General features: G+C 43.6%; 2 protein-coding genes across 2 annotated transcripts; one reads left to right on the top strand and one right to left on the bottom strand.

The window, feature by feature from the left end:
* Positions 1-11,382: 11,382 nt before the first annotated feature.
* Positions 11,383-78,388, bottom strand: ZNFX1 (zinc finger NFX1-type containing 1). The gene is made up of 14 exons (XM_082271433.1): positions 78,318-78,388; positions 69,351-69,433; positions 55,407-57,335; positions 52,265-52,396; positions 46,872-47,014; positions 42,681-42,824; positions 34,322-34,430; positions 29,272-29,519; positions 26,509-26,648; positions 23,822-23,976; positions 23,571-23,716; positions 20,395-20,505; positions 15,650-15,745; positions 11,383-13,871 (listed from the first exon to the last, which is right to left on the bottom strand). The coding sequence occupies exons 2-14, from the start codon at positions 69,412-69,414 to the stop codon at positions 11,430-11,432; spliced, it is 5,859 nt and encodes a 1,952-aa protein (XP_082127559.1). The 5' UTR covers positions 69,415-69,433; positions 78,318-78,388; the 3' UTR covers positions 11,383-11,429.
* Positions 61,708-62,559, top strand: LOC309566882 (uncharacterized protein; the record flags this gene model as incomplete). The annotated part of the gene is made up of 1 exon (XM_082272228.1): positions 61,708-62,559. The coding sequence occupies exon 1, from the start codon at positions 61,780-61,782 to the stop codon at positions 62,557-62,559; it is 780 nt and encodes a 259-aa protein (XP_082128354.1). The 5' UTR covers positions 61,708-61,779.
* Positions 78,389-144,179: the final 65,791 nt, after the last annotated feature.

Genomic DNA, 144,179 nt, shown 5'->3' on the forward strand with positions numbered 1-144,179 from the left:
GGGCACACGCAGGTACGGCAATATTTACAATCATGCACGAGCGTGCACGTTAAGCCTGGGGTGTTTCCGTGATGCATCGAGTGTGCCAATCTGGGCCATTACAGTTGTCAGGCATAGTAACTACATCTACACTACACATCTACACTACACTACAGAAGACTGTCCAATCTGGGCCATTACAGTTGTCAGGCCTAGTAACTACATCTAGTGCTTCTATCTCAGCCTACATCATTAAGGACGATTTTGCATCAGCTTTAGCCAGCATTGAGGGAAAGATTGCTGGCATAATTGCTTCAGTATCACAAAGAGGGAGGAAACGTTATAGATCCAAAAAATGAAAAGAAATATTGCGCTAACTAAAAATATGGTGAAGCAGCTAACACCGAATCACTGTACCACAAAGTGAAATAACAAAAATAAAAACAAAATATGTGTAGCGCTAAAAATGAAATAATGTCCGACAACATAAGAGTCCAATGAATCAAAAATATAATGTGAAGAGATGGATCCAACATAACATAGTGATGAAAAACTGTTGTGCAGCAAATCCCAACACCAATGAAGGGAAATAAGATTGCGCTCACCAGATGAATGGGACCCAATTACCGTATAGTAAAAAGGGTCAAACAGGCTTGTGTAAGGATGGATGGTCCAATTGGATCTCACCGACCAGAATAAGAAGCGTAACGAACTCCAAAACTTGATCAGTCGGAGCAATACAACTGCAGCCAAGCTTATTGCGCCTAATTGAGCTTGCTATCTCGGAGGACAGAGCGGTGGATCCGTGGTTCCGCTATTCCGGATGTTTGCGCTCCACTGACGTCACTTCCGCTGAGTCCCGGATGTGACGTCGGAGCGCTTCGCCTCGCTCTCAGAGCGAGGCTTGGTAACCGCTCCTCGGACCCCGGACTCCTCCCGCTTGTAGATTAAAGGTTCTACTTCCTTATTATTACAGGAAGTGATGCCCTAATTATTCTTTTCATTTGGCGGTCATTTAGAATGAGTCCTGGAACGCACGCCGGCCCCATTTCCGGTCGGGATGCGTTCCACAGCCTGCTCCACCCATCAATTCCCATTAAACATCCACAAGTCTATATATAGGACAAGCGTATTGACTGACATTATCTTTTGAAAAAGGCACCTTTGCCGAAACATGTAAAGAGGACTAAGTCAGCCCAGCTGTTTTTTTATATACATGCTTTTCCTTCACGGATGTTTGTAAGTTTATCAGCCTTTAAAAATAAACCTGTTTTTAGCAATATTACGCTATGTCCCCCCTATTTTATCTTTATATTCACCATCCAACTTGTGGGAGTGGACCCTCCGACTGATCAAGTTTTGGAGTTCGTTACGCTTCTTATCCTGGTCGGTGAGATCCAATTGGACCATCCATCCTTACACAAGCCTGTTTGACCCTTTTTACTATACGGTAATTGGGTCCCATTCATCTGGTGAGCGCAATCTTATTTCCCTTCATTGGTGTTGGGATTTGCTGCACAATAGTTTTTCATCACTATGTTATGTTGGATCCATCTCTTCACATTATATTAAAGTTATAGATCCCCCTCATCTGAGCCACCCGTTTTAGTACAGGATTGGGCAGAGGACATGGAAGTAGAAGCTGTAAATGACCTAGAAGAAGGTCAAGCTGAGGATTCCACTTCTGGGGAGTCAGGGTCTGAAGAGCCATTTTCAGCCTCTCAATCTCAAAGATTGTTAATTCAGTCTCTCACTGAAATGGTCAGTCCTGGATTTAAATTAACTCCCTTAGAGATTTCTGAAGTCTCTCTTTCTTCATTAGGCTCATTACGTCCTCCGCAGAACTCTCGGACTTTTCGCTTAAATCCGCTTTTAGAGCAGATAGTGTATGCTGATTGGGATCGCCCTGACAGGGTCTTTGTTCCTGTTAAAAGTTTTTCTCTGTTGTATCCTATGGAGGAAAAATTCACAAAGAAGTGGAGTATGCCTACGGTTGATGCTGCTTTTTCTTCTGTAAATAGAAATTTAACCTGTCCTGTAGACATTGCCCAGGTTTTTAAAGATCCAGCAGATAAGAAATTGGAATTTTTACTAAAAGCTTTTTTTGCTATTGCTGGGTCTGCGATACAACCAGCAGTGGCAGTTATAGGAGTTTGTCAGTCTTTGAAAGACCGTAATAAGAGGGTAGTCAAGAGTATTCCTGCTCAGGGGGAGTCTGCTGAAGATTTGCAGACTTGCCTCGGGTTTTGCAGTAGATGCTCTTAAGCATACAGCAGGTGTCACGGTTTGCTCTTCTGTCAGTACAGATGCGCAGAATTCTGTGGTTAAAGAATTGGTCTGCGGAATTACCTTGTAAGAAGTTACTAGCTGGTTTTCGCTTTCATGGGGAACGCCTATTTGGTGAAAATCTGGATAAATATATCCAAAAGATTTCAGGGGGGAAGAGTGCGCTTCTACCAGTTAAGAGGAGGAGTAAACGTCCTTCTTTTAAGGTGTCTAACGCTCAAGTACTCAATGTTTCTAATCCTAGGCAGTTTTGACAGCCTCAGCCATCTGGATCTAGAGAAAAACTTCCAAGGCAAGGGCAGATGAAACCCTGGGCCGAGAGGCCTATCAAGCCTAGCCCTAAATCTACCTTATGAAGGGGCGCCCCCACTCAGTCGGGTGGGGGGAAGACTACTACAGCTCTCGGATGCCAGGCTAGAAGTGATTCAGGACAGCTGGGTTGTTTTCACAGTCTCGCAGGAGTACAAAATAGAATTCCGGGTGTTTCCTCATCCTTGATTTTTAAGGACCAACATACCCGCAGATCCATAAAAGAGAAAATCCTTTTTTTTCAGGCTCTAGACCATCTGAAATCACAAGCAGTGATTACAGAAGTTCCGGACGACGAGAAATTAAGAGGCTTCTACTCAAATCTTTTTGTAGTCCCCAAACCAAACGGAGATGCGAGACCTATTCTGGATCTCAAAGCCCTGAACCAGTTTTTAAACATTCGCACGTTTAGAATTGAGTCAATTTGCTCAATCATTGCTTCTCTGCTAGGAGGAGAATTTCTGTCATCCATAGACATCAAAGATGCATACCTACATGCAGGGCCGCTGATAGGGGGGGCCACCAGCCCTCTTGTAGGGGCCCACACAGAGAGGGGGATTAGTGATGGACAACAAATACAGAAATCTTCCTCCAGCACCTGAATCTGATCTGTCCCTCTCCCTGCTATCAGCTTTTATCTGTTGAGAAAGAGACAGTTGTCCCTCACTAATCCCCCTCCCTTGTGTGGGCCCCCCTCCCAGCACTTATCTCTGCTCAGGAGTTTATTTGTAAATTGTAACTTTGTTTCTCTCTCTCTGTCTCTCTGATCACTGAGCTCCAACTGCCCAGCCTGTATTTTTTTCTCATCTGTTCTTTTTTATTTAACATAGTTTGTTTTTTAGATTTAGCAGGAATTATGCGAGTTATGTTATATTTGTGTCTGCTAATAGTGATTTTGTTGGAATTTTAGCTAAATATATCTTTAATATTTTCTTGGGGAGGCCCTGCCAGGTAGTCTGTACGGGGCCCCGCGATTTCTAACAGCAGCCCTGCCTACATGTGCCAATTTTCCAGACCCATCAAAGGTTTCTGCTGTTTGCGGTGGAAGACTGCCATTTTCAGTTTGTGGCTTTGCCCTTTGGGTTAGCCACGATTCCATGAGTGTTCACAAAAACCCTAGCTCCAGTATTGGCAATTCTAAGATCTCAGGGGATAACAGTTGTAGGTTACCTAAACGATATATTGCTCATAAATCAGTCGGCTTCTACTGTAAGCCAGAATGTGTTCCGGGCAGTTCAGTTCTTAGTCTAGAGCAGGGATCCTCAAACTACGGCCCTCCAGCTGTTGTGGAAATACACATCCCATGAGGCATTGTAAAACTCTGACATTCACAGACATGACTAGGCATGATGAGAATTGTAGTTCCCGAACAGCTGGAGGGCCATAGTTTGAAGACCCCTTGTCTAGAGTATCTGGGTCTCCTTGTGGGCAGAGTACAGGCAAAAGTGTTTTTGTCGTCCAAAAAGCCGGAAGCAGGATCTTGTCCGTATCGTAAGAGGAAAAAAGTATCCTTCTGTGCGTCTTTGCATGAAGTTGCTAGGGAAGATGGTGTCTTCATTCAAAGTAGTTCCCTATGCCCAATTCAATGGCAGACCATTACAAAACAACATTCTGTCAGCCTGGAGCAAAAAGATCCAGGCCCTAGATTGTCACATGTCTCTGTCACCAAGGGTGCGTCAGAGTCTTGGTTGGTAACCAGGAATTTGGAGATAGGGAAGTCCTTTCTACCAGTGGTCTGGAAGGTGGTGACCACAGATGCCAGTCTCTCTGGCTAGGGAAGAGTTCTAGAGGAAGCCACTGTCCAAGGGAAATGGTCCTGGTTAGAAAGGAGCTTGCACATCAATATCTTGGAAATTCAAGCAGTTTGCTCGGCTCTAAGGTTCTGGACTACCAGACTATGGGGTAGCCCCGTCAGGGTCCAATCCGACAATGCCACGGCTGTGGCCTACATCAACCATCAGGGGGCACCGGGAGTCAGTCAGCCCAGTAGGAGGTGGGTCATATCCTATCCTGGGTGAGAAATTTGTGCCATTCCTGTCAGCAGAATTTATTCTGGGAATAGAGAATTGGCAGGCGGACTGTTGGCATCCAGGTTCAACAACAAGTTGGACAGATTTGTGTCCAGGACCAGGGATCCGCTCGCAGTCAGAGTGGATGCCTTGGAGATTCCATGGGATCAGTTTTTCCTGCCTTTCCCCCTGTCCAGCTGTTGCCACGACTTCTGCGCAGGATTCAGGAAGAAGGAAAGCCAGTAATATTGGTGGCTCCATTGGCCCAGTAGGACTCGGTACATGCAAATTGTAAAGTTGTCTATGGGAAGCCCATAGGTCCTCCCGCTACGTCTGGACTTGCTTTCTCAGGGTCCGATTTTCCAACCTGCTTTACAGTCTCTAAATTTGACAGTTTGGCTATTAAAGCCAAGATTTTGAGGGAGCGGGGTATATCTGGTCCTGCATTCTCTACCGTAATAAATGCTAGGAAACCAGTCTCTAGGAACATTTATTACAGATTCTGGAGGTCTTACATTTCCTGGTGTGAGGCCAGGAAGTGGCATCACCGTAAATATATAATCAGGAAAATTCTAGCTTTTTTGCAAGTAGGAGTAGAAATGAAGCTGGCCTTAGGCAAAAGTAAGGGTCAAATTTCAGCCTTATCGATCTTCGTGTCCTTTGGAATTAAATTTAGTTCTGGCGGGCCTACAGAAAAAAAACTTTAGCCCATTAGGCATATTCCTCTGGTTAGTCTTTTTGGTCGCAGTAACATCAGCTAGAAGGGTGTCAGATTTAGCGTCTCTTTCTTGTAAGGAGCCATTTTTGATCTGACACCAAGATAGGGTGATTCTGCGTCCACACCCAGGGTTTTTGCCCAAGGTGGTGTCCGGTTTTCATTTGAATCAAGACATCACACTGCCTTCCTTCTTTCCAAATCATCAAACAACAGAGGAAAAGTTGTTACATTCTCTCACTGTAGTACGTGCATTCAGAGTCTATTTGAAAATGTCAGCTCAGATTCGGAAGACCAATTCTTTGTTCGTGGTGCCAGAAGGGCCCAGAAAAGGGCAGGCAGCATCTAGGTCAACAATCTCCCAATGGATTCCCAGGTTATTGTCCAGGTGTATGGTTTAAAGGGGAAGGCCCCACCCTTTGGTGTAAAGGCACACTCTTCCAGAAGCGTAGGTGCGTTATGGGCAGTTCGCCATTAAGCTTCTATGGTTCAGATTTGCAGGGCCGTTACATGGTCTTCCGTACATACATTCACTAGATTTTATCAGGTGGATGTTAGGGCTCGAGGATTCTGCTTTTGGCCGCAGTGTGCTGCAGGCAGCTATGTAGATCCTTTCAGTCCAATGGCGGTTGTCATATTCAGTGTCCCCCTCCACTCAAGTGCATTGCTTTGGGATGTCGCAGATAGTAATTGTTATGGCTGCTCTGAGTTCCGTGATGTACGATAAAGAAAAATTGGATTTTTCCTACATCTTACCTGTGAAATCCATTTCTTGGAGTACATGACGGGACACAGAGGTCCATCCCCTCTTGTCTGGGAAGTTTATTGCTTGCTACAAAACTGAGGTAATTCCTGTATGGGGGGGGGGGGTTATAGAGGGGGACTTTCTGTCTTTTTAGTTGCCAGTGTCCATTCACCTATAGGTGGTGTATAACCCAGATAGTAATTTTTATGGCTTCTCTGTGTCCCGTGATGTACTCCAGAAAATTGATTTTACAGGTAAGATGTAAGAAAAATCCAGTTTTTACATGAGACTAACAAGTAAAGCCTATTTGAGATTTAAAGTGGTCGTAATCCCTTACCTATACCCAGAGAAGTGAATGGCTTCAGGTAATACACAGATTAAACAAATCATCCTACATATGTTGTGCCTGTTTATCTGCAGTCTTCTCTTCTCTACATCTGTTCAAAGTGCAGAATTTATAAGCTTGTCTGAGAGTACAGAAAAAGGTGGGGGGGCTAAGGTTACATACTGCAGAGCTCAGTGAGGAGAGCTCTGGAAGCTAATTGGAGGGAAGACACACACAACCCCTGCACACAGGAACAGAATTGAGGGTGTTAGTCAGCTGGAGGTCCCTCCCCTGTCACCATTTTACTCTTGGTGGCAGGAAAACTGTGATTCATGCTGATAGCAGAGGAATGAGACAGCAGACAGAAATGACAAGTACACACTATAGAGGGAGATGCTTTGTTCAGATTTCATGTCTGAGGTTTACAACCCCTTTAAAGTGTCCTTTTTAAAGTTGAAGTTTAATCTGCCTAAATTTTGCATTCCCTGGTTTCGTTTACCCCTCTTATCAACATGCTAATGTATTTTTCAAACAAAACCTTTCTTTTTTCATTACGTATCTCATTTTAGACCCAGTGGTGTGCAAATATTAAAATGGGTGGATGGGTAAAGGTCAGTCCAGTGCAGTGGGCATTCCTAGGCAGGCCGCATTTGCATGCAGACCACCCTAAGTAACACCAACATCTGATGTTGAGCCTCCATGAAATAGCTGAAATCCTGTGAATGAAAATGTGAGACAATGTATTGTAAACTGGGAAGGAAACAGCAAGATGATGCTGGACATAAGCCAGCCAGTTAGTGACACGTGCTCTCTCTAACTTACTGCAACTTCTAATGCACATTGTGAAAAGCTGACAGTAAGTATTTTCAGTTCAGGGGAGGAGCCTGTACAACTGTGCAAGACTGAAGATTGAAGTTTAGCTTAAAAAAGGCATATTTACAAAGCAATGAATGTGACACTCACTATACATTGACTGCAAGTGAACCTTCCCAGTAAATTTGTTTTAATAAATAGTGAAGGATTCACCACCAGGTAATGTTTGGTGAATTTCTCGTTCACAGCTTTTGAAATATGCGCCCAAACCCAGAAAAGTTGTCATTTTCCTTACTAATTATGAGAATTGGCAAATAGAGGGTAGACATGTAAAATTTTTTCAGTTCATACACACATTTTTACAGGCTTAAGCCCCGTACACACGTACCGATCGTCGGCCGAACGATCGGCCGTCTTTTGTCCAGGGCTGTCGGTGTCTGTTGAAAAGTGCAAAAGACTGCACAAGAATTTTGTCCGCCGACTACAGCCGACTGCAGAAGTGATGTCATGTAATGGTTAACTTTCCCTGTGTTTTTCCTTTTCTGAGCATGCCCAGTCTTGCAAATCTGCGGTCTGTCGGCCGAAATCTGTACTGACTGGCGAACAATCGGCCGCTCTGGTGTCGGCATACAAAAATTTTAATGCTTGCATGACAGATTCTTTTCGGCCGAATGTGCGCTGTCGGCTGTCGGAGGCATCATACTAACAAGCCTACAATCGGCAGATCGGTCGTCGGCCGAAGCTTTTCGGCCGACGATCGGTACGTGTGTACGGGCCTTTAGTTTAAAGCCAGCCATAGATGGTTTGAATCTCAGCCAGTTCAGCAAGGACTTGCCGAGATTCAAACCATCTATGGGGTGGCTGATTGCACCCAAGTCGATCCATCAATGGACTTGGGTACAACCAGCACGTAGATTTTTGCCAGCGGTTATAGCCAATAATAATCACTGTGTTCCCCGCGCAATAAGCACTTTTCTTTCGCGCAGCCTGCGGTTGCAGGAAAGAAAATTGCATCATCTATGGCCTGCCTTAGAATGCAATCACTGCACATCTTATTACACACCTAAAGCCAAAAGAAGTTTGGAACTACCAGGACTCTTCCTACAGAGGGCCACCCGGCCAAACTGAGCAATCAGGGGAGAAGGGCCTTAGTCATGGCCAAGACCAAGAACCCGATGGTCATTCTGACAGAGCTCCAGCATTTCTCTGTGGAAAGAGGAGGACCTTCCAGAAGAACAACTATCTCTGCAGCACTCCACCAATTAGGCTTGTATAGTCTAGTGGCCAGACGAAAGCCACTCCTCAGTAAAAGGCATATGAAAGCTCGCCTGGAGTTTACCAAAAGACAGTTGAAGGACTCTCAAACCATGAGAAACAAAATTCTCTGGTCTGATGAAACAAAGATTGAACTCTTTGGCCTGAATGGCAAGCGTTATGTTTGGAGGAAACCAAGCACCACTCATCACCTGGCCAATACCATCCCTACAGTGAAGCATGGTGGTGGCAGCATCATGCTGTGGGGGTGTTTTTCAGTGGCAGAAACTGGGAGACTAGTCAGGATTAAGGGAAAGTCCAGGATTTCATCAAGGATGTACAGAGACATCCTTGATGAAAACCTGCTCCAGAGCACTCTGGATCTCAGGCTGGGGCAAAGGTTCATCTTCTAACAGGACAATGACCCTTACCACACAGCCAAGATAACAAAGGAGTGGCTCTGGGACAATCTGAATGTCCTTGAGTGGCCCAGCCAGAGCCCAGACTTGAACCCGATTGAGCATCTCTAGAGATCTGAAAATGGCTGTGCACCGACGCTCCCCAACCAACCTGATGGAGCTTGAGAGGTCCTGCAAAAAAAAATGGGAGAATGGCCCAAAAATAGGTGTGCCAAGCTGGAAGCATCGTACCCAAAAATACCTGAGGCTGTAATTGATGCCAAAGGTGCTTCCACAAACAATTGAGCAAAGGCTGTGAATAGTTATGTGCAAAGATTTCAAACAAACTTCTTTCAGGTTGGGGTATTGTTTGTAGAATTTGGAAGAAAATAATGAATGTATTAAATTTTGGAATAAGGCTGTAACATAACAAAATGTGAAAAAAGTGAAGCGCTGTGAATACTTTCTGGATGCACGGTACTAACATTAAAGTGGTTGTAACCCTAAAAAAAAAAAAAGAGAGAGAGCTCCTTTTTTCTTATAGCAGATTACACAGCATAGTGCTTGTGCTTTTGAATCTGGCCCTTTCTAAGCTGTAAAAAACCTGATTGATCCTGCCTGTTTCTGTGTCCCCCTCTGTGTGCTGACCACAATAATCATGGCTGCTGATCCCCGATTACCATGGTCAGTTTACGTGCCTCCATCATCCCACTGCTCTCCTCTTTCCCTCCCTGCCTGTCAGCTTCTGTGTGTGTCTTTCCTCCTCTCAGCCCCCCCTCCCCCCACCGCCGCCCGCCGCCGCTATTAGTAGCTGGCAGTAAAAGTAAAGAAAAATTATGGCCAGCTCCTCTGTTATACTAATCTCTCCTACACTGTGTAAATGTTTTTGTAAAATAAAGCTTGCAAATACCTTATCTTTGATCTCTTCTGGCCAGTCACAGTGGTCATGTGACCTTCCTGGCTGACCTCGAAGGGGAAACTCAGCCCCTCCCCCTGCAGCCCATAGATCGGAGGAATAGAGGAGCCGTGACTGGCCATAAAAGATCAAACACAATGTATTTACAGGCATCATTTTAAAAAAGCAATTACACAGTGTAGGAGAGATTAAAAGAACAGTTTAAATGAATATAAACTACCTTGCAGATAAGATAAGTATTATTCATGTATTTACCTTTTCTAAGCCTAGGTTCACGCATATACGGGTCCGGGAACGTGTGTAAATTGCATGCTTACCCGGCAGGCACCCACAGCCAAATGCACTGCTCTTTAGCAAGCGTGTGGGGGTGAAACAAATTCTTAATGGCACCCCAGTGCATCTGAAAATGCAGCAAATTTTTGGATGTAGGAAAGCCACTTGGTGCTACAGGAAGCTGCCCTGTGGGTGCACTTTAGAAAAAGGGCCTGGGGCTTTTTACCTGCATTCCCCATAGGTACAGCAGCCCATTCAAATGAATAGGCTGCTGTGCCCACACAAACGCATTTGCACAGAAACGCAATTATGCAAACCTAGCCAAAGCTAGAGAAGGAAAATAAAACAGAAACACAATGAGAAGAATATGTTTACTGTATGTAGTCCAGTACTACAGAGAATTTCATATATAAAGCTTTATTTATAAAAATGACTGCATTAGTCACAATGTTGGCAATTCATTTATATTAATACATTTCCAGTGATAATTTGCTACACCTAAGATTTTTAAACAATGTTAAAAATAGCAAACATTTTCCACATCTCTCTATTGACATATAGCATTCTATTGCCAGGGCCAGGGATAATCAGAGCTTGTAGTTCTTTGTCACTCATCTGCCTCCTACAAGTGCTGCCTGAACATTTCCTCCAGCAGTAAATCACACATGAAATGTCATAGTTAATCAGACAGTACATATATTATGTCAAACATGTCTGCTACCTTCCCAGCAGCCAAGTCAGATACGTTGACTGTCTATTTGAAATTTCAGCTGCAACATGATTCTTTTTAAATATATAACAAGGTTCCAAACCAATTACACATGATCAATATTTACAAAAAGGTTTGAATCTTTGACTAAATTTACTTACATATTTGGCCAAAACTCTTGTTTAAAATGAAATGTCAGCCAGTTAAGTTTGGAATAAGTCCCTGTTCACATAGGGGCGACGCTACTTGCCGGGGCGACCATATCATTGAAGTCTATGCAGGTCGCCTCCAGGTAGCCCCAAAGTAGTACAGGACCCTTTTTCTAAGTCGTAGCGACTTGTGTCGCTCCTATTAGAATGGGTCCTGTGCTAATCTATGGCAGACGACCCACCGCGACTTGTCAGGCGACCAAGTCGCCTGACAAGTCGCGCTAGTGTGAACCGGGTCTAAAGCATGGAGTGTTTGGATCTGTCAGATTTTTCTTACTGCTGTATTTCCCTTTGGGTGATTCGCCATTACTTTGTCCTGGTGACTACACATGGGGAAAACAGACACCATAAAAAAAAAACCTGACCTACAGCAGGTTCTAACCTTTCTAACCTTTCCATACTTTATACAAAAAGGTTTTCATTGGATTTCTACTTTAATTTCATTCAACTGATTTACATTCAGTTAGTGCCTCCTTTTTATGAATGAAGTTAGTCTAAAAGGTTCTGGAAATTCATCATATTGTTTGCCAGGTCTGACCAAGCTGCATGTTGAGCTCCATCCATTTCAGTAGCCAGCGTGTTTGTTGATAAAAGCGAGTGGTTTGTTCCACCAATCCCTTCTTTGCATTCTGGACATTGGGACTGCTCCATTGCTCCACCACATTCTGTGATACAATATATATGGTTGTTTGGACATTTAAACCAATGTCCTTTCAAAAGACCCATGGCCTGCACAATCATCACACGTTCATCATCTGTTATGCCAAGTCCTGTATTTGGAAGACTTTTATCCAGCTCCTTTAATTTTGTTTTCACAAGGGTTTCATTCTCTTTGGTAAATTGTTCATTGCTTTCCAATATATCCCTTAGAAATTGTATCTCCTTTTGGAGGTTTGGTGTGATCCTCACCTTGGCTTCTTTACATTTCACAAGGAGTTGAAGAAGGTAAGTGAAGCGTGCCACTTCGGTCTGCAGATCGGATAACTCTTGTTCTGAGAGGAATGAACGGGGCTTCTCCAGCCATTTCTTAATCTGCTGTAAACGATTCTCTAAATCATACTGCTCTTCAACCTCAACCTTACTAATGTTCATTGACAGTTTTGCTAGCCTTTCATAGAACCGCATCATATTTTCCAGGCTAAGCAAAGTCCTGATTTGTGTGCCTGGATTGTCCAGTTTCTCTTGTAATCCTTTATATTCTTCAGGAAAGGTTCTTCTTACATCAACCAACTGCTGTAGACTTGTTCGGAGTCTAATACTGGTTTCATTACTCTCAGAGGCTGGCCCAATTATCCGTTCTTTTACTTTCTCAATCTCATTTAGGGTTTTGTTTATTATAGTCCCATATCTCAAGTTTTTCCTTATGGGAGTTTTACATTTCGGGCACTCTTTTAGTTTAATTGCACTTCCCTCTTCAGAGTCGCTCTGTCCTGTCATATAAGTATCCATACCTGAAGACTCAAGAATGTGCCCGCAGTCCTCCAGTTGTACAAAACATGCATCTTCATCTTCCTCAAATCCAAAGAATATTTCGGTGACTTCATCTTTATCGCATATTCGACACTTTTTAGGGCATGGCTCCCCACACAAACCGATGCATGGGTGTTTACAACGGAGCTGCTTGTCACAAGGTTCATTGCATGGAGGTCGGTCACAGGGTTCAGAACATAGCTGAGTACAGCTATAGTGCTGACAGCTCCAATAACAGGGCTCCTTGCAAGACACACAGTTCTCCCCACATTTCTTTTTACACTGGCTATGGATACACCGGTTCTGGCATGGTCTACTACATGGAGGACATTCCCTTGTGCACGGTTCTCGACATTCATGTGAGCAAACTAAAACAGCCTTGCAGGGATGTCTGCAACCCATATGAAATCTTCCTTGAAAACAACTGTCACAAGTACCACCGCACTGGTGACTACAGCTTAAGGTAGATTTGCAAGGTTGTCTACATTTCACTGGCATGCCATATTCTAGGTCTTCCTTCTGCCAGCACTTAATTTGTTGAGTATGACCACATTTTAGCTGTGCACTTATTTCTTTTGGACAACGCATTTCACAAGAATCTCCACAGGACTTCTGACATTGATGTCCACATAACAAGGTCTTTTCACAAGGCATAGTGCATCTGAACTTCTTTTCAGAGATGCTGCATGGCACCATCTGCAGATGACCGCACAATGGTATGACCTTTTCAACTTCCACCATGCACTCTCCACAGGGCTCAAAACATTTACTTTTGCATCTATGCCCTTCCTCACATAACACTTTCTGGCAGTCCTTATTGCATTGGTATTCTTTGTGCTCTTGGTCATATGGATGGCACACACGTTCGCACACATGTCCACAGTCCAGACGGAATTCACATTTTTTGTTGCAGCCGCCTTCTGGTACGGACTTAAAATCCGTGGCACATTTTACAAGATTTTTTGTCTCAGGGTGATTCTGACAGTAGAGCATAAGGTGGTCTCCTACCTGACCCCCCTGTTTCAGAGTACAAAGAATATGGCTCCAGAGAGGCACACTACTCAGCATATCCATGTTGCCAATACAGTACAGTCCTTTCTTGGCCCTAGACAGTGCCACACATATTCGGTTGGCAATCTTAAGGAAACCCACTTTTCTTTCTTTGTTGCTGCGGACCAGTGAGAGTAGAATGATGTCATTCTCCTCCCCCTGATACTTGTCCACAACATGAACTTTAACACCAGAGAATGTTTTGGCCGGCATAAGTTTGCGGAGACAGAAAAGCTGCCCCGTGTAAGTGGTGAGGATGGTGATCTGAGACGGCTTGTACTCTTGATTCAGGAAGTACTTGCAGAGCTCCACCACAAACTCAGCTTCATGCTTGTTCTGGTGACTCTTCCCATCTTTAATCTCTTGCTCTAAGTAACTGTGTTTCACAAAGAAGAGATTGGATGACACCCCCTAAAATGTGAAAAAAAGAAATGTTATTACAAGTTAGGGATAACAATCCATTGAGGTTATTTCATAGGGCTAAGAGTAATGTTCAAAGTGCAGCATCACACAGCAGCCATGCATAAACCTGTTCTTGTAACCCCTTCTTAAAATGCTATTTCCTTTTTGTCAAATGTAGCTAGTAGTGCATAAAAGTTCTGACATGATATTGACATGGTTGTTGTATGCTTATTCCAGGTCAGTGGCTGGAATATCAGAGACAGCCGGTCATCTAGCTTTTTCAAAGATCATCATGGCACACTCATATTTGTAAATCTTTGCTATGGCAATATGTGAGCTTCCATTGCTGCACTTCTGCTGCTCTTAGATCCTTTAACTAGACCAGGAACTCCAAACTTTCTAAACAAGGGGCCAGGTTTATTATACTTCAAGACTTTAGAGGGGATGGACTGTGGCCAGTGGGAGTATAAAATTTCCTGGTGTCAGTAGGAGTAAACCATGCAAAATCTGTAGTGAGAGGAATAGTGCCCCATCGTTGGTGTCAATGGGAGGAAAAGTGCCTCATTTTTGGTGTCAGTAGGAGCAATAGTGCCCCATCACTGGGGTTGGTAGGAGGGATAGTGCCCCATCATTGGTGTCAGGGGGAGGAATAGTGCCCCATCATTGGTGTCAGTGGGAGGAATAGTGCCCCATCACTGGGGTTGGTAGGAGGAATAGTGCCCCATCATTGGTGTCTGTGGCAGAAATAGTGCCCCATCGTTGGTGTCAGTGGGAGGAATAGTGCCCCATCATTGGTGTCAGTGGGAGGAATAGTGCCCCATCACTGGGGTTGGTAGGAGGAATAGTGCCCCATCATTGGTGTCTGTGGCAGAAATAGTGCCCCATCGTTGGTGTCAGTGGGAGGAATAGTGCCCCATCATTGGTGTCAGTGGGAGGAATAGTGCCCCATCACTGGGGTTGGTAGGAGGAATAGTGCCCCATCATTGGTGTCTGTGGCAGAAATAGTGCCCCATCGTTGGTGTCAGTGGGAGGAATAGTGCCCTATTGTTGGTGTCAGTAGGAGATATAGTACTCAATCATTGGTGTCAGTGGGAGGAATAGTGCCCTATTGTTGGTGTCAATAGGAGAAATAGTACCCAATCATTGGTGTCACTGGGAGGAAGGGTGCCCATCATTGGTATCAGTGGGAATAGTGTTCCATTGCTGGTGTCAGTGGCAAAAATTATGCCCATATTGTTGGTGTCAGGAGAAGGAATAGTGCCCCAAAGGCCAGATAAAGACAAGTAAAGGGCCGCATCCAGGCCCCAGGCTGCAGTTTGGAGACCACTGACCTAGACCTTTCCTTTGTTTTCATTTTAAAGTTTAAATCCAGGCTTTAGAAAAATATTGCCTCAACACAAGAGGCATGCATATTCTTACTTGAATTGAAGTCTATTTTTTTTAGATCTGCGCTTAATACAAACCAGTCACTGCTTCTCTCTTTTTTGTCCAGGCTGACTGGTCTTGTATCCAATCTACACTTTTATTGCAGCTTGTTCTGGGTGGACCTGCAGCTCTGTGCTACAAAATGCTGATATCACTGATACTTTTACCAGATTATAACTGGGTTTGCACAGCCATTTGGTTGACACAAAGTTGATTGTTATATTATTTGTGGCTATTAAAGAATATAATTATATATTTTTTTGCATCCAGGGGGAAGCTGTACTTTAATATGGACTGTTACTAAAACTTTTGTCTGGAAATGTTAACTTTCTGTGCACAGAAGAAAGAAAACGATTGCTCACCTTGACATTTTCATATTCCAGTACAGATGGGTGGTTTTCCAGCTCTGTATAGATGTGAGGAGTCAATAATCGAGCGATTTCAGGCCTCATGCGATGCTAAAATGGCATAAACATTCAAAAGTCAACCATAATTAGGTAAACCAGTCCAGGCACAAAAAGTCAAAAAGTATAAATTATACTTTTTAAACAAATAAGAGTCAAACAACATTTTTCCCTTACTCACTGTCCCTGAACACCCTCATCCCCAGATGGGAAGCGAGGGAAAGACTCCAAAAGCAACACAGACCGAAGTAGAAATCTGTATTTATTTAACTGCTTCAATACCGGGCACTTTTACCCCCTTCCTGCCCAGGCCAATTTTCAGCTTTCAGCGCTGTCACACTTTATATGACAATTGCACGGTCATGCAACAATGTACCCAAACTACATTTTTATCATTTTGTTCACACAAATAGAGCTTTCTTTTAGTAGTATTTAATCACCACTGGGCTTTTTATTTTTTGCTAAATAAATTAAAAAGACCAAAAATTGTATAAAAAAAAAAACAAGTTTCTTTGTTTCTGGTATACAACTTTGCAAACAAATGATCTTTCTTCAATAATTTAGGCCAAAATGTATTTTTGGAAATTACATTTTTTTTTTTATATTACATACTGTCACCAATGCAGTACAGCCCTGAGGAAGACACGTGGTCCCCGTGTCGTCACGTGTAGGGGAGGGACTCGGACGGAAGATGCGGACACTCATAAGAGAGATAGCAAGCAGAGAGGCTGACCATTCAGATCCCGTTGTCATCATAAATCAATTTATTATTATTGTGGAATGCTTTTAAAGTTTGGTGCACTTTAGCACCCTGGATATGTGAGTACATCTTTTATTATTAATAAAATTGGAGTTAGAAAGATATAAGCACTATCAGTGATCCTTCTTTTTTAAGGTACACTGATTGATATAAGGAGAATCTACCCAGATTAGGATCCCCATCTGGGGGGGATCGATTGATCAACTCTAACCCGATAAGGGTGACCTGGAAAGGGGGCTGTCTAGTATCCAGGAGAACGCTGGCATGTGCGGGAGCAGAGAGACAGCGGTGCAGCCAGGCTAATGGAAATCATGCTGGAATGCATGCGGTCGATGTCAGGTGGTGGTGGGCGGTAACGCGTTTCAGAGCGGCTCCTTTGTCAGGCAAGCCAGCTCTCTCTCCCTTCATCCCATCCACATAGGACAATGCTGAGCGTAGAGGATCAACTGTTACATGTCTTACCAGAATGGAAACTTCTGTAAGTGTTTTTAACCCTTGTGTATCACAATAAACTGTCATTGCTGCACTTAAAGGTGCCTTGTGTATTTCTCACCATAGTAACATTGTACTATTCAGGGAAAGATATCAGTACTTGGGCTGTGATTGGCCCAGTCTGGAGATGGGCTGTGATCACTGTGACCAATCACAACTAGCAATACAATTGTATACAATTAATGGCTTGAAAGGAACCCATCCAATGTTTACAACTGTCATGTGGCGTGCTGTGATTGGTTAAAGATGTTACATGGTACCCGGCAGCGTGCCAGTACAGTGATTAGTTATCAGCTGTGTCCGGTGGACGCAGCCGGTGACAGATTGCGCCTGCTGCACGGCTCCGCGATCCAGGAGGAGGTCATATGATGTCCAGCTGGATCAATGAGAGGTTTGTGCAGGCGTCATCCGCCCATAGGCCGCGCAGAAACAGTATGGGTATGCTATATCTCCTGTCAAGTTTTTATTGTTTCCGTTTTTCCTGACTTCCTGTTTGGTAAAAGAAAACGATGTCCAGATTGCAGTAATGGGATTCTAACCCTTCCCCACATCATCAAAAACTAAAAAGAAATGTTGACTATAGCTGCACGTCAAGTCTGCATTACTAAGTTCCGGACATCACAATATACAACAATGGTATACTTTTTTAAGAATTTCCTCAGTCTCCTCTCCCCCAGTGATCAAACCACAGCATTGTAACTTTGTAGTAAGTCACAAGGCCTTCAGGCTGAAAAAGGGGAGTGATCTGTGTCAAATATTTGTGATAGTGTTTTAGCACTATCCCCATAGGGCTTACTATGTGATAATTTTTTGGGTCTCCTCTGATTACCTGCAGATAGTCACTTAGGGTACAGTTCACACATTCATCCTTACTCCCAATGGCTCATGACTCAATAAACAGTCCAGGGGTTTTGGTTATGGATGGGAGAAGGGAATAGCGGGATACTCCAACTTTAACTATTCACAGTAGATAAGGACAACTCTCACTTGGCCTCACCAGGTTACTTGTGGAAGCAGTCACACTGCTTTAACCATACTGCCACTTGTATGGGAGGGGTTAAGTCTTCTTGCTCTCTCTCCAGCAGCAGACTTGATGAAACTACATTATCTTCAAGACACTCTCTAGCATCCCCTTAACTGACACCCGTCCACTGACTCTTTTAGCTGAAGGGATGGCCTCCTCAGGACAGGCCCCATGACACAGATCTGTACTCACTGTATGCAGAATCAGATCCTTTCCAGTGTCTCCCTTCCAGTCAGCTCTGCAGGACCTTCAGGTTCAGTTCCGCTCTAACTCTCGGGCCCTCGGGCCGGCCACCTGAGGCCACATGGAAACTTCTACAGAAGAGGGGCAGCCTCCCTAGATAAAGAACCCCGATCATATGTGCCCTTGGCATTTATACAGTATCCGAGCATACACGTTCCTCTGCCAATCACCAGGGCTGTACTATATGCCTGAGCACTCATTTGTCAGGTTTCCTCCCACTGTCCAATATGCCTCCCTATTGGACCAGTGTGAAACACTTCAGACAAACTGAGCTGCACCTGAGCACCATGAGCCGACCTCACTAGCAGATCCTGCTTTCTGGTAGGCAGAGAACAATATAGATTTACCTGGCAAACTTTCTGGTAAGCAGAAAAGAGCCATAACTATACTCTCTCTCTCTCTCTCTAGCACCTACCTAGGAGGGTGCTACACAGTCAAAACCTGTGCAGGCAAGTGTTGCATGACTATGACCTCTCTGGTCCAGCATAACAGTTAAGGAATTAGATATTGACCCTGGAGGGTGTTTGAAGGAGTGGGTATTAGAACAGGTGAACATATACTCTCTCCATTTGGTCTTCATTTTTTTGATGCGGCCACCGCATCCTTAACAAGCGATGACTCATCAGCTGTCAGTGGGCTTTCCCATTGTTACGTCATAGACCGAGGACGTGCTTGATTGGTGACGTCACAAGCGGGACCGGGTGGCCCTGCTCCTTAGTTATCCACATGGCAGAGCATTCAGACAGCAGAAGCCTTCGTCGGGGCTGGATTATTTTTCAGGTTGGCAGTGGGCGTTGTGATTGACGATTGGTCTACTTTGGGGAACTTTTTTTTTTTTGAAGGGCATTGTATGCATTGAGGGGGGAACCCCACATTGTATTTTTCATTTATTTTCCATTCCGGCATTATTTTTACAGGTTCCACACAAGTCACATCCAGATCGCATCTATATAATGCAGGTGCAACATTCATGTGACTTTTGAGGGTTTACATTGAGGTCTATGGACCTCAAGATGCATGAAAGTCAAACCAAAGTGGTGCAGGAACTACTTTGAAGTTGCAGATATGAATGGTTATCATAGGGAAACATGGGGTGCAACTTGTCATGTGACTTTGGGATCCAAATTCGCATTGCAAGTCGCACAAGTGTGAACGGAGCCTTAGGTCCCATTTACACTTGTACAAAGTGCGTCTGCTTTGGAGTGCAACTATGACGCAACTTTGAATGGGTGCAACTTGGAAACAACTTTGGCTTTGACCAGTGATATTGGACAACTGTTGCACAACTGAAGCATTGCATAACATTCAGGTACAGCTTTCATGCAACTTTTGAGGGTTAACATTGAAGTCTATGGCCCTCAAGTTGCGTAAAGGTCGACCCAAAGTAGTGCATGAACTACTTTGAAGTTGCAATTTTAAGTCACACATATATGAATGGTTATCATTGGAAAACATGAGGAAGGACTTTATGTCCAATGTTGCATGACAAGTCGCACAATTTTTGGTTGCCAAACTTTACTTCTTCGTAGATAGTTAATTCGGTGGTGGTGCTACGAGAGAGAGAGAGTTGATATACACTGCTACTTTTATGTGTCAGATGTGCCACTTTTACAAGAGTCAGTGTTATCCTGGCCATACCCACATTTATTTTTTTATTTTTTTTTTAATTTGCTGAGAATTTTAATTAGTTGTTGTGTCTTTTGATATGACACACTTCTAGAAATCTTTTTTGAATTAGATTGAATGAAAAAAAATAATTTCATATACACTATCATATTTTTTGTAAACAGTTCAGTATTTTCTAATCTGTTTGCGGTTTTTCATGTCCATTAAACCTAATGAAAACAGATTGAAAGTGATATAAAATATATATTTTCCTTTTTTTCCTCATAGATATAATTTCATATATGATTTGCCTGTCAAGAGGATTTTTATTTTTGGCCATCCAGTTCTGAGGTTTACACAACTGCAGAAAACAGAGCCAGGTTAGTAACCTCACTTTTCTGTACTGCATTTAGGAACCCAGTTCGGTCACCTCCCGTCCTAGTCTATGGAGGGAGAATGAAGCTAGTAACATTTGGAAACATTGATGGGTCTAGTAAGTTCCATCAACATGTAAAACTCCAATGTTCTATAAGAAAAATCATATGTGTAAAGCCATGGTCATTATAACCGTTTCCTTACCTGGTAGTTTAGACGCACATATGGCAGTTTTGACTCTATGAGACGTTCAAACAGCGACACTTCAAGGTTAAAGTTCTTGGCCAAATCATAAACATTTGCACTTGGCCTCAGCTGAGATGGAATATAAAAAAAACATCATATTAACCAATAGGAAATACATTCATACATGGCGATGTCTAGTTACTACAATGAATGTACAGAATATTCCATTTACAAGCTGACATAATAATTTAGCGTTTCTTTTTTAAAGGGAAAATAAAATGGTTTTGTATTTTGATTTTTATATAATCTATTTTTGTGCTGTCATCATTTTTAAAGGCTAAGTTCACTTTAAAAAAAAAAAAAAATATTAAAGGGGAGTTCTGACCAAATTTTTTTTTTACAAAAAATACCCTTAGAATAGTCAGGGCTAGTGCATTTAAACAACTATATCCTCTAAACTGTCCTCAGTTTAGTGTACATGCAGCATGAATTACTTACCCTGTGAAGTTCTTGTCCAGCGCGGCCATCTGCCATCTGCGGTGTGGGCAGCTGAAGCCACAGTGTCCCTCTTCCTGGATTTTGGGAGTCCCAGAATGCTATACCCTCATCACTTCGGGGGCAGGCGCGTCATCCCACAGCTAGTTCCGCGTCACTGCGCATGCCCAGAAGCTGTTCTCCATCCATCGGTAGAGAATGACGCGCCTCCACCGGAAGTGACGAGGGACACTGGTGCAGGCGCATTGACTCTTGGGATTGATGACACTCATCTCCCAGGATTTAATGCAAAGCAGGAGATGACGTCGGCGGCCGCCACCGCATAAGGAGGAAGTGGTAGGAATGGAAGTTTTTTCATTAAGTTATTTTTCATTAAAAATGAGGTAAGGGAACCTAAAAAAAATAGTCAAATCAAGTTTAGAAAGGGATATAGATATGCATGATGTGAAGTTGAAAATGTAGCTGGAACTCCGCTTTAAATGCACATTTTTTTTTGCAGGTAAATAATTGTGCATTCATTTTTTTTCTTAGGAGCCTGTAGCATTGCACCCATGAACAGCAGATCACAGGTGCAATGCCAGGCTCCTGCAGACTGCCAGTAGAGCTGTCTGCCTGTACCTCTAATATGGGCTGGCAGTTACTGAGTTGCAGGAAGATCAATGAACTACCAGAATACTCACCAGCACCCTCGTAGTCCATTGAGAACTACAAGCCATCGTCCGCGGTGGCCAACGGTACTTGTAGTTCATTAATTCACAGAACTCTGTGAATGAATGACACAGCCATTGAGCGGAGCCCTGCACAGCTGTGCTGTTTTTGAATTGTGACAGCAGGTGTGGGGAGAGGATCCCCCACTTGCTGTCACAATGGGGGATTGGGTTGGGGTGGAGTCAGGTGATTTAGTAAAATGTTACATGTTACACCCTAAATATGGGTGCAACATGTAACATATTACTAAAGGTGAACTTATCCTTTAATTTTACAAATAAAATAAACATTTTATACAGGGCTCGTCCATACATACACAGTTCTGTTTCCGATTATGCGAGGCTTTTTAAAAAGAATAAAAAAAAAAAAAGCCCAGCTTTTTCCATCTACTTGTTGACTGCTTCTGCCGAATTTAAAATCATGTCCATACGAGCTAGCAGAGACAGTGGGGTAGATGTACTAAAGGCAAATGAATTGTGCACTTTGCAAGTGCAGTTACTCCAGAGCTTGGTAAATGAGGGGAGGCTGACTGACTTCCATCATTCAATCATGTGCAAGCAAAGGTGCTGTTTTTATTTTTTTTCCTTACACGTGATTGGGTATTCTTTGCAAATTGAAGCTTAAAGTGGAAGTTAACTTTCATCACTAACTTTTACCTATAGGTAAGCCTATAATAGGGCTTATCTCTAGGTAGTGTAAAAATCTCTTAAATGGGCACCCTTTAGGATATACTTACTGTACATCACTGGCGCATGCGCTTTGAAGGAACGGACACCCGGGCCATCCCTCAAGAGCCCTGTGCCGTAAACAGCAGCTCCCGCGCACATGCGGGGGAGTGATGTCATCATGGCTCTGGCCAGTCACAGAGTCGGAGTCCGTGAACCCAGAAGCAAGACGGGTAAAGATGGAAGCGGCTGCAGCTCTGACATCTCGGTGCTAAAACAACTTAATTTTAAGGTAAATTTAACATAATCATAGGTGTGCACAGCCTGATGGTCTCCAATGAGAATTTTTTACAATTTTATTTTGTTTTTACAAATTTTTTGGGAGCCCCGTTAGGGGGCTTTGGTGAAATATCAGGGGTTTAAACAGGGGGAATCTATGCCACACAGGGTGATTAGGGTGTGCCTGGGCACACCTGGCACACCCTGTGCGCACACCTATGAACATAATGTGCTAGTATGCAACACATACTAACACATTATGACATTACCTTGCAGGGTAAGAAAAAAAAAAACACGTCTAGTGGTTTACAACCACATTAAGCTCATTTACTTGGCTCTGGAGCAACTGCACTTGCAAGTGCATAGTCTATTTGCCTTTAGTAAATTAACCTCAGTGTGTGTGTGCGCTTCAGATGTACATCAAAGTTAGAAGTTAGTTTGGTGGAAAATGGGAGAGCAGCGTCAAAAGAGCCACTTTCTGCTCCAATTTTTAATTATAAAATAGTCGTGTAGTTCTTCATATTAACCTGAATACAAAGACAGCACTGCAAGCATTTGTGGCAAAACCTATTTAACCCAAGCCAAATGCTACCATACTGAATCCCTCATGCCAAATCCAACTTCCCCAACATTTATGTATTAATTACAAATAAAGTAAAGCTAGTAAAATCTCTAAAAGCATTGAAGTTTCAAAACCCCCGAGATCACATTTCTATTCTTTTCCCACTGGGGAGATTCACCTCCTCTATTTATCCCGGGGATCATTGTCTATGAGACACAAAATAATAGGAAATGCAAAATGTTAGATTTGTCAGCTGAACAGGAGGTACGAAGATCTACAAATGGGGTACACTGGTGCCTTTGACGATTGAATCCAGGACAAGAAGTGATTGGAAATCTCGTGGCAGGAACAGATAGAGTGAAAAGTACCTCAACAAGGGGTTTTAACCATTCCCAATATTAACAAAAGCCTAAAAAAATAGGTTTTCCCTGACATACATGTAAAGTGAAAACTAGTAGCATTGTGGCAAATTTGTGAGTTTCTACCTGTTGATGGTCTCCAATGAGAATGAGGTGCTGACAAGCTGAACTGAGTGTGGTTATGGTATGGGCTTCTAAGACTTCTGCTGCCTCCTCAACTATGACAATCCGTGCCTGTACCTCCTGGAGGATACGTCTGTATTTGGCAGCACCTGGTAAGAGGGAAATAAAGCATGAATTGGTTCAGCAATTCAGATGGGGGAAAAAAAAAAAACATATTCTCTAGTAATGTCCATCTGCAGATCAAACCAACCAACCTGTGGTTGTCATTCCAATGACTTTAGCTTGCTGAAGGATCTGCAAATCTTGTGTTTGTCTAAGCTCTGATAAACGATCAGCTAGCTTTTGGTAACTCTCTTCATGAACCAGAATTTTTACACGGATATCCCGCTGATAGAGTTGTATCCAGTGCCTAAAAATTGTAGAAAATAAATTAATGCAGTTGTAAACCTTAAATTTGTTTATTAAAAAAAAAAAAAAAAAAAGTTATACTTACCTGCTCTGTGCAATGGTATCACACGGGGCAGTCCCTTACCTCCTCTTCTGGGGTCTTCTGCCACCGATATCTGCTCCTCCTTCCCTGAGTGTACCCCCATAGTAAGCTGTGTGCTATGGGGGCACACAAGCTGGCAGCGCCAGGTTCTATGGACCACGTCCAGGATTTGATTGACAGCAACATGAGTCAATGGCTTCCATTGCTATCAGTGTATCCTGTGAGAGCCGGAAAGGGGAAGAGAAGAGATGCAGCCGGACACAACGCTGCATTGTAATGCCTCGTACACACGCATCGATAGTTGGCCGTGAATTATCGGCCGATTGTAGGCTTGTTAGTATGATGCTTTTGACAACCGACTCCGACTTTTCGGCCGAACAAAATCTGGTGTGCAGGCTATAAAATTTTTGTTGGCCGTCAACAGAACGGCCGATTTTCCGTCAGTCAGTACAGATTTCGGCAGACAAAAATCTGATGAGCAAGACTGGGCATGCTCAGAGAAGAAAAAACACACGGAAAGTAAACCAGCACATGACATCACTTCTGAAGTTGGTTTTTGTTGGCCGAGAAAATTCGTGTGCAGTCTAGGCACATTCCAACCAGCAAAACACCACTCTGGACAAAAGTCGGCCGATAATCGTTGCGTGTGTACGAGGCATTAGAGAACTAAGGCAGGTGTTTGGGAAGGGGGAAGGGGGGAACAGGCAGTGGCAGGTTTTTTACTTTAATACACAGAATGCATTAAGGTAAAAAGCTTTAGAGTTTAGAACCACTTGATTGTAAAGTCAGAGTTTTTATTTTTTTAAATAACAAGCATGTTATACTTGCCTGCTCTGTGCAATGGTTTTGCACAGAGCAGCCCTGCCCCTTATTTTCTGCGGTCTCCCTCCCCCAGCGCTCCTGGCTCTTCCCTCCTGCCGAGTGCCCCAATAACAAGCCGCGGGCCCATCAAGAAACAGGGCACAGCTCAGCCCTGTCCCCCGCTCCCTGTTCACAGGCAGTGATTGACAGCAGCGGGAGCCCATGGCACCCGCTGCTGCCTCTCAGCCAGTGAGGCGAGAGAGAGCAGCAACGCCGCTCTCGGCACATCGCTGGATTGAGATCGGGCTACGGTAAGTTTACGGTGGGGCTGGGGGTGATTAGAACACAGAAGGCTTTTTACGTTAATGCTGAGAACGCATAAAGGTAAAAAACATTCGACCTGTACAACCACTTTGAGATCAAAGCAATGTCTCTTTAAATTTTTTAGGAATAATATGAACATTTTTGCTATTAAAACAGCTAATGCAGTATTACAGAATGCTGTAGAATGCGGTGGCATACTGACATTCTATTACTTGCACTGAGTTGAAGGTGGTGGTGGACCTCAAATAGATGTTTATTATTGTAGTGGGACTGATAGGTGATCTTGCAGTATGAATATATTAAGCATGCTTAAAAAAAAAAAAAAAAAAAAACACAGGTACCCACTGGGGACCTTGGGTAGAACGTAATGTGAAAGTCACATCTTACCAGCCTACTGAAATGTTTTTTGGCGCTCTGTTGTCCCTTTCAGTTTATATTTTGATAGCTGATTTCTTTTTACAGACTTCTAAAGCTAATTATTTTTCCTAAAACAATAGTATGTAATCCCTTGGCAACCACTATTCATTAGTATAATTAAAGGAATGCTTGTTTTCCTTAGGCCTCATTTACATTTGTGGTTGGGGGTGGTAAAAATGCACGGTTGAAACTTATTTTTACCACACTCCAACCACTCCCCCTTATGCTGCAAAGGCAACAGAGGGGGGCTGTACACATGCGACTGCTAGTGCATGTTTTAAGGGGTTCAAACAGGTAGTGAGGAGATGAAATTGTCAAATGGCCTTTGAAGAAAGATCTGAACACGAATTGCTTTTCAGACGGCACCATGTACAAACAATTCCTTACTGTTTTATGGCAGTCTCAGTTGTCAAGAAACTATTAGACCCCGTTCACACTGGGGCGATCCGACTTGCCGGGGAGACCTCACAGGACGCTGCGCGCAGCTCGCACCGCGACCTCGGAGCGGCCGGCACGGACTTCATAACATTGAAGTCAATGCAGGTCGCTCCAGGTCGCCCCAAAGAAGCTCCGGACCCTTTTTCTAAGTTGGAGCGAGTAAGTTGTGTCGCTCCTATTAGAACGGGTCCACAGCTTCTCTATGGCAGGCGACCTACGGCGACCTGTCAGGTCGCCCCAGTGTGAACGGGGTCTTACAAGGCAGCTAAGATAGCCATTCAGAAAAAAATAAAAATAGACAACCGACAATAACTGACAAGCAAAAGTCAACTTATTACCTCGTTTGATAATTAAATAAATAATATAATTCATTGCTTTAAGAACACCCCCCCTCTCCGAAACATTATTGAAAAGGCTCTTTCTGTTTGTGATCTTTGTTACCATGCTGTGATCTGTAAGTGTCTCCATTACCTGTACAGTCTCCATCGTGCATTCAAGTCCAGGTGCCACACGTTTACAATCTGGTCAACCTCAGCTTCTGTCATTGCGTCTGGTTTCCTCAGTTCACACTTCATCCTTTGCTTTCTCTTCTTTTTCTGTTTTGCGGTCATCTTTGAAAAACAAATGATAAAGAGGTCAATGCATGCCCCTTTAGTGCTTTCTATCAGTATAGGCTCAGAGTCCTGGGATTTTTTGTGAAGCAACTCTGTTGCTAAAATCAATATTGAAAATAAACCCCCCTTGCAAAGAAAATTGATCGCTCTTGTAATGATGAGAAAGCATCTGCCATAGATTGTGCAGAATCTAACACTTGTCAATTTTTCTGTTTTCCTGCAGTGTGTTGTAGTTCCTCTCACCGGGCCCCGTGTCAGTACAGGATACATTTGTGATGTAGGGGTGACCAGATCAAACAACTGAGAGCAGTGGAAGACCAGGTATCGAATACTCCCAGAAGTGTCAGATACTATAATCTTCAGGGGGTGCTTACTCATCACTATAGAAGCGATCAGGGATGTGGACGGCAGGAGAGGTGAGTATTCCATATTTTCTTTGCAGAAGAGGGGCCTTCGATTTTACTATTGGTTTTTGTAACAGAGTCACTTTGAAGAAGGAAAGAAGTCAGGCATACACTAGATCAAAGGTCTTCAAACTATGGCCCTTCAGCTGTTCAGGAACTACAATTCCCATCATGCCTAGTCATGTCTGTGAATGTCAGAGTTTTACATTGCCTCATGGGATGTGTAGTTCTGGACGGCCAGAGTTTGAGGATCCCTGCACTAGATGATCAATTTTACCGCACCCCTAATATTTCTATTTAATTTTCCATAAAACTGCAGTTGAGCTTTATTTGTCCACAGTTGCTTTAAACCACTTTACCACCGGAGGATTTTGCTGTCTTACGTCTGAGCCACTTTTTGCAATTTGGCACTGTGCGACTTTAACTGACAATTGCGCGGTCATGCAACGCCGTACCCAAACGAAATTTACGTCCTTTTTTTCCCACAAACAGAGCTTTCTTTTGGCGGTATTTGATCACCTTTGCAATTTTTACTTTTTGCACTATAAACAAAAAAACAGCGACAATTTTGAAAAAATAACAATATTTCTCACATTTTTTTATATGAAATTCCCCCCAAAAAAATGTAAAAATCTAAATTTTTTATCATTTTAGGCCAATTTATTTTCTGCTACATATTTTTGGTAAAAAAAATTGCAATAAGCGTATTTTGATTGGTTTGCGCAAAAGTTATTGCGTTTACTAACTAAGGGAAAGATTTCTGTAATTTTTGGTGTATTTTTTTAACGAGTAATGGCGGCGATCTGCGCTTTTTTTTGCGGGACTGCGACATTTCGGCGGACAGATCGGACCCTTGACTGACATTTTTTACACTTTTGGGTGTACCAGTGACATTACTACAGTAATCAGTTCTATACATATGCACTGTTACTGTAAAAATGACACTGGCAGGGAAGGGGTTAATTTTTATTGGTGCTCAAGGGGTATGCCTGGTGCTTACTAACATGTGTGGGGGGAGGTGACTGAGTGACACAGGGACAAATCGCAGGTGCAGCTATGCTGAACCCTGCAATCTGACCTTGCCTGTCACTTAGGAGATCCGCCCGATTTGTTTACACAAGCGGGCGGATCTCCACACTCGATTCCCCAACGATCGCCGCTGCTCCTCCCCTGGCCCGACTCCCGCTGTGACTGAATATAGCGGGAGCGAGCCTCCGGCGCCGCGCGCGAGCCTCTGGCGGCGCGCGCGCGTCGCCCAGAGAGGGGAATGTCTGGTGACGTAGGTCTACGTCGTCAGACGTTATCGAGCCACTTTGCCACAGTAGCAGCTCAGTGAGCAGGGGTAAAGTGGTTAAAGCATTGCCAAATGCAAACACAAAAATGTAATATATTTTGGCTTACCAGTACTTAAATGTGTTGGGTGCATTAGTTTATTTTTTCCAGTTTTATTTCAATTTTTCATAATTCAGCTGGTGATCCCCCAGTACACTTCTTCGGGTAAATGCACAGACCTTGCTGCCCTCCTAGGGTCAGGAGATACCTAATGGAAACACTGTAGAAAAAAAAAACAAAACAAGAGGGCGCACAAACCTTGCACATTACCAAAGTTGTGTTTATTGGCGTAGAAAGAAAATAAATATATTAACAAACAAGGTAATCATAAAAGCATTTTAAGTCCACAATGGACACAAAGCGACCATGTCCAGCATGCCGGAGGACCTTCCAGATGACCAATAAACACCACTTGGGTAATGCGCAAGGTTCGTGCACCCTCTTTTTGTTTTTTTCTACAGTGCTTCCTATCCTAGTGTCACAACGCTAACTCATCATACTTTTTCTATTAAGGAGCAGCAATGTCATCCTAGGTTCTGCTCTTGATTTGGACTTTAAACACCTCTCTCTTTTCCTATATCCATTACATAGGGAGGAGGTATTTTGTTTTTACGGAAAAAAACTGGATAAGCTAATAACATTGTTTGAGATATTTGCTCAGCGCACAGAAAATTACAAGGACACTGGCATTATGTCAAGATCAACAGGTATACTGTACTTCTGTACTCACAGAAAATGTATATAGCTTGAAAAATGAAAAGTAATGAGTAAGCAGTGATAAGCTACAATATATTGCATTTTTGTTCTTAGGATTAGATATCCTTTAACTTTCAAAAAGTTTTATATGAGATGCAAAAAAACAAAACAGGGAAACTGATATCTACCTCCCAACCCCCCTCTATTTCCTGTGGCTCCTGGGAGTCCTTGTCTTTCAGTGACATTGCGAGCAGAAGGTCTGCAATTTCATTGTCCTCCATCTTGGCTGTCCTTTTTCTGCGCCTTGCTGCTTCCTCTTCATCTTCATCATCAAGCATGCGCTCATCCTGGATTATGTCTGCCTCTTCTTGAATGTCCACCAACTTCTCTTCTTCTGGTTCCTCTACATCCATCTCCTCAAGGTCTAGCTGGTGAGCTGGAAGATCAACCAAACCAGGAATTTAAAGAGTGAGCATTTGTGTAGAAGAGTCCTTGTAGTCAAGTTCCCTTTTGCTCTGTGCTATATGGGCTCTGGAAATACAGCTGTAAGTTGGAAATCATACTGCAATGTTATCTCTTGAAACATTATATAAAAACAAAATATTCATCTAAAGCTAGTCATAGACAGATGAAAAATTGGACAGGCCAGCAGGGACGTTTTTTGTGTGAATGGCTGAATGATGACAAAACTACCAATCTTTGCCAGCTTGAGAGTTATCACCCGCAAAAGTGATATTTGGGTTTTTATTAGATTGTTTCTGAATTTCTAGGTCTACCAACTTACCACCATCATTATGATGGGATCTTACTCAGTTTGGCTGTGCAGAAAGATTCTCATGTATACAAGCAGTTCTACTTTGAGCTACTGTATATACTGAAGACCCACACTGAGCAACCACAAAAATTTACACTTGTGTTTATAGTGTGTATGACCATGCAAATGTAAGTTGGCTTCAACAAACCCCTTGAAAAAGTCTAATGATTAATTTATTTGAGCAGCTCTAGATCTGATGTGGATATGTCAAGTTTTACTTTTGTTGTTTTAACCACTTTACCTCTGGCCCCTGTGCCTCTACTGCGGCACAGTGGCTCGTTATCGTCCAGCGACGTAGACCTACGTCGCTGGACTCCTCCCCCTGTAGGCGGCGCTCGCGCGCCGCCGGAGGTGCGCTCCCGCTGTTTTTATTCACAGCGGGAGTCGGGCCAGGGGAGGAGCGGCGGCGATCGCCGCCGCTCTTCCCCGATCGTTGGGGAATCTAGTTTGGAGATCTGTTTACACAGGCGGGCAGATCTCCTAAGTGACAGGGAGTGACAGATCGGAGTGCTCAGCATAGCTGAACATCCGATCTGTCCTTGAGTCACTCAGTCACCTCCCCCCCCACACATTAGTAAGCACCAGGCATACATTAACCCCTCCCTCTCCAATAAAATTAACCCCTTCCCTGCCAGTGTCATTTTTACAGTAACAGTGCATATATATATAGCACTGATTACTGCAGTAATGTCACTGGTACCCCCAAAAGTGTCAAAAATGTCAGTCAAGGGTCCGATCTGTCCGCCGCAATGTCGCAGTCCCGCAAAAAAAATCGCAGATCGCCGCCATTACTCGTTAAAAAAAAAAACACCAAAAATGACAGAAATCTTTCCCTTAGTTAGTAAACGCAATAACTTTTGCGCAAACCAATCAAAATACGCTTATTGTGATTTCTACCAAACATAGGTAGCAGAAAACAAATTGGCCAAAAATTTTTAAAAAATTAGATTTTTACATATTTTTTGGGAGGAATTTCATATAAAAAAAATGTTAAAAATATTGTTATTTTTTCAAAATAAACGCTCTTTTTTTGTTTATAGCGCAAAAAGTAAAAATCGCACAGGTAATCAAATACCACCAAAAGAAAGCTCTATTTGTGGGGAAAAAAGGACGTAAATTTAGTTTGGGTACAGCGTCGCATGACCGCGCAATTGTCAGTTAAAGTCGCACAGCGCCGAATCGCAAAAAGTGGCCTGGACGTAAGACAGCAAAATCCTTCGGTGGTAAAGTGGTTAAAGAGCTTTTTAACTTTTTGAAAAAAAATTAAAGGAGGAGGGGTTTTTGCTACATTATTTATTCCCCTCATTGGCACCACACATTTAGGAGCTATTAAACTACCATGGAGGTTTGAGTGACAAGGAGTACTGCATTAAGACCCCAATTGTTTGCAGAAATCAGCCTGCGTGTGCTGAGAAGAACAAGAGTATCATTCACAGCGTATTTTGACCAACATGCTTGTGGTGTACATTTCTAGTAGGTATTTATTTTTGTGGATATTTAATGAAGGATTAAAGTATGGAGTAGTAGTATGACTTGTATTTGTTTACACGTATAAGATACTACCTGTGGACTTGCATTTGCTTGAAGTCCAGATCAGCCTTCACCAACCTTTACAACACAGAGGAACTAATAATACTAAATACTAAATAATAATAATAAATACCTACTAGAAATGTACACCACATGCATGTTGGTCAAAGTAGGCTGTGAATGATACTATTGTTCTTCTCAACACACGCATGCTGATTTCTGCTAACGTTTGGGGTCCTAATGCAGTACTCCATGTCACTCACTAAAACCTCCATGGTAGTTTAATAGCTCCTAAATGTGGGGTGCCAATGAGGGGAATAAATAATGTAGCAAACATTCTCCTCCTCCTAATTTTTTTTCAAAAAGTTAGAAATACCTTTCAAATCTCAGGGAACCCCTTCTAAAAATTCTTAGATCTACTCTTAGATGTCTCATAAATCATAAGACATTAGTGTAATGATCAGTGAGAAGAATGCTTCTTACACTTGTAGTCACTGGGAAAGAATTACCCCCTTACAGATAGCTAAAAAGATCAATGGTGTCAGTGGGAACTTATCTAAGGGGCAGACATTGGTCATTGCCCAAGGAACCCCTAACAGCCTCTGGAAGAACCCTAGCATTCAATGGAACCCTGGGTGAGAAAACCTGATGCTGCAGTTGGTAGATGTTATAAAACAAATTAACCTCCCTGGCGGTATGATTCTTTTGGATTTTAGGTGCTGAAAGCGGTACCATTATTTTGCATGTAATTCTTGTGAATGAGCAGCCCAAACCAACTGTATACATTTATTATATATATATATATATACATATATTATGTATATATATATATATATATATATATATATATATATATATATATATATATATATATATATATAATATGTATACAGTTGGTTTGGGCTGCTCATTCACAAGTATTATGTATATATATATATACACACGTATATATATATATATATATATGTATACGTATATATATATATATATATATATATATATATATATATATACTGTATATATATATATATATATATATATATATATATATATATATATATATATATATATATATGTATATATATATATATATATATATATATACATATATTTACATAAAAAGTACAGTAAAACTGCAGGAAAGGGCACTGGGGGGTAATGTAATGTGATTTTTTTTTTGAACGGTATCAGTGTGTTTGGGGTGTTTTACATTCGAATTTGCCGCCGGTTCCACCCCCCGGCGGACGTCACGTCGCCGGAGACGGAAGCCGGGGCTCGCAGACGATCGGGAGAGAGCTCCGCCGCCGCATACCGCTCGCAGTCTTTGCTGGATCCCGGAGAAAAGGTAAGTAAAACCTCTTCCAGCATCCAGCGATCTTCCTAGCGCTACCCGGAGTGTGGCTCGGGGTTACCGCTTTTGGCTCTAAAATCTAACCCCGAGTCACACTCGAGAATACCGCTAGGAAGGTTAAGCAAAGTGTTATTAGGAAAATGTATTATACAATGGGGTTGATTTAGCAGAACGGGTGCACTCAGAATCTGGTGCAGTTGTGCATGATAGCCTATCAGCTTCTAATTTCAGCTTGCTCAATTAAGCTTTGGCAATAAAACCTGGAAGCGGATTGGTTTCTATGCAGAGCTGCACCAGACTTTACACTTTCCAGTACTTTAGTAAATAAATCCCAATATGTAGCACTTAGTTGAGTAAGGCTAGAAAGAGCTTGAAGCTCTGGCAGGAAGAAGTCATCTCTAAAGTCCCAGTGAAGAAGCCAGTAGGTAATGCATGTTCCATTCACTCAAAACAGCCTTTTGCAGACTAAGGCCCCTTTCACACAGGCGGACCGTTCAGATCCGCCGGTCCGTTTTTTTGGCGGATCTGAACGGTCCCCCCATGCATCCCTATGGGGCATCAGATGTCAGATCCGATCCATCAAATCTGGACGGATGGAAACCCTATTTTCCATCCGTCCAGGGGATTCGATCGGATGGGATCGGATGAGAACAGACCGATGGTCCGTTCCCATCTGATTCCCCCATAGAGATGTATGGGGCTCTGACAGCTGTGTCTCCGCACACAGTGCGGAGAACAGCTGTCATTCTCCTGCCCAGCGGGGGATCGGTGGATCGATCCCCCGCTGAGAAAAACTGAGTCCGTCCGTCCGTCCGACGGACAGTGTGTGTGAAAGAGCCTTAACTCCCAAATTCTTTTTGCAAAATCAAGTTAAAGACATGCTATCACCAGATCCAACAGAATACATTTATTATCAAAATAACAGTGCTTAATGTTAACGCACTATTGCCCCCTTCTAGGCAAAGCTTTTACCAGATAGCAAAATGTGGAGGAAGTTAGAAGAATCTGATATAGTTATGTTATATTCTTCTCTTTCCAGCTGCCCTCTGCTCCTCTTCCCCCAGCCAGCCAGTCACATCATTGACAATGCTGAGGCTGTATGCAGGAGAACTACGACTAAACACAGCCTCAGCCTATGTAAACAAAATGTGCTGAGGCTGTTATTGGGAGCTGCTCTCCTGCACACTCCTTCATTGCAATAAAATTGACAGTTGAGCCGGTGTTCAGAGATCTGTCCCAGAGCAGAACCGCAGAGCTTTTGTTTAAAACTGTTGAGACTGCATTTGGAACAATATTCCTGCACACAGTAGCAAGGGGGGGGGGGGGGGGCGAAGTAAAGGTCAGTCAAAAGGAAAAAAAGATTTAGATTCTTCTCATTTACCCTTTGTCTTCCAAACTTTGCAATCTGTAAAAAAAAATCATTGCACAAAGGGGGAAACAATAGGTTTCCATAAAGCACTGTTACTTTTCTGAATAAAAATATATTGTGTGTTCGGTTGAAAGGGCCTCTTTAATATATGAACACATGAGGAGTGTACATTACCTGCTCTAGCCGGATCTGCTGTCCGAATAAACTGTGAAGAGCCAAGCCCAAGCCATTCAACAACTATTGATATTTTTCCTTTCACAGGAGTGTAGAAGTCATCATCATCCTGGAAATAAATGATGATTATTAAGCTTTATTCAGCTTATATTGTGTAATCTTATACCAGTGTCAATTTCGTCGACTAAAACCGACTAAAACGTTTTAGTCGACTACATCAACTCAATTTTAGTCGACTAAAATACGACTAAAACTAAAACAATTCAAATGACTAAAATACGACTAAAACTAAAAAGACATTTCAGTCAAAAGACTATAACTAAAACTAAATCGAAATTTGCTGCCAAAATTAACACTGGTTGCATGCTCAAAGCTCAATACCATAAATAATAACATATTCGATTTTTCACCCTAGGACCAGCAGTAGTATATAATGAGTTTGGAAATTGTAGAGAAATGCTTAAATAATGCATTACAAATTACAATTGAACTACACCATTTCGAATATAGATGACTAAAATGAGTTTTAGTCGACTAAAATGTACTGGAGTTTTAGTCGACTAAATATGACTAAAACTAAAACACTTGCAGAAGACTAGAATGGGACTAAAACTAAAATGCCATTTTAGTCCTAAGACTAAGACTAAAACTAAATTGAAATTTGCTGCCAAAATTAACACTGCCTTATACTGCTTAGGGAGGCTAGAAGGCTTCATGTACACAGGACATTTGAAAACCTCTCCTGAATGCTGGAACTTGACAGCTAATAACTGACGGTTAACCACTTAAGCCCCGGAAGATTTTACCCCCATTCCGACCAGGGGGTATTTTGCGATTCGGCACTGCGTGACTTTAACGGAGAATTGCGCGGTCGTGCGACGCTGTACCTAAACGAATTTGGCGTCCTTTTTTTCCCACAAACAGAGCTTTCTTTTGGCGGTATTTGATCACCTGTGCGATTTTTTGATCACGCGCTATAAACAAAAAAAGAGCGTCCATTTTGCAAAAATAGCAATATTTTTCCCTTTTTTTTATATGAAATTCCCCCAAAAAAAAATGTAAAAATCAAAATTTTTTAAAATTTTCGGCCAATTTGTTTTATGCTACCTATGTTTGGTAAAAAAAAAATCGCAAAAAGCGTATTTTGATTGGTTTGCGCAAAAGTTATTGCGTTTACTAACAAAGGGAAAGATTTTTGTCATTTTTGTTGTTTTTTTTTTAACGCGTAATGGCGGCGATCTGCGATTTTTTTTGCGGTACTGCGACATTGCGGCGGACAGATCGGACCCTTGACTGACATTTTTGACACTTTTGGGGTTACCAGTGACATTTCTACAGTAATCAGTGCTATACATATGCACTGTTACTGTAAAAATACACTGGTAGTGAAGGGGTTAACTTTATTTGAGAGGGAGGGGCTGTGTGTGTCCCTAGGGGCGTGATTCTAACTGTGATTGGCTGGGGCTTCAGCTGTATGCAGAGTGATCAACGGATCTACATAGTAGATCCAGATGATCAGCTCTCATACAGCGAGGAGAATGACAGGCAGCTTGTTTACACAAGCTGCCTGACTTTCTCCCTCTCCCCCGCCAATCGCAGAGTGGCCGGCGGACATCGGGTCCGCCGGTCACACGCGCGGGGGGGTCCGTGACCACTCGGGAGCGGGAGCGCGCCTCCGGGGGCGCGCGCTCGCTCCCTAGACCCTCACAAGCTAGTGACGTAGCCCTACGTCACTTTGCCTGTGAGGGGCTGACCGCCGACGTAGATAGTCGTGCGGCGGTCGGCAAGTGGTTAAAAATGACCGCTTTGCTGCATTTACATGCCATGTTTAGCGGTGTTTACGTTTAGAAGCATTTTTACATTGTAAGATGGTCAGAAATGTAAAAAACACCTAGAAACGAAACACTTATTAACGCGAGTTACTCTGTTTAGACGCATTTACACGTTGTTACAAGCATTTGGCGTTTCAAATGCCAATAAACTTCCGTCCTGAATGCAATTTTTTGCTTTAAAAAAAAAAAATGCCACTAAACTCAACTTCCTCTCATTAGTTATTGGGAGAAAATTTGGAGGTAATTAATGTTCATACAACAATCTCTATTCCTAGGACCATTGAAATCTGTTTACTGGGTTTACTGGCTTTGGTGACTGCTTTGCTACAGAGCTGAAAAAGTGTTAAGTCTTCTTTTGTTTTATGTACGGAAGGCCATTACCTTTCACTGGAAGAAAAGGGTTCCACCTACGGTTTCCTTTTGGAAAGGTTTAATTTAATAGTAATTTACCATTGTATAGAGAAACCTATGCACATAGGGGGTGTCTGAGGAAATTTGACAGGATTTGGTCAGGGTGGCTGGCCGATTCTGGTACAGCTGCATAGGGGTATGATCTTATTTTCTTTAATCTTGGAAAAAGCTAGGCATTGAGTAGGAGTTGGGAAAGTCTGTTTGTAGATAATATTAAAAGCAGAGATGTATAGTAACGAAGTAGAACTACTTAAGTACTGTACTTAAGTACCGAAATGCGGTATCTGTACTTTCCTAGAGTAGAATTTTTTTCTCCTACTTCTACTTTTACTTCACTACATTTTTCCGATGATTTCGATACTTCTACTCAAGTATTTTTTTTTTGTGCTGCATAGTTACTCGTTACTTTTAAAAAAATTACCACTGCCAGAACAGTAGATGGCAGGTTGCATAAAGCTCAAAAAAATGTGTATAATGTCATTTGTAAATCAGCGCATACGAAAATAAAGGCTGTATATAATAAAAGCTGCTATACCAAATCTTTCCAATAAAAAGAAAATATGAAACAAACAAATAAATGGTGCTACAGCGCTTAAAGTGCATCAAGAAACTACTAACAAACACAGGTTAATCATTTGAAGAAATCATTTGAAATAATAAAAACAATATGATGTTCAAACTTTTGACTTATTTCTTTAATAACTACATAACACAGTACTTGTACTTCTACTTTCAGTACTTGAGTAGAATATTTTTTTCAAAACTACTGGTACTTTTTACTTTTAGTACTTAAGTAGCAAATTTTTTGAAAAAACTACTTGCAAGTAAAGTAAAAAAAATGTTGAATACTTTAGTACTTCTACTTAAGTAACTTTTTCTGCGAGCACTTCCACTTCTACTCAAGTAATTTTTTGATCGAGCACTTGTACTTTTACTCAAGTAGAAATTTCGAGTACTTTATACAAGTCTGATTAAAAGTATCCTTGTGAGGATTATGCATGGGGGAAGGATGGAAGGAAGGATTTTTTTTTTTTGTTATTGTCGTTGCTATTATTCTTGTTTTTGTTATTGTCGTTATTATTCTTGTGTATGGTATGATTTTATGTATGTATAAAATAAATAAACAGATTTATAAAAAAAAAAAAAAAAAAAAAAAAAAAAGCTCAACTTCCTCTAAACGACCAAAAAAAAAAAAAACAACTATAAACGAAACGCTTTGGCCTCTTGCACACAATACTCCTGTTTGAGCATCTACTTTTCTCCAGACCTTTTTTCTTGGGCACCTTACACACGATACTCCTGTTAGAGCATCTACGTTTTCTGGCGTAATTTTCACGCTTACGCGCTCGCGCAAATGCGCGTAATTGCGCGCAAATTTATTCTAGCGTTCTGGATATTCAATTGACATTTTGGGTCATTTTAGTGCATTCGCGCGTTTGTGTGCGTTTTTGCGCGCATCAGGCGCAAATTACTGACCAAAAATGCAGATTTTTCTATTTTGTTCTTACTGAAGAAAACGCGGCGCTCATTTACGCGGCTGTGTGCATAGGCACATTAAGAATGAATGGGCTAAATTTTAGCTCAGAAAAAAAAAAACGCTGTACTGAGCACTTTTAAGCTGCAGTGTGCAAGAGGCCTTGTATGTATTTGCGAGTATTTGAGAGTATTCGCGTGTATTCAGGCTTAAATTACTGACCAAAAATGCAGATTTTTCTATTTTGTTCTTACTGAAGAATGCACAGCGCTTGTTTACGCGCCTGTGTGCATAGGCACATTACAATTAATGGGCTGTATTTAGCTCAAAAAGCTGTACTGAGCATTTTCAAGCCGCAAGATGCTCATACAGGAGTATCGTGTGCAAGAGGCCTTATAAACGCGAGTTACCACATTTAGACGCATATACACGCTATTACAAGCATTTGGCATTTCAAATGCCAATAAACTTCCGTCCTGAACGCAATTTTTGGCTATAAAAAAAAATGCCACTAAACTCAACTTCCTCTAAAAGACTATAAGGCCTCTTGCACACGATACTCCTGTTTGGGCATCTTGCGGCTTAAAAATGCTCAGTACAGCTTTTTGAGCTAAAATACAGCCCATTAATTGTAATGTGCCTATGCACACAGGCGCTTAAACAAGCGCTGTGTATTCTTCAGTAAGAACAAAATAGAAAAATCTGCATTTTTGGTCAGTAATTTAAGCCTCAATACTCGCCAATACACGCGAATACTCTCAAATACTCGCAAATACATACAAGAAAAAAAGGTCTGGAAAAAAGTAGATGCTCAAACAGGAGTATTGTGTGCAAGAGGCCAAAAACTATAAAGAACTATAAAAAAATCTATAAACAAAACGCTTATAAACACGAGTTACCGTGTTTAGACGCATTTACATGCTATTACAAGCATTTGGCGTTTCAAATGCAAATAAACTTCCGTCCTGAAGGCAATTTTTTGCTTTAAAAAAATGCCACCAAACTCAACTGCCTCTAAAGGACTATAAAATGTCTCAGTGTACATGGAAAGAGGAGACAGAGGAGAGCTCAGGGGCTGCTGCAAAAAAACGCCTAACTGCACCTAAACGGCCATTTATCAGCAGCTGTGTACATGAGGCCTAAAGCCCCGTACACACGCATCGATTATTGGCCGTGAATTTTCGGCCAACGTCCGATCGGCTGATTTTCGGCTTGTTAGTATGATGCTTCCGACAACCGACTCCAACTTTTCGGCCGAACAAAATCTGGTGTGCGTGCTATAAAATTTTTGTTGGCCATCAACAGAACGGCCGATTGTTCCTCAGTCAGTACAGATTTCGGCAGACAAAAATCTGATGAGCAAGACTGGGCATGCTCAGAGAAGAAAAAACACGGAAAGTAAACCAGAACATGACATCACTTCTGAAGTTGGTTTCTGTCGGCCAACAAAAGTCCAGTGCGAGTCTAGAGCACATTTCAACCAACACAACAACACTGGACAAAAGACGGCCGATCGGTCGGCCAACAATCTGTGCGTGTGTACGAGGCTTAAGTCAGTAAAACAAAGCATGAACTGTTCTATACCAAGCAACCTTCCCTGTTTTCCATAATAGTACACTTTCCAGAGATCTGTATTTTTCTTATTTTTCATGAGAAAAATTTAACTTGCAAAATCTTTATAGAGAGATTTTTCTCATTTTGGCGATAGCTCGAAGAAAATATATGGACCAGTATGCCCCATAATCCTCTTCCCTGTATAACATGCATAACGTGTGATGTGTTATTACAGCCTCTTCATTTAAATGGGCTGTCTATTGTACCAAAACATACCATAAAAGTTGCATAAACTGTTTTTTTTGTAATGCAGCCATATGATACCATATGTAAAGGTGGAGAGAAACACACATCCATTGGCAAGGCGCACTGGGTGCCATTATGAATGAATGGCACCAAAGCACACCAATGTGAAAAACATGTATTTTTGCACATTGTGGTAACCTGAGTGCTAATGCACATTTTTACTGCAGTGCAACATTGTCTAACTATTCTCTGTGCTGACCCAGCTCCTTCACCCTTTCTAGAAAAAGGAGCAAAAGGGAATACTATACAGATCATATGTAAAGTGGCGGCATCAGGCAGCAGCCTTAGAGCTTTTGAAGGTCTACATAAGTGCCCTTTCACACTGGCAGTAAATCAGTGAATTGCTTTTCAGTGGACGGTATAGCAAATATTGTCACCGCTGCCTCCTGACATCTGTTTTTGTTTTTTTTTTCACTTTTCCGCTTTTTGAAGAATGGCAATTTTACATTGCGGGACCAAGCCACAACTGCAAGCATAGCATTAGGCTCTCAGTTGTAGTGCAATCCCAATGCGCTTCTTTGACAAGTGGTGCCATCTGTCAAACTCTGCAACCCGAGTTAAAATTGCCGTGGCTGTGAAGCAATGCATCTCAGCCTCAGCATGTATACAGCCCTGTCAGGCATAGCTGTTTGTTTTTACCACCCCCTCCAGCTACCAGTGTGAAAGAGCCCTAAGGCATGCTTTAACCTAAATACAATACATAGATTGAACATAAAATCTTATGGTAACCAGCATGCCTGCGTTTTTCTGCACCACACTGGATAGTAAGGCGTGTCACCATACAGCAGCAGCTATGCAGAGAAATTAATAGTGTGTAACTATGTGGTTAATTTACAAAAATTGGAGAGTTTAAAATCTGGTGCAGCTGTGCATGGTAGGCTTGTTCAAATAAGCTTTGACAAAAAAAAAACTGTAAGCTGATTGGTTTCTATGCAGAGCTGCACCAAAATGTTGTACTCTCCAGTTTTAGTAAATCAACTCCTATGTGACACTTTAAATAAAATTGAAAAAAAAAAACAAAACAAAACTCTTGACACCAGCTTGCACAGTAAATCAGTGCCTAGCAACTGCTGGCCATACGTGATCAAACTGGATGTTTGATTGTTTCAACATTTTCATTGAATCTAATGTATATCAACCTTTCTCAACTACAGAATCTGAAATACCTTTTGACCAGTTTCTCAGCATCTAATTCACAATATAAGAAAAGGGCGGGTTTAGAAAAATACAATATCTTAGCAGATGATCAATTCAAAGTAAGCATTTTTTTTTTTTGGCACATCAGTCAAACAGAAAATTTTTTACAAGTTTATCATTGGTATTGTATCTTAAGCTGGATACACACTATACAACTTTTGTTGTCAGATTTCCTTTAGATTTACCTTTTCTATGTAGTGCAAGGGCCTGTCTGATTGCATACAAATTGAAAGTGTTTAGGTTTGACCTCATATTATATGGTTTTGGTAAGTCTGAAGGAAAAAATCTAAAGAAAATTGTATAGTGTGTATGGCCCTTTAGGGTCCTTAAACACGAGCTTTCCGCCAGGCGGACTTTGTTTTGCTCAGTGGGGATCGATCCGCCGATCCCAGCTGAGCAGGTAGATGACAGGTCTGTCTCCGCTTACTTTGCAGAGACGGAGCTGTCAGATCCCCGCTCTCCTCTAAGGGAGATCGGATAAAAACGGAACGCTTGTCCGTTTTCATCCAATCCTATCCGATCCTCCAGACGAATGGAAAATAGGGTTTCCATCCGTCTGGATTTCACAGACAGGATCAGATCGAATAGCAGCGGGTGTCAGCAGACATGTTATCGCTGACATCCGCTGCTCCATAGGGATGCATGGAGCATGCAATCAGGTCCGCCTGAAAAAACTTACAAGCCTGTGTGAAAGGGGCCTTTAAACAGTGGTTACAACATTAATCACCTGAAAGATCATATTAAGGCTCCATGCACATGTTTTCTATAAGTTCAAAAAACGCTGGATAAAAAAACACTGATGTGGTCCTTTCACACAAGCGATCAGATTACATGCGCCTGTCAGTTTTTTAGGCGGACCGGATCGGATGCTCCATGCATACCTATGGGGCAGTGGATGTCAGCGGAGACATGTCCGCTGACACCCGCTGCCATTCGCATCCGATCCAAATACTGTAGCTGCTGACTTTTAATATATATATATATATATATATATATATATATATATATATATATACTTGCCTGTCCAGGGAGCCCGCTATGTCAGCTCCCCAGCCGCCATTCACTCTAAGGGAAACCGGCAATGAAGCCTTTTGACTTCACAGCCGGTTCCCTACTGTGCATGCGCGAAGCGCACTGTGCATTCTCATTGGCTTGGCGGCAGGGGAAGAAGAAAGGGGACGGAACTTCCGAGGGATGGTGCCGCAGTGCTGTCTCCTAGAAGTGAGGTAGGGGGCCTGTCAAAAACAGGCACCCGTTCCCCCCTCCCCCCTGAAAGGTGCCAAATGTGGCACCAGAGGGGGGGAGGAAGCAGATGAGCGGAAGTTCCACTTTTGGGTGGAACTCCGCTTTAAACTGTGCCTTTGAACACAGTAATGTGTTAACCACAGCACACAGTGTGCTAGGGGGATCTAGGGCAGTGATGGCAAACCTTGGCACCCCAGATGTTTTGAAACTACACAGCAGAGTGCATGAGCATCATGGGAAATGTAGTTCCAAGGGGGGATGGGGTGCCAAGGTTCGCCATCACTGATCTAGGGGATGTTTCACTGTGCTGAAACTGGCATAACAGGGAGATGTTTCTTACCATCACACTATGTAAACTATCCCAATGGTCCTTTTTGATGTGTTTCTGTAGGAACTTTTCATGAATGACACCAGCTGTTGTGCATTGCAAAAGCTGACCACCTTCATTGAGTTTATGTTCTGCTAACTTCATCTCTTGTGTGACCTTAAGTGAGAAAAGACAAAGAAAAAAAAAAAAAAAAAAGTATTTAGTGCAGTGGTGGCAAAGGCAACTAAAAGGGATGTTTACCAATGTACTACAAATAGGTTATTGACAAAATATTAAAAGGAAATTTATGGTCACAATACTTTCACTTTATAACATCAGCACTGTAATAACAATACAAACAATAGTTATTTTTACCATTCCAAATACTTAAAGTTATTGTAAACCTATTTTTTTTTTTAAATAAACAGGTCACACTTATCTGCTCTGTGTAATGATTTTGCACAGAGCAGCCCCGACCCCCGCTAGAGCTTCTGGCTCCTCCCCCCTGCCGAGTAGACTATGGGGGCACTCATGCGGGCTCAATCCACAGGGCATAGTGAATACACTATATTGTCAAAGGTATTGGGACGCCTGCCTTTAAACACACATGAACTTTAATGGCATCCCAGTCTTAGTCCGTAGGGTTCAATATTGAGCTGGCCCACCCTTTGCAGCTATAACAGCTTCAACTCTTCTGGGAAGGGTGTCCACAAGGTTTAGGAGTGTGTCTATGGGAATGTTTGACCATGTTTCCAGAAGCGCATTTGTGAGGTCAGGCACTGGTGTTGGACGAGGAGGCCTGGCTCGCAGTCTCCGCTCTAATTCATCCCAAAGGTGTTCTATTGGGTTGAGGTCAGGACTCTGTGCAGGCCAGTCAAGTTCCTCCACCCCAAACTCGCTCATCTATTTATTTATGGACCTTGCTTTATGCACAGGTCCAAATCATTTGGTGGAGGGGGAATTATGGTGTGGGGTTGTTTTTCAGGGGCTGGGCTTGGCCCCTTAGTTCCAGTGAAGGGAACTCTTAAGGCGTCAGCATACCAAGACATTTTGGACAATTTCATGGTCCCAACTTTGTGGGTACAGTTTGGGGATGGTCCCTTCCTGTTCCAACATGACTGCGCACCAGTGAAAACCATCACATTTTGTTGCTTTACAACAAAGGATCACTTCCCTCCTGAAAATTACTTTTAAATCCAAATCAGGTGTAGCTAATCACCTTCTCAATGACACACAATGCCATTTGACTTACAAACTGTGATCAGCTGTAGTAACTTTGATTAGATCAACATGAAAAGAGCTTTCCTAGAGCATTTCAGTCCCTGGTAGTGCCAACAAAGCAAACAATCAACTATGGGTGGTAAGGCACTGTGAAAAGTGGTGGACAGGCACAAGTCAGGAGATTGATACAAAAAAAAATTCAAAGGCTTTATCAATGTCTAGAAGCACAGTGAAGTCTATTAAGACATGAAAGGTATTTGGTACAACACAGACCCTCCCAGGATCAGGACTCCACTCCAAACTGGATGAAGAGCCAGGAGGAAACTGGTCAAAGAGGCTACCAAGAGGTCTACAGCAACTCTGAAGCAGTTGCAGGAATTTATGGCAAAGAGTGGTGACTGTGTGAGAACAATATCACAAATTCTCCACAAATGTGGCTTGTATTGGAGGGTTGCAAGGAAAAAAAAAACACTCATCAAGAAAGTTGAGTCACGACACAATATGTCTGGCGGAAATCCAGTACAGCTCACCATCCAAATAATACCATTCCTACAGTGAAGTATGGAGGTGGTAATATCCTGTTGTGGGGATGTTTCCCTGCAGAAGGGACTGGAGCACTTGTCAGGGTAGAAGGAAAAATGAATGGTGAAAAATACTATCAAATTCTTGAGGAAAATCTGCTGCCCTCTGCCAGAAAGTGGTCAATGGGAAGAAGGTTTACCTTCCAACATGACAATGACCCAAAGCACACAGCAAAAAATGACCACACAGTGGTCGAAGGAGAAAAAGGTGAATGTCCTTACATGGCCTAGTCATGGCCCAGACTTAAACCTCATTGAAAATCTGTGAAATGACGTGAAGACTGCAGTCCACAAACGGTCACCATCAAATTGAACTGAACCTGAGCAGTTCTGCAAAGAAGAGTGGGCAAATATTGCAAAGTCTAGATGTGCAAAGTCAGTAGAGACATATCCCAACAAAGGCTGTAATTAAAGCAAAATGTGGTTCAATAAAATGGTGACACAAGGGGGTGATCCTTTTACCAACTCAGTGATTCTGTTTTTGAATTGTTTTACTTTTTTTCTCATATGTTGTTGTTATACCTTTCACTTGGATGTTATAAGTTGCACTGAGTAAATAAAGCTGAATAAAACAAAAACTGTGTCTGTCTTAATTGTAGGCTGCAAAGCAACAACATGTGATTTTAAAGGGGGGGGGGTCGTTCTTTTCTATAGTGAAAAAACTATCAGCGCAAGACTAAGTGAAATTCAAATGTGTATAAAATGTGCTAGAATAAATCAATATATAAATCCGGCTGCATACACAAATTGTGTCCACACCTCACAACAAAAACATAAAAATCAGAAAACGTGCTGCGCCAGAAGTGCACAAAAATAATTAGTGATTACATGAATCAACAAGTGTTATCAACAAAATATGGTGTCCATCATATGTGCTCTGATGAAACATAAATGTTCATATAAAGTGTTCCAAAGTAATGATTAGTATATCCAAGTGATGACAGGACAGCCTCAATCCCTTGTGAATCAAGCAGGAACCACCAGTGTGTGAACTCCCTCCACCAGTAAGATTGGCCTCTCACCTTGATACCAGACCCAAACGGGCCAGCATGAGCATATCAGGGGATAAACAGACTATCACAGGTAACCTCTCCAGCCTTCACCTCCGGGGGTCGCCAGGACATAAAATAAAGATAAAGCAAAGATCTAGTGCTCTCTGAATGTAAATAATGAGCTTTTATTGAGCATAAAGGGGTAACTCACATTTGTTGGGCACTCAGCCGTGCCTGCTATTATGGCATTCAGTGTTGGAGAGTAGCACCCGAGCGATCGGCGTCAGGCACGCAGGCTCCGCCTCCCTATACGCGTTACGCCTGGAGCGTGGGCTCCGTTTGTGACCCCTACCGAAGAAGCCAAACGGAGCCCACGCTCCAGGCGTAACGCGTATAGGGAGGCGGAGCCTGCGTGCCTGACGCCGATCGCTCGGGTGCTACTCTCCAACACTGAATGCCATAATAGCAGGCACGGCTGAGTGCCCAACAAATGTGAGTTACCCCTTTATGCTCAATAAAAGCTCATTATTTACATTCAGAGAGCACTAGATCTTTGCTTTATCTTTATTTTATGTCCTGGCGACCCCCGGAGGTGAAGGCTGGAGAGGTTACCTGTGATAGTCTGTTTATCCCCTGATATGCTCATGCTGGCCCGTTTGGGTCTGGTATCAAGGTGAGAGGCCAATCTTACTGGTGGAGGGAGTTCACACACTGGTGGTTCCTGCTTGATTCACAAGGGATTGAGGCTGTCCTGTCATCACCTGGATATACTAATCATTACTTTGGAACACTTTATATGAACATTTATGTTTCATCAGAGCACATATGATGGACACCATATTTTGTTGATAACACTTGTTGATTCACTAATTATTTTTGTGCACTTCTGGCGCAGCACGTTTTCTCGTTCTTTTCTATACCCACTGTATCTCTGGGGTACATTTATAAAGCATTGACAATCTGTAATGGTGTATCTTCTTGGTGCTGGTGTTCCACATTATTAATTTACCCACAGTGAATGTTTAGTTAATGTCACATTCACTGCTTTTTAAATATACTCCTAAATGTCAGTAGACACTTTATTTGTAAAAATGTAGAATATTAACTGACCCAGTGTTTATGTGTGTGAATGGATATACAATATATATGCATCTGTAGATGATGGGCACATACTATCTCTGGGAGTTTTTTGGCCAGGCTTCAGGAGGTATAGCCTATAATATAGCAAGGGCATTTTTCAACATTAGTCAAAGCTGCATGGCTGGTTTTAATGGACAGATGCTCATTACCTGCATAGCATAGGCAGTTTTAGCCATTTTTGGTAAAGGGGAAGCAAACCTTTATTGTATCTCAGCAGTTGCTATGTAGAAGAGTATACTGAGTGCTAGGTAACAAGATATAGAATATGATGCATTGGTATGAATACTCACTTCTCCACATGCCCTGCGTATGTGGACTGGGCAGTCTTTGCGAACACCTTGTCTCAGTTCTCTGACATTAAACTGCTTTAAAACTTCACTGCTGCTGCGCCCTCCAACACGTACAATACCCTTCTCCAAGAACCGGTGAATCCCTGAAACAACATTAGTAGAATAAGCCTTTAGGAGAATGCCTTTGGTACATGAACAAAACAGAACCGGACGTTTTGAGCTACTTAGCAGGAGGCATTTATAATACTCCTGATCTGTTGGAATAGTGAAGCCTCAACCCTTAGGCTCCTTTCACACAATCCGACCAATCAGGTCTGCCTGTCCGTTTTTCAGGCGGACCTGATCAGGCCACCCATTCTTCTCTATGGAGACGCGGATGTCAGTGGAGATGTGTCCGCTGACACCCATTTGTCATCCGATCCGACAAGATCCACTTAAAACAGACGGATGGCGATGCGTTTGCGGGTCGGATCAGATGGGATCGGATGAAATTACATGCTGTCCGATTTAATCCGATCTCCCCATAGAGGAGAGCGGGACTCTAACAGGTCCGTCTTTGCACAGTGAGCGGAGACAGACCTGTCATCTGCCTGCTCAGTGGGGATCATCAGCTAAATCCCCGCTGAGCTAGCAGAGTCCGCCGAGCGGATCCGCCCTGTGTGAAAGTGACCTTAGGGAAAGCTGTTTAGTCTGTTATTTATTTGTATACTTCTTTACCACATTAGAAGTGTCAGGCTGTATGGTTTCCAAGGAGTCTTATCTCCCTCTCAGTGCTAGTCTCAGCTAAGTGCTAATACTATAAAACTGTCAAACAACCAACATGCTCAAGTATACATTAAAGAACACTAAGCCCTAGTTATAATTGAATGCGGCTTTTAAATCGTGTGACTTCATCTGTAATCGCACGATTTCAAAGCCGCATTTCAGTGTGATTTGAAAGACATCTGTGTGGCTTCATGCACAGATGTCTATTAAAGTCGCACCCCGAAAATCGGCAGTAGTAGTAGTAGTGCAGGAACTACTTTTGAAAATTGGTGCGGAGCTGCAAAGTCGCGGCGCCGCACCGATTGGAATGGTGCCATTGCCGGCAATAGGCTGCGACTTGTCGCATGACAAATCACTTCAATGTGAATGATGGGTTAAGGCTGTTTCTGTTTTCAGCACTGATATCAGGCAGGTGATAGAAAACCATCTGTGGACACTCAGATAACGCTTCTGCTCTGAAAGGGAGAGAATATGTGTGAATGACAGGACACCCAGCTATCTGAGAAACGCCTGCACTATTAAAAAAGGTTCAAGTGGAACTACTGTATATCTGCTATGCTTACCTGTGCTCCAGCTACAGCATGTATGTCAAACACAAGGCCCGCGGGCCGAATGTGGCCCTCCAGGCCTTGTCATGTGGCCCTCGCACCCATTTTTTCAGCCAGGACATGGTCAGAACTCCATTCTGCCACCTCCGTCTCTCACCCTCTGCTCCCACTTCCCGCTGTCACTTGTAAATACAGAAGCCTGTATACAGCTTATGTAAATGTGAAAAATTACATATACAATCAAAAAATGATAACATCAACCTTCACACCATCAACCTTCACACCTAGCGCCAAAATCTCCTAATGATGTCAAAATACCCCAGATGATGTCTAAGCAGACGAAACGCGTTTGGTTGACTTCTGTCCATGCTACTACCTGTTGATGCTATTTACTGATCTGGATTTAAGTGCTTTTTATCTACCTTACTAATCTCCATCATTCTGAAGATCTCCAATGTCTGTGATAAGGTGCTCCACCTACAGAAGACTGCACAGGAGGGCAATACAAGGCTGGATACAGCACTAAGGATTGGAGGAGGAGACAAGTTATCAAAAATTCCACTCCAGATCCCAGGCTGACCATTATTTGGATTACTCTGTCTGAGGCTGCTCATAAACATATAGAAGCATTAACCTGATGTTGGAGGTGGAGAAGTAACATCTAAGGTTTATATTCAAAGCCCTTATACATCACCTTCTGGTGAGTCTGTATGCTGAAGGGGAGAGGAAAATCACGAGGTGTGGTGGATGGATCACTTACTAGAATATCTATTAACTATTATTAACTATTATAATGGAGTCACTTACATTTACGTGGTGGACTATTTTATTTTTGAATTTTCATGTTACAGAGTATTTTAGCGCTACTAGTGTGGTGGCAGACTGTGGACTTTTTTATGGACTACATTTTTTCACTACATGTTGTTATATGTATACAGCTTAGCCCCCAGATCTAACAGATTCCTGGACGCACTCACAGTAGAGCACAGCTGGAATAGATCTCCAGAATCTAAAAGAAAGAATGATCTCCCCGTAAATACACAGGTAGTAGAACCGCTTACACAGGAAGGTACTGAAGCCAGGCTAGGTAGGTGAAAGAGATGCAAGGAAGCTTCATGGTGGGGTTGGGGTTACAGACTCAGTGCATCCCTAAACCCTGCACTCTGTAGACAGCACACCCCTGACCACTGCACTCTGTAAGTAATGCCCTCCTGAACCCTGCACTCTGTACGTAGCGCACTCCTGAACCTTGTACTCTACATAGCATAGTCCTGAACCCTGCACTCTGTACGTAGCGCACTCCTGAACCTTGTACTCGTCATAGCATAGTCTTGAACTCTGCACTCTGTACGTAGCGCACTCCTGAACCTTGTACTCTGTACATAGCATAATCCTGAACTCTGTACGTAAAGCCCTCCTGAACTCTGCACATAATGCATTCCTGAACTCTGCACTCTGTACGTAATGCCCTCCTGAACTCTGCACTCTGCACAGCAGAAGTTCACCATAGAGGATACCAAGGACCAGGTGGTCCCCAGCAGTCTTTATGACTCTCAGAGGCCCCGGCCCGGTGCTAGGACGTCACGTCTGGCCTTGCAGTTGAAAATAGTGCCATGTACTCGGCTCGAAAGCCGAGATCGTTTTTTTTTTTTATCTCAGGCTTTCCAGCCTGGGAGGAGAGATGTGAGGTCTTACTGACCACAGAGCTCTCCATAAAGAGGACCTGTCATGCACGATTCCTGTTACAAGGGATGTTTACATTCCTTGTAATAGAAATAAAAGTGATTGGGAAAAAAACAAATGTAAAAAAAGGTAAAGTGTAAAAATAAAAATAAACAAATAAACAATAAAAAAACAAATAATTAACCACTTTAGCCCCAGCCCTATTTCGGACACTTTTTGTTCACAAGTTAAAACCAGTATTTTTTCCTAGAAAACTACTTAGAACCCCCAAACATTATATATATTTTTTTAGCAAAGACTCTGGAGAATAAAATGTCGGTCATTGCAAAATTTTTTGTCACGCGGTATTTGCGCAGCGGTCTTTAAAACGCCATTTTTTTGGAAAAAATTTGAAAAATCACATTTCACTGCATTTAAAAAATACTAAACAGTAAAGTTAGCCCATTTTTTTTGTATATTGTGAAAGATGATGTCACGCCGAGTAAATAGATACCAAACATGTTACGGTTTAAAATTGCGCCCCCCCGTGGGATGGCGACAAACTACGGTCAATAGAGATCTCAATCTGCGACGCTTTAAATTTATTTAACGGTTACCAGTTTAGAGTTAGAGTGTAGCTCTTTTTTTTTAATTATTGCCCACGCTCTGGCGATCGCGGCGATACCTCACATGTGTGGTTTGAACAGCGATTTCATTTGCGGCTCGACTTGCGTATACGTTTTTTTTTGTGCGCGAGCTAACGGTGACGGGGACGGCTAAATTTTTTTTTTTTTTTTTTTCCTATTTATTTTTTCTTTTTTTTTAAACTTTATTACAGGTTTTTAAAAAAAAAAAAATCTGATCACTTTTATTGCTGTCACAAGCAATGTAAACATCCCTGGTGACAGCAATATGTCGTGACAGGTACACTTTATGGAGGGATCGAGGGTCTAAAAGACCCTAGACCCCTCCACTACACTTCCCTGTATGCAAAACGCCGAAAACGGCATTTTTGCATACAGCCGTTTTTCAAATCTGCCGCCTTTTGCAGCACAGTAACCCGGAAGTGACGTCATGGACGCCGCCTCCGGGTTACGTAATCGGAGACCCCATCGATGCCGTTTCCGGCATTCATCGGGACTCCATCCAGCCGGCGGACGTGCCGGCTGGGTGCTCGGGGCTCCCGGTGGGACGGTAGCCCCGAGCAAAGCCGCGGAAGGCGGCGGGAGGGGGGGGACGTCCCCTCCCGCCCCCCCGGGTAACGATCGAGCGGCTCCCGAGCCGCATCGATCGTTACCGACGGAAAGCCGACCGTCGGCTTCAAACAACGGTACCGGGATGATGCCTCTAGCTAGAGGCATCATCCCGGCATAACCACTCAAAGTCAGCCGACGTAGAGGTTACGTGACTGGTAGTAAAGTGGTTAAAGTGCCCCCGTCCCATACTTATGTCGCGCCCACATATGTACACTGTTTAATCCACACATGTGAGGTATCGGCGCAAATGTTACAGCAGGAGCAACAATTCTATCCCAAGATCTGTAACTCTAAACAGGTAACCTGTAAATTTTTTGTAAGCATTGCCTATGGAGATTTTTAAGTACCGAAGTTTGGCGCCATTCCACGAGAATGCGTAATTTAAAAGCATGACATGTTAGGTATCTATTTACTCGGCGTAACATCATCTTTTTATACAAAAAAATTGGGCTAACTTTATTGTTTTTTTTTTTTTTTTTTTTAATTAATTTTCCAAACAAACGCGTTTAAAAAATTGCTGCACACAACAAAAAAGGTAATTTTATTCCCTAGGGTCTCTGCTAAAAAAACACATATAATGTTTGCAAGGGTCTGAGTAATTTATTAGCAGAAAAATTATGATTTTTACATGTAGGAGCAGAGTGCCAGAATTGGCCCGGTATGGAAGTGGTTAAAAAAGTTTGTAAAAAAGCAGCAAAAAAGCTTAAAAAAAAAAAACTGCCAGTAAATCAATACGCTGAGGTGTGAATGGAGCCTTAGGCCTCATGCACACTGTTGCTGTTAAAGTCACGTTTTTGAGTTTAAAGATGAGATTTTTGAGTTTTTTTAGATTATTAAATCTGCTAAATTCTTCTAATCTCGCCTAAAGCGGTTTGAAAAAAAATGCAGCTTAGGTGAGTTTAGAACGCTGATTTTCTCCTGTCAGGAGAAACAGCGTTTACAAGAAACCAGTGTGCACAAGGTCTAAAGATCAAAATTCTTCTGAATTTCCAGTCCTGACTGCTTCTTTTTAAAGCCAAAACTGTTGGTAACAGCTGGAGAGGAGGGACAGATGGGATCGTTGTACATATTTTTATATATTTATTGACATTAAAAAAAAAATAGATGAATTATGTATAGTAGACATTTCATTTACGTACACTTTAATGGTCAACATACATACCTTCCAGAAACTGATCTAATGCGTGATTAGTGTAGCAAACCACAAGAATTGGATAGGGGCGTCCATTTATTTGCCATACATCAGTGTTAGTGAGCAGAGCTTCAGCAATCTTCAGTCCGATGTAGGTCTTACCTAGGAGCAAAGGAGGAAATAAAAGATCACTGCAGACCAGTATTAGATTTGTCGAATAAAATATTTTCATAGATTAAATTAACACAGGTGATCAATTACCACCAAAAGAACGTTCTATTTGTGGGGAAAAAAAGGACATCAATTTTATTTGGGTACAGCTTTGCAATTGTCTGTTAAAGTAACGCAGTGCCGAATCGCAAAAAAAGTCCTGGTCATTAAGGGGGCAAATCCTTCCGGTCCAGAAGTGATTACATGTTCTTAGCCATGCCATCTGCCTAAGAAATGGTTATATGAACGAAAGATGAATCCTCTGTGGACATTAGATTGTGGTCAAATAGGAGGGTACGTTCCCGAATGCCAAAAATTTCTTGTTGATGAAGGATCATCATTCCATTAACATGTACACTTGAATTGGTTGAACATGAGTGTCTGTGCCTATGCCTATGTCTGTGCCTATGTATGTAGGTTTGGGGGGGGGGGGGGGGGGATAAAACAGCAAAAATACACCCTGGAGGGAAACCGTAGCAATCAGGGCAATTTAACCTGGTCAGACATTGTAATATATACTGATCCAAGGGTAACTGGAACAATTCCTAGTCATATGTAGATCGATTTCATCATTGGTAGAAGGTCAAATGTGTGCCTTGAATTTTTAATAAGCATTTCTTTATGCTGTCTGTAGAGTTTTTTGTAATTGCTAGCAGAGCTTTTACCTGTAGATATTTGCAGATTCAATGTCCTGTTGTAAATGTTCACTTATTTGCAGTCTGTAGGGGGGATTTCCCCTGATAGGAGGTGATGGGAAATCTCTCCAGTGGGAACAAAGACTACAGCAAATTACTTTTATTATAATAAAATTGAGGTTTGGAACTTCTCTCAGGTTATTATTACTTGGTGTCTTCCTGTCCCAGTAACAACCTCTGCCCTAATTTCTTCTACTTGTGTCACAGAAACAGGAAGTGAAAAAATCTCCTCCCTATGAGGTCAGACAGAAAAAGTCGATATTGCCAATATTTCGGGAAAGTGCATGTACAGGAGTGATGCCTGCAGCTAGAGGCTTCACCCCGGTACCGGCGTCCATAGCGATGGTCAGCTGTCTTGTAATGACAACCGATGCGGCTGGGAACCTGCTCAGCTGTCATTACAAGGAGAGGGAGGGGACGCCCCCTCCCGCCGCCTTCCGCTGCTTGCCCGGGTCTCCCGTCCCACCGGGCAACCAGCCTGCATGGCCGCCGAAGACCTGATCAAAGCCACATTCGGCTCTGATCGGGTCTCCATGCAAAAACCCGGAAGTGATGTCATGAGTGACATCACTTTCTGGTACTGTCTGGTGCCAGATTAAAAAAAATGACAGCATTTAAAACAGCCAAACTTGGCGTTTTGAATGCTTTTTAAGTGCAGAGGAGGGTTTGGGGTCTTTTAGACCCCCAGATCCCTCCACAAAAGTACCTGTCAAAAAAAAAAAATTTTAATGTACAAAAAATATCGGCCAACACCGATATGCATTGGCCAAAATATCGGTATCGCCAACGAAAAACCGATATCGGTCAATCACTAATTTAAACCCTTTTCAGGGTTTTCTTTGTCACCCTGTGTCCCATTGAGATTTCCCTTCACTTCCTGTTCCATAGCCAAAACATAAAGTGGGACGAAAGCCCTGCAAAGCAAGGAAATCCCTGGTTGTCACCAGAACTACAGTAATGTCCCCATTGGAAGATTCCCCCCTCTGTTACTGTTCTCGGGATGACAGAAAATTTGGGGTTTTTACTTTTACATTCACTTTTGATGATAATAGTAAACATGGCAAAAAGCATGAATTTCTCTAATGGGGGCACAGACAGAAATACAATTCTGACATTGGGTTAAATCCCTCACCACTCTAACCAAAGCTAAAGTTAAAAAAAAAAAAAAAGGTTTTGACTTTTTTTCTCCCAAATATTTTTTAAGGAGTTTTAGACTTTTACAAAAAAACATGTATAAAAAGGAGTCAACAAATCATAGAGGGCATCCGTCAGCTGTATTTCATGTGAACAATGCACAAATATGCATTACACAACAGTCAAGACAAGTATAGCAAAGAAAAATGACTGCTTCAAAATATCAGGAGAAAGAATGCGGAAGACCTCAGCAGGTCTCCAATTTGCCTTTAGTTATACTTTGGTTGTTCTCTTAGCATCACTGCTCACCCTGATTTCCTGCTCCCCCTCCCAGAGCTGCTGCTCTGTGTTTTGCATCAGGGAATAGAAAACTGGAATGCTCCTGAGCCACTAAGAGCGAAAGAGCAGACTGAGCTGAGCTACTGAAAAAAATGACATTCAGCGACCAGTGCTTCTGCTGTGAATTTCGAGTATGAATTACTTCATAGTGCCTGCAACTACAGATGTAATTGAGGGCTTGTTGAATCATTTATGGCCTGCTAAGAATATAGAAATATCTGAAAGCACATTGAATGGCTACAGGTTCACTTTAAAGTGTATGCAAAACTCTTTTTTTAGCTTTAGATTATTTGCATTTGTTGAGAGAATGCAGGGCATTCTCTGAATAGTGCCTTTGTTGAGCTGCAGTCCTTAAGTGTTCACAATGCAGCAGGGCAGCCACTCGGCACAGGACCTATAAGCTAGTGGAAATCACTAGAGTAGTGGTGTGTGCTACAGTGATTTCAAGCTGATCCCACAGGTACAGTATTATGCATAGATACACTGGTCCAAGCTGGACCAATGTAACTTTGTAAAAAATGCCATACCTGGATTTCTTCTTTCATTTTTTACTGTTTTCTTCTCTTTTAAAACAACAAGAAAAAAGTTATAGCTTAAGTCTTACTCTAGGAATCTCTAGCTTTGTAGTTAGTGAAGATGCTTCCAACCAAAATAATTGTGCCAATTGTGTATTAGGCTGTAAAGTCTGATTACTAGACCGCTTACAAAGCCAGTGAAACAAAAAAAGTAAAACTCAAATTAGATTTACAACAACCTATATTTTTGTAAGCCCTTTTTATGTTTCAGTATCTTACCGGTGCCTGGAGGTCCTTGAATAATGGCAAGCTCCTTAGTAAGTGCCAGCTGTACAGCCTCTATCTGAGACTCATCAAAGCCTAAGGACTCTTTGGAAGGCCATTCCAAGGGATTCAGGATATTGATTTTGTTCTTTAAAGCTGGGATAGCCTTTTGCTCCTTGCTCATCATACAGCTAAGATCATACTGGATACCCGCATTGAGATAACGTGGTGCTCCCACATCATTTTCACATGATACAATGTATTTCTGGAAAGGCACATCCTGGGCATTCATCTCTTTCAAGCCCTCCAATACATGCCGGTAAGCCTCAAAGTAGGCAGTAGTCTCCACCATAACAAAGGAATCATTTGGACGGGTTCTTGCCAGAAGCTCTCTACTCTGCTCACAGAACTGCAGTTGCACCTCACCTCGTTCCAACTCTTTGGCATCACGATTAGAAACTGTGGCAAAGAGGAAGGATCCAAAATTGTCCTGGGACAGGATAACTAGAGATCCATACAACAGTCGTTTGGAGTTCTGCCAGCGTACCATCTTTAAAGTTGTAACATCAAACTGGACTTTGTATATAATCCCTGATGATGTGCACATAGGAGTAACTATGCGTGTGTCGAAGTACATACGAATATCATCAAACCTAGTTTTACGAATGCTGCGATCATCATGTTGAAGGATCTCTTGGATCCCTTTCCTTAATGGCCGAACAAAGTCTTCCCTCAAGAGTCGAAAGTGGGTGTCCAAGTAAAGGTCTGTGTTTTCAAATTTGTATTTTAAATTATTTGGTCTAAGAAATGGATTTGCACCCAGATGAATTTCTTCAAAACTAGGGTACACACTCATTGTTCTGAAATCATCAACAGGAACCTCTGGTCCAATGACCATGTGTGTGTCCACTCGTAGTGTTCCTTCTCTTCTCCTGTCCTGGAGGTGCTGAATGAAATTTGATAGCCTTTCTAGAAACTGCACTATATGCTCTCCCACTACAATTCCATTAGCACGTAAACTATTAATTGAGTTAGGAATGAGAGCCACCAACATTGAAGTCTCTCGTATGGTACTGGCAGGAAAGATGCTGATAATTTCTTGCAGAAGACTTAGAATATTGTGAATGTTATCGGGATAGCGCTGCCTTTTCTCAGGCATATGTTCTGTCATCATTCCCACTATATAGTGTGGGAGGCACATACGAATATACTCAGATGATTTGACCAGCCCAAGGAGATGCTGAATGCTCTGCCTCTCCAGCCTAGCAGTGCAGGCCTTGCACAGAGCCCTACACAGCAATTCCACCCAATCTGGCCTCATGTCAGTGGCTGACAGCAATTCCCTTAGACCAGAATGGGCAGCTAAAGTGATTGCCACTTCTGAGGGTTCCCTTTCCAGCAGTTCTTCAAGAGCTTTGTATCCCAGACGTCGTACTTGTTGCCCCCTTCCATTCTCTCTGTCCCGGCGTTGCTCTTCCGGTTGTCTAGGATTTTCCCTTCCTTCCTGGTTTCTGTTTTCTCTTCTCCGGTTATAACCGTGTCCGTCTCCAGCTCTTTGTTCATTTCGGATTCCTGGTTCATGCCCTTGACGTCCTCCACCACCACGCTGTTCATTGTGTCCACCAGCGCCATGCTGTTCACCACCTCTTTGTCCTCTAGCACCGCGTTCATTTCGCCCACCTCCTTGCTGTTCATTTCGCCTTCCACCCCTGTGCTCCTGAGGTCCACCATCCCTTTGTTCATGCTGTCTCTCAGCCCCATGTTCATTCCTTCCACCAAGTCTTGGCTCACGGTGCCCTCCAACTTGCTGTGCATTTCTTCCTCTAGGCCTATACTCATGCTGTCCATTTTCTCCTATCTGTCTACCACCTTGATTTCTATGTAGCTGTTGATCTTGCATTGGGGCATTGTGGAGATCCCTTCCTGGCCTTGGTCCTGCCCTGTCTGGGAAAAAAAAGAAAGTGATAGAGTTTTTCCAATTAGGCATGTTAGATAGCTGATTTTTAAAAACTAGGTTGAAAAGAATCAAAATTATCACTTGAAACTGCAAAATATGTCAATGTGAGGGTTGGTTTCCATTCACACATAGGTGATTATCACAGCAAAATTCCTTTGCAATCACGTGCGAAGCTTGTCGTTAAAAAAGAAGCAGCTTCTTTTGGGTGACAGCGTCATGCGTTACGATTTTCTGCGACAATCACAGCAATGAGAAGTAATGGCATCGCAAACACGTCCTGTGTTTTTCCGCGATTTGGAATCGTGGGCAGAATCGTGGCTCTTGCGCCCACGATTCAAATCGCTTAGGTGTGAATAAAACCTTACACTTTAACCACTTGCTTACTGGGTACTTTCACCCCCTTCCTGCCCAGGCCATGACAATTGCGTGCTCATGCAACACTATACTCATATGACATTTGTAGCAATTTTTGAGACAGATACAGCTAAACAAACAAAAAAAAGAATGAAAATTTAGAAAAAAAAAAAAGTTTCTTAGTTTCGGTTATAAAATATTGTAAATAAGTAATTTTTCTTATCAGCGATCACAGAGAGCTCCCGATGCGCTCCCCGGGGGCCTTCAGGGAGGCAGGGTTGTGGGAGGACATCAATATACGCCCTCCTGGAAATGTGCGACTACGCTGTAGCTGTCGTTCAGCTATAGAGTGGTTGGCAAGAGGTTAAAAGAGAACTACAGGCAGTCCTAACAAAACAAATTCATAAAATTACAGATTCAAAAATAAATTAATTACAGGTATTTTAAAAGCATCTAGTGGCACAAGCCACATTTCTAACATCAGATTACTGTAATCCTATACACAGCATTGTTGACTGTATTACAGCAATGCTCACAGGAAACATACTAACAGGTGGAGAGAGTATAGTGATGGACACTCATCATTATGCTGTGTACAGTAAGTAGACTGGGGGTGTTTTCTACACTAAGCTATTAGGGCTGAAACAACTTATCGACATAGTTATAATCGATTATGAAAATTGTTGTCAACTAGTTTCATAATTAGTTAGTCACCCAAATAGTTGGCCTGCATACAGAAAGGGGGGAAGCCTGGAGATGGATGCACAGCAGTAAGCGGAAGGCTGGACATGACTGGGGTTTGCAGGGAAGGTTGCTACCCAGTGGGGGTTAACTTTTTTAAGGAAGAATTAAAGCAGGTGATTGGTTTTTGGGAAGGTGGGGCAGGGTGGGGCAAGGTGGGGTTAGCAGGGGCTAGTTTAGGGTGGGACCAGGGGTCCGGTCAGTTGGAGACCAGACAGCAATAGGAGAACTTCTGTACCCCCCCCTTGTCTATCGGTATGGCAGATTTGGACTCTATGCTGGCCCAGTTACGCAGTGCGGCCATGGCGAATGGTCCGCAATGGCTTCAGGCCAATATGGATGGCTTACTACAGGGGTCGGGGCAGGTACCAGCTTCGCCTGCCCCAACTTTATCACGGCCTAGGAGGTCAAGGCCTCCTGAGCTCCTCAGCCCAGAAACGACCCCTAGGGTCCGCCGTCGCTTAGGGAGCCCCCCTAGGGACCCTTCGACCTCGGCTGTCAGTGGGAAGCCTCCTACAGGTACAGCGGGGGTCGGGAGGAATCCTCGACACAGACGGGGCCCTGGCAAAGTGAGCGCAGCCCCCTCCAGCTCCATTGCCCCCTCACCTGCAGCTCTGGAACATCCGACTGGCTCCCCGGGTCCCTCCGGTGGCGGCGCGGTCCGGCGTGGGAGTGAAGTGCGGGGTCCGGGTGCGGGCCTACTTCCGGGTACGGCCGCGGCCTCTCGTGGAAGAAGTCGAGGCTCCAGGAGGGTCCCCTGCGTCCCATCGGTGGTTCCGGACCGGATCTCGGCGCCCGCCGCTGTCCCATTGCGGCGGGGCGTTCGGCGGGAAGAAGAGGAGGCGGGAATGAGTGGCGGTGCTCGGCCGGAGGCGCCCGTCTATGACGTCACGGGCATGCGACCTTCGGATGGAAGCCTGCTGAGGACAAGTGCTACAGCGTCGCAGGGCAGTGACGTCACCGCCCAGCGCCAGACCTACGGAGGCCGCTCTGTTCCCTGCAGAGTGGCAGCTCCCAGCGATGGCATCTTCAGCCTGTCCAGCTGCAGCGGTGGCTCTTCAGGGACTGGCCAGGTGTCCCACTCGGCGGAGGTGGAAGAGCGCTCTGAAGGGGAACTGTCGGCATCGGATGAAGAGGATGCTCTGGATGTCGGGTCGGCTCCTCATTCGGGACACGGACGGACGGCTGAGCGGAGGCTTTCACCGGGTCAGCCAGGTAAGTCAGTGTCCTTTGCCTCTCCTTCCCTTCTGTTTTCTGCTCCTTCTGTACCTGCCTCTCCTCCTGTCGGGTCTTCTGTGGTATTTTCCTCTGGTGTGTCTGCTCTGCCTGCTGTCCAGGCTCCCTCTACGCTGTCTGCACTGCTTAGTTCGTCTTCTCTCCCAGCAAGGGGGCCCTCTTCGCCTGTTATTGGCGCGGGGGTCCTAGGTAGTGGTGGGGGGACGCATGTTTCAGGGGGTCCGGGTGCACAGGCAGTCCCGGACGGCATAGGGGGAGTGTCTTTGCTGCATACTCTTTTGTCCGGGTTTAAGGATTTGTTGTCCAGGTGCGAGCCGGCTTTAGCGGCTGCACCCGCGGGGGCGCCGATACATGCGTGGGCTGCTGCAACAGGGGGGGTTACAGAATCAGTGGGGTCGGCAGCGGGATGTTCTTCTGTTTCACGGCCGCTGGCGGAATCCACTGGATCAAAAGAGGTGAGTTCGGTGACGCCGGTACCAGCTCCTTCGGTCCAGGTCACAGGTGGGTTGGCTGATGCAGTGGAGGTAAGTTCTGGGGTGCCGTCGTCTTCTCCTGGGGTGACGCCGGTGACAAAAGGGTCGGGTTCAGCAGATGGGGACAAGGAGATTGTGCGCATGGCGGATTCTGCGAAGTGCGAAGTTTATGTCTGCTTCGAGGGACCTCTGGGTGCTCATTTGAAAACGGAAGTGAGGGAAAAAATTTGGCGGGGTGAGTACGTTGAGATTTTTTCTCTGCTACCGTTGGAAAAATTCAACTTGGACAGGGTCAAGCCTGATGAATCTAAAAAGGAGGAGGAAGAAAAGCGCCGATATCGTTTGATTCCGCGCTCATTTACCAACTGGTTGCAGGCTTTCACAATTCTGGCCAGTGTAATAGGGGAAAAACATTCTGATCAGTGTTCCCCCCTATTTTGTTATTTGGATTCCATTGGGGAAGCTTATCGGGTCTACGGTGGTACGGCCTGGTTGCGATACGACGAACATTTTCGTCAACGCAAGGCCGTCAGACCATCTTTGCGCTGGGATCATAAGGACATCAGTCTTTGGATGCGCCTCATGACCCAGGCTAGATCTACCGGTCACCCCTTTCAGGGTGGGGTCGGGGGGGCGGCTTCCTCGCCTTCTCCGGCCGCAAAACGTAAAGGCTTATGTTGGCAGTTTAACGAGGCCACTTGCAAGTTTGGAACCTCCTGTCGCTTCAAGCACGAGTGTTCCAACTGCGGCGGAAATCACTCGTCGGCACGATGCTTTAAGCATGGGGGAGCAAAACATGCCGACGCTGGTAAGAGGGCGGACGCCGGTGAAAGTGGAAAGGTTGGCCAGGTTCCTAAGTAGGTACCCTGATCGGGAAGCTGCCGCTCTTTTGCTGGGGGGGTTTTCGCAAGGCTTTCGCATTCCTTGTTCTTTGTCGGTGGTTCCTCCTCCCGGGGGCAATTTGAGTTCCGCTAGGGCGCATTCGTCGGTGGTCTCGGCGAAGCTCCTGAAGGAAGTGAGGTTGGGCAGAATGGCGGGCCCTTTCTCATCTCCGCCTTTGCCGAATCTGGTACTCTCTCCTCTGGGTGTGGTTCCAAAAAAGGACCCTAATAAGTTTCGACTCATTCACCACCTGTCTTACCCCCCGGGGGGTTCGGTGAATGACGCTATAGCGGACGACTTATGCTCGGTTTCATACGTTTCGTTCGATAAAGCGGTGGCCTGGGTGCGTCGTTTTGGGCGGGGGGCCCTTATGGCGAAAACTGACATTGAAGCTGCGTTTAGGTTGTTGCCGGTGCACGCGGACAGCCTGCATCTTTTGGGTTGTGAATGGCAGGGTGGAATTTTCGTTGACCAATGTTTGCCTATGGGCTGCGCCATTTCTTGTTCGCTGTTTGAAACATTCAGTTCTTTTTTGGAATGGGTTGTTAGGGATGTTTCTGGGTTGTCTTCCATAATTCATTATTTAGACGATTTTCTGGTGATAGGTCCTCCGGGGGAGGTGATGTGTGCGACGCTCTTGGCTACGGTCCAACAGCTGTTTGATTATTTTGGAGTCCCATTAGCCCCTGACAAGACTGAGGGGCCGTGCACGGAACTGCGATTTCTGGGCATTGTCATTGATACGATGGCAATGGAATGCAGGCTTCCGGTTGACAAGCTAATGGACCTACGCAGAGTTATTGCAGGGTCCTTGGACACGCGAAAAATTCAGCTGCGTGCCCTGCAGTCTCTGCTGGGAAAATTGAATTTTGCCTGCCGCATCATGCCCATGGGGCGGGTGTTTTGCAGGAGGTTGGCGGCTGCCACGGCGGGAGTCAGGGCGCCGCATCATTACATTCGCCTATCTAAAGAGCATCGGGATGACTTGCGGGTTTGGGATTTGTTCTTGAGCTCCTTTAACGGCCGTTCGGTTTGGTTGGAAGCTCCGGTGTCGAACTTTGACCTGGAGCTGTTTACTGACGCGGCAGGCTCGGGGGGTTTTGCGGCCTATTTCCAGGGGCAATGGTGTGCGGGGGACTGGCCGGCCTCCTGGCGGAATTCTGGCTTCATTCGTAACTTGGTTCTGTTGGAATTATTTCCCATTGTGTTGGCCGTAGAGTTATGGGGTCAGGATTTCACAAATAAGAGGGTCCGTTTTCATTGCGATAACCTGGGGGTAGTTCAGTCCATCAACAGCATTACTGCTTCTTCTCCACCGGTTATTAGGTTGCTTCGCCACCTGGTGCTCAAATGTTTGCTCCTGAATTCTTTTTTCTATGCTGTGCATGTTCCGGGTGTTGACAATTCGGTGGCTGATGCTCTTTCTCGCTTCCAGTGGGACAGGTTTCGGAGGTTGGCACCGGATGCGGATCAGCAAGGCCTGATGTGTCCCGGGGAGCTGTGGAACATCGTCTCGCCGCAGTAATGGAATTGGTTCGGGCGTCGGTTTGTCCTTCCACTTGGACGGCCTACGAACGGGTGTGGGCGACGTGGCATCAGATGGTGAGTGAGGTGGGGGGTCTTTCTGGTGATCGGGAACGGTTGTTCCTGCTCTTATATTTTGTGAGCCTGAATTTTGAACAGCGTGTGTCTATTTCTACGTTACGCCGCAAAATGGCGGCCTTAGCCTTCTACTTTCAGTTGTGGGGGGTTGCTGATGTAACCAAACATTTCCTTGTTCAAAAGGCCTTGAAGGGTTATGCGAGGGGTACTCGTTCGATTGATTCCAGGCGCCCGATTTCCTTTGATGTGTTGTCCCGGTTGGTGGACTGCTTGCCGGGAGTGTGTTCTGCGGGCCAGGAGGTGGAACTCTTCAGGACGGCGTTTATCTTGGCGTTCTTTGGAGCTTTTCGGATTAGCGAATTGGTGAGTATTTCCAGGCGGGGGAATGGGGGATTGCAGTTGGGGGATGTTTGCTTGCATCCGGACAAGCTTCTAATCCGGATAAAAAGGTCAAAAACGGACCAGCTGGGCCGAGGGGCTTGTGTTGAGCTAGGGGTGGTTCCTGGGTCCTCGCTTTGCCCCGTGGCTGCGGTGCGGCATTGGTTACAGGTGCGCTCCGCTCAACAGGGTCCTCTGTTTTTACGGGCTGATGGCACGGCCCTCTCACGTTTCAATTTACGGCTGTCCTCCGGAAGTGCTTGGGGGCAGCCGGTTTTCAGGGGACGGATTTCTCCTCTCACTCTTTCCGCATTGGAGCCGCCACGGAAGCGGCTCGGTGGGGCCTTGGGGATCAGGCCCTTCGGAAAATTGGGCGTTGGGAGTCCAGGCGATTTCGCTCGTATGTCCGTCCGCATCTGTTGTGATGCGGCAGAGGGGATCTGTTCTGTTCTGGTCGGGGCCCAGGGGAGGTCATTTAGTGAATGTTCGTTACGTGTATGCTGGTGTTTTTTCTTTGTTTTTCTCTGTGGGTTTTTGTGTGTGTACTCAGGACGTATGTTGGTATGTACCCCTCCTTATGTTTTACAGGAGCCACGGAAGTCTTGGTCTGGATATTAGGACATTCTTATGTGGTCTGGGGTGCTCGGAGGGCAGCGGTTAGGCCAGAGGGGCGCCAATTGGGTTTCAGCAGGGAGGAGGTAAAGGTTAGATGGATTGGGGTCTCAGGCATGCTGTGGTCCCGTGTCCTCCCTGAAGTCCATCGTTGCGCCCGTCTTGAGCGGCCGCCCGACATACTTTTGTTGCATGCGGGCGGCAATGATCTGGGCCTCCGTTCCTCCAGGGAGCTGATTAGGGATGTCAAACTGGACTTCCTGAGGCTGCGGACGCTTTTTCCGCGGACTGTGGTGGTGTGGTCGGACATTGTCTCCCGCACTTCTTGGCGCCTGGCTCGTTCGGTGACTAGCCTGAACAAAGCCAGGATTAAGGTGAATAAGGCGGTGGCCAAGTTTGTTGTGCGTAACGGGGGACTGGCGGTCCGGCATCTTGAGCTGGAGCAGGACCCGGCCCTTTATCTTAGGGGTGACGGGGTTCATTTGAACGCGGTGGGCATCGACCTGTGGACTTTAGGTCTGCAGGAAGGTATTCAGAGGGCGCTGTGGGTTTGGAGGGCTACACGGCCATAAGGGGTCATGCCCGTGTGCTGTGGCTGGGGTTTTAGGGTCTTGGAGGGCTGTGACTACTTGGAAAGGGAATATGGAGGGGTAGGGCCCATCTTAGGTATGGGTGGACCTACCCCTGGCAACGTCAGTAGGCGGTATCAAGGGATCCCAATGGTTCATAGTCCTTGAGCTGGTGCAGTGGCGGCTGAGGGCCTGGAGGTCTATTGGGGTCAGGGATACAGCCAGGGGGGAAGTCAAGTTGCCTTCCAAGATCCTAAATGGTCATTCGCTTTTAAATTTTGGTATTGGATTGTTTTTGTTGAATAATGGTAATTCTTTGCTAGCTAGTGTTTTACTAGTTAGTTCTAATAAAGTTGGCTGCTATGGCCTTTTAAACCCAAAACAAATGATTGTAGTGTCCTTCTTTATTTAGACAAGTAAAAGAGGAGTCTGTTGGTAGGTTTGGGTTGTATGGGGCAAGGAGCAGCCGCAGCGTCGGCAATACCACAGTCAAGGGGGGAAGCCTGGAGATGGATGCACAGCAGTAAGCGGAAGGCTGGACATGACTGGGGTTTGCAGGGAAGGTTGCTACCCAGTGGGGGTTAACTTTTTTAAGGAAGAATTAAAGCAGGTGATTGGTTTTTGGGAAGGTGGGGCAGGGTGGGGCAAGGTGGGGTTAGCAGGGGCTAGTTTAGGGTGGGACCAGGGGTCCGGTCAGTTGGAGACCAGACAGCAATAGGAGAACTTCTCCCGCCCGCCCATCCCTTTGTCATTTCGGAGTGTGCAAAAAAAAAAAAAAAAGGGATATGGTTATACTCAGTTAAAAAAAAAAAAAAAAAAAGAGACTAAAAAAAAAAAAAAAAAAATTTTTTATCGAACAAACAGGTTTAGGAAACATAGCAAAAAAAAAAAAAAAAAAAAATAATAAACAAACTTAACTTACTTTTTACTGATGAGGGAATTTGTAATATTTTTTGGCTGCGTTTGTTGTATGATGAATGTTGCACGCATGCTGTGAATGTCAATTTGTGTCGGACTTTGCTGTTCATCTAGGTTTTAGCTGGGGCACGGTTCGTGTGTTTTTCTTTGTCATGGCAGTGGCTGGGGTTTTAGGGTCTTGGAGGGCTGTGACTACTTGGAAAGGGAATATGGAGGGGTAGGGCCCATCTTAGGTATGGGTGGACCTACCCCTGGCAACGTCAGTAGGCGGTATCAAGGGATCCCAATGGTTCATAGTCCTTGAGCTGGTGCAGTGGCGGCTGAGGGCCTGGAGGTCTATTGGGGTCAGGGATACAGCCAGGGGGGAAGTCAAGTTGCCTTCCAAGATCCTAAATGGTCTTTCGCTTTTAAATTTTGGTATTGGATTGTTTTTGTTGAATAATGGTAATTCTTTGCTAGCTAGTGTTTTACTAGTTAGTTCTAATAAAGTTGGCTGCTATGGCCTTTTAAACCCAAAACAAATGATTGTAGTGTCCTTCTTTCTTTAGACAAGTAAAAGGGGAGTCTGTTGGTAGGTTTGGGTTGTATGGGGCAAGGAGCAGCCGCAGCGTCGGCAATACCACAGTCATGCATTATTTGTTTACATATCAGGAAACACAGTGCAGCACACATACAGCTCAGTACACCGTTCACACGTCAGTATACACAGTGCAGCACACATACAGATCAGTACACCGTTCCATACATTTCAGTAAATGCCTGAGAGCTTGTAAATGTGAATGTGTGAGGAGCAATGCCTCATGGGACATGTAGTCCTAGGCAGGTGAAAGAAGTGAGTGATTCTAATCTAAAGGCACAAGTTTTTTTTACCTTGCTATAGGGACACTCTATACTATACTTTGCAGCTTGCTATAGGGGCACTCTATACTATACTTTGCAGCTTGTTATAGGGGCAGTCTAAAGGCAGGAGGAGCCACAGGCGCCGGTGGGGGTCCCCAGAGGAGGAGAATCAGGGCTGCTCTGTGCAAAACTATTTACACATAGCAGGCAAGTATGACATCTTTGTTGTTTAAAATGTTTACAACCACTTTAAGGCCCCTTTCACACCTGTCCGTTCCGTTTTCTGCTCAGCAGGAGATCCATCCACCGATTCCCACTGAGCAGGCGGATGACAGCTCTGTCTCCGCTCTGTGTGCGGAGACGGAGGTGCCAGATCCCCGCTGTCCTCTATGGGGGAATCGGCCAGACGAATGGAAAATAGGGTTTCCATCCGTCCGGAGATGTCTCCACTGACATCCGCTGGCCCATAGAGATGCATGGGGCATCAGTTCAGATCCGCCTGAAAAACTGATGGGGATCTGAACGGTCCGCATGTGTTTAAAGGGGCCTAAGGGCTCTGTGCAGGGAAGATAAACATTTGAACCCAGAAAAGCTGGAGGCTGATAGACTGGAGGTAATAAAAGGTATTACAATTACATTTAAAGTAAAAGTTTACCAATATTGTGCATTATATTTAAAATGAATTTTTCAAAAAAAAAAAAAAAAAAGTCCCAGCCTTTAGTACTACTTTAACCACTTACTGCAAATCGACGTAGCCCTACGTCACCTGCAATAAGTGGTTGTACCGGGGTGATGCCTGCAGCTAGAGGCATGATCCCGGTACCATTTTTTAGAGCCGGCTGTTGGCTTTCAAGCAGGTATGACCGATACGCTCAGGAGCCGCTCAATCGTTACCCCAGCGAGCGGGAAGGGACACCCCCCCTCCTGCCGCCTTCTGTGGCTCTGCCCGGGTCTCCCATCCCACCAGGAGACCCGAGTAACCAGCCGGGGGGCCGCCGACTGGTATGAGTCCCGATCAAACCGGATTCGGCTTTGAACGGGTCTCCGATGATGTAACACGAAGGCGGCGTCCATGACGTCACGTCCAGGTTACTAGGCTGCTAAAGGCGCTGAATTTAAAAAGTGACTGTATTCAAAAATGCAGTTTTTGGCATTTCGAATACATGGAAGTGCAGTGGAAGGGTCTAGGGTCTTTTAGACCCCCGATCCCTCCATAAAGAGTACCTGTCACTGCCTACTGCTGTCACAAGGGAGGTTTAAAATGCTTGTGACAGCAATAAAAGTGATCCCATTTTTTTTTCTTTTTTTTTTTTTTAAAAACCTGTGATAAAATGAAAAAAATAAAATAAAATAAATAGGAAAAAAAAATTTTTAACCGCCCCCATCGCCGTGAGACCGTAGTTTGTCGCCATTCCGTGGGTGTGCGCAATTTTAAACCGTAACATGTTGGGTATCTATTTAATCGGCGTGACATCATCTTTCCCAATATACAAAACAAATGGGCTAACTTCACTGTTTAGTTTTTTTTTAAATGCAGTGAAATGTAATTTTTTCCCAAAAAAAGGCGTTTTGGAAGACTGCTGCGCAAATACCACGTGACAAAAAATATTGCAATTGCATTTTATTTTCCAGAGTCTTTGCTAAAAAAAATAAATATATATATAATGTTTGGGGGTTCTAAGTAATTTTCTAGCAAAACATACTGATTAACTAGTTAATAAGAAGTGTCAGAAATAGGCTTGGTGTGGTTAAGGTTGGAGAAGCAACAGAGACCCCTTTGGGCAGCATTGTCAATCTGGGGTAAGGTTACAACCCAGAATATTTCAATGGACTAACAAATTAGTCAAGCTGCTGTTAACACTTTTTTAAGCAGTTACAGCAACAATTTTTATTATTTTTTTGGGATATAGGATTTATGCAAAGGTAAAAGGTTTTATGTAAAGCTGACTATTTGTAAGCACCCCTATCAGCGTTAAAGAGGTTGAAAACCCGCCTTCATGACTTTTGCCTATAGGTAAAGCCTATTATAAGGCTTACCTCTAGGTACTGTAAATATCTCCTAAACTTGCACCGTTTAGGAGATATTTACATTGCATGCAGCCGATGACGTCATCGGTGCATGCGCCCTGAAGGAACGCCCATCTGTGCCGTTCTTTTAGAGCCCTGTGCCATGAACAGGGGCTCCCACGCACATGCTCGGGAGTGATGTCATCGTGTCTCCGGCCAATCAGATGGCCAGAGGACGCGAACCAGGAAGAAGGACGGCCGCACATGTCGGCCGCCTCAGCGGGGAGCAGGCGGCACTGCAGGGCTTTGTTTTTAGGTAAGTATTTCATAATGAGCTAGTATGTGATGCATACTAGCTCATTATGCCTTTGTCTTTCAGGTTTTTCTTTTTTTTTTCTGAGGTTAACAACCTCTTGAAATGATTGGCCTCAACCGTAAAACAGATTAAAAAAAAGACAATGAAACCTAAAAAAGAAGTCTAATGCAGCCATTACATCTAAGAAATTGTAGGCTTCAATATAATACATTTTTTATGGGATTAAGGCCCCTTTCACATGGGGTGGATCCACTCTGCGAACTCTGCTATCTCAGTGGGGATCGCTCCGTTGATCCCCGCTGAGCAGGCGGGTGACAGGTCCATCTCTGCTCACTGTGCAGAGACAGACCTGTCAGAGTCCCGCTCTCCTCTATTGGGAGATCAGATGAAAACGGACAGCATGTCCGTTTTCATCCGATCCGACCCGCTGAACGGATGGTGAACGTATCGCCATCCGTCTGTTTTAAGCGGATCTTGTTCGATCGGATGACAGACAGGTGTCAGCAGACACATCTCCGCTGACATCCGCCTCTCCATAGAGGAGAATGAGTTGCCTGATCAGATCGGCCTGAAAAATGGACAGACGGACCTGTTCGGTCCGATCGTGTGAAAGGAGCATAATAGCTCTGTAAAAAAGCTCCACAATTAGGTAAATAGATGCTAAGGTCTGACTTGCGTATAAACATACATGTTCGCCAACACACCATGGATCTTGCAAAGCAATCCAAAAAAAAAAGTTTTATTGCAAAGGATCACATCACATCCGGATAAGTGCAACGTTTCAGAGCTGTGCATCACCCCTTCATCAGGCATGTGATGGTCACATGCCTGATGAAGGGGTCCTGCGTGGCTCCGAAACGCTGCACTTACCCTGATGTGATGTGATCCTTTGCAATGAAAATTTTTTTTGGACTGCTTTGCAAGATCCATGGTGTGCTGGCGAACATGTATGTTTATCTGTGATAGATCCAGTGTCCAGCTGGTGATCGCTGAAGCACACATAACAGATGTGCCTATAGCCAGGAAGGTGTGCGACATGAATATGAACTATTTTGACTTGCGTATAAGTCTTACTTCTTTCATGATGTTGATTATAATTAGCCTGAGGTTCCTCCCAAGGCCTTCGTCGGGGATCCATAGAAAGGTCTTGGAAATACCTGTAAAAAATAAATGTTAAGAGACATAAACTGATATGCAGAATGGACGTCTACAAGTTATAGACAACATGGCAACGAAGCAAGATAAGCATGGCTGTAATTTGGAAAGAACAAGTTATCCCCACAGATACAAATACCATTTGGTTATATCAGTAGCAAAATACTAAATGCTGACACAGGTGCCAAATATATTAAAGTTTAAACTTTGTAAGCAGCCCTCAGATGGATTAATAAAGTAGACAAAAAATAATGCTAAAACACACACCATGCGATTTGTATACAATATGAAATTTCTTTGTAAGAATTCTTGTATTATATTGTTTCATATGTAATCAGAAGAAAGCTACCCACAGTTTTTGAAATATTATTAATTATACAATATGATAAATATAGTTTAAATAGTAGCACATACTAAACATCTCCATTTATTCAATCTTAAAGTGATTGTAAAAGTTCTTGACACCTGCGATCGCTCCTCGCTGAGAGAGAAGGACAGTCGGCTGTTGTAAACACAGCCGACCGTTGTTCTGTGAGAATTACCTACCCGTGAGAAAAACCTACCCTCGTCACTTCCGGTTTACGGCAGTGTGTGTAACGCGAGCAGTTACATTAAAACAGCTGTGCTGCACTATATGTCATCTCCGCTCCTGTCCCGGTCACTTCCCTGATCTCGGCTAATAAATATAAAAGCGGCGGCGGCTGCATGAAAAGATAAATCACGGAGCCGCCAGCCTCTTTTATATTTACTAGCCAAGATCAGGGAAGCGACAGGGACAGGAGCGGAGATGACTCATAGTGCAGCACAGCTGTTTTATGTCACCGCCGCGTCGGTAGGTTTTTTTCACGGACACCGAGATCAATTCAGACTAGTGCGCATGCACACTAGTCTGATCCTCAGCTCTTCCATTAGGTCTCCGGGGCTGTGAGCATGCCCACTGCTGCGCTGTTCAGCTGTTCCTGGCAGGAAGTGACGTAGGTAGGTTTTTCTCACGGGGTAGGTAATTCTCACGTTACACCGTCCTTCTCCCTGGGATGATCATAGAGCCCATGTGATCCTGCTATATAGGATCACATGTCTCTATGGTCATTTCAGAAGATACCCCCCCCCCCCCCCCCAGATAGAATCACTCCCCTAGGCTCACATTTAACCCCTTGATCACCCACAGGGTTAACCCCCTTCCCTGCCAATGGCATTATTACAGTAACAGTGCATATTTTTAGCACTGATTACTGTAGTAATGTCACTGGTACCCCCAAAAGTGTCAAAAATGTCAGTTAAAGGTCCGATCTGTCCGCCGCAATGTCGCAGTCCTGCAAAAAAAAAAATTGCAGAACGCCGCCATTACTAGTAAAAAAAAATAAAAATTACATAAATCTTTCCCGTAGTTAGTAGACGCGATTTGCGTAAACCAATCAAAATAAGCTTATTGCAATTTTTTTTACCAAAAATATGTAGCAGAAAACAAATTGGCCTAAAATGTTAAAAATTTTTGATTTTTAAATTTTGTTGGGGGGAATGTCAGAATAGCAGAATGTGAAAAATATTGTTTTTTTTTTTCAAAATTGTCGCTCTATTTTTGTTCATAGCGCAAAAAATAAAAAACGCAGAGGTGATCAAATACCACGAAAAGAAAGCTCTATTTGTGGGAAAAAAAGGACGTAAATATTGTTTGGGTACAGCATCGCACGACTGCGCTATGGTCCGTTAAAGTAACGCAGAATCGCGAAATAGTGCCTGGTCAGGAAATGGGGAAATCCTTCCGGTCTTAAAGTGGTTAATTTGCTTGACAGCAGCGGGAGCCAATGCCAATGCCAAGCCAATGGAGCTGCTTGGCTTGTGCTGGTCACTGGAACAATCAGGTTCAGGTAAGAATAAGAGGGATCTGGGGGACAACTGCAGCACCGAAGGTTTTTCACCTTAATGCAGAGAATGCATTAAGGTGAAAAACCTTGAGACTTTACAACTCCTTTAAATGTGTGAATGCAAAAAGTAAATATAATTAAAATGGAATTTTATACATTATGCATATATTTTGCTTCCCTGGACTCCCTTCAATAACATGCTAAAAAAATAATGAATAAAAATGTTTTCATTATCTGATTTATTTTAGACACAATGGCATTATCACTAGGTCTTCATGCTTCTGTATGTATTGCAGGCATATCATGTCCAGAGGGAGAGGCCAGCAAATTGCTGAACTGTACATCGCTTCCTGAAAATAGGAAGATGTAGTAACACACCCACATGTAATTCTCAGCTGCAATGAAAGAACTGCAATCCAATGAATGATTGGTGGGTCAGGAACAGTAAGCCTGGAGAGTAAAGTGCTAGATGATGCTGGATGTCCTTCAGCCTAGAAATGAGACAGGCTTTATCTAGCATACTGCAGATTCTAATGTACACTGTGCAGTTTAGGCCGGCCATACATGGGACCGATTTTGAACTAATTTTCGTTCTAATTTCGCACCATTAGTGTGCCGCAGCAATGGCCGATTTTTGTGTAGCCATCGAATATGAGTAATCGGGCATGTTGGAGATTTTTTGAAAAACAAACAATTTTCTAATCAAAATGCGCATGAGCACAAGAAAAGAAAATTCCCAGAAAGAAAAGTAAATTCCTGGAAAGAAAAAAAATTCGTAGCCACAAAAATTCTTCTCTGTAGCAACATGAGGTAAAATTGAAGGCTTGGTTGGCCAAATTTCGAAAATTAATGGTGCCACCATCGGAACAATTTTCTAACAATGATAGGAGAATCGGGTGATAAATATAGTAAAAAAAGAAATTGGCATGAGCACAAGAAAAGAAACATTTCTGAAAAGAAAATTCCCGGAAAGAAAATAAAATTCCCGACCACAAAAATTCTTCTCTGTAGCAACATGAGGTAAAATTGAAGGCTTGGTTGGTTGAAATTAATGGTGGCACCATCGGATCACAAAGCGCAAAAAATTTCTGATTTTCGAAAGAAAATCTGTTCAGTATTCGACACTTGTATGGCCTGCATTACAGTGTGCAGTGAAATAAGTAAACAGTTTCAGTACAGAAGGGCCTGTACCACTGTGCAAGAGTGGAGGAAACACTGGAGTTCATCTTTAAAGTAAAATTAGCCTAAACAACCCCCAATAAAATTTTTAGCCCAGCCTGCCGCCACATACACATGAACGTTAACGCATCTGGCAGGGGGGCATGCATTCAAAAATGTTGCTTGCGATACACATGTTACATATCGCACACATGCTGGGGTGAGAGTTATATATTTAATTTTTTTTAACAGTAAAGTTTATTGAATTTCATCAAAAAGAAATTTCATCAGTAAAAGTAAACAGTAGCGACACACAAATGCACACCAGTATTAGCCATTCAAAACAGCATGGTGTCCTTAACCACTTCCATACAGAGCATTTCACACAAACAGAGCTTTCTTTTGGTAGTATTTAATCACCACTGGGTTTTTTATTTTTTGCGATATAAGTGAAAAAAGAGCGAAAATTTTGAAAAAAAAAAACATTTTGTTTTAGTTTCTATTATAAAATTTTGCAAATAAGTAATTTTTTTTCATAAATTTGGGGCAAAATTTATACTACTACATATCTTTGGTAAAAATAACCCAAATTAGTGGTTATTTTTTAGTCTGTGTGAAAGTTATAGAGTCAACAAGCTATGGTGCGAATCATTGAAAATTGATCACATCTAATCACACCATCTCATTTCTTGACCCAAATGGCCCCTTTTTGGAAAGTAGACATTCCAGGGTATTTAGTAAGTGGCATGGTGAGTTTTTTGAAGTTGTAATTTTTTCCCACAATTCTTGGGAAAATGAAGAAATAATTTTTTATTATTTGTTTGATATTATGACAAAATTGTCATAATATCAAGTTATTTCTCACACACAGTATATGCATACTTGCAATTACACCCCAAAAAACATTCTGCTACTCCTCCTGAGTATGGCAATACCACATGTGTGAGACTTTTACACAGCCTGGCCACATACAGAGGCCCAACATTCAAGGAGCACCGTCAGGTGTTCTAGGAGCATAAATTACACATATAATTTCCTAACGACCTATCACACTTTTGAAGGCCCTGGAATACCAGGACAACGGAATTACCCACAAAATGACCCCATTTTGGAAAGCAAACACCCCAACGTATATTCTATGAGGCATAATGAGTCTTTTGAACATGCCATTTTTTCCAGAAGTTTTTGGAAAATGTGGAAAGAAAATTATTTATTTTTTTTTTTTCACAAAGTTCTCAATTTATAATATATTTCTAACACATAGCATTTATATATAAAAATGACACCCAAAAATACATTCTACTACTCCTCCTGAGTATGGCGATACCACATATGTGGGACTTTGTCACAGCATAGCCAAATACAGAGGCCCAACATGCAAGGAGCACCGTCAGGTGTTCTAGGAGCATAAATTACACATATAATTTCATTAAACCTATCACACTTTTGAAGGCCCTGGAACACCAGGACAATGGAAACCCCCACAAAATGACCCCATTTTGGAAAGCAAACACCCCAACACATAATCTAGGAGGTATGGGCTGCAGATAGGTACTCAGGTACTCTGATGGGCTGCAGACAGGTACTCAGGTACACTGATCGGCTTCAGAAAGGTACTCGGGTACTCTGATGAGCTTCAGAGAGATACTTGGGTATTTTGATGGGCTGGAGACAAGTTCTCAGGTAATCTGATGGGCTGCAGATAGGTACTCGGGCACTCTGGGCTGAAGACAGGTACTCTGGGCTGGAGACAGGTACTCGGGTACTCTGATGGGCTACAGAGAGGTACTCGGGCACTATGATGGGCTGCAGAGAGGTATTTGGGTACTCTGATGGGCTGGAGACAGGTACTCGAAAACTTTAATGGGCAGAAGACAGGTACTCAGGTACTCTATTGGGCTGCAGATAGGTACTCAGATACCCTGATGGGCTGGAGACAGGTCCATTTTTTTCTCCGGTGTGTCTGGCTTAGAAAATATATAATGTTTGGGGGTTTTAACTAATCTTCAAGCCTAAAATGATTTTTTAAACGTGTGCAAAAAAAAAACATATAAAACGCCTCTGACAACAGGTTAATTGTCCTATACATCGATATTTAGGATTTAAACTACCAGTCTTTTCTTGATTTTTCAATAAGGGCATGTGTTCGAAAGACATTGTTTCTGTGTATAGCTTGAACTTAAGGTGATACTTTATTACCTAAATAGATTGTTGTGCAAACTTTCAAGGCACGTTGGCTTTTTCTTCAGGCAATATGAACAATAGTAAGAAACATGTATTGTAAACATGCCCGCATAAAGCACCCAAAAAGCTGTTACAGTACCACAGGGACTTCTGACAGGACCTCTAAAACTCTGACAGGACTTCAAGAATCCCTGCAAGGACATTCACCAAATTATTGCCAGTATTTCCAGTGGTGCTCGCAGGACCTTGCCAGGACTTCCAATATTTCCTGAAACAATGCTGGACATGTTGTCTGGTTCAGAGGGGCATTTAAGCAGCAGCCCTGAAAGGGCCTGATGCTGCATCTTCTCACCAGTTACCCCTTGTCAAACAGCTATAATACGTACCTGTGCGATTGCCTGACTGTTGCTGACCTTGATTGTTCCTGACTTCTGTCTTGCCTGCTGCTCGCATCAACCCCTGCGTGGACCCCTATTATTCTCTTGCTTTATACCTGCCTTGACCCTTTGCCTGGAAATAGACCACTCTTCTGCCAGCCTCCTGCCTCAATCCTTTGCTTGATCCTGACTACGCTGTAGTCTCCAGTCTCCACATCATAGCCTCATTGTTTCCACCTAGCCCATAGTGGGGCGATCCTGAGGGCTGTGACCTGGTGCCAGCACGCAGTGATACCCATGTCCACCATCAGGAGCTCTGGCGAATACCAGCTGGTACTTAGGCTCTGAACCTTAGGTGAGCCCGCATCCCCTGCTGAGGGGTGAAGGTAATAACATGTACCTTTAAAGCTTGAAATACAGTCTGTTTAGTTAGCCAATAAATGTTATCACCCCAAATCCAAACATCTACTTTGTTAATGGGTAATATCTTACAACACTCTGCTGCGGTGTATAACTTGTAAAGATTTATGGACATAGGGGGCATCAATATTTCCCCATTGCATGCACAGGATCTGCTTTCTGCAGTACTACATAATCTACTGCTTCTCTCCCTCAGTAAAAAGCTGAAGATATGTCACCAGCACACCAAGGAATCTCCAAATGAATCCAAAGCTTATTCATTGGTCACAGTACATTAACAAATTCAACGTTTTGGAGCCACGCAGGACCCCTTTCCTTCTCTGCCAGCAGAGCACAATGATTACTGATAGCCGCTATGGATAATCTTCAATACAAACAGATGTATTGAACTGGCCAAGATTCAATCCATCTATGGGCGGCTTATGGGTCAGGTCTAACCCACCTGAAAAACAGATTTCGTTTTCACTTATTTCAAAACAAAAGTAAAAATTCTATTCCTGGACATACAGATGGCTACTAAAGGCAGAATTCACAAATCTATTTATGAAATACAGTGCCGTACATATGGAAAAGTAAGCAAAATCAGAAAGTCAGATGATGTTGAAATTCAGATAAACATTTATTTGTAATATTAACTCAAAGAGTATGATCGTCTAAAGGAATTTAATTTTCACATCAATCAATGTTTGCTTTGAACCCCCAATCAGGATTTACCGTTTTACTGATTGTGATAAAAAATGTACCGTATATGCCGGCATATAAGACGACTGGGCATATAAGCCGACCCCTAATTTTCAAGTTAAAACGTAGGTTTTGGGCTATACTCGCTGTATAAGACTGCCCCCCTACTCCATAATGGGGGTCTTGTCTAGCAGCCATTTACACCCACTAATCAGACAGGAGTATAAAATGTAAACCTTAAGAGGAAGAGGACTCCAGGTTTAGGACTACCAAGCTGGCCCAAAACGAACGTCCCTAAATCTGTCAGCCCGCTGGATGTGCGGTAATACTGTATGTACCGAGCCAATCACGGCGAGCGATGTATTCTATTAATAAATACAAAGCCAGCTCGGATTAGCTGAGTCAGAGGTTGTAACATTATCAGCCCGTCTCCCTGACTCCGCCATTCTGAGCAGGCTTTGTATTCATTAAAGAGGAAGTAAACCCTCCTCTGCAACTTGTACCTATAGGTAAGCATATGATAAGATGTACCTATAGATACTGTAAATATCTCCTAAACATGCACCGTGTAGGAGATATTTACTTTGCATGCAGCCAGTGACATCACTAGCGCATGCGCTCTGAAGGAACGGCCGCTCGTGCTGTTCCTTCAGAGCCCCGTGCCACGATCATCGGCTCCCACGCGCATGAGCAGGAGTGACATCATCGCGGCTCCAGCCAATCAGATGGCTGGATGCTGCAAACCCGGAAGAAGGGTGACCGAACATGTCACCCATGAGACAGGTGAGCGGGCGGCGCTGCAGGGGCTTCGTTCTATGGTAAGTATTTCATAATGAGCTAATATGCGATGCATACTAGCTCATTATGTGTTTGTCTTTCAGGTGTTCATTTTTTTTTTTTTAATTTCTGAGGTTTACAACCTCTTTAATAGAATGGGCCGTGATTGACTCAGCGCAGTATACTGTATGTAGCCGAAGCTACAGTACATACAGTATTACCGCACATCCAGCGGGAACATTCATTTTGGGCCAGCTTGGTAGTCCTAAACCTGGAGTTCTCTAAGGTTCACATTTTATACTCCGCCTATAAGACGACCCCTCCGATTTTTAGGGGATGTTTTAAGGTTAAAAAGTCATCTTATACGCCAGCATATACGGTATTCCTTTTGTGAATCAAATCTAAAATTCTGTGGTTTGTAAACATAAATTAGTGTCCCTTTAAGAATGTCTCCATGTGGAACTGCAATTCTGGTTCATAACTTATACCCTTATCCATTGGAGCCAATAAAAGACAACAACAAAAGAAGGGCGCACCGACCTTGTGCATTACCACTAAAAAAGGTTTATTAAGATCCAAAAAAAACACATTATACTCACAAACGAGTGATGATAAAACACATTAAACCACAATGGAACCGGTTGTCTCCAAAGTATCCAGGGAACCCCTGTACTGGATGACGTCATGGTGTCAGCAACTGTATGGCTGGGCTTAATAAACCTTTTTTAGTGGTAATGCACAAGGTCAGTGCGCCCTTCTTTTGTTGTTGTCTTTTAGCGTACTTTGGATACCCTTGGTCCAGAAGGGGCAGCAAGACTTTGAGCGGTGCATACCAAGACCATATATAAAAATACTTATCCTTCATTACACATCACCCGAGAGCAGGAGAATTGTTGTTCCATTGGAGCCAATACTTGATCAACCACACAAGCCACACCCTCTTTTGAAAAAAAAATTTTCCTGATCATACCTTCCTAGTGCAGCCCACAGTAACAACGCAGAACGTCCATACTGTATATCTTTTCCTTCTAGCTTGCAGTGACATCATCAGCTTTGAATAATCCCACTAATCAGTTCTATTCTCCTTTACGAAAGGATCTAAAATGTGAACTGTCTGTGTTGTCTGTTGTGAAACATCTGATTCCAGACTCTCATTTTAATCCTCCAACTGTCAGGTTCCAGATCAGGCCTATATCTAACTGCTTGATGTTTAACACTGTTTAAATCTGTTATTTTACATGCTTCAAAAAAACAAGGCCCTATCAAGCCATTCCAAAGTATTATTCTTCCTGAGTCATGATTCTGTCGGTTTAGAAATGTACACAAACATCAGAGCCATTTAAACCAGTAACAGCACACATATGAGTTTAGCTGGGATTAGGCCTGCCGGTCGCCTTTCTGTGCCCAGACAATTTCTGGATTACCTTTTTTTTGGTATTCCTTCAACTCCTTTGCAATGACGATCTGTGTTCTTCCTGTCTTGCCTCTCGCTCTGTTCACAAGGCGTCTTCTGCTTCTGTTTCTCATCTGCTGGTATAAATATGCAGCTGTAAGCCCTCCCATTCCATGCTTTCAGTTTCTATTCTCTCATCTGACCTAGAGAGCGGAAAGTACCAGGGTGGGAGGGAAAGCGAAACTGAGGGAATAGAAACCCGATGTTAGGATACAGAAAATCAAGGAAAATGGGGGAAAACAATACAATTGTCCTTAAGGTTTCATGCACACTGTATGTTATCAAAACGTCAGAAAGCTGTAGCTGTAGAAGGAGTTTTTCAGCTTTTGTGCAATAGTGTTTTTTAGCAAAACTATATTCCCACAAAATCTTATGGCCCAAAAACGTTGATAAACGCCGAATAGCCAAGTTTTTTGGTGTTTTTCAGGGTTTTTAAGCTTTTATCAGAGTTGTAGCCTTTTTACAGCTGAAAAACGCCTCTTAACCACTTCTGGACCGGAAGGATTTGCCCTCTTAATGACCAGGCCACTTTTTTCAACTTGGCACTGCGTCAATCTAAGTGACAATTGCGCGGTCATGCAATGCTGTACCCAAACTAAATTTATGTCTTTTTTTCCCACAAAAAGAGCTTTCTTTTGGTGGTATTTAATCACCTCTGCACTTTTTATTGTTTGCGATATTAATAAAAAAAAGCGAAAATTTTGAGAAAAAAATTACATTTTCTACTTTGTCTTTTAAAAAATATCCAATATACGGTACTCAATTTTTGTCATATATTTAGGCCAAAATGTATGTAGCTACATGTCTTTGGCAAAAAAAATCTCAATAACCATATTTTTATTGGTTCGCACAAAAGTTATAGCGTCTACAAACTATGGTGTAAATACTGGAATTTATGGGGCTTTTAATTTCTGACTGCCTATCTCATTTCTTGAAGTGCTAAAATGGCAGGGCAGTACAACCCTCCCCCCCCCCCCCCCCCCCAATTACCACTTTTTGGAAAGTAGGCATCCTAAGGAATGTCCTGAGAGGCATGTTGAGCCCATTGAAAATTTAATTTTTTTGTCACAGGTGTTTGAAAAATGACAAAAATAAAAATATATATATATATTTTTTTAAACAAAGTTGTCATTGAAATGATATATTGCTCACGCATGCCATGGGTATATGTGTAATTACACCCCAAAATATATTCTGCTGCTTCTCCTGAGTACAGGGATACCACATGTGTGAGACTTTTTGGGAGCCTAGCTGTGTACGGGACCCTGAAAACCAATCACCACCATCAGAATTTCAATGGGCATAAATTGATTATTGCACTTTCTCACTACCTATCACGATTTTGGAGGCCCTGAAATTTTAAGATAGCACAAACCCCCCCCCCCCCCCAAATGACCCCATTTGGCAAAGCAGACACTCCAAGCTATTTGCTGAGAAGCATGATGAGTCCATGGAATATTTTATATTTTGCCACAAGTTTCGGGAAAATTATTATTTTAATTTTTTTTTTTTTTTTACACAAAGTGATATTTTGCTCACACATGCCATGGTTATATGTAAAATGAAACCCCAAAATACATTCTGCTGCTTCTCCTGAGTATGGGGATACCCCATGTGCGAGACTTTTTGGTAGTCTAGCCGCGTACAGGACCCCGAAAACCAATCACCGGCTTCAGGCTTTCCAAGGGCGTAAATTGTTGATTTCACTCCTCACTACCTATCCTAGTTTTAGAGGCCATGAAATGGCAAGAAAGCACAACCCCCCCCCCAAATTACTCCTTTTCGGAAAGAAGACATACTAAGCTATTTGCAGAGAGGTATGTTGAGTTTTTTTGCAGATCTCACTTTTTGTCACAAAGTTTTGAAATTGGAAAAAAGAGAAAAAAAAAAGCATTTTCCTTTATTTTCTTAATTTACCAAAATAAATGAGAGCTGCAAAATGCTCACCATGCATCTTAGCAAATACCCTGGGGTGTCTACTTTTCGAAAAGGGGTCATTTGGGGGGGGGGGGGGGGTTGTGCTATCTTGGCATTTCATGGCCTCCAAAACTGTAATAGATAGTGAGGAGTGAAATCAACAATGTGGTGATTATTGGTTTTCGGGGTCCTGTACGCGGCTAGACTGCCAAAAAGTCTCACACATGGGGTATCTCATATATATACTCAGGAGAAGCAGCAGAATGTATTTTGGGGTGTCATTTCACATGTACGCATGGCATGTGTGAGCAATATATCATTTAGTGACAACTTTGTTTAAAAAAAAAAGACAAACAAAAAAAAAAACAAATTGTAATTTTCCCGAAACTTAGGGCAAAATATAAAATACTCCATGGACTCAACATGCCTCTCAGCAAATAGCTTTGGGTGTCTACTTTCCAAAAAGGGGTAATTTGGGGGATGTTTGAACTGTCCGGCATTTTATGCTCAATCTTAGCCACACATCACCCACTCTTCTAACCACTTGAAGACCAAGCCTTTTCTGTGACTTTTTGTTTACATGAAATTTTTTTTTACTAGAAAATTACTTTGAAGCCTCAAACAATTATATATTTTTTAAAGCAGAGACCCTACAGAACAAAATGGTGGATGTTGCAATTTTTTTTGTCACACGGTATTTGCGCACAGATTTTCCAAACGCAATTTCTGCAAAAAAAAAACAATTATTTTTAAATTTAATGCACAAATACACTATATAATTCCTAATTGTTTGGTAAAATTTAAAAGATGATCTTATGCCGAGTACATAGATACCAAACATGACATATTTTAAAATTTCACACGCCAGTGCAGTGGCAACAAACTACTTACATTTTTAAAAGCCTTTACAAGTCTTTACAGGTTACCACTTTGGACTTACAGAGGAAGTCTACTGCAAGAATTACTGCCCTCGACCTGGCATTCGTGGTGATAACTCACATGCATGCTGCAATGGCTGTTTACATATGACACTAGACCGACGCTTGCGTGCGCCTTTGCGCGCAAGCACAGGGGGACAGGAGTGCTTGAATTTTTTTTTATTATTATTTATTTTGCTCTTATGTTATTTTGACACCTTCCCTTTCTCTTGTTTTTTTTTTTTTATCATTTTTATTGTTATCACAGTGAATTTAAATATCCCCTATGATAGCAATCTGTAGTGACAGGTACTCTTTTTTTAAAAAAAAATGGACTCTAGATCTCTCCTCTGCCCTTAAAGCATCTGACCACACCAAGATTGGTGTGATAAGATGCTTTCCCAATTTCCCAATGGCGCTGTTTATTTCTGGCGAAACCAAAGTCATGAAATGCTCGCAGCTTCCGGTATCTTAGGCCATAGAGATGATTGGAGCCATTCTTGTCTCCAATCAGCTCTATGGTTAGATAATTGAACCACCGGCTGCACTCTCTGGTTACCCAGTGGGACAGGGGAGCCCGAGAAAAACCGCGGAAGACGGTTGGGGGGCTCCCCTCCCACTGCTTGTAAAAGCAGTCTAGTGGCTAATTATCCACTAGGATCGCTTTTACATGTAAGCCGATCGCTGGTTGTAAGAAACGATACCAAGATGATACCTAAATCTGCAGACATCATCCTGGTATAACCACTCAAAGTCCAGCAACGTACCAGTACATTGCTGGTCCTTGTTTGGCATATATTGTAGGTTTTATTTTTTTTTTATGCAGCCATTGATCGATCTGAATGAAGAAATCTCCGCCAGAAAATGTGTAGTATACCCACCATTAGCCGCCCAAAACATCCACCCATTTCTCTAATGATGGGCATACATGATAAAAGCCACGTATGCCTGTTTTTTTTTTTTTTTTAACTGCGGTGGTGAAAGCACCTCCTTTAGGCACCTCCTTTAGCACCGCTCATAGATTTCCATATATGCTGACGCTGTTTGTGTCAGAATATATATAAATCAGTGTGGCAGCTGATAGGTGTACCTGCAAGGCAAACTGGACAGATAGAACAGTAAAAATAAAACATTACATTGGTACCTGAAAAGTAAAAAATGGTTACCATTGAAAAACAGTGTGTGAGAAATCCCAAACTAGATGGGATAATATAGCGCTTGCTGGTATGAGCAGGGACAGGTGGGGATAAAGTTACAATTAAAAAAGCTAATATCATAAATATCTAAATTCTATACCCTTAAAAAATATATACAGTGAAAAATTGAATAAATAAATGACAATGTGAATAATGTGCCAAGTGGAGTCCAAAATAGTTCATAAAAAATGCACAGTGAAAAAATGCATAAATATATCGCAATATAGATAATGTGCCAAGTGAAATCCAAAATAGTTCATAGGTGACTCAGTGACAAATAATCCAAAAGAGTGCCAAAAAAAGTGCAAGTGCTTGGTGCTGGATCCTCCAATGGTCCAGGAAATCCAATTATACAGGTGACTTCAAAAAGGATTAGGTGTAAACTCACCAGATATGGTGGGTCTCAACTGCCTTACGACAAAGAGACCAATAATGCTTTTATGACCCTCCAGGTCAGGGAGATGGTAACTGCTGGGCTCTGATCCCTCTCGACCGGAATCCCCCACGCTAGGCGAATAGGGTCCTCAAGGTCCTCCAGGTTAGATTAGGGGAACAAAATAAACAAGCTCCGGATGGTGCAGTACCATTTAGGTTACTTTATTTAAGTTAAAAAGGCAAACAAGGATAAAAAACCGCTGTACAAAGCCCGCCAGTAAAGTGTCTGTAGCGTGGAGAGCGGTTTGCGTTCCAGGCTGACTTCCGGGCTGACGGCGTGCGTTCCACCTGACGCGCGTTTCGTCAGAGCGTATCGCCGAATGACGTAGTCGCCGACCGGACCCGGAAGTGAGAAGAGGATAAATAAAGCAGAAAATCAGGTATTTACTAGCAAAAAAAAACAAAAAAACTTTCCATTGGTAAAACTATTTTTAAAGGGGATTACATACATCTAAAGTGACTAAAATGGGTGGAACTCCACTTTAAGTACGATGCCATCATCTGGTCGTTCAGGTCCACCCCTTCCATATTAAGGTTGTAGTGGTGAGGGGCTTCTCCAAAACACACATTGCCATAGGAATTTGGACCGTCGTGTCTGCGTGAAGAGAGGACAGAATGAAAACATTCCGTGTATCCCTTCACTTCACTGCAAGCAATTTGTTTGTTTTCAAGCAGGCTCTCTCCCCCGACTAAGTCGGGAATCTACAAGCCGTTGGGGGGTGCCACATGCGCCAATTTGAAATTGAAGAAGGTGACTAGAAAAGTGGCACGCTTGAATACAAGTTGTCCAAGTACAAATGGTACCCCTTTCCAAATAAGAGTGACACCAAGTCCCACACAATCTTGCCGCTGCTCCCTATGTAGTCTGGGCTGTTGGGGAGCTCCACAGTGCTATCTTTACCCTCATAAACATGAAAACTAACTGTATAGCCTGTGGCCCTATCACAGAGCTTATACAGCTTGACCCCGTATCTGGCACGCTTCCTGGGGATAAACTGCTTGAAAGCAAGGCAGCTAGAAAACTTAATTTAGGGACTCATCAACGCAGACAACTTGTTAGGGTGTATACAAGGCTGCAAAACATTGATTAAAATGGTTTACGAGGGGCCGAATTTTGTGGAGCCGGTAATATCCAGGGTCTCCCCGAGGACGACAGAGTTCATTGTCACTGAAATGCATGAACCGCAGAATTTGCTCGTATCTCACCCTGGCCATGCAAGCAGAGAACACGTGGAGAATTGGGTTAATATGGACAATTGGGTTAGTGGACCAATATGACCGCAACTTATTCCTTTTAGTTATGCCCATGTTGAGGGATAGGCTCTAGGCTGTTCTTAAACTTGGAAACCGTTATAGGTTTCCAGCCGAATTCTCCAGCAAGGGACGAATTTGGATGTGCGGTGATGAATTGACCAGCATGTAAATTGCTTTGGTTCACAATAGATCTGTAAAGATCTTCCGTGAAAAACAGCTCGTAAAAATCAAAGGAAGTAAAATTGTCTGTTTCGAACTAAATTCCGAGTTGGGCAGTGAATGGGGGAAGTATGGGCGCTGAAGAATCTGTGGGCCGCCAATCAGGATTTGCCATCGCATCAGGGAGGACACTATGGGCTCTACGGGCCTGTGCTCGAATTCTCGGTGGCTGCGGGCCACTACTTGTGTTAGCCACCGCACCAGCTTGAACTGCACTTATGGGACTCGCCACATCACCAAGTGTTACTGCAGTGCTGGTTTGACTATGACCAGGGTGTACTAGGTCCCTGGTGCTTGCCAGGTCACCAGAAGTTTGAGCAGCACTAGTACCAACACTTTGCTGCATACGAGCACCCTGCGATCGCTGCACCTCAGCAACTCCAGAACGGGCTCGGGTACGCCTGACCTTAGCAGGGACCCCTCCGTCGTCAGAGCAATCTGTCTGGGAGCCACTGCTCTCTACAGGTTCGTATACTGACCCTGATTCTGCCAGTGAGACGTCCCCATCTCTCTCTCATCTGACATGGTCAGTATCCTGTAGACCTCTTCACTAGTGTACCTCCATTTGGACATTTTGGCCAATAAATTTATAGGTACCTAGTGTGACTCACATGTTTGTCGAGGACTATTTGAAACGCTACAAAAAAAAATTGCTAGTGCTAGCAGAGATCAGGCCTGACTCTGCTAATGCTGCGGTTTTGTGTGATGTGTTTTTGGAAGAGACCGTAATCTATTGATTACTGCACTTGCCTGGGTGGGGTGGGCTGAGTGGAGGGGCTAAACGCAGGTGCTGGCAGGTGTCGTGGCCGATCCTGCTAACGCTTAGTTTTGGAAACCCTAAACTATTGGGGACACTAGTATAGTTCTGATCAGATCAAAGATATTGATCCGTTCAGATACTATACTAGTATTGGAGGTGTTTAGTGTGTGTATGTGTGTGTATGTGTGTGTTACTGGTAATCAAATGGTTAAATTATATTTTTAAATATGCGGTGGGGATCTGCGCTGTCCTGGACTGACGCTAACTAGCGTTAACACTAACTAATGTCACCTGTGACACTAATATAGTGATCAGAAAAAAAGATCTTTACACTATAAAAGTGTTACTGTGACAGGGCAATGAAGGGGTTAACTGGGGGTGATCAGGGGGTTAAATCTTTATTGGGGGGGATGGCGGGTACCCTAAACCTATTTGGGACAGAAACTAACGGTCGCTACCACCAAATGAAGTCACAAGGCAAACTATTACAGAAATCATCAAAACCGCTATATACTGTATATAATGTGCACTGTGACAGGGGGTGTAGGGGTTAACTGGGGGGTGATCGGGGGTAAATGTGCCTATCTAGGTGTGTGTAAGTGTGCTGTTTGGTGTACTTACAGTTGATACTCTCTTCTCTCACGCTGGAACCGAAAAGAGCTCCAGGAGGGAAGAGAGCAGCATTTCCTGTGCCTGTGTTTACAACCGAATCAGAGCATCGCGGGGACAGAGGGCGCACAGGAGCGCACCCCCGAGCCCCGGGAGCGAGCAACATAGACCACGCACGTGACCTCCAAGATCGTCATCGTATGCCAGACGGAGCGGTATAACCCGAGTGTCACTTACGGCAAGTGGGTGAGAGATGGATCGGTATCGGTTGGGAGATTGAGCGGGTGAGAGACAGAGCAGTATTGAGTGGATGCCGAACAGAGTGGTATCACCCAGGTATTACTTACGGCAAGTGGGTGAGAGATACCGATCTGCCAGCAGATCTGCTAATGTGGAATTGCTTATATCTTTAATTTGTACATATGTGAGTGGCATATTCAATAACATTTGTAAACGGAGTTAAGCTATGTGACATAATTTTACCCTTACATGAGCATCACCACTTAATGGTTGGAGGAGGAGAAGACTAGTCTCGGACCCTGACATAGGATGTACAAAATATCGGCCGATACCGATATGCGATGGCCAAAATATCGGTATTGGCAATTCCAGTCTTAGTCCATAGGGTTCAATATCGAGTTGGTCCACCCTTCCACTTTTCTGGGAAGGCTGTTCACAAGGTTTAGGAGTGAGTCTGTGGAATGGTTTGACCATTCTTCCAGAAGCGCATTCATGAGGTGATGTTGGACAAATAAAAAAGAAAACCAATACTCCTGCGCTTGAGAAGTTGATGTCTGGCTGGTTGAAATTGTGCGTCTCTACTGGTTAAGCTTCCACATTGTCTGTGCTGCCACTCACAACAGGTCAGCGAAACCCAGGTGGAACTCTATAATGAAAAAGGAACAATGGGCGCATCAGACTAGCGCATTACCCTTGCAACATTTTATTATTAAAAAATGTATAAATTATACTCACAAACATATATGTCAAGCAAAATATGGTCCACCAGGTGATCCACCCAGCATGCTCTGCTGGTAAGTGCCAAATTTGGAATAAAGAGTCTAAAAGAGCTGACGCCTTTCAAGTGATGTTCCCTCTTCCTCAGAGCTCTGAGGATGTTGGACGAAAAAGCTCTGGCTCGCAGTTTTCACTCTAATTCATCCCAAAGGTGTTCCTTTGGGTTAAGATCAGGCCAGTCAAGTTCCTCCACCCCAAACTCGCTCATCCATGTCTTTATGGACCTTGCTTTGTGCACTGGTCCAAATCATTTGGTGGAGGGGGGATTATGATGTGGGGTTGTTTTTCAGGGGTGGGGTTTGGCCCCTTAGTTCCAGTGAAGGGAACTTTTAAAGCATCAGCATACCAAGACATTTTGGACACTTTCATGCCCCCAACCTTGTTGGAACAGTTTGGGGATGGACCCTTCCTGTTCCAACATGACTGCACACCAGTGTACAAAGCAAGTTCCATAAAGACATGGATGAGCAAGTTTAGTGTGGAGGAACTTGATTGGCATGCACAGAGTCCTGGCCTCAACCTTTTGAAAGAATTTCAGTGGAGACTGTGAGCCAGGCCTTCTTGTCCAACATCAGTGCCTGACCTCACAAATGTGCTTTTGGAAGAATGGTCAAACATTCCCATAGACACACTCCTAAACCTTGTGGATGGCCTTTCCAGAAGAGTTGAAGTGGGCCAACTAAATTTCATGCTCCCAATTTTCTGGGAACAGTTTGGGGATGGGCCCTTTCTGTTCCAACATGACTGCACACCAGTGCACAAAGCAAGGTCCATAAAGACATGGATGAGCCTTCCCAGAAGAGTTGAAGCTGTTATAGGTGCAAAAAGTGGACCAAATCAATATTGAACCCTACGTACTAAGACTGGAGTGCCATTGAAGTTCATGTGCGTGTAAGGGCAGGCATCCCAATACTTTTGACAATATAGAGTACATGTAAAATATAGTCAATTAATTCATTTGCAAAAAACTGTGCAAAAATTATTAATAAAGTGCAGAAAGTGCTCATTTTCAAAAACATCCACAAACCTTCTATCTTGCGATGAAAAGCAATAAATGTACACCAAAATAGAAAGTGCTTCCAAAAGAATGGCAACAAAAGTGAGCACACCCCTAAGTGAAAATATCCAAATTGGGCCCAATTAGCCATTTACCCTCCCCGGTGTCATGTGACTCATTCGTGTTACAAGGTTTCAGGTGTAAATGGGGAACAGGTGTGTTAAATTTGGTGTTATCGCTCTCACTCTCCCATACTGGTCACTGGAAGTTCAACATGGCACCTCATGGCAAAAAACTCTCTGAGGATCTGAAAAAAATAATTGTTGCTCTACAAAAAGATGGCCTAGGCTAAAAGAAGATTGCCAAGACCCTGAAACTGAGCTGAAGCACGGTGGCCAAGACCATACAGCAGTTTAACAGGACAGGTTACACTGAAAACAGGCCTCGCCATAGTCGACCAAAGGAGTTGAGTGCACGTGCTCAGCATCAAATGCAGAGGTTGTCTTTGGGAAGTAGATGTACGAGTGCTTCCGGCATTGCTGTAGAGATTAAAGGCAGGGCCGGCGCTAGGCATAGGGCAGCCAAGGCCAGGAGAGAGGGGGCGCTAAAGCCAGGGCTTCTTTCCCCTGCCTGCACATTTACCTTGATCGACACACCAGTGCGCAGTGACAGGCAGCACAGTCCTGGCACTGTGAACTGCCTCCACAAATTTCCATCTGCTCCGCCGGCTCCTCCTCTCTCCCTGGTTGTTTGTTTCTCTCCCTCCAGCCCTTGCTACAAACAATCTCCTGCCAGGGACTCCCACCTCCAGTCCAGCACGGATACAAATGCTGCTGAACTGGAGGTGATAAGGATGAGAGGGAGCCTGGGAGACCAGGGGGAGGAGCCAAAAGAGACCAGGGGGCGGGGCCATCAGGCACAGGAGATAGAATGGCACAGACGACGATCCTCTGGGGAAGGTAGGGCATGGATTAAATGCCTTTTTTTGCCTGTCTGTGTGTAGTTTTATCATACAGCCCACTGCATGTACATGGGGACCCTCTCTAGAGTGAACACATGGGGAATAGAGGACATAGAAGGAGAGATAGAGCAAGGGAAAAAGAGATGGGGCAGTTAGAGAAGCTGCATGGGGTCAGAGCAAAGGAGTTGGGGACAGAACAGAAGACATACTGGGGGGTGGGGGGGGGGTGGGGGTGTACTCCACTTTGCTCAGCAGGGGATCTGTGAGCTGATCCCTGCTGAGCAGAGTGGGACAGAGCCCAGACATTGCTATCTGTTTACACCCAACTGCAATCTGATTCAATCCATCATTCCATTTGTTTTTAGTGGACCGGGTTGGATTGAAGATTACACCAGCTGCTTCATAGAAGAGAATGGAGGGTCCAATTGGGTCCGCCTGAAAAACAGACAGGCAGATTCAACTGGATTGCTCAAATAAAAGTGCCTAAAGTGCAGTGTGATACATATTTTAATTATTCTCAATATCGATGTTCCAAAGTGCTAGTGCAGTTAATACATACTGTACATTTCATACAAAAAGTCCAATAAAATTGCATTGTGATAAACTGTTTGCACCAACTTCAGTGTATTATCACCAAGACAGAGCACATACCAACTGCTTACCAAAAAAGTTGTCCTCTTAAAATTATGAGGTGTGTGCTTATCATCTGCTGCATATTTGCAGCCACTTTGTGACAATGCTGGTATGATAGATTTTTCCCAAAATCGGCCTTTCCACACTCCATCCAGTCCAGTACCGACCATAGGAAACCCTGTATATGCAAAAAATAAATCACAATATAGCGCATTACCCAGCCAAAAAAATATTTGTCTCTTTATCCTTTGCTGTATGTAGCCCTGCCCCCGATGGAGTGGCTTGTTGCATGGGTATCCTCTTCACTTCTTGCGTCCTGAGTCTGCTCCAACCTGTCTGACACTATTAGTTCTGTCATTGTGAATAATTGAGACCACATTGCAGTGAATAATCAATTTACTGCTTTTTCTCACTTTTGATGAAAAACAAGAATATGCAAACAGAATCAGAAATAACACAAATGTTGCTACCAAGATAGATCCTGAATTCCCAACCAAGGATTTAGGCCTTTTAGTTCAGCACTCAGGATCCAGAACACAGGCCACACATACATATACACAAATAAATGTGTATGTATGCTAGAGGATTGCGTTCAGCAACAATAACAATACTTTAAATAATCTGGTGTAAATAGAGAGTGACCACCGATAAAAGTGACTACACTTGGTAGCTTAGATGCAAAGTAGGCAATATAACAATATTAGAACAACTATCAGAGTGTACTAACGGGGGGCCCTCTTTATGATGAATTGCAAGAGTCTCCTGGATAGTGAGGCCTCCCTTGTCTTTACCGGCAAGGAATTCCCAACAATCCGAGAATAGTATTTGTAATCCAATAAAGGTAGAATGATGAACTGTATTCCCCAAGGCAATCAATAGTTGTAATCCACAGAGAAGCAAATGCAATAAATCCTAAGGCGTCACAGTTTAACAGCCTGGGACTGGATAAGGGGCTTAAGGCCTAGTTCACCCACCTCGCACCATGTGTATATCTGCCGTGTCCAGTGGTTTTCTAAATGCCAATATGGCCTTATGAAAGTACGCTGTTTAGTGGTACTGCCCTGATTCAGCCCAGGTCTGTGTCTATTGGAGATGTGGATGTTGGATGTCTCTCACCCAAATCGGGAGCTCCGCTCTCCTATCCGACCAGGCCCTGTTCCTGTCAGAGTCTCCATCCGCCTGTCAGCAACCTTCCGCTCGGCCACGCTACCAAGATTTCCCCGTCACTCATACCACCGGCTTCATTCCGGGGTCCGCCACTAGGCCTCACCCTAAGTCCCTGCGATTTGCAGCAGCTCTTCCCCTTCTTTCCAGTGCACTGTCCTCGAGGCAAGAGAGCGAAGTGGAGTCCTGCCTCCCTTTATATAGACACTCCCAGCAGGCTCCGCGTGTCCTATTGCTCCCTGGGAGAAGGGTGTCTCTCTCTCTCTGCAGTCTATGATCCTGGTTCCTCCCGTACTACATCTCCCATAATGCCAAAATCACTGTCTTTGCATAACTTTAATAACCATAACAGTTTGAACAATACCAGTCATGCGGCCCGGCTACATGTAAATACAGTACTTTTATAAAGCAACACAGATTGTCCTGCTAATGCACTATAGCGTGCTTTATTCTTTGCATATACAGGGTTTCCTGTGGTTGGTACTGGACTGGACGGAATGGCAAAAGGCCACTTTTAGGAGAAAGCTATTATACCTGCATTGTTGCTTTTTTGAGTGAAGTGGCTGCAAATATCTGGCAGATGACAAGCACACATGACCTCATATGTTTATGAAGTCATATTTTTTGGTAAGCAGTTGGTATGTGATTGGTCTTGGTGATGTTACACTGAAGTCGGTGCAAACAGCTTGTAGTGGATCTGCACAAGTTTATCACGGCACAATTTTATTGGACTTTTTGTATGAATTGCGTGTTATGCACTAGCACTTTGGAATGTATATATATATTAATTGTTCTCTATCTCATTGCACTTTATTGTGGTTCATACATACAGTGCTTTGCGAAAGTATTCGGTCCCCTTGAACTTTTCGACCTTTTGCCACATTTCAGGCTTCAAACATAAAGATATAAAACTGTAATTTTTTGTGAAGAATCAACAACAAGTGGGACACAATCATTAAGTGGAATAAAATTTATTGGATATTTCAAACTTTAACAAATAAAAAACTGAAAAATTGGGCATGCAAAATTATTCAGCCCCCTTCAGTTAATACTTTGTAGCGCCACCTTTTGCTGCGATTACAGCTGTAAGTCGCTTGGGGTATGTCTCTATCAGTTTTGCACATCGAGAGACTGACATTTTTGCCCATTCCTCCTTGCAAAACAGCTCCAGCTCAGTGAGGTTGGATGGAGAGCGTTTGTGAACAGCAGTTTTCAGTTCTTTCCACAGATTCTCGATTGGATTCAGGTCTGGACTTTGACTTGGCCATTCTAACACCTGGATATGTTTATTTGTGAACCATTCCATTGTAGATTTTGCTTTATGTTTTGGATCATTGTCTTGTTGGAAGACAAATCTCCGTCCCAGTCTCAGGTCTTTTGCAGAATCCATCAGGTTTTCTTCCAGAATGGTCCTGTATTTGGCTCCATCCATCTTCCCATCAATTTTAACCATCTTCCCTGTCCCTGCTGAAGAAAAGCAGGCCCAAACCATGATGCTGCCACCACCATGTTTGACAGTGGGGATGGTGTGTTCAGGGTGATGAGCTGTGTTGCTTTTACGCCAAACATAACGTTTTGCATTGTTGCCAAAAGTTCGATTTTGGTTTCATCTGACCAGAGCACCTTCTTCCACATGTTTGGTGTGTCTCCCAGGTGGATTGTGGCAAACTTTAAACAACATTTTTTATGGCTATCTTTAAGAAATGGCTTTCTTCTTGCCACTCTTCCATAAAGGCCAGATTTGTGCAGTATACGCCTGATTGTTGTTCTATGGACAGAGTCTCCCACCTCAGCTGTAGATCTCTGCAGTTCATCCAGAGTGATCATGGGCCTTTTGGCTGCATCTCTGATCAGTCTTCTCCTTGTATGAGCTGAAAGTTTAGAGGGACGGCCAGGTCTTTGTAGATTTGCAGTGGTCTGATACTCCTTCCATTTAAATATTATCGCTTGCACAGTGCTCCTTGGGATGTTTAAAGCTTGGGAAATCTTTTTGTATCCAAATCCGGTTTTAAACTTCTCCACAACAGTATCTCGGACCTGCCTGGTGTGTTCCTTGTTCTTCATGTACTCCTATTTTTATTTTTCATTTGCTGTTTTTCACAAGCGCAGAGTTACACACATATTTAAAAAAAAAAAAAAACAGAAGATATGGTGGTGGAAAGTGGACAGAGCAGGGGAGATGGGAATAGAGCAGAGGACGTGGGGGAGATGGAGACAGACAGAGCAGGGGAAATGAAGCAGTTAGAGCAAGAAACATGGGGACAGTTTGTTAAAAAAGGATGCTTTTCTCCTTTCCATAAATGTCCGTAGAGAAGAGCGCCCATACATTTTAAGTTTTCCCCGTCTGCTCTGTGCATGCACAGTTTTGGGGCCGGGCAATGATTAGACAGCTGAGATCTGCCTAACTGGGGCAGCAGGGCAGGCACAGGAGGATGCACGTGATGTCTGTGTGCTTGGCTCCTGTTTCTAGTAGTTTCAAAAAGATGGGAGTGAGGGGGACCAACAGCCTGCCCTAGCCTGTGCCAGCCTGCAGTGCCCTACAGCCCACCCACCTGACCCAAAAGCCATACAGCCCACCCACCTATCCACAGTGCCCTACAGTATGCATGCATTGAATGGACAACAATGTAAGAGGTAAGTGGGACTGGGGACCCTAAGATAAGGGGTGAGTGAGGAGGACACTGTAAGGGGGAACTCTTCAAACTCTGGTGTAAAGAGGAACTCTGATGTAAGGGGGCGCTGGTGACAAAGCCCCCCTTACATCAGAGTTGCTAGCGTTCCCCCTTAAATCACAGTGCCCAGAGCCCCTTTTCATCAGAGTTCCCCCTACAGTATAAGGGAGAACTCTGTGGATTCTGATGAAAGGGCTCATTCAGAAAGGTGCTGAGTCCTGTCCTCCCAAAAGAGCTGCTGTCTGGGGTTGGGGTGGCGGAAGGATGGTGGGGAGTGGGGCACCAAAATGCACCTTCGCCTATGTATATAAAAATCCTTGCACTGGCCCTGGTTGAAGGGGTGGGGGTTGGCCTGTCAGTGCTCAGACCATATGCTGCACACTGCATCAAAATAGTCTGCATGGCTGTCATCCCAGAAGGAAGCCTCTTCTAAAGATGATGCACAAGAAATCCCGCAAACAGTTTGCTTAAGACAAGCAGACTAAGGACATGGATTACTGGAACCTTTTTCTGTCGTCTGATGAGACCAAGGTAAACTTATTTGGTTCAGATGGTGTCAAGCATGTGTGGCAGCAACCAGGTGAGGAATACAAAGACAAGTGTGTCTTGCCTACAGTCCAGCATGGTGATGGGAGTGTCATGGTCTGGGGCTGCATGAGTGCTGCTGGCACTGGGGAGCTACAGTTCATTGAGGGAACCATGAATGCCAAGATGTACTGTGACATGCTGAATCAGAGCATGATCCCCCTCCCTTCGGGCAGGGCAGTATTCCAACATATCGACCCCAAACACACCTCCAAGATGACCACTGCCTTGCTAAAGAAGCTGAGGGTAAAGGTGATGGACTGGCCAAGCATGTCTCCAGACCTAAAACCTATTGAGCATCTGTAGGGCATCCTCAAGCAGAAGTTGGAGGACCGCAAGGTCTCCAACATCCACCAGCTCCATGATGTCGTCATGGAGGAGTGGAAGAGGACTCCAGTGGCAACCTGTGAAACTCTGATGAACTCCATTGCCAAAAAGGGTTAAGGCAGTGAGGGAAAATAATGGTGGCCACACAAAATATTGATACTTTGGGCCCAATTTGTACATTTTCACTTTTGTTGCCAGCGGTTTAGACAACATTGGCTGTGTGTTGAGTTATTTTGAGGGGACAGCAAATTTGCACTGTTATAAAAACTGTACACTCACTACTTTACATTGTAGCAATTTTTTCAGTGTTGTCACATGAAAAGATATAATAAAATATTTACAAACATGTGAGGGGTGTACTCACTTTTGTGAGATACTATGTCGGCATGTGTCAGGAAGTATGCATGTGTGGTTGTGTTGTAAAATATTTTTTAACTAGTTGCCGTATATGTTTAGTGGGCGGCAGGGTGTAACGCTCCTGCGTTTTCTGAAACAAGATGGATTTGCAGCTGCAGAAAAACTCCACTCAGCAGTCATGTAGAGATACGTTGAAATACCAATTCCAACTCCCAAGACTCATCACTGTGGTCTGTCTGATTCAGCATACAAATATACACACTCAATAAGATGTTCCTGGAGTGATAGATGTATATAGCAGTATAGTGGTGATGAGCTGAAGAGACAGGTATGAACAGTGACAATAGGTGAACAGCACTTGAGAGAAATGTTCATGAGAATATAGATGGTAACAGGTAGGATGCAGATAGGTTAGCAATCATGTATGGTAGTAGGTGGTAGGATAGCAGATGACATACAGGAGAGACTAACCCAGTGCAAGGATAGATGTTAGTAGGCTCAAGAGCTAGCAATCTAAATAATAGTGCAGATGATAGTAACAGTCCTTAATATGCAGAGCTAGATAGTGTAAGCATAGTAGACCGGATGGTTTTGTAGTGTCAATTTTGGACCTGGCACAGACGTTGCATGAAGAGACAAATTTTTGTATAGATGTCTTCATATCAGGCCACCAAAACTGCCTGGTAAGCAAATTAAGGGTCTTTGTCATACCCATATGTCCTGCCATAGGCACATCATGTGACAATTCCAAGATCTTGGTGCGCATAGTAGGGGGTATGTAGAGTTTGTCGTTGTAGTAGAGGAAGCCTTCTGCATCAGCACTTAGTTGTGGTGGAGGTGAATCCAAACCTATACTGTGCAGAATCTCTTCCTTCAAGGAACGGACAACCCCAATAATACGCTTGTAGGGTATTATAGGAACGGAAGGGATTTCGGAGCAATTATCTTCAGTTAATTGTGATAGCGCATCCGCTTTTTTATTCTTGTCTGCAGGTGTGTAGGTCACTAGGAAGTTAAATCTTAGGAAGAATAGTGACCATCGTACCTGCCGGTGGGAGAGGGTTTTGTTAGTCTGAAGATATTGAAGATTTTTATGATCTGTATATATGAGTATTGGTAATCGGGTGCCTTCAAGTAGATGTCGCCAATTCTCCAGAGCCAGTTTTATAGCAAGCAGTTCCTTTTCACCCACTGGGTAATTCACCTCTGGGCTGCTTAGAGATTTAGAGAAGAAGGCGACTGGATGAAGTAGATCAATAGTGCAATCATAATCCCTATGGGGAGGCAGTACTTGAGCATTTTTCTCAAGAAAAACTTCGGACAGATCCTGATAGCATAGTGGTGCAATCTCATCTGACACCACAGACAGGATCTTTCCATAAGACGGGAGGTTACACGTACTCTCGCAATAGTAAGAGAGGAAGGTTAGGGTCCGTTTCTTCCAATCTATGGTTGGTTGATGTGTGTGTAACCAGGGAAGTCCCAAAACAATGGGAAAGTGGGGCGAAGATAATAGGTCGAAGGTAGTGGTCTCCGTATGAGACTCGTTAGTGGTGACTAGGAGTGCTTGTGTCTGATTAGTGATTGGGCCAGAAGATAACGGAATACCGTTAATAAGACTCACAGAGACAGGCTTAGGTTTTGAAATAATAGGTACTTTATTTAAAGTAGCAAAACGTATATCGATATAATTTCCGCAAGATCCTGTGTCGATCATGGCCTTAGTGGTAATCCTAGTCTGGTCCCACTGCAATGTCAAACGAACAAAAAGATAAGGGTTAGTAAATGAAGTTGTCAATCCCCCTAGGAGGACATGTGAACACACACCCTCTTTTTTGCGGACAAGGGGACAGACGCTTATCATGTGATCCGGGGATGCTCAGTACAAGCAAAGATTACTGGATCGTCTCCTGGCTCTTTCAGTAGTTGATAAAGGTGGGCGTATGGTTCCTACCTCCATAGGAGTAGGGTCAACGGCCGAAATCCGAGAAGGACTGGACAATGGCATTCCCATTTTTTCAGCCTTTCTTTCTCGCAGCCTCCTGTCTATGTTGATACTGAGTTGTATCAAAACATCCAGGGTGTCCGGTAAATCTGCTCGGGCAAGCTCGTCTTTAACGGCTTCTGATAGGCCGAGTCTAAATTGAGTTCTCAGAGATGTATCATTCCACCCTGAATCAAGGGTCCATCTTTTGAACTCTGCTACAAAGTCTTCTACAGGTCTCCTACCTTGTTTCAAGGACCTCAATTGAATATCGGCAGTACTCTGCCTATTGGGGTCATCATATAGACTAGCGAGTTCTGCTAGGAATAAAGCATAGGAGTTGAGAAGCTGATCATTTTTCTCAAAGAGAGAGTCTGCCCAGGCCCGTGGATCACCCGTTAGGTATGAAATAATAGTACAGACTTTGATATGATCAGTAAGGTAGGTACGAGGTTTTAGCAAGAAAAGTAACTGACAGGCGTTTTTGAATTCACAAAATTTTTTGCGATCACCTGTAAACACTAGAGGAGGATTTATTTTGGGTTCAGGGGGCTGAGCAGCGGCAAGTTGTGATAGACGGGTTACCTGCTGCTTCAGAGCCTGATTGTCTTCTTTTAATTCAGTAAGAGCGTGTATTAACGCAGTCACTTGTTGTTTTAATTGTGTCACTTGAGTGGGTATATCTGCTGAATCCATTTTAGGTTCATTCAATCTGTAACGCTCCTGCATTTTCTGAAACAAGATGGATTTGCAGCTGCAGAAAATCTCCACTCAGCAGTCATGTAGAGATACGTTGAAATACCAATTCCAACTCCCAAGACTCATCACTGTGGTCTGTCTGATTCAGCATACAAATATACACACTCAATAAGATGTCCCTGGAGTGATAGATGTATATAGCAGTATAGTGGTGATGAGCTGAAGAGACAGGTATGAACAGTGACAATAGGTGAACAGCACTTGAGAGAAATGTTCATGAGAGTATAGATGGTAACAGGTAGGATGCAGATAGGTTAGCAATCATGTATGGTAGTAGGTGGTAGGATAGCAGATGACATACAGGAGAGACTAACCCAGTGCAAGGATAGATGTTAGTAGGCTCAAGAGCTAGCAATCTAAATAATAGTGCAAATGATAGTAACAGTCCTTAATATGCAGAGCTAGATAGTGTAAGATTAGTAGGAAGGTTATGGAGGATTCCCCTGCGGGGTACTTATCACTAATAGCAAGCAGTAGTAGAGAGGTTCGGTATGAGCGAGTGATCCGGTAGCGGGATACAGGGATCAGTAGCGAGGTTCCGACAGCGAGGTACGCTTGTAAGCATATGAGCTTCAAGGCAGGTTGAACGAACATGTGAGTGAGAACGCCGGCGGTTGAAATAGCCGCTCTGCGGCGCTCAGTGATGACAGCATCGGTCTTAAAGGTGTATGCGCACCTACCAGAAGAGAATGGTGGGATGCATACACTGAATTGGAAAGTGGAATAAGGGTACCAGAGGTACCAGAACATTACACAGGGCCGTCTTTAATGTTAATTGGACCCTGGGCAAACATTTTCTTGGGCCCCCCTAAAAATTTTGCCCCCCCAACACTACACAGAACTCCCTCCCCCATACTACCCCCATCATTGCACGGGACCCCCATTCCTCATACTACCCCCATAATTACACAGAACCCCCTCCCCCTATACTACCCCCATCACTACACAGGCCCCCCACCCCCTATACTACCCCCATCACTACACAGGACCCCCTCCCCCATACTACCCCCCATTATTACACAGGACCCCTCCCGCATACTACCCCCATCATTACACAGCCCCGCCACTTTCCATACTACGTTGCCACTCATGAACCATCAGCCCGCTGCTGTTTCTGCAGAAAAGTGTGGAGAAGCAGGGAGGGGGATTATTGTTGAGGGTTGAGAGGCATGGAGGGGGTTATTGTTAGGGGGGGCAAGGAGAGGGGCTTTTGCTGGGGGTGGAGAGGCAGGGAGGGGGTTATTGTTAGAGGGGAGAGGCAAGGAGAGGGTTTATTTTTGGGGGTGGAGAGGCAGGGAGGGGTTTTTTGTTAGGGGGGGGGGAGGCAGGGAGAGGGGTTATTGTGGGGGGTGGAGAGGCAGGGAGAGGGATTATTGTTGGGGGTGGAGAGGCAGGGCAAGGGGTTATTGTTGGGGGTGGAGAGGCAGGGAGAGGGATTATTGTTGGGGGAGGAGTAGAATCAGGGAGAGGGGTTATTGTTGGGGGTGGAGAGGCAGGGCAAGGGGTTATTGTTGGGGGTGAAGAGGGGCAGGGAGGGGGTTATTGTTAGGGCAGGGTTATTGTTGGGGGTTGAAAAGCAGGGAGGGAGTTATCATTAAGGAGGGAGAGGGGTTGTTGTTGGTGATGGAGGGGCGGGGGGGGGGGGGGGGAGTATTGCTGAGGGTGCCAAAAACTCCAAGAAGTTCTGCAGCAGCAGCCAATCACTGCCCTGCACTACAACACCCAGCAGCCCTGCCCATCCCCCTCCAAGAAGTTCTGCAGCAGCAGCCAATTACTGCCTGCACTACAACACCCAGCAGCCCTGCCCATCCCCCTCCAAGAAGTTCTGCAGCAGCCAATTACTGCCTGCACTACAACACCCAGCAGCCCTGCCCATCCCCCTCCAAGAAGTTCTGCAGCAGCAGCCAATTACTGCCTGCACTACAACACCCAGCAGTCCTGCTCTCCCCCTCCAAGAAGTTCTGCAGCAGCAGCCAATTACTGTCTGCACTACAACACCCAGCAGCCCTGCCCATCCCCCTCCAAGAAGTTCTGCAGCAGCAGCCAATTACTGCCTGCACTACAACACCCAGCAGCCCTGCTCTCCCCCCTCCAAGAAGTTCTGCAGCAGCAGCCAATTACTGCCTGCACTACAACACCCAGCAGCCCTGCTCTCCCCCCCCCCTCCAAGAAGTTCTGCAGCAGCAGCCAATCACTGCCCTGCACTACAACACCCAGCAGCCCTGCCCATCCCCCTCCAAGACGTTCTGCAGCAGCAGCCAATTACTGCCTGCACTACAACACCCAGCAGCCCTGCCCATCCCCCTCCAAGAAGTTCTGCAGCAGCAGCCAATTACTGCCTGCACTACAACACCCAGCAGTCCTGCTCTCCCCCTCCAAGAAGTTCTGCAGCAGCAGCCAATTACTGTCTGCACTACAACACCCAGCAGCCTTCCCCATCCTCCTCCAAGAAGTTCTGCAGCAGCAGCCAATTACTGCCTGCACTACAACACCCAGCAGCCCTGCTCTCCCCCCTCCAAGAAGTTCTGCAGCAGCAGCCAATTACTGCCTGCACTACAACACCCAGCAGCCCTGCTCTCCCCCCCCTCCAAGACGTTCTGCAGCAGCAGCCAATTACTGCCTGCACTACAACACCCAGCAGCCCTGCTCTCCCCCCTCCAAGAAGTTCTGCTGCAGCAGCCAATTACTGCCTGCACTACAACACCCAGCAGCCCTGCTCTCCCCCCCCTCCAAGACGTTCTGCAGCAGCAGCCAATTACTGCCTGCACTACAACACCCAGCAGCCCTGCTCTCCCCCCCTCCAAGACGTTCTGCAGCAGCAGCCAATTACTGCCTGCACTACAACACCCAGCAGCCCTGCTCTCCCCCCTCCAAGAAGTTCTGCAGCAGCAGCCAATTACTGCCTGCACTACAACACCCAGCAGCCCTGCTCCCCCCCCCCTCCAAGAAGTTCTGCAACAGCAGCCAATTACTGCCTGCACTACAACACCCAGCAGCCCTGCTCTCCCCCCTCCAAGAAGTTTTGCAGCAGCTGAGACTACCTGGGAAGTTATCAGAGGTGGTGGGAGGGGGAGCCTGGCTTAGTGCAGGACACATTCTCTCCGGGGGGAGACAGTCTACTCACTGTGCAGAACGAAATCATCCAGCAGCCTCCCGCAGAGGAGGGATGGGAGGGTCGGAAAGCAGCACATTGCCGGGGAAGAGACTGAGCTAAGGGGGAGGGGAGGGGCTAGTAGAGGAGACACTACGGGACGTGACTTAACCCATGCTGAGCTGGATGGAAACAAGGAGAAAACAGATCTACTTGACTTACCAGCGCAGGCTCAAGGGACAGTAGCTTTGGGCCCTACAACGATGAATGGGCCCTGGGTAGCTGCCCCTTTTGCCCTGCGTTAAAGCGGAGTTCTGGGCACAGATCTCATTTTTTAATGAACATACCCCCGGGACAGTCAGGGCTAGCACATTCCACAATGGCTAGCCTCTGATCTGTCCCGGTTCGCACTTACCTTTTAGAAGAAATACTTACTTTGAAAATTTCTTCCACAGCGTTTCCATCTCTCTTGTGGGCAGCTGAAGCCTTCTTCTCCCAGAATGCGCCGCACCGGCCCCTCTCGTCACTTCCGGCGCGGCAGCAGGGGAATGCGGCGTCGCCCGGAAGTGACGTGCGGGGCCGGTGCCGTCGCATTGATTCCTGGGATCGATGACGTTCAGCTCCCAGGAATCATCGCGAGGCAGGAAGTGACGGGGTGAGCCTCGGCGCTGGAGGAGGAAGTACCCTGAGGTGAGTATTTACGATCTTCGAATACAAGGTGAGTATACAAAAAAAAAAAAAATAACTATCCAATTCCTTTTCAGGTTATGTGTAGCTAGCGGAGGGGCACAAAAAAAAATACAGATTTTGTGCCCGGAACTCCGCTTTAAAGACGGCCCTGGTGGGCGGGCGGCACAATCAGGCTGGATCACTTACATGTTCGTCATCCAGTCTGTTTCAGGTTACAGGCCGCTTCTGGGACCGCTGTGTCCACCAGACACACCAAATTACAATTACCGGTAGCCAGGTACCGTGTATCATGTGATTGCTATGATTGGTCAAAGTGATTACATGATAACAATGTTAACAAACTGTCATGAATGGATTTCCATTCATAAACAGCTTGCTTACGGTTGTAAACTGTGATTGGCCCACAGCAATCACATGGTACCTGGCTACCTGTACCATGTGGTTAGCTGTAACCAATCACAGATCACAATCATGAGCAAGGTATTCATAAATGTTAACCCATGCATGACAGCTAAATGTATTGCTTATACAGTGTAAAAAAAAAAAAGCCCTGCCTACTTAAAAAAAAAAATTCACCATGTCTCTTACTAAATACCTTAGACTTTCTACTTTCCAAAAAGGGGGTCATTTGGGGGTATTTGTACTGTCCTGTGATTTTAGGGCCTTAAGGAATAAAATCTGTCATCAGTACATCAGAATTGATACATTTTCAAATATATCTATCATAGCTTGTAGACTCTATAAAACCTTCACAAAGACTAAATAACATACACTGATCGGGGTTATTTTTACCAAAGAAATGTAGCAATTTTCAGGACTTTTTTGTTTATATAGCAAAAAATGAAAAACCCAGTGGTGATTAAATACCACGAAAAGAAAGCTCTATTTGTGTGAAAAATTATATCAATTTTGTTGGTGTACAGTGTTGCCTGACTGCGCAATTGCAATTGCGCAGTGCTTAATAGCACAAAATGCCCTGGTCATGAAGGGGGTTAAACCTTCCAGAGGGCAAGTAGGTAAATTAGAACTATAGGCAAAACTTTTATTCTCATTTTGGATAGCGCAAGGGAGGGTTATAGCCCCTGTGAGATTTTTTGTGCAGTTTGTATCCCATAGTCAAACAGAAAGCGAGAGGAAATGTCTGCAAATTAAAGGAATTTTTTTGGGACTTCCAGTTCACCAGAACTAGTGTCCCTATTGGAATATTTCCCCTCTTACTTTTCTGGGGACAACCCAAAATTTGGGAATTTCTTTTTCTTTCACTTTTAAGGATATTGGTAAGCAAAACAAATAGAAAGGGAGAATCTCTTTAACGGGGACACAGACAGCAATTAAAAATGACAGGGGTTCTAATCCCTCTCCCCTCTATTCAAAACTAAAAAAAAAAAAAAAAATGTTGCCTTTAGTTATACTTTATTATTGCTGTTGTAAAGTGTAAAGAGTACCGTAATTAATTTTGTTGTATTTCTACGATGATAAAGTATTAGCTTATCTTTGAAGACTATGCTGCTGCTATCTCCTTCACAGCCATAGAGTGTATTGTATTGGAATGCTTGCCCTCCCTGCTATCTGTTGCTGCTATGGAGACAAGGAGGACTATCTTGGACTTTTGTGGACTTTCTGCAGATAGTCTGCTTAGCCTATTCGTGGATGCAGCTTTTTGCCCTTCAGCTTATGTCATATTAGTACAGACTTTAGCATGTACACACCTTTTTCATTAATGCATGCTGTCCTGTGATGTATTGTAATTATAGTTATACCTTCTTTTTTTTTTTTAGTCTGTATTACAGATCTGAGACACAGACGCCTGATGAAAAAAATCCTAAGAAGCACTTACTACCCTAGTGAAATGGGCTTTAACAAGAAAGGGAACTTTTTATCTTGCAGTTTATAGGCATGTACAATAACCTGTCAAATCCATCTAGAAATAGCTGATCTGGAAGCTAGAGAACCACTTTTAGAACTTTTAAACAAGGGGGAGAGGGTTGAGACTTTAAATGAGACGTGTGACACGGCCACTGGGTGAAAAACATAGTCAATTTATTGTATAAATGCATATACACATAACAGGAATAAAAAATGAATGTAAAATGAATAAAGTATATTGGTAAAGGGGGTATGGACATGAACTAGTATGCATGTACCAAAGTTGCACAATGACCCAACCAACATTGGACAAGGTATAGTATATAACAGTAACCCATGGTATTGATAATAATCTGCATCAATAGGCTTGACGCATTTCTGTGGACTGTATTCCACTTCATTAGGAGCAGATGTGTGATGCGAATCTGCAAAAAATATATATATATAAAAAATATCCCATAGGGTAAAAATAGGAGAAAAAATGGGGAAAAGGCAACCAAAAATCTACTCACAATGTAGCTCAGATCATTGCAGATCATGTTGGTGTGTGATGCCAGAACCAGTCGAAAGACCGGCCTTACCGGGATCAAGAACCTTCCTTATCAAGAACCCAATCGTCACTCTGACAGAGCTTCAGTGTCTCTCTGTGGAGGGAGGAGAACCTTCCAGAAGAACAACCGTCTCTGCAGCACTCCACCAATCGGGCCTGTATGGTAGAGTGGCTAGACAGAAGCCACATGACAGCCCACCTGGAGTTAGCCAAAAGGCACCTGAAGGACTCTTAGACCATGAGAAACAAAATTCTGTGGTCTGATAAAACAAAGATTGAACTCATTGGCTTGCATGTCTGGAGGAAACCAGGCACCACTCATCACCTGGCCAATACCATCCCTACAGTGAAGCATGGTGGTGGCAGCATTATGCTAGGGGGATGGTTTTCAGCAGCAGGAAATGGCAGAATAGTCAGGATCGAGGGAAAGATGAATGCAGCAATGTACAGAGACATCCCTGATGAAAATCTGCTCCAAAGGACTCTGGACCTCAGACTGGGGCAACGACCCTAAGCACACAGCCAGGATAACAATGGTGTGGCTACGGGGACAACTCTCTGAATGTCCTTGAGTGGCCCAGCCAGAGCCCAGACTTGAACTCAATTGAACATCTCTGGAGAGATCTGAAAATGGCTGTGCACCGACGCTCCCCATTCAACCTGATGAAGCTTGAGAGGTCCTCAAAAATAGTTGTGCCAAGCTTGTAGCCTCATAGAGACTTGAGGCTGTAATTGGTGTCAAATGTGCTTTAACAAAGTATTGAGCAAAGGCTATGATACTTATGTACGTGGGATTTTTTAATTTTTAATAAATTTGCAAAGATTTCAAACAAACGTCTTTCACGTTGTTATTATAGGGCATTGTTTGTAGAATTTTGAAGAAAATAATGAATTTATTCCATTTTGGAATAAGGCTGTAACATAACAAAATGTGGAAAAAGTGAAGCGCTGGTAATACTTTCCGGATGCACTGTATGTGCCTAAAAGAAGCAGTCTCTAAAAGGTAAACCCTGACTGCCCTCATCTCATCCGGGCAATGGAGAGAAGTTTCTTTCAGGTGAACCGGTGCTGTACATAGTGAGGGCAACACAATATTCCAGTTTACTTCCGGTTTCCACAATATAATAATCCACTAGCGCCACCCCCAAAAAGCAGCCGCTTGGTAATTTTGGGTTCCTTGTTCCCCGCCTCGACTCCAAGAACAATCTCAGCCCCTCTACCACACCTTCTGCGAGCTCAAGTGACACCACAAATGTAAAATACCCTTCACTTAGCTGCGATGCATTGCCAGTAGAAAAAAACACTCACACCAGGTTAGGGATAATTTGCTTAATCTATTAATGCAGATTAACATAAATAGAAATTTCAACAGAATTAAACAACAGATCTTTCCGACACAGGCTGCTAAACAGAGTAAAAGAACTATACCCAAGTAAAAAAGGGAAAACAATAAATAAAAAAGAACAGTACACTTCTATATCATTAGCTAAAGCAATGTAAAATAACTCTAAATGCTTTCAGAATGATAGCAGCTCTATGCTGGTTCTGAGTGCACTCAAATGAATAGACAGAGGCAGAATATCGCCTTAACCACTTACCGCAAAGTGACGTAGACCTACGTCGGCTGAATTTGCGTGGTTATACCAGGATGATGCCTCTAGCTAGAGGCATCATCCCGTACCGTTGTTTAGAGCCGGCGGTCGGCTTTCCGGCGGTAATGAGCCGCTCTATCGTTACCCCGGATGCGGCTTCGATCGGGTCTCTGATGACGTAACCTGGAGGCAGCGTCCATGACGTCACATCCGGGTTACTCGGCTGCTAAAGGCGGCAGATTCAAAAAGTGAGTGTATTCAAAAAATTTTTTCGGGGTTTTGAATACATGGAAGTGTAGTGGAGGGGTCTAGGGTCTTTTAGACCCTCGATCTCTCCATAAAGAGTACCTGTCGCTGCATATTGCTGTCACAAGGGATGTTTACATTGCTTGTGACAGCAATAAAAGTGATCAGATTTTTTTTTTTTTAAAACCTGTGTTAAAATTAAAAAAATAAATAAAATAAATAAAATAAAAAATAAAAAAAATGTTGCCGCCCCTGTCGCCGTTAGCTCGCGCACGAAAGAAAACGTATAGCCGCAAATGAAATCGCTGTTCAAACCACACATGTGAGGTATTGCCGTGATAGCCAGAGTGTGAGCAATAATTTAAAGAAAGAGCTACACTCTATCTCTAAACTGGTAACCGTTAAAACATTTTAAATATTGGATCGGTGCATCCCTAGTTATAACCCTTGTGAGATTTTTTGCGCAGTTTGTATCCCATAGTCAAACAGGAAGCGAGGGGAAATCCCTGCAAATTAAAGGCATTTCTTTGGGACTCCCAGTTCACCAGAACTAGTGTCCCTATTGGAAGATTTCCCCTCTTACTTTTCTGGGGACAACCCAAAATTTGGGAATTTCTTTTTCTTTCACTTTCAAGGATATTGGTAAGCACAACAAATAGAAAGGGAGAATCTCCTTAACAGGGACACAGGCAGCAATAAAAATTGACAGGGGTTCTAATCCCTCTCCCCTCTATTCAAAACTGAAAAAAAAAAATGTTGCCTAAGTTTTACTTTAATATTGCTGTTGCAAAGTTTAAAGAGTACCGTAATTAATTTTGTTGTATTTCTACAATGATAAAGTATTAGCTTATCTTTGAAGATTATGCTGCTGCTATCTCCTTCACAGCCATAGAGTGTATTAATGCTTGTCCTCCCTGCTATCTGTTGCTGCTATGGAGACAAGGAGGACTATCTTGGACTTTTGTGGACTTTCTGCAGATAGTCTGCTTAGCCTATTGGTGGATGCAGGTTTTTGCCCTTCAGCTTATGTCATATTAGTACAGACTTTAGCATGTACACACCTTTTTCATTCATGCATTCTGTCCTGTGATGTATTGTAATTATAGTTACACCTTTTTTTTTTTTGTCTGTATTACAGATCTGAGACACAGAAGCCTGATGAAAAAAATCCTAAGAAGCACTCGCTACCCTAGTGAAATGGGCTTTAACAAGAAAGGGAACTTTTTATCTTGCCTGTACAATAACCTGTCAAATCTATCTAGAAATAGCTGATCTGGAAGCTAGAGAACCTCTTTTAGAACCTTTAAACAAGGGGGAGAGGGTTGAGACTTTAAATGAGACGTGTGACACGGCCACTGGGTTAAAAACATAGTCAATTTATTGTATTAATGCATATACACATAACAGGAATAAAAAATGAATGTAAAATGAATAAAGTATATTGGTAAAGGGGGTATGGACATGAACTAGTATGCATGTACCAAAGTTGCACAATGACCCAACCAACATTGGACAAGGTATAGTATATAACAGTAACCCATGGTATTGATAATAATCTGCATCAATAGGCTTGACGCATTTCTGTGGACTGTATTCCACTTCATCAGGAGAAGAGGTGTGATGCGAATCTGCAAAAAATATATATATATATATAAAAAATATACCATAGGGTAAAACTAGGAGAAAAAATGGGGAAAAAGTTAGATATAACCTTTTGGGGCTAAACAAAGTACAGGCAGACAGTCTGTTGTTTCACTGAACGCTGCTTTCGGAGCAGGAACTATTCTCTTTATTACTCTTTTGAGGCATAGACAAAACATGAACTCACAAATGTAACACTGCCATCTAGTGGTCATACAATGTAATAGGCACACAGCAATGACATACAGTGGTTGTTGCTGATTAAATACAAACCTTGTATGCTAACACCTCCACTCAACAACTACTATCTATGTCAATCCCATTTCTGATCTAAGATCCACAAATCTGGTTCTAGCTAGTGGCTTTGTCAAAGCATCAGCAATCATTTTTTCCGACTCACAATACACAAGTACAATCACTTTCTGATCAACTAAGTCATGAATGTAATGATGTCTGACATCGATGTGCTTGGTTCTTCCATTAATTTTCTCACTTGTTGCAAGCTTAATGCAAGCCTGATTATCCTCAAATAAGACGGTAGGTTCTGATGTTGCTTCTCCAAGATCCTTGAGTAATTGCTGTAACCACACAACTTCTTGACTGGCATAAGCTGCAGATATGTATTCAGCTTCTGTAGAGGACAATGCCACTGACATCTGTTTCTTGCTGGACCATGATATAGGACTGTTTACCAATTTTAATAAGTAACCACTTGTGGATTTGCGTGTGCTGTGATCACCTGCCCAATCGGAGTCCACATATCCCACGAGGTTTAAACCACCACTTGCTGATAGTTTCAAATTTAAGTCTTTTGTCTGTTTCAGATATCTCATAACTCTTTTGATCGCATTCCATTCTCTTTGACGTGGTTTATCTACTCGCCTGCAAAGAAGAGACATGCTGGCTGCAATGTCTGGACGTGTAGTGGTTGCAATGTAGAGAAGTGCCCCCACTGCTTGTCTGTATTGTTCAATGGATGTGAGAAGATCATCTTCTCCTTCTAACTTTGGATAGACTGTATCCATAGGTGTGCTTGCTCCTTTCGCCTCTGTCATGTTGAATTGCTGAAGAATAGATTCAATTTTTGCACTCTGATTCAACAGGAAACTTCCATCTTTCTCACGTTGGATGTCAATTCCAAGATAATATGTCACTTCACCTAGGTCTTTAGTTTCAAAGTGCTTGTTGAGTACTCCTGTTAACTTTGCAATTTCATTGTCGTTTTTGTGAGCAATGATCAGGTCATCTACATAAATTAGCAGATACATCCACTCAGTGTCTACTTGTTTAGCATATAGGCACGGATCAGCTTTGCTTCTTGTAAATCCTTCATTTAGTAGAACTTGATTAATCTTCAGGTTCCATGCTCGAGCTGATTGTTTAAGGCCATAAAGAGATTTATTCAACTTGCAGACAAGATGCTCTTGTCCCTTTTTCAAATATCCTTCTGGCTGTGACATGTAAATTTCTTCTTCAATATCACCATTAAGAAAAGCTGTCTTAATATCGTGATGTTTCACAATCATTGTACGCATGGCAGCCACTGTCATTAGTGTTCTGAAAGTACTTTGTTTAGCAACTGGAGCAAAAGTAGCATCATAGTCCTCACCGAACTTCTGTGAGTAACCTTTAGCAACCAGCCTTGCCTTGTACCGACAGACTTTCCCTTCAGAGTTACATTTGGTTTTAAAAACCCATTTGCATCCTATGGCATGTTTACCTTGAGGTAGCTCTGAAAGTGTCCATGTCTGGAGATCTTTGAGTGATGTCATTTCTTCATCAGCGGCTTTATACCATACTTGTTTCTCATGCATTGGCAGTTTCTGCATCTCTTTCCATGAACCTGGTTCAGTTTGAACAGCTCTGCGAGCTATGTAAGATAAACGTTCAGCTGGAACACCTTTATTGATTCTGGTTGATTTTCTGACTGAAGGTATTTCTGGTTCAGTTTCAGATTTTGATTCTTCTGCAGTTATTTCTATTTCTGTATCACTTTCCTTATTTTCTTGAGTGACTGATGTTGATTCTTTCTCAGTTTGAAAAGTTTGAGTCTGTTGTTCAAACTTTGAGCACACAGAACTTTCATCAATAATCACACTTCTGCTGACTGTTACTTTGTTCGTGTCTTGATGTAAAATCCTGTATCCTTTTTGAGATTCACTGTACCCCACAAGCACACCTTCTTTTGCACATGCATCCCATTTTGTACGTTTTTCTTTTGGAATGTGTACATAGGCTTTACTTCCAAAAATTCTGATGTGTCTTAAATCTGGTTTCCTTTTGTTCCACAGTTCATATGGAGTTTTTGTTGTTGCTTTTCCCGGCAAACGATTTTGAAGATAACATGCAGTTGTGATAGCTTCTCCCCAGTATGTAGTTGGCATATCAGCATCAAATAGCATGCTCCTCCCACTTTCACACAGTGTGCGGTTCATTCTCTCTGCAACTCCATTTTGCTCTGGGTTATATGGAACTGTTGTCTGGAACACAATTCCATGCTTCCTGAGAATGGCTTGTGTTTTACCACTTGTATATTCTGAGCCATTATCTGTTCGTAGTACTCTGGGCATTCCGCCAAAAATATTATTTACTTGAGCGAGATACTCTTCTAATTTCTCTGGCACTTCATCTTTATTGTGAAGTAGAAATACTGTGGTATACCTGGAGTAATCATCAATGAAGGTCAGGAAGTATTTTTTCTTTCCTGGAGTCATAGTTTTCATTGGACCACAAAGATCTGAATGTATTAAGTCCAGAGGTTTTTGGGATTTGCTGTTGGTCTGCTTGGGAAAAGGTGTCCTTGCCATTTTTCCTTTAATACAGCTGGTACAAATCATTATGTGATCACATGGATTAATCTTAATACCACTTGCATAGTTATTCTCAACTATTTTCTTTATTGTATCAGAATTTCTGTGCCCCAATCGTCTGTGCCAAGTGTGGATGCAGTTTGAATGTTTATCCTCTTTGGCTATTTTAACCATTTCACTGCAGTTTAGCTGATACAGTTCATCTATGATTTTAGCCTTTGCAAGCAAGCAATCCCCTTTTGTTATGATACAACTGTCACCCTGAAATGTGACTACATTGCCTTGGTTAGTGAGTTTCTTTACTGACAAAAGGTTGCTTTCAAGATCTGGCACATACAGAACATTCCTCATATGGATCCTTTTAGTGATATCTGGAGAGATAGGACAGTATAGAAAGCCATCTCCTATTCCCACTGATTTCATAAATTGTCCATTAGCTGTAGTTATCCCTTCTGTTTTGCTTTCATCAAGCTGAGTGAAGAAACTTCGGTCATTTGTCATGTGACTTGTAGCGTCCACACACCATGCTTGCACAGAGGTGACACCATTTTTGGATCCGAATGCATACTCCTTTTTTTCTATGACATTCTTAGCTTGTTGCAATGCACTTTGTTTTTACATTCTAGCTTTCCAGATTCTACAATCTGCTTTTAGGTGTCCTGGTTTCTTGCACACAAAGCATTCCCGCTTTTCTAGCTGCACGTTACTGTGTTTATTTTTGAATTTTGTCTTTAAAGCTGTCTCTGAACACACACTCACATTACTCATGCTTTCAGTTTTGTGCTTGTATTCATCCACAAGCTTGCCTTTAACATATTCCAGTGTCAGATCATCATCTGGACGTGCATCTAGTGCTGTGACAAGTGTCTCATAACTTTCAGGAAGTCCAATTAATAACAGCGCTGCAACATGGAAATCTTTTATCTCTTCTCCAATCCCTCTCAGTCTCTCCACCATCTCTAAGGTCTGTCTTATATAGTCCTGCATGTCCTGGTCTTTCTGTAGCTTAGTTTGATAGAGCTTTCTGATTAAATACAGTTTATTGCTGAGATTAACTCTTTCATGTGCTTTCTGTAACTCTTCCCACATGTCTTTAGCAGTCTGACAGTTACATATATGTATGATTTGATCATCATCTATGCACAGGGAGATTGTGCTCTGTGCTTTCTGATCTCTGTCTAACCGCTCCTCTGTGGGCTGTGCAGGTCTTGATTCATTTATACATTTCCACGTACCTTCTCTTATAAGCAGCATTTTCATCTTGAATTTCCAAGATTGGTAGTTCTGATTTGTCAGATTTGCAATGGAGAACTTTGCTGAGGGGATGGCAGCAGCCATTTCTGCTGTTTGTCTTTCTGTTGCTGTCTCCTGTACTCACTTGCTTTAGCTCACTGTATCTGGCTATATCCAGCGGTAATCTGTATTATATCCTGGGCTTCTGCAACATGTCCTGGGCCCATAACCTGTTAGATATAACCTTTTGGGGCTAAACAAAGTACAGGCAGACAGTCTGTTGTTTCACTGAACGCTGCTTTTCCTTTCGGAGCAGGAACTATTCTCTTTATTACTCTTTTGAAGCATAGACAAAACATGAACTCACAAATGTAACACTGCCATCTAGTGGTCATACAATGTAATAAGCACACAGCAATGACATACAGTGGTTGTTGCTAATTAAATACAAACCTTGTATGCTAACAGAAAAGGCAACCAAAAATCTACTCACAATGTAGCTCAGATCATTGCAGATCATGTTGGTGTGTGATGCCAGAACCAGTCGAAAGACCGGCCTTACCGGGATCAAGAACCTTCCTTATCAAGAACCCAATCGTCACTCTGACAGAGCTTCAGTGTCTCTCTGTGGAGGGAGGAGAACCTTCCAGAAGAACAACCGTCTCTGCAGCACTCCACCAATCGGGCCTGTATGGTAGAGTGGCTAGACAGAAGCCACATGACAGCCCACCTGGAGTTTGCCAAAAGGCACCTGAAGAACTCATAGACCATGAGAAACAAAATTCTGTGGTCTGATAAAACATAGATTGAACTCATTGGCTTGCATGTCTGGAGGAAACCAGGAACCACTCATCACCTGGCCAATACCATCCCTACAGTGAAGCATGGTGGTGGCAGCATCATGCTAGAGGGATGGTTTTCAGCAGCAGGAAATGGCAGAATAGTCAGGATCGAGGGAAAGATGAATGCAGCAATGTACAGAGACATCCCTGATGAAAATATGCTCCAAAGGACTCTGGACCTCAGACTGGGGCAACGACCCTAAGCACACAGCCAGGATAACAATGGTGTGGCTACGGGGACAACTCTGTGAATGTCCTTGAGTGGCCCAGCCAGAGCCCAGACTTGAACTCAATTGAACATCTCTGGAGAGATCTGAAAATGGCTGTGCACCGACGCTCCCCATTCAACCTGATGATGCTTGAGAGGTCCTCAAAAATAGTTGTGCCAAGCTTGTAGCCTCATAGAGACTTGAGGCTGTAATTGGTGTCAAATGTGCTTTAACAAAGTATTGAGCAAAGGCTATGATACTTATGTACGTGGGATTTTTTAATTTTTAATAAATTTGCAAAGATTTCAAACAAACGTCTTTCACATTGTTATTATAGGGCATTGTTTGTAGAATTTTGAAGAAAATAATGAATTTATTCCATTTTGGAATAAGGCTGTAACATAACAAAATGTGGAAAAAGTGAAGCGCTGGTAATACTTTCCGGATGCACTGTATGTGCCTAAAAGAAGCAGTCTCTAAAAGGTAAACCCTGACTGCCCTCATCTCATCCGGGCAATGGAGAGAAGTTTCTTTCAGGTGAACCGGTGCTGTACATAGTGAGGGCAACACAATATTCCAGTTTACTTCCGGTTTCCACAATAATAATAATCCACTAGCGCCACCCCCAAAAAGGAGCCGCTTGGTAATTTTGGGTTCCTTGTTCCCCGACTCGACTCCAAGAACAATCTCAGCCCCTCTACCACACCTTCTGCGAGCTCAAGTGACACCACAAATGTAAAATACCCTTCACTTAGCTGCGATGCATTGCCAGTAGAAAAAAAACACTCACACCAGGTTAGGGATAATTTGCTTAATCTATTAATGCAGATTAGCATAAATAGAAATTTCAACAGAATTAAACAACAGATCTTTCCGACACAGGCTGCTAAACAGAGTAAAAGAACTATACCCAAGTAAAAAAGGGAAAACAATAAATAAAAAAGAACAGTACACTTCTATATCATTAGCTAAAAGCAATGTAAAATAACTCTAAATGCTTTCAGAATGATAGCAGCTCTATGCTGGTTCTGAGTGCACTCAAATGAATAGACAGAGGCAAAATATCGCCTTAACCACTTACCGCAAAGTGACGTAGACCTACGTCGGCTGAATTTGCGTGGTTATACCAGTATGATGCCTCTAGCTAGAGGCATCATCCCTTACCGTTGTTTAGAGCCGGCGGTCGGCTTTCCGGTGGTAATGAGCCGCTCGATCGTTACCCCGGATGCGGCTTCGATCGTGTCTCTGATGACGTAACCTGGAGGCAGCATCCATGACGTCACATCCGGGTTACTCGGCTGCTAAAGGCGGCAGATTCAAAAAGTGAGTGTATTCAAAAATGCAGTTTTCGGGGTTTTGAATACATGGAAGTGTAGTGGAGGGGTCTAGGGTCTTTTAGACCCTCGATCTCATCATAAAGAGTACCTGTCGCTGCATATTGCTGTCACAAGGGATGTTTACATTGCTTGTGACAGCAATAAAAGTGATCAGATTTTTTTTTTTTTAAAACCTGTGTTAAAATGAAAAAAAAATAAATAAATAAATAAAATAAAAAATGTTTTGCCGCCCCTGTCGCCGTTAGCTCGCGCACGAAAGAAAACGTATAGCCGCAAATGAAATCGCTGTTCAAACCACACATGTGAGGTATTGCCGTGATCGCCAGAGTGTGAGCAATAATTTAAAGAAAGAGCTACACTCTATCTCTAAACTGGTAACCGTTAAAACATTTTAAAGCGTCGCCTATGGAGATTTCTATTGACCATAGTTTGTCGCCATTTCAAGGGTGTGCGCAATTTTAAACTGTAACATGTTGGGTACCTATTTACTTGGCGTGACAAATGGGCTAACTTTACTGTTTAGTTTTTTAAATGCAGTGAAATGTGATTTTTCGGGAGTTTTCCAAAAAATCGCGTTTGAAAGACCGCTGCGCAAATACCGCGGTACAAAAAATATTACAATGACCGCCATTTTATTCTTTTGCTAAAAAAATATATATAAAGTTTGGGGGTTATAAGTAATTTTCTAGCAAAAAATACTGATTTTATCTTGTAAACAAAAAGTGTCAAAAAGGTCTGGGGCTTAAGTGGTTAACAGGTCAGCAGATAGAGCTTTAAGGTAGTTACAACTAGGGGCAGTCCTTAGTCCTAAGTTCCGTTAGTGCACGTTGCAGTAAGGCCTGCAGACAGTATTTGAGCTATGGGGTCACTGGTTAAGTAGCTTCTAGTGGCTTTATTCCCAAGTAGTGGTCCCAAGGCCCACCCAGGAGTCCCAGTAACACTGTTGGTTGCCCTTCTGATCAGGCGTCCACTCGCTTAGGTTGCTTAGGGCAACTTTGACAGGCAGCATGGTAGGGATGTAACGATATCAAAATCTCACGGTACGATACAATTTCGATATTGACCTCACGGTACGATATTTATTGCGATATTGTGGAAAAGCTCATGGTATTGTTAAATAGCTCATGATAGTGTTTGTGATGATAATAGCGAAACAATACCGACATTTATTCTGCTTTTGCCAGTCAACAGGCAATTTATTGTTGTATTTATGGATCCATGACAACATAAAACACTGATCACATAGTGCTTTTAAAGTGCAAGTTGTAGTCAGGAACATCAATATTCTGTATAGTAATATTTGGTTGCATAACTGATTCTTCTGTGCAATGTTCAAGTTAAGAAGCAGCTAGAACAATTGTAAACAAACAATAGGCAATTCCCTTTAAGTGCAAACAAAGATCAAGTTAAGTCAGGTTTAAATGTGCAAGGCAAATAAAGGCAGCCTTTTAAAACTGGTATTTAGGAACATAACTTAAACTTAAATAAAATAGTCAGTCAAAAAGCCTTTAACCACTTAAGCCCCGGAAGATTTTACCCCCATTCCGACCAGGGGGTATTTTGCGATTCGGCACTGCGTGACTTTAACGGACAATTGCGCGGTCGTGCGACGCTGTACCTAAACGAATTTGACGTCCTTTTTTTCCCACAAACAGAGCTTTCTTTTGGTGGTATTTGATCACCTGTGCGATTTTTTGATCACGCGCTATAAACAAAAAAAGAGCGTCAATTTTGCAAAAATAGCAATATTTTTCACATTTTTTTATATGAAATTCCCCCCCAAAAAAATTTAAAAATCAAAATTTTTTAAAATTTTCGGCCAATTTGTTTTATGCTACCTATGTTTGGTAAAAAAAATCGCAAAAAGCGTATTTTGATTGGTTTGCGCAAAAGTTATCGCGTTTACTAACAAAGGGAAAGATTTTTGTCATTTTTGTTGTTTTTTTTTTTAACGCGTAATGGCGGCGATCTGCGATTTTTTTTGCGGTACTGCGACATTGCGGCGGACAGATCGGACCCTTGATTGACATTTTTGACACTTTTGGGGTTACCAGTGACATTTCTACAGTAATCAGTGCTATACATATGCACTGTTACTGTAAAAATACACTGGTAGTGAAGGGGTTAACTTTATTTGGGAGGGAGGGGCTGTGTGTGTCCCTAGGGGCGTGCTTTCTACTGTGATTGGCTGTGGCTTCAGCTGTAAGGACACTGATCAACGGATCTACATACTAGATCCGAGTGATCAGTGTCTTTACAGCGAGAAGAATGACAGGCAGCTTGTTTACACAAGCTGCCTGACATTCTCCCTCTCCCCCGCCGATCGCCGAGTGGCCGGCGGACATCGGGTCCGCTGGTCACACGCGCGGGGGGGTCCGTGACCACGCGGGAGCGCGCCTCCGGGGGCGCGCGCTCGCTCCCTAGACCCTCACAAGCAAGCAACGTAGCCCTACGTTAGTTTGCCTGTGAGGGGCTGACCGCCGACGTAGATAGTCGTGCGGCGGTCGGCAAGTGGTTAAAAAAAAACACTGACCTATCATTTAGCTTATGTTCACGTTTTTCATCAGAAAGATCAAAATATCTACATTGCAAGAAAAAAAAAAAAAAAAAAACAGTAAAAAAAATCCTTAAACTCTGGTCTATGTAGTTAACAATGATTTGTTCCGCGGGACTGTGTTTATTCCTCTTGCTTTTTGATGGACACCTGTCCTTTTAATATTGTAACCCAACCACGACGATATCGAGACACAACCACGACGATATCGAGACGACCACGACGATGCGATATCTTCGATATCGTTACATCCCTACAGCATGGCAAAGATAGCGTCCCAGAAATGGCTCTGTCTATCTGAGTTTTCCGCTCCCAGAACTGCTTTCCCACACTGTAGTAGCTTCCAATGGCGTGGCCTCCTTTCATCTCTGGACTCTAGAAAGGACACCCCACAGCTTGTCCTCTCAACACAATGGCCCCGATAACTCGCTGCAGACTCCAGCAAATAGCTGGGAGTTTCTGTCAACTCAGGCTCTCTCTTTCTCTGAAATAACCTCAGCCTCCTCAGCACTTCCTGAAACTTCCCTTTTTTTTTGTGTGTCCTCTGTGTCTCAGAGTTATCTGGAAGAACAAGTCAGCATCTCCCTATCTCTATCATGTGGCCAAAAGGAGAAATTGCATGACAAATAGTCTTCATTTCTCAATGACACATGCCTGTTACACTACTATTTTTTATTTATTAATATTGACAACAGCAGAGAGCCCAGAAACTCAGCCTCTACTCTTCTCTGCATTTCAATGCAAAGGTTATGAGGGGAGCAGTGGTGGAGCATTGCTAGCTGGTAAAAAGATGCAATGCCTGGGGTGTTGGGGTCCAATGGTAGGGGTACTGGGTACTTCAGTGTGCGGCATGCTGGGAGGCAGGGAGATTCAGCTTTAGGGGTGTAGGGAGTGCTAATTAACAATAAAATCCAATGTCAGGGTGCCAAGGGTACTGGGTTCTTCATAGGCTCAAGTGCAAAAGTTTTATACATGTAAGCCTTCAGGGAGGCTTTTTTGACTGAGCGCCCCAATATAGGGCTATAACCCCATTGTCTGCTGATCTAAGGTAAGTGTAGGGGCATTTACTTAGCAGAGGGGAGGGAGATCATTAGTTTTAAGATATTTATAAGTGTAGTTGACACTTAGGCCCCCTTCAGGACCTAGACGCTGATGTAATGTGCCTTTTACTGTGATAGTAACACAAAGCACTCTATGCAGTGCGTTGCAGTGTTATTCATTTTAAATGGTACCTCAAAGCTCAAGTACAATAGGTGCCAATGGACTCAAACTGTAGCGCATTAAAAATTGTATGTGCCTTGCGTTGCCACACTAAAGATCCCTGTACTAAAGTTTCTATGAAGTAATAGTGCACATAATGAATGAAAGAAACTGTGTTATATGGTGCCAGTGACCGCTGACTGCTGTGAAAATGAAGGTAAAGGATTTGATGTTTGCTTTTCATTGACTCCTTTGTAATAAGGCATGGGTGTCCAACCTTTTGAGCTTCCTGGGCCACATTGGAAGAGGAGGGATTGTCTTGCGCCACACAAAAAATATACCAACAATAGGGTACCTGATGAGCAGAAAAACCTTAGACTCACCGGTGATGGTATTTCTAAGAGCCTTTCAGGACAGCACGTGGAGAGAGCGCAGCTCCACCCAAAATTCAGGAAACACTGCAGTCTTTAAATCCCTCCTCTTCCACCATGCCTTCAGTTATATAGTATCCTCCAACATGCTGGAAAACAGAGCATATACCAACAGAACTACCAACACATAGGTTATTAATTTCAAAAAGCACAACATTTTAGGGAGGGTAGTAGGCTGCTGTCCTGAAAGGCTCTTAGAAATACCGTCACCAGTAAGTCTAACTAAGGTTTTCTCAAATCGCCTTTCAGGACAGCACCTAGAGAGGATAGCCGAGTAACTTACCCTAGGGCTGGACCACTGCCTGCAGTACCTTCCTCCCGAAGGACTGATCTGCAGCAGACAGTAAGTCCAGCCTATAGTGCCGGAGAAAAGAGGAATAACTGGACCAGGTAGCAGCCTTGCAAATTTGTTCAGGCGCAGCACCGGCTCTTTCCGCCCAGGACGTAGCCACTGACCTGGTAGAATGGGCTACAATACCATCAGGAGGGGTCTCTCCTTGAGCCACATAGGCTTCTTTAATTGCCCATTTAAGCCACCTTCTCAAGGTGCCCTTGAATGCCTTTTCACCCTTACGAGGTCCTGTGAACATTATGAACAGAGCATTTGACCTTCTGAACTCTTTAGTTACCGACAGGTAATGTAGCAAACACCTTCTCACATCCAGAGAATGAAAAGCTTCCTCTTTAGCCTTAGCTGGTGCTGAGGCAAAGGTAGGCAGTACAATTTCTTCAGTGTGGTGAAAGGATGTAGCTATTTTAGGGAGAAAAGCTGGATCCATCCGAAGAATTATTCGGTTTGGAAAAATAACTAGAAAGGGGTCTGTAATTGACAAGGCCTGAATCTCACTCACTCTTCGGGCCGAAGTAATTGCCACCAAAAAAATAGTCTTCAGGACTAGATTTCTTAAAGATGACTCCACTAGAGGTTCAAACGGAGCCTTAGTAAGTCCTTGTAGAACTAAAGATAAATCCCATTTGGGAAAATTCTTAACGGTTGTTGGCCTGTTTCAAGCTAAGGCCTTAAAAAAACCTTACAATTAAAGCCTCTTGCGACAAGGTTTTTAAAAAAAAAAAAAAAAAAATGAAAAAGCTGCCACCTGGGTTTCCAGGGTACTGGCAGCCAACCCTTCTCCATTCCTTCATGGAATTCTAAAACAAACTATATCTTTGACTTGAAATTTCTTAAAGGTACACCAGGAGTTATATTTTTTCCAAACTTTCATATATATAGCCCTGGTCACTTTCTTCCTACTGTACAAAAGTGTGGATATTAGTTTTTCCGACAGACCTCTAGCCCTCAAGAGATTTTCCTCAGAATCCACGCCGTCAACTGAAGCTGATTCAGGGTCCCCTGTGTCAGAAGATCTTCCCTGACCAGGAGTTTCCAGGGGGGTTTCACTGCCAAAATTCAAAAGAGTTGCAAACCAAGGCCTTTTTGGCCAGAAAGGTGTGATTAGGATTAGGTTGGTAGATTCCTCCCTGAACTTCCTGAGAACCAGTGGTATCAACTGGAAGGGGGGAAACTCATAGAACAAGGGGAAGTCCCAAGGATGAGCAAATGCGTCCAGGCCCAGAGGTTGATCTTCCCTGTGGAGGGAAAAGAATACTGGAACTTTGGTATTTTGCTGATTTGCCGATTCTGCGCATATGCACTGTCATCAGAGCAAACCGTGACAGTGGAGCCCGTAAGAGCATCAACTGCCAAACAAAGTGCGAGGCAGATCTGACAGATCTTCCATAGACTGCCCTTAAGAAGGAACTGTCTTGGACAATCACTTCAAATGGTCTTTTAAAGACTGACAAACGCCTATGGACGCTACTTCTGGTTGTATCACAGATCCTGCAGCAAAGGAAGCTTTCAATAAAGATTCCAGCTTTTTATCTGCTGGATCTTTAGAAACCTGGGCATTAGCCACAGGGCAGGGTAAACTCTTGTTAACCAAAGAAATGGCAGCATCCACACTGGGTATATTCCATTTCGTAGTAAACTTTTCCTCCATAGGATACAATGGAGAAAACCTTTTAGGAGGAACAAAAATCAGGATGATCTCAATCATTATACATTTCTTGCTCAAAGAGCGGATGTATGGGAAATGTCCGAGGACTATGAGGAGGGCTCAATGAGCCTAGAGAGAAAAGAGACTTCAGCCGTCTCTAAGGGAGGAAATTTGTATCCAGACTGGACCATTTAAGTAAAAGAGGCTGACAAAGACTCCTCTGGCTCTAACTCCACAGAAGTGGAAATCTCAGCTTGACCTTCCATAGGGTCATCATCAGCTACTTCCTCCACATCCTTCTGCCCACTCCTGAACTGATTCAGGGGGTGGCTCAGGTGAGGGGGATCTATCATGTTTCCTTCCTCCTTGAGATGCTGCAATCATGCCAGCAATCTTAGCCTCAAGGCTGGGCTCGAGGGAGGAATGAACACGTGGGAGCTTTTGCGGCAAGATGAAAACAACATGGGGTGAGAGCAGCTTAGACCGAATAAGGTTTGTTACAGCTGATACCTTTCAGGTGATCACCCCAGGGTGAAAGCAGTGTGTCAAGCAAATAAGCAAAGAAATAATGCTTAAACAATCTTTGCATCAATCCCACAACTGTACAAGCTCATATTATCACAATTGGCACATTTAATACCTGAGGATAGGCCAGAGCTTTTACCAAGATGTATTTTGCATAGCTTACCATCCATAGTCTCATGCAGAGACCCACATGGCACACTCAGTCTCGGTTATCTTTTAAAGGGAAGAGTGCATAAAATATTTACATTTGTTGTATGTGTAAATATTTTAAATTGGACTTACCAGTCCTGCCGCAGGATTCTGTTTGAAACAGGAATTCATTCTTCAGCCATCAAGGTGAGCTTTGTCTTGCCGATCTTCAAGACTGGGTCCCCTTAATTTAGAGGGGCCATGGCCTTGGACCCGTAGAGCAACCTGCACGGAGCGCCTTTGGGGTTTGGTATTACCAAGGGTTCGAATTCCAGGGTCCAGTGATTAACCCCTTCCATACCGCGCCATAATAAAATGACGGCGTCAGGAAGTCTTTCTCGATCCGGGCAGCCGTCACATGACGTCCGCCCGGTGTCGCCGCTACTGCGCGCCCCCGGGGGCGCGCAGCGCGGCGATCGGGGGTGAGGCCCGTCCCTCGGACTGATGAAATTGGCTCTTTACCACGTGACCGGCTGTGTCCAATCACAGCCGGTCACAAATGTCAACAGAGAACACGGTAACTAGCTGTCACCGTGTTCTCCTCCTCACACACTGATCCTGTGTGAGGAGGAGATTGTGGTAACAGCTAGTTACCAAGTACAGTGCACCCCAAAACACACTGATTGCCCCCCCCCAATAAAGAGCACCTGTCACTAGCCCATCAAAGTACCTGTCACTAGCCCATCATAGTACCTGTCACTAGCCCATCAAAGTGCCTGTCACTAGCCCATCAAAGTACCCGAGTACCTGTCACCAGCCCATCAGGTACTCTGATGACAGGTACTCGGGTATTCTGATGGGCTGGTGACAGGTATTCGGGTACTCTGATGACGGGTACTCGGGTACTCTGATGCCGGGTACTCTGATGACAGGTACTCGGATACTCTGATGACAGGTACTCGGGTACTTTGAGTACCTGTCACTGGAGTACCCGAGTACCCGTCATCGGAGTACCCAAGTACCCGTCATCGGAGTACCCGAGTACCTGTCACCTACCCATCAGAGTACCCGAGTACCTGTCACCTACCCATCAGAGTACCCGAGTACCTGTCACCTACCCATTGGAGTACCTGAGTACCTGTCACCTACCCATCAGAGTACCCGAGTACCTGTCACCTACCCATCAGAGTACCCGAGTACCTTCCACCTGCTCATCAGAGTACCTGACACCTGAAGTACCCGAGTACTTGCCACCTACTCATCAGTAACCATCAGTACCTATCACCTATCAGTATCAGTACTGATCATCCGTACCCATCAGTACAGTATCAGTATCACCTATCAGTATCAGTACTACTCATCAGTACCCATCAGTACCTATCACCTGCCTGTCACCTGCCCATCAGAGTACCCGAGTACCTGTCACCTGCCTATCGGAGTACTCGAGTACCTGCCACCTGCTCATCAGTACCAGAGTACCTGTCACCTGCCTGTCACCTGCCCAGCAAAGTACCCGAGTAAAAGTAAATAGTAAAAAAAAAAAAATTAAAGCGCCCTGTCCCCGTGAGCTCGCGCGCAGAAGCGAACGCATACGGAAACCCCGCCCACATATGTAAATGGTGTTCAAACCACACATGTGAGGTATCGCCGCGATCGTTAGAGCAAGAGCAATAAGCAATGAGCCCTAGACCTCCTCTGTAACTCTAAGATGGCAACCTGTAGAAATTTTTAAAGTGTCGCCTATGGGGATTTTTAAGTACCAAAGTTTGTCGACATTCCGTGAGCGTGCGCAATTTTGAAGCATGACATGTTGGGTATCTATTTACTTGGCGCAACATTATCTTTCAAATTATGGAAAAAAATTGGGCTAACTTTACTGGTTTCTTATTTTTTAATTCAAAAAAGTGAATTTTTTCCAAAAAAATTGTGTTTTGGAAGACCGCTGCGCAAATACGGTGTGATAAAAAATATTGCAATAATCTCCATTTTATTCTCTAGGGTCTCTGCTAAAAAAAATATATAATGTTTGGGGGTTCTAAGTAGTTTTCTAGCAAAAACAACTGATTTTAGCTTGTAAATACCAAATGTCAAAAATAGGCCTAGGCAAGTGGCTAGGATGCATGATGGTGCTCCTTGGATGTTGGGCCCCTCTATGTGGCTAGGCTGTAAAAAAAGTCTCACACATGTGGTATTGCCATACTCAGGAGGAGTGGCAGAATGTATTTTGTTGTGTCATTTTTGCTGTGTACATGCTATGTGTTAGGAATATCCTATAAATTGACAACTTTGTGTAAAAAAAAAAAGTTTTTTTTTTTCCCACATTTTCCAAAAACTTGTGGAAAAAAATGACATGTTCAAAAAACCCATAATGCCTCATAGAATATACGTTGGAGTGTTTGCTTTCCAAAATGGGGTCATTTTGTGGACTTTTCCATTGTATTGGTGCTCTAGGGCCTTCAAAAGTGTGATAGGTAGTAAGAAAGTTTTATGTGTATTTATTTTCCTAGAACGCCTGAAGGTGCTACTTGGACGTGGAGTCTCTTTTTGTGGCCAGGCTGTGTAAAAGTCTCACACATGTGGTGTCACCATACTCAGAAGGAGTAGCAGAATGTATTTTGGGGTGTCATGTTTGCTGTGTACATGCTATGTGTTAGAAATAGCTTATAAATTGACAACTTTGTGGGAAAAAAAAAATAATTTTTTTCTTCATTTTCCCAAGAATTGTGGGAGAAAATGATAACTTCAAAAAACTCACCATGCCTCTTACTAAATACCTTGGACTGTCTATTTTACAAAAAAGGGGTCATTTGGGGGGTATTTGTACCGTCCTGACATTTCAGGGCCTCAAGAAAGGAGATAGGCCGTCAGCACATCTGGTGCGATTTTCAGTAGTTGGTACCATAGCTTCTAGACTCAATAACTTTCACACAGACTAAATAATATACACTAATTTGGGTTAATTTTACCAGAGATATGTAGCAGTATAAATTTTGGCCCAAATGTATGAAGAAAAATTAATTTTTTGCAAAATTTTATAATAGAAACTAAAAAAAAGTTGTTTTATTTCAAAATTTTTGCTCTTTTTTTGTTTATATCACGAAAAAAAAAAAAAAAACCCAGTTGTGATCAAATACCACCAAAAGAAAGCTCTATTTGTGTGAAAAAAATGATAAAACTTTTGTTTGGTTACAGTGTAGCATGACTGAGCATTTGTCATTCAAATTGTGAGAGTGCTGAAAGCTGAAAATTGGTCTGGGCAGGAAGGGGGTCTAACTGCTCTGTATGGAAGCAGTTAAAAAGGACAACATTACAGGCAAAACCTCGTAACTGCTTCTCGAGGCTTAGGTACCATCTTTTTAGTCTACTAACTTTTTTAGATGGATCTGATAGCTAACCCCTTAGATTCAGTGATCTTTGATTGGGGTATATAGCATAATCTTCTTTCTTCTCTCTGAAGAATATGTGGAGAGACTCTCCACCGTGACCATCACCTTTAGACACTGGCGAAAAAACTGAGGTACTTCCTGTGTGGGAGGGGTTATATAGGGGGACATCCTTTCTGATTGGTTGCCAGTGTCCTTCACCTGTAGGTGGCTATATAACCCATATGTTATGATTTATGGCTCTGTGACCCGCGATGTACAAAAAGAAATGCACGTTTTAACTTTCAAAAAGTGTTACCCAGTGCTAAACCTTTCATTCAATTTCTAAATTGTTGCATTTTTTAAATTTATTAAAGTAAATTTCAAAAGCCAGTATAAAAGTATAGTAGTGGTTAAAAAAAAAAACAACAACAACTCTCGTGGGTTTAACTAATCATTCTTTTTTGTATAATTCTCCTTTAAGGGGGCATGGCAAGGGGTGTGTCCTATGCCTACTTACATTTGCTAAAAGGTGTCCCTAGTTCCCATCTCAGAAAGTTGGGAGGTATGCACTATGTGCTGCAACACATAATTTCATGTTCTTTGAGAGCAAGAGTAACCTTCCCGTACTTGCACTCCCTCACAGCCTATTGCTTTGCAGCCAAACCTGGGATTAATTGTGTCAGTGACCTGGAGTGGAATAATTTCACTTCCTGAGTCATTTACCAGCGCTTGAGCCTATATATTGACTCCTAGGCCTCACTGTCACATTGGAGCAGGTCATATGCTCCTCCATATCTAGAAGTGCTGGATAGTGTCACTGGCTGTGGAAAAGCAAGAAACAGTGAGGGAGTGCAGGTAGAGTGATGGAACCGATTTGGCACCCTGCTTGGCTGCTTCCTTCCGCCAAACAGTGCCTCCTGCCCTCCAAACTGTTCCCAGCAGACTGACCTAATACCAGCCCTTTTTACCCCAAGCATTTTACACAGACAAGATGTTGGGATAGAACCAAATAAATTACTGTATATTGAAACTCAGACACATACTGTATACCCCACAGGAGGATATTCCCCACTTGAGGATATTAGCATGACAATGTAAACTTCAAACACCAATCCAATTAACAGCTAACAACTAACAGTGATCTTAATTAAACAGTAATCTATCAGTGTTGTTAACCGCCAGTAAATTTACGGGCAGCCCGTAAAAACAGGGCATTTTTTTCCTGCCCGTAAGAGGAGAAAGCTGCCAGTAAAAAATGGTTTCAACAGAACTGCGCATGCCCGGTGTGTGCCTCGGAAGTCACTCAGACATCTCCGGCGGTCAATCCAGTGCGACTGCGCCCGCCCTCCTGCGGCCCGCCCCAAATTTTCCCACACGATCGGACAGCAAATGAGACCTGCGCCCCCCAGCCTGCTTCCCGCCAGTTCCGCACACCGCCCCCACAGCCTATAAATAGGCAGGAGCCGAGCGGCCTGGTGCTGGAAGGAGGGAGGGACGGACGGGGACGTGACGGTCGAGAGGAGAGGAGCCGCCCGGACGGACGCTGGAGGCCTGGAGGAGTTGGCTGGCTGGACTAAGGACCTGGCTGAGGCCGATGAGCTAGCCTGGAGGAGGCCATCACTGGATTTATTTCATCAAGGTGAGAGAAGCCAGTGGAGGGAGGGGGAGGACTGTCCATGTCATGACCATGTCCAGAAATTTGTAGGCAGCAGAGAGAGCAGGCTATGTCAGTCAGCAGCGAGAGAGAGAGAGACTGTCACAGTCACACAGTCAGTGTGACTGTTATGACAGTTACTTGACTCTCAGTGTGTGTGTCCCACTTCCAATTTTTTGGTTAGAGCCTGGCAGCACAGAGTTACTAGTGAGTGTGTCAGTCAGTCACGGGGTCACTTTTTTTGGTTACCACCCCCCCTTCCCCCAGGGCCAGGCCAGGTCAGAGCTGACTAGGCCCAGCACTGTAGCACAGAGTTAGTGAGTGTCAGTGTCACAATTTGTGGGTTATTACCCCCCCCCCGGCCAGAGCTGACTACTAGGCCCAGCAGCACAGAGTTACTAGTGAGTGTGTCAGTGTCACAATTTTTGGGTTACCCCCCAGGCCAGAGATGACTAGGCCCAGCACAGCACAGAGTTACTAGTGAGTGTTTTGGTGTCACAAGTTTTTGGTTAACCCCCAGGCCAGAGCTGACTAGGCCCAGAGTTACTAGTGAGTGTATCAGTGTCACAATTTTTTGGTTACCCACCTCCCCCCAGGCCAGAGAGCTGACTAGGCCCAGCACAACACAGAGTTACTAGTGAGTGTGTCAGTGTCACAATTTTTTGGTTACCCAGGCCAGGGCTGACTACTAGGCCCAGCACAGAGTTCTTAAGTAGTACTACTAACTAACAAGGCTAGCCTGTACTGTAGCCTAGCCAAAGAGGCCACCCCCCCCCCCCCCCGGTGTGGTGAGTGGTGAGTGGTGGTGATTGGTGAACAACAGTCACTTTTTTTAACCCAGCCTGGATTACCCAGGCCAGCCAGGGCCAGCACAGAGTTACTGAAGCCTTATTAGCCAGAGAGGGTCCTCCCGGCCCCCTGGTGTGGGGTGAATGAACAGTCACTTTTTTTAACCCAGCCTGAGCCTTGGTTACACTACCCAGTCCCAGGCCAGAGGGCCAGCCCTGCCAGCACAGAATTACTAACAGCTACCTAACCGTAATAACTTTCCTCATCACCTATGAGTCACCCACTTTGCATTTGTGTACCCCACCGTTAAAAAAAAAAAAAAACTTGTATGTGCTTTTTTGGTCCTAAAAATCAAATAGGTCAGGTGAGGTGCTATATGCTCATGTAAGGTTTTGTTTCTCCTGGTTTTATATAGGTAAATTTTGCTAGACTATCCGTCTTGGACCAGCCTGCTCCTTCTTCCAGCCGATCCATCCGTCTTATTGTACCAGCCTGCTCCTTCCAGCCATCTGTCTTATTGGACCAGTCTGCTCCTTCCAGCCATCCATCTTCTTGGACCAGCCTGCGCCTTCTAGGCTCCAGCCATCTGTCTTGGGCCAGCCTGCCCTGCTCCTTCCAGCCATCTGTCTTGGACCAGTCTGCCCTGCTCCTTCCACCCATCTGTCTTGGACCAGCCTGCCCTGCTCCTTCCACCCATTTGTCTTGGACCAGCCTGCTCCTTTCAGCCATCCGTATTGGACCACCAAGTTCAAGGGCTACCTGCCTGCAAATATCACAGCTACATATTACAGTAAGTACACCTTGTTTTGTGTGTTTTTTTATCATTAGGTCAGGTGCTATATGCTCATTTTTTGTTCCTCCTGATTTTATGTAGGTACATTTTGCTAGATTATCCGTCTTGGACCAGCCTGCTCCTTCCAGCCATCCATCTTCTTGGACCAGCCTGCTCCTTCCAGGCGGAGCGCCTCTAAGTGCAATACGTTTAATGGAAGTAAAACATACAACAGGTGGTAACTCACTAGATGTGGATGAGGTAAAGGCACAAAAACAAACGTCCTGGGGTCAGGCTGTCCATGTAGCTAATGCCGAGAGAAAGGATGTTAAGAGGATCTGATCCGGTAGATGAAGCAGCGGGGAGATGCCGGCTCTGTCTTCCCCGGGACCGGACTCTCAAGGCAGGCGGGGACTCAGCTTCAGCCGTAGGACGTAAGCACGGTCAGGGGTGCACACGACACGTTTCAGAGCGTGCGCCAAGCTCGTGGAGAGCGTGCGCGCTCTTTTTTCAATTTTTCTACACTTGAAAAAAGAGCGCGCACGCTCTCCACGAGCTTGGCGCACGCTCTGAAACGTGTCGTGTGCACCCCTGACCGTGCTTACGTCCTACGGCTGAAGCTGAGTCCCCGCCTGCCTTGAGAGTCCGGTCCCGGGGAAGACAGAGCCGGCATCTCCCCGCTGCTTCATCTACCGGATCAGATCCTCTTAACATCCTTTCTCTCGGCATTAGCTACATGGACAGCCTGACCCCAGGACGTTTGTTTTTGTGCCTTTACCTCATCCACATCTAGTGAGTTACCACCTGTTGTATGTTTTACTTCCATTAAACGTATTGCACTTAGAGGCGCTCCGCTTGTTTTTTTGTTTCATCCTTTTGACAGATTGACTTCCTGTTCAGCAGAGCTGGCCCTTCGTGCAGACCTTCATCTCATTTCCTCATTACATGGACTTCACCCCAGCCTATTGCTATATAGGTATCTGTGTTATATATTGTTTTCTGCTTTTATTCATTTCATGATTTTGCCTGCACACCAGCTGTTTCCCAGTGCTTCAGAGCGCCAGCTTCTTTGTTTATTGCTCCTTCCAGGCATCCGTCTTCTTGGACCAACCTGCTCCTTCCAGCCATCCGTCTTCTTGGACCAGCCTGCTCCTCCTTCCAGCCATCTGACGGTGTTGGACCACCATGTTCATGCCCTGAGTACAGGGCTACCTGCCTGCAAATACCACAGCTACATATTACAGTAAGTAAACCTTGTTGTGTTATCATTAGGTCAGTTGCTATATGCTAATCTAATGTTTTGTTCCTCCTGATATATAGGTACATTTTGCTAGACTATCCATCTTCTTGGACCAGCCTGCTCCTTCCAGCCATCCATCTTCTTGGACCAGCCTGCTCCTCCTTCCAGCCATCTGTGACCGTCTTGGACCACCAAGGTCATGCCCTGAGCACAAGGCTACCTGCCTGCAAATACCACAGCTACATATTACAGTAAGTAAACCTTGTTTTGTGGTTTTTTTTATCATTAGGTCAGGTGCTATATGCTCGTCTAAGGTTTTGTTCCTCCTGGTATATAGGTACATTTTGCTAGACTATCTGTCTTGGACCAGCCTGCTCCTTCCAGCCATCTGTCTTCTTGGAACAGCCTGCTCCTTCCAGCCATCTGTCTTCTTGGACCAGCCTGCTCCTTCCAGCCATCTGTCTTCTTGGACCAGCCTGCTCCTTCCAGCCAGCCGTCTTGGACCAGCCTGCAGCCTGCTCTTTCTAGCTGGCCTGCCTTAAATTCCCCAGCTACAAACTCTCCACAGCATACACTACAGCTACATCTTTATGGTAAGTACACTATTTAGTTTTGGTTTTGTTTTTTAGCATTTAGTTGCTATTGCGATGACTCTCATTTCAGGTTTTCTCCTTCATGTTTTCTATAGGTTGACTTTGCTGAACTCACATCCACCACCGTGACCTCTGTGTCCTCTGCTATTTACTCCAACGCCATCTTCTGGTAAGTGAAGAAAGGAAAAGGTAGGGGAATGGGGCTGCCTAGTAAGGAAGAAGTGTAGTAGGATGCTACTAAAGTGCTGATGTGCTAAACCAAATATGATGCACTGTGGAGAAAGGAAAGGGGGATGGTACTACCTGGTGGCAAGAAAGCGGTATACAGTGCTAAAGTGAATGTGGTACACTATAATTCAGTGTAGAAGAAAACACTAGGGGTACAAGTGTGTAATGTAAACAAGAAAATCAGTGTAACATGTAGTGTCACAAGAATCCAATGTGCATAAATAAAGTGACGTGTGCAAATGTACCCTAAAGTAGTGTAACTGGTGGAAAATATGTGGAGAAAATAAATAAATATATACAGTGGATATAAAATGAGATAAGCGCCTGTAGCTCACAGTGTTAAATACATAAATAACCACAAAATTTGATATTCAAAAAATATAAAGTCACACGATAACTGAATAAAATCAGAAATGACAAATTAGGCAATATAGGACATTCATTAATTTAAAGTGCTAGGTGTATAAAAGTGGCCTGTGCCCGAGTGTTAGTGACAAATAAATAGAATAAGTAAACAGTGACAAAAATGTCCAAGGTAGGACCATATAATCTATATAATTAAGGTGAAGTGACAGTGTGGATATATAAATATAAATATAAATATGAGGTACCGTATATACTCGAGTATAAGCCGAGTTTTTCAGCACATTTTTTTGTGCTGAAAACGTCCCCCTCGGCTTATACTCGAGTCAAGGAAAAAAATGTCCTCTCCGACGGGTTTAAGGTTTAAAAATGGCGCCGCCCGTCGCATACATGTTACCGCGCACGCGCCGCCGCCGCTCGTGTAATTTCGGCTATTCCCGGCGCCGCTCGGGAGAGGCCGGGAATAGCCGAAAGTATACGAGCGGCGGCGGCGCGTGCGCAATGACGTGTCGGCCCCGGGCGGCGCCATTTTTAAAATGAAGGCGCCTCTGGAACAGGTAAGTGAAACAGCTTCACTACCTGCCATGGGCTGCGGGCACACTACGAGGGATGCAGTGCTGCGGGCATGGTCCACATGTACCATGCCCACAGCACTGCATCTCCTGTAGTATGCCCACAACCCCGGATCCTCTAGTACCATGCCAGTGCCCTGCAATCTCCTGCACCATGCCAGTACCCTGCAATCTCCTGCACCATGCCAGTACCCTGCAATCTCCTGCACCATGCCAGTACCCTGCAATCTCCTGCACCATGCCAGTACCCTGCATTCTCCTGCACCATGCCAGTACCCTGCATTCTCCTGCACCATGCCAGTACCCTGCATTCTCCTGCACCATGCCAGTCACCCTGCATTCTCCTGCACCATGCCAGTACCCTGCATTCTCCTGCACCATGCCAGTACCCTGCATTATCCTGCACCATGCCAGTACCCTGCAATCTCCTGCACCATGCCAGTACCCTGCATTCTCCTGCACCATGCCAGTACCCTGCATTCTCCTGCACCATGCCAGTACCCTGCAATCTCCTGCACCATGCCAGTACCCTGCATTCTCCTGCACCATGCCAGTACCCTGCATTCTCCTGCACCATGCCAGTACCCTGCATTCTCCTGCACCATGCCAGTACCCTGCATTCTCCTGCACCATGCCAGTGCCCTGCATTCTCCTGCACCATGCCAGTACCCTGCATTCTCCTGTACCATGCCAGTACCCTGCATTCTCCTGTACCATGCCAGTAGCCTGCATTCTCCTGCACCATGCCAGTACCCTGCATTCTCCTGCACCATGCCAGTCACCCTGCATTCTCCTGCACCATGCCAGTCACCCTGCATTCTCCTGCACCATGCCCGCCGCCCTGCATTCTCACCCTAGGCTTATACTCGAGTCAATGATTTTTCCCATCTTTTTGTGGTAAAAGTAGGGGTCTCGGCTTATACTCGGGTCGGCTTATACTCGAGTATATACGGTAATTGAAAAAGTCCGTTAGTTAACAGCAGGTGACATATGTAAACGTACGGTGAGTGACCCCGTGGTGGGCAGTGAGGTGCTCGGTGACCCCTCTAGTGAATATTACACTCACCAGAGATACCCACCCCACACAGGGGTATAGAGCGGGTATAAGTGGAAATCCAATATGTGGCTCCTAGGACAAGGTATTTTTAATCTCACTGACACCGTTTTTACACCCGATGAACTGTACGTTTTAGATCTTGGTCTTAAATATGCTCCTAACAAGGAGGTTGACCCCTTTGAAGTTTTTATAGATTTGCACAAATTTTTAAGAAAACTTAATATTAAAAAACATTTTAGTCTAAAAGGCCCCACCCAGTCTACAGATGATTCTACCTTTTTACATTCGGGTCTTAGAAACCATTCAGTTTTTAACCCTCAAGTACCAGGCGGAGAATGCATCGGAGCATTTAAAAAGATGGTAGAAGCAGACCTACGTAAGATCAATACCCACTCAAAAAAATGCAATTACATTCAACACACCATCAAACAATTGGAGAAAAATAAAAATATTGTGATCCGTCCTACAGACAAGGGTGGTAGATTAGTCATTCTCAACAAAACAGACTACGAAGCCGAAATGACTAACCTCTTACAAGTACCAGACACATACAAAAAGCTCAAGAGCAACCCCACCAAACTATATAGAAAAAAACTCAGAGAATTCATTAAAAAAGGAAAAGACATTGGCATTACTAAACAAGAAAGAAGCCCAGTACTTAATGCCTGAATCCAGTAAAACGCTGGTGATATATTATTTACCTAAAATTCACAAAGATGCACAGAAACCTCCCAGCAGGCCAATTGTGAGTGGTGTGGACTCATTAATGTCGAGACTGGGCGAATACTTAGACAATTATCTCCAACCCGCAGTCAAGATGGGTAAGTCACATCTTAAAGATAGTACTGATCTTATTAAGACTCTCAAAACCATACAAATTCCAGATCAATGCATTTTAGCTACTATTGATGCAAACTCGCTTTATACGAGTATTAGCCAATCTGATGGACTTGAAGCAGTGAACAAAGCATTACAAGAATGTACTAAGTTGAAACACACACAAATACAATATATTATGGAAGGCCTGAAACTAGCGATGTCCCACAATTTCTTCTGGTATAACTGTGACTAGTACTTACAAACTAAAGGAGTAGCCATGGGAGCCAAATATGCGCCGAGTGTCGCTAATCTACTCATGGACATGCTTGAAGAAAACTCTGTCTACACCCAAGTTATCCCAGAACTTATTTTCTATAGACGATATATAGATGACATTGTTATCATTTGGAAAGGCACTGAAGACACTTTAAAATAGCAGGTTTTAAAGAGCAAGACCTTTTTTAAAAGTACTGATAGAAATGGGTATATACCCATCACGAGTTGTCATCACCCGAATTGGAAGGGAAATATCCCAAAAGGCCAATTTATTCGAATGAAAAAGGATACAACAGAGAAACACTATTAAATACAAGGGAAACAGTATCACGCATGAACAGGGAAGATTTACTATTAAATAAAAATCACTCACACAAAAAGAAAGATGATATAGCTTTCATTACTGGTTTTCACAGAAACTTTAGAGAGACGGAACGTATCATCAAAAGATATTGGCCGATACTAAAGTCAGACAGAACTTTATCGCAATTACTACCTACTAAATCAAAGTTTATATACAGGAAAGCACCTTCTCTATGAAACCAATTGGTTCACAATGTAGTAGATCCCCCCAAGCCTGTTAAAATGTTCAATGACATTAAAGGTTTTTCAGATGTAACAGATGTCTTGCGTGTAAAACCATCAGACAACAACCTAGAAAAACCTTAAAATTCAATTCCAGAACAAATGGAGAAGAATTTAATATTAATAAGTTAATAACCTGCCGCACGGACCACGTTACGTACCTTATCGAGTGCCCGTGTCGGCTCCGATATGTTGGCAGGACAACAAGGCCCCTATATATCAGGATAAGGGAACATATTAAGAATATAAGAAAAGGCTTCCCCAAGCACAGTCTATCTAGACACTTTGGAGAGAAACATAACAAAGATCCTAGTGGACTCACCTTCTGTGGCATTGATTCTATATCTGGGCACTGGCGAGGAGAAAACAAAAAGAAAAAAATTTCTAGAAACGAGACGTCCTGGATATATAGGTTGAACACACTCCAACCCAGAGGCCTCAACTTAGACATTGATCTTAACTGCTTCATTTCCAATTTTTAAACATTTTAAGGAATTTTACCCATACTTGCCATCTCTGAGTTTTTATATTTATTTTTACACATATATTTTAAATATATATTTTTTATATATTTTTTATGTAGATTTTCATATTTTTTATATTTATATATATATATATACACACACATTTTTCATTAAAGTATTTCATATGCATACATATATGCTCTTTGTATGCATGTTTTTTATACGTTTTTATACGTTTTTTATATGTTGAATCTTCCCTGTTTGAAATTCCTAGAGGGGACATATATATATTTTAAAAAAGTCCTTTGAAAGTTTTTAAAAAAAGTTTTTAAAGTATCAAAAGGATTTCCCAATAAAACTTTTTAGATAGATTTGTCAATATAGTCCTTTATCAACTTCTTATATATAGGTACACTATTATCATATCCACTATATTTTAACTATACCTTGTCAATTATATTCCTACCTCCTTTCAACAATTCAGAACACTTCTCACTATACACCACTAGGTGTCCTCCTCACTCTCTTCAGTTTTTAATTCAATTTAATCGACTTTAATTTTAATTTATTTAATTAATAATATTCATTAATAAAGTTTATGTATGTATATTGTTACTTAGGGATTTAGATAATCTACCCACATTTATGTATTTTCCTTCCCTGATTATATGCATGCGATTTATATAGGCACCAAATGAATTTAATAACATGAGTTTTTGATCTTGATAAAATAATTCCTTTTGCATAGGTGCGTAGTATATGGACCATATTGTTCGGGTCCGGATTTGGCATTATTTAGGTATAGTCATGCCGCTTGTGTCTGATCTATACTAATATTAACCACCATTTTGGCGGAGTTTGCCGCCTACAGTCCGGATCACGCACTAGATTTGTTGATATTCCGTTGCCTAGTAACCGCATGTATATCAGGAGAGACATCTGAAGTGACCCGACGCTGCTGAAGATGTATTGTTACGAAAAGCGTACAGCGTGTCGCATCACTTCCGGTATCGATAGCGAGGCTCGGACCGCATCACGCTCCACTTATACTGCTATTTGCGTGTATTTACCTCTACAAATTGTGAGTACCTCTCTTACTTGCGCTTATTAATAAACCCCTTTAAAACGATATCACACTATGTGCCTTCTTATTACTTTGGAATCCCTGTCCCATTGATACGAGGGATACTCCGTGGAACCCGGCACTAGTGTTGAGCGAACACGGACTGTATTATTCGTGTTCGTACCGAATAATTGGATTTTTGTTACCCGAACACGAACACGGACACTTTACTGTATATTCGGGTAAAAATCCGTGTTCGGTCGTTTTATTTCCGGGTTTTGCATGCTTTGGCGCTCTTTTCATGGCGGGCTTTCAACAGCCAATCAACAATCGTTTAACTGGTGTGCCTTAAGCCATCCCAGCCATGCCTGCAAATGTCTCAGTAGCTGTGATTGGCCGTCTGAAGCATGTGACCAAGTCTTTATAAGTTCGAGGCAGCCGCAGCGGCGTCATTATGCTGCTTAGATCAGGGACAGAGCACACATCAACGTGCTGGCTGCTGATTAGGGAAAGATAGGCAGGAAAAAACCATTTGTGTCCGGATAGAATTGAGGGACAGGTCGGAGTGTTTAGGCAGGGCGAGTTGTAGGCATTTTAGGGATAGAGTCTGCTGAATTATAGGGTCAGTGTGTTCTACAAACTACAATCGATATTGCTGTGTGGGGTGGGGTCTGCACTTAGTTCTCCTGATCTACGATCTCTTCTCAATCCTGTTAGGGACAGAGTCTGCTGAATTTTAGGGAAAGTGTGTTCTACAAACTACAATCAATATTGCTGTGTGGTGTGGGATAGGAGATAGGCAGGTGTCAGTGATCCACATCCATTTTTCTGTGTGTGGGCTGCAGTGAACACAATCTTTTTGGGGTGCAGTGAACACAATCCTTTTGGAGTGCAGTGAACAAAATCTTTGTGGGGTGCAGTGAACAAAACCTTTGTGGGGGTACAGTGAACACAATCTTTGTGGGGTGCAGTGAAGACAATCCTTGTGGGGTGCAGTGAAGACAATCCTTGTGGGGTGCAGTGAACAAAATCTTTGGGGGGTACAGTGAACACAATCTTTGTGGGGTGCAGAGAAGACAATCCTTGTGGGGTGCAGTGAACAAAATCTTTGGGGGGGTACAGTGAACACAATCTTTGTGGGGTGCAGTGAACAAAACCTTTGTGGGGTGCAGTGAACACAATCTTTGTGGGGTGCAGTGAAGACAATCCTTGTGGGGTGCAGTGAAGACAATCCTTGTGGGGTGCAGTGAACAAAATCTTTGGGGGGTACAGTGAACACAATCTTTGTGGGGTGCAGTGAACAAAACCTTTGTGGGGTACAGTGAACACAATCTTTGTGGGGTGCAGTGAACAAAACCTTTGTGGGGTACAGTGAACACAATCTTTGTGGGGTGCAGTGAAGACAATCCTTTTGGAGTGCAGTGAACACAATCTTTGTGGGGTACAGTGAACACAATCTTTGTGGGGTGCAGTGAACAAAACCTTTGTGGGGTACAGTGAACACAATCTTTGTGGGGTGCAGTGAACACAATCTTTGTGGGGTGCAGTGAACAAAACCTTTGTGGGGTGCAGTGAACACAACCTTTGTGGGGTACAGTGAACACAATCTTTGTGGGGTGCAGTGAACAAAACCTTTGTGGGGTACAGTGAACACAATCTTTGTGGGGTACAGTGAACACAATCTTTGTGGGGTGCAGTGAACAAAACCTTTGTGGGGTACAGTGAACACAATCTTTGTGGGGTGCAGTGAACAAAACCTTTGTGGGGTACAGTGAACACAATCTTTGTGGGGTGCAGTGAAGACAATCCTTTTGGAGTGCAGTGAACAAAATCTTTGTGGGGTACAGTGAACACAATCTTTGTGGGGTGCAGTGAACAAAATCTTTGTGGGGTACAGTGAACACAATCTTTGTGGGGTGCAGTGAAGACAATCCTTGTGGGGTGCAGTGAAGACAATCCTTGTGGGGTGCAGTAAAGACAATCCTTGTGGGGTGCAGTGAACAAAATCTTTGGGGGGTACAGTGAACACAATCTTTGTGGGGTGCAGTGAACAAAACCTTTGTGGGGTACAGTGAACACAATCTTTGTGGGGTGCAGTGAACAAAAGCTTTGTGGGGTACAGTGAACACAATCTTTGTGGGGTGCAGTGAAGACAATCCTTTTGGAGTGCAGTGAACACAATCTTTGTGGGGTACAGTGAACACAATCTTTGTGGGGTGCAGTGAACAAAACCTTTGTGGGGTACAGTGAACACAATCTTTGTGGGGTGCAGTGAACACAATCTTTGTGGGGTGCAGTGAACAAAACCTTTGTGGGGTGCAGTGAACACAACCTTTGTGGGGTACAGTGAACACAATCTTTGTGGGGTGCAGTGAACAAAACCTTTGTGGGGTACAGTGAACACAATCTTTGTGGGGTACAGTGAACACAATCTTTGTGGGGTGCAGTGAACAAAACCTTTGTGGGGTACAGTGAACACAATCTTTGTGGGGTGCAGTGAACAAAACCTTTGTGGGGTACAGTGAACACAATCTTTGTGGGGTGCAGTGAAGACAATCCTTTTGGAGTGCAGTGAACAAAATCTTTGTGGGGTACAGTGAACACAATCTTTGTGGGGTGCAGTGAACAAAATCTTTGTGGGGTACAGTGAACACAATCTTTGTGGGGTGCAGTGAAGACAATCCTTGTGGGGTGCAGTGAAGACAATCCTTGTGGGGTGCAGTGAACAAAATCTTTGGGGGGTACAGTGAACACAATCTTTGTGGGGTGCAGTGAACACAATCTTTGTGGGGTGCAGTGAAGACAATCCTTTTGGAGTGCAGTGAACACAATCTTTGTGGGGTGCAGTGAAGACAATCCTTGTGGGGTGCAGTGAACAAAATCTTTGGGGGGTACAGTGAACACAATCTTTGTGGGGTGCAGTGAACAAAACCTTTGTGGGGTACAGTGAACACAATCTTTGTGGGGTGCAGTGAACAAAACCTTTGTGGGGTACAGTGAACACAATCTTTGTGGGGTGCAGTGAACACAATCCTTTTGGAGTGCAGTGAACACAATCTTTGTGGGGTACAGTGAACAAAACCTTTGTGGGGTACAGTGAACACAATCTTTGTGGGGTGCAGAGAAGACAATCCTTTTGGGGTGCAGTGAACACAATCTTTTTGGGGTACAGTGAACACAATCTTTGTGGGGTGCAGTGAACAAAACCTTTGTGGGGTACAGTGAACACAATCTTTGTGGGGTGCAGTGAACAAAACCTTTGTGGGGTACAGTGAACACAATCTTTGTGGGGTACAGTGAACACAATCTTTGTGGGGTACAGTGAACACAATCTCATACTTCTGAAGCTTTGAGGGTGCTGCCTGTTCTATACTCCTCCTCTTCCTCCTCATCCATCCTTTTAGGTGTACAAACAATAGTAATTGGGGCCTAGTGTGCTTCTGTACGTGTGAAAAACATACACTTTTTTTGATCATATTTCCTATTCCGTTATTCAATAAAAACCTTTGGGGCTCAATTAAATTGCGGAATAGTCTGTGTCGGTACGTGTGAGATCCACCTTTCCAAGTTTTTGGGGTTCATCTCATACTTCTGAAGCTTTGAGGGTGCTGCCTGTTCTATACTCCTCCTCCTCCTCTTCCTCATCCATCCTTTTAGGTGTACAAACAATAGTAATTGGGGCCTAGTGTGCTTCTGTACGTGTGAAAAACATACACTTTTTTTTGATCATATTTCCTATTCCGCTATTCCATAAAAACCTTTGGGGCTCAATTAAATTGCGGAATAGTCTGTGTCGGTACGTGTGAGATCCACCTTTCCAAGTTTTTGGGGTTCATCTCATACTTCTGAAGCTTTGAGGGTGCTGCCTGTTCTATACTCCTCCTCCTCCTCATCCATCCTTTTAGGTGTACAAACAATAGTAATTGGGGCCTAGTGTGCTTCTGTATGTGTGAAAAACATACACTTTTTTTTTATCATATTTCCTATTCCGCTATTCCATAAAAACCTTTGGGGCTCAATTAAATTGCGGAATAGTCTGTGTCGGTACGTGTGAGATCCACCTTTCCAAGTTTTTGGGGTTCATCTCATACTTCTGAAGCTTTGAGGGTGCTGCCTGTTCTATACTCCTCCTCCTCCTCCTCCTCATCCATCCTTTTAGGTGTACAAACAATAGTAATTGGGGCCTAGTGTGCTTCTGTACGTGTGAAAAACATACACTTTTTTTTGATCATATTTCCTATTCCGCTATTCAATAAAAACCTTTGGGGCTCAATTAAATTGCGGAATAGTCTGTGTCTGTACGTGTGAGATCCACCTTTCCAAGTTTTTGGGGTTCATCTCATACTTCTGAAGCTTTGAGGGTGCTGCCTGTTCTATACTCCTCCTCCTCCTCCTCCTCATCCATCCTTTTAGGTGTACAAACAATAGTAATTGGGGCCTAGTGTGCTTCTGTACGTGTGAAAAACATACACTTTTTTTGATCATATTTCCTATTCCGTTATTCAATAAAAACCTTTGGGGCTCAATTAAATTGCGGAATAGTCTGTGTCGGTACGTGTGAGATCCACCTTTCCAAGTTTTTGGGGTTCATCTCATACTTCTGAAGCTTTGAGGGTGCTGCCTGTTCTATACTCCTCCTCCTCCTCTTCCTCATCCATCCTTTTAGGTGTACAAACAATAGTAATTGGGGCCTAGTGTGCTTCTGTACGTGTGAAAAACATACACTTTTTTTTTATCATATTTCCTATTCCGCTATTCAATAAAAACCTTTGGGGCTCAATTAAATTGCGGAATAGTCTGTGTCTGTACGTGTGAGATCCACCTTTCCAAGTTTTTGGGATTCATCTCATACTTCTGAAGCTTTGAGGGTGCTGCCTGTTCTATACTCCTCCTCCTCCTCCTCCTCATCCATCCTTTTAGGTGTACAAACAATAGTAATTGGGGCCTAGTGTGCTTCTGTACGTGTGAAAAACATACACTTTTTTTTGATCATATTTCCTATTCCGCTATTCAATAAAAACCTTTGGGGCTCAATTAAATTGCGGAATAGTCTGTGTCGGTACGTGTGAGATCCACCTTTCCAAGTTTTTGGGGTTCATCTCATACTTCTGAAGCTTTTAGGGTGCTGCCTGTTCTATACTCCTCCTCCTCCTCTTCCTCATCCATCCTGTTAGGTGTACAAACAATAGTAATTGGGGCCTAGTGTGCTTCTGTACGTGTGAAAAACATACACTTTTTTTTGATCATATTTCCTATTCCGCTATTCAATAAAAACCTTTGGGGCTCAATTAAATTGCGGAATAGTCTGTGTCAGTACGTGTGAGATCCACCTTTCCAAGTTTTTGGGGTTCATCTCATACTTCTGAAGCTTTGAGGGTGCTGCCTGTTCTATACTCCTCCTCCTCCTCCTCCTCATCCATCCTTTTAGGTGTACAAACAATAGTAATTGGGGCCTAGTGTGCTTCTGTACGTGTGAAAAACATACACTTTTTTTTGATCATATTTCCTATTCCGCTATTCAATAAAAACCTTTGGGGCTCAATTAAATTGCGGAATAGTCTGTGTCGGTACGTGTGAGATCCACCTTTCCAAGTTTTTGGGGTTTATCTCATACTTCTGAAGCTTTGAGGGTGCTGCCTGTTCTATACTCCTCCTCCTCCTCTTCCTCATCCATCCTTTTAGGTGTACAAACAATAGTAATTGGGGCCTAGTGTGCTTCTGTACGTGTGAAAAACATACACTTTTTTTTGATCATATTTCCTATTCCGCTATTCCATAAAAACCTTTGGGGCTCAATTAAATTGCGGAATAGTCTGTGTCGGTACGTGTGAGATCCACCTTTCCAAGTTTTTGGGGTTCATCTCATACTTCTGAAGCTTTGAGGGTGCTGCCTGTTCTATACTCCTCCTCCTCCTCATCCATCCTTTTAGGTGTACAAACAATAGTAATTGGGGCCTAGTGTGCTTCTGTATGTGTGAAAAACATACACTTTTTTTTGATCATATTTCCTATTCCGCTATTCCATAAAAACCTTTGGGGCTCAATTAAATTGCGGAATAGTCTGTGTCGGTACGTGTGAGATCCACCTTTCCAAGTTTTTGGGGTTCATCTCATACTTCTGAAGCTTTGAGGGTGCTGCCTGTTCTATACTCCTCCTCCTCCTCCTCCTCCTCATCCATCCTTTTAGGTGTACAAACAATAGTAATTGGGGCCTAGTGTGCTTCTGTACGTGTGAAAAACATACACTTTTTTTTGATCATATTTCCTATTCCGCTATTCAATAAAAACCTTTGGGGCTCAATTAAATTGCGGAATAGTCTGTGTCTGTACGTGTGAGATCCACCTTTCCAAGTTTTTGGGGTTCATCTCATACTTCTGAAGCTTTGAGGGTGCTGCCTGTTCTATACTCCTCCTCCTCCTCCTCCTCATCCATCCTTTTAGGTGTACAAACAATAGTAATTGGGGCCTAGTGTGCTTCTGTACGTGTGAAAAACATACACTTTTTTTGATCATATTTCCTATTCCGTTATTCAATAAAAACCTTTGGGGCTCAATTAAATTGCGGAATAGTCTGTGTCGGTACGTGTGAGATCCACCTTTCCAAGTTTTTGGGGTTCATCTCATACTTCTGAAGCTTTGAGGGTGCTGCCTGTTCTATACTCCTCCTCCTCCTCTTCCTCATCCATCCTTTTAGGTGTACAAACAATAGTAATTGGGGCCTAGTGTGCTTCTGTACGTGTGAAAAACATACACTTTTTTTTTATCATATTTCCTATTCCGCTATTCAATAAAAACCTTTGGGGCTCAATTAAATTGCGGAATAGTCTGTGTCTGTACGTGTGAGATCCACCTTTCCAAGTTTTTGGGGTTCATCTCATACTTCTGAAGCTTTGAGGGTGCTGCCTGTTCTATACTCCTCCTCCTCCTCCTCCTCATCCATCCTTTTAGGTGTACAAACAATAGTAATTGGGGCCTAGTGTGCTTCTGTACGTGTGAAAAACATACACTTTTTTTTGATCATATTTCCTATTCCGCTATTCAATAAAAACCTTTGGGGCTCAATTAAATTGCGGAATAGTCTGTGTCAGTACGTGTGAGATCCACCTTTCCAAGTTTTTGGGGTTCATCTCATACTTCTGAAGCTTTGAGGGTGCTGCCTGTTCTATACTCCTCCTCCTCCTCCTCCTCATCCATCCTTTTAGGTGTACAAACAATAGTAATTGGGGCCTAGTGTGCTTCTGTACGTGTGAAAAACATACACTTTTTTTTGATCATATTTCCTATTTCGCTATTCAATAAAAACCTTTGGGGCTCAATTAAATTGCGGAATAGTCTGTGTCTGTACGTGTGAGATCCACCTTTCCAAGTTTTTGGGGTTCATCTCATACTTCTGAAGCTTTGAGGGTGCTGCCTGTTCTATACTCCTCCTCCTCCTCCTCCTCATCCATCCTTTTAGGTGTACAAACAATAGTAATTGGGGCCTAGTGTGCTTCTGTACATGTGAAAAACATACACTTTTTTTGATCATATTTCCTATTCCGTTATTCAATAAAAACCTTTGGGGCTCAATTAAATTGCGGAATAGTCTGTGTCGGTACGTGTGAGATCCACCTTTCCAAGTTTTTGGGGTTCATCTCATACTTCTGAAGCTTTGAGGGTGCTGCCTGTTCTATACTCCTCCTCCTCCTCTTCCTCATCCATCCTTTTAGGTGTACAAACAATAGTAATTGGGGCCTAGTGTGCTTCTGTACGTGTGAAAAACATACACTTTTTTTTATCATATTTCCTATTCCGCTATTCAATAAAAACCTTTGGGGCTCAATTAAATTGCGGAATAGTCTGTGTCTGTACGTGTGAGATCCACCTTTCCAAGTTTTTGGGGTTCATCTCATACTTCTGAAGCTTTGAGGGTGCTGCCTGTTCTATACTCCTCCTCCTCCTCCTCCTCATCCATCCTTTTAGGTGTACAAACAATAGTAATTGGGGCCTAGTGTGCTTCTGTACGTGTGAAAAACATACACTTTTTTTTGATCATATTTCCTATTCCGCTATTCAATAAAAACCTTTGGGGCTCAATTAAATTGCGGAATAGTCTGTGTCGGTACGTGTGAGATCCACCTTTCCAAGTTTTTGGGGTTCATCTCATACTTCTGAAGCTTTTAGGGTGCTGCCTGTTCTATACTCCTCCTCCTCCTCTTCCTCATCCATCCTTTTAGGTGTACAAACAATAGTAATTGGGGCCTAGTGTGCTTCTGTACGTGTGAAAAACATACACTTTTTTTTGATCATATTTCCTATTCCGCTATTCAATAAAAACCTTTGGGGCTCAATTAAATTGCGGAATAGTCTGTGTCAGTACGTGTGAGATCCACCTTTCCAAGTTTTTGGGGTTCATCTCATACTTCTGAAGCTTTGAGGGTGCTGCCTGTTCTATACTCCTCCTCCTCCTCCTCCTCATCCATCCTTTTAGGTGTACAAACAATAGTAATTGGGGCCTAGTGTGCTTCTGTACGTGTGAAAAACATACACTTTTTTTTGATCATATTTCCTATTCCGCTATTCAATAAAAACCTTTGGGGCTCAATTAAATTGCGGAATAGTCTGTGTCGGTACGTGTGAGATCCACCTTTCCAAGTTTTTGGGGTTCATCTCATACTTCTGAAGCTTTGAGGGTGCTGCCTGTTCTATACTCCTCCTCCTCCTCATCCATCCTTTTAGGTGTACAAACAATAGTAATTGCGGCCTAGTGTGCTTCTGTACGTGTGAAAAACATACACTTTTTTTTGATCATATTTCCTATTCCGCTATTCGATAAAAACCTTTGGGGCTCAATTAAATTGCGGAATAGTCTGTGTCGGTACGTGTGAGATCCACCTTTCCAAGTTTTTGGGGTTCATCTCATACTTCTGAAGCTTTGAGGGTGCTGCCTGTTCTATACTCCTCCTCCTCCTCCTCCTCATCCATCCTTTTAGGTGTACAAACAATAGTAATTGGGGCCTAGTGTGCTTCTGTACGTGTGAAAAACATACACTTTTTTTTGATCATATTTCCTATTCCGCTATTCAATAAAAACCTTTGGGGCTCAATTAAATTGCGGAATAGTCTGTGTCGGTACGTGTGAGATCCACCTTTCCAAGTTTTTGGGGTTCATCTCATACTTCTGAAGATTTGAGGGTGCTGCCTGTTCCATACTCCTCTTCCTCATCCTCCCTTTAGGGTAGGAAAAAATTTAATCGGGCCTAGTCTGTGTTTGTACGTGTGAGATACACAGTTTTTTATCCTATTCCGCTATTCAATACACACCCTTTTGGTGTAAAAAACATTAAATTGCGGCATAGTTTGCATATTTGACTGTGAGATACACCCGTGCGATACTGTTGTTCTTTTGTTCCGCTATTCAATAAAGACCTTTCTAGGGCAAGATCTTAAATTTCAGAAATATGAGGAGAGCGTCAAATAGGGGCCGTGGCCTGGGTCGTGGTGGTGCTGCTGCTAGAGCTCCTGTTGCAAGGAGAGGACGTGGTCGATCTGTGCCAGCTACACGCACAAGTGAAACACCTTCCTCAAGTGTGAGTAGGCGACAGAACCTGCATCAGTATTTGGTAGGGCATCATACGCCCCTAGAAGTGATGAGGCCAGAACAAGTGGAGGCGATAGTAGATTGGTTTGCTGCTGACAGTGCCTCCAGTTCCTTCACATTGTCTCCCACCCAGTCTAGTGCAGAAAGGTCACAGTTGGCACCTGCAGCCGATGTGCAACTGTCTTTCACCTCACCCCCTTGCAAATCAGGCAAGCAGTCTGAGCCCCAAGCCATACAGCAGTCTCTTCTTCTTTTTGATGACTCTGTCAGCAGGGTTTCCCAGGGCCATCCACCTAGCCCTGCCCCAGAAGTGGAAGAGATTGAGTGCAGCGATGCCCAACCACTTATTTCTCAAGATGAGTACATGCAAGGATCATCGCAGCACGTCTCCGATGATGACGAAACGCAGGTGCCAACTGCTGCGGCGTTCAGCATTGTGGAGACCAACAAGGAGGGCAGGGGTGAAGACTGGGTGGAAGATGATGTGGAGGACGATGAGGTCCTCGACCCCACATGGAATGAACGTCATGCAGGTGACCTGAGTAGTTTGGAGGAAGAGGCGGTGGTCGCACAGAGCCACCAGCACAGCAGAAGAGGGAGCAGGGTGCAGAAGCGGAGCGGCCGTGCCCTAGACACTACGCCCGCTACTGCCCAACGCAGCAAGGGAACGAGCGCACCAAAGTCAGCTCAAAGGAGTTCTCTAGCGT

The sequence above is a fragment of the Pelophylax lessonae genome (assembly GCF_965119305.1).
Source record: "Pelophylax lessonae genome assembly, chromosome: 11".
NCBI lineage: Eukaryota > Metazoa > Chordata > Amphibia > Anura > Ranidae > Pelophylax > Pelophylax lessonae.

Bases quoted from the DNA above. Each gene is read 5' to 3' on its own strand.
- ZNFX1 (XM_082271433.1), bottom strand. From the start codon at position 69,414: ATGGATCCCCGACGAAGGCCTTGGGAGGAACCTCAGGCTAATTATAAT. The intron at 57,336-69,350 runs GTAAGACTTATA...TTTTTTTCCCAG, and splicing joins TAATCAACATCATGAAAGAA to ACAGGGCAGGACCAAGGCCA. The intron at 23,717-23,821 runs GTTGGTTGGTTT...CCCTCTTACCAG, and splicing joins CATTGGAATGACAACCACAG to GTGCTGCCAAATACAGACGT.